The sequence below is a fragment of the Melospiza georgiana genome, chromosome 3 (assembly GCF_028018845.1).
Source record: "Melospiza georgiana isolate bMelGeo1 chromosome 3, bMelGeo1.pri, whole genome shotgun sequence".
Classification (NCBI taxonomy): domain Eukaryota; kingdom Metazoa; phylum Chordata; class Aves; order Passeriformes; family Passerellidae; genus Melospiza; species Melospiza georgiana.
The window spans coordinates 44124073-44242548 of NC_080432.1; the positions used below are offsets into that span (position 1 = coordinate 44124073).

Consider the following 118476-nt stretch of genomic DNA (forward strand, 5'->3'; position numbering starts at 1 on the left):
GTAGCAGGATGCTTGCCTGGAATGGGAAAAACAACTCAAAACAATGACTATGGGAAAAGCTGTCCATGGTAAATGAAGACGGGGTCATCATGATGCTTTTGATGCTCAGTAATGCTGAAACCAGTCTGACTCATCAGTCCCGAAGTTAAACATCCTGATAGTGAGCTGAAGATGTGGTAGACCTGCTAAAATACCCAGAACCAGTAAGTGACACTACAGATAAATTATCCAAAGCTAGCCTGGAGACCTGATTGACAGTCAATAACTTCATACTATAAAAGCCCAGTCCCACATTTTAAGGGCAGGGTCTTCTATTATACCCTTTCTCAAAGTGTATGTGTGCATTTCTCAAAGTGTATGTGTGAATTTCCCAGTGTGGACTGGGGATGCTGTTCAAGGCTATTCCTCATGACTGAGAAAAATAAATTAGTCCACAGTCATGGGTGAACCTTATCTCTACTGAATTGTGGTTTTTTCTTAGCTTTAATACAATTGCTTTAAAACAATTACTTCAATATTGCATCATAATGCACTGTAAGAGCTGTTCTACCTCCTATATTATTCAGTAAATTATTCTGATTAAGATCTTTTTGTCCAATCATTATTATAATAAATCATACACATTTATATATCTGGTTTGCCATCCTTAAATCCTCCAGGACCAAGTTGTATAAAGGTTCATTTACACCTATAAAATCCTTTAGACATGAACCACTGACAGTCTGGGGTTAAGATTGGATCCAGCCATATCTATGCTCCTCTCTGAGAAGGATTTTGGAAAGCAAGGGGGCCCTGTCTGCACCTCGTGACTCAATGGGAGGGCTTCTTTAATAATTAAACTTTGTCTGAAGTTCCCACTCTGCCTGTGGCAGGCTCACCACACACGTGGTATATTTTTCTTGCACAAGATTGTCAGATTGGTCTTGGACTCCACAGATCTGTACGAGGCAAACATCCCTCTGTAGTGATCCCCTTTTACTGGCACCCCTTCCCAACTCTTCCACTGATTCTGACAATGTATTGCTCTGTGTCTGATTATCACACTACCTAACAGCTGTCTTCCAAGGGAAACAGCAAGTCGTGAACCTGCCCTGCATCATCTGTGACCAGCTCAGTTATAACCTGACAGCTGGAAGCACTTGATGCCATCCCAAGACAGGTAACAGTTCAGGGCATCATATCTCCAAGGGCACAGCCAAGTAGAAAACCAAGCAGAAGAAAGGATCCAGACCTTAGAGCAAAGGAGTGCACAGTGCAGATACACAGGTCTGCTTTTGTCAGTGAAAAGCTTTTGTACGTGGGCATTATTAATACTTAACCTCTCTCTGTGCACATTTACACACTGTGCACCTACCAGTAAGAGTGAAAATAATTTGGAATACACCGCTTACATTCTTTGTGTTCTAGTGAAAAGAGGACACAATCAGCAACCAAACCAAAGATTACCACTCTGTTACCAGGGGAAGTATTATCCTTCTCTGCAATATGCATAAACACCAACATAATAAAATAAATATGTATTTTGCAAAATGAAATGAGAAAAAAAGCACAGCAGTATGGAAGATATACAGAGTCAAAGAATTCACAGTCCTACATAACCAGATTTCCTTCTACTCCTCTTCATTGGAAATGCCTGTTCCACATCAGCCTGTTTCATGAGCATATTGAGGAATGCTCTTCTCTTGCTCATTCTAGAAAGCATCTATTCACAAAAGAAACTCTCAAGAGCACATACAGAAAATGAACATTAAAAGAGAAAGAAGAATACAGAAGATGTAATGTCTCCTTCACAAAAGAAACCTTACAGTAAAGTTTTAAGCAAGCTGCCTGTTTGAATCCTACTGACCAAATTTGTCAGCACTACTCCCTTAGGACATCATTCATGCACCTTTTAAATGGGATCTTTCTTGGGGGAAGCAGGTAAGAGGCATGATTGTAGCTATTAAATTAGCATTAGGGTAGCCACAGTCTTGAAGGATTGGGCTGTCTTTGATCAGTTCCTGAATACAAATGTCTTTCAATTAACTTTACAATAGTCACACTGCATACAGCAATCAAAACATGAAGCAAAGTATTTAAATTACATAGTCTGTTTTCTAAAAAAAGCCTAAGACAACTAGAAGACATCTCAGTGGCTGCACCAAAGAAGACTAATGCAGAAATGGATTTATATTTTTGTTCTTAAACAAAATAAACACAGAACCAAAAAGGTATATACAAAGAGCCAAAGAAATATTACAGATGAGAAGGGCTTCCCCATCCTGTTCTCACAGTGTAAGAGTCCTTTCCATGTAACAGCTAAGTCAAAAGCATAAGTCACTAGAAAATGGAATTCAATAGACAAATACATGATAGGATGAGGCAAGACTTGATCAATCTCTTATGAATGAGTGATTTGGTATGAGAGTAGTACAACCCACTACTCAACAGTTATGTCTTGTAAACAATAAAAAGAAGTGCTTCATTCTGTACCTTATGGTTGTCTATGGATGCTGCTTTCCTACCCTGCCAACAGGACATTTCATTAATTTGGAGAACAGCACACCTGAAGATACAGAGGTTCCTCTCTTGCTGCTGATTATATGTTTTTAAAGTCATTACTAAAAATTTCTGGATGTGCTGCTTCCCAGTTCTAAAATCCTTTATGCAAAAGCCTGAAGAGGGAACAAACCAAAGACACTAAATGAAAAGAACACTAGCTAAAGACTTCTGGAAGATTTAATCTCCTCTATCCCTATCTAATGGAAAATGGGCTACATAAACAGAGCAAGCTGATGGCCAGCAGCTAGCTTACAATGCACTTGCAGCCAACAGTGTCTGCATCCCACCCTTTATCACCTTCAATGCCAAAGGCCTGGGATGACTCTAGTTGCCATATGAAATTCAAGAGGAAAACCCACATTGGCACTTTCTCCTGCTATACCTATCTCCTGCCTGCTGGTGGGGATGGCCAAGTTCTCAAAAGGCTTGGGACATTCCCTCTGCTGCCTGAAATAAGGGATGCTGATGTAAACATGTAATTCATTAAGGAAAGGGCAATGATTCAATACAAACTCTTTCATTACACTGAGCAGGTCACAAGCTAAAGTGGAAGTTTAGGGTTTGTAATTCAATTAGACAGCATAATGCCAGTCTGTTCTCTCACAAACCCAATTTTGTTTTAGAGATCAAGCTTCTGTGCATTCATTTGGAAAACAAGATCCTTCTTCCAAATGCTGCTAGTTTACAGCTCCAGCCTCTTCACAGGTCCTTCCAGGTGCCCAGTCCACTCCTCCAGCAGCAGTCAACCAAACACCATTAGGCTGGTTCGAGGCAGCACAGGGACAATGAGTCTGCAGTAACAATGTTCAGATAACATAGTAGCTTTCACTATAGGAAGAATCCTCCTCAGAGTCCTCACTGTCACAACTGTTCATTGACGAGATGGAGTAGGTGGTAGAAGGGACACCGTTGTCACTGCCTGTGGCTGGCTTCACCATCACATTCTGTTTCTCTGCATTCAAAACACACAGAAACAAAAGTTAGCTGTGACCACTGTACCCACAAGTGCTAAATTACTACTTCTCTTAGAAACTATGTTTTAGCTTCTCACAGTCTTTCAAGCTGCAGGATATAGGCCTTTTTCATTTCAGTTTTCAGCAAAAAAACCCAAATGAATGGGAGTTATTTATTTGCTTGTTTTCTTAAGTGCTCAAAAGTGTTCTCTATGTCTTTTCCTATTAAGGTAACACAGGTGAGGAGGAGACATTCTCCACCCCTTCACAGGGACACAACAGGCAACGGAAGTGGCTAACTATTTCAGTGTCTTGCCAGGTAAGAAAAGGAAAGAAAAAGCGTGGTAAGGGGCTCTCAAACAGGTACTGATTGTTCAGGACATTTATAGCCTCATCAAAAGCTTCATCTATTTAAGACTGCAAGCTGTCCTTCTAGTGCTGGGGCTACTAAGACTCCTAGAAAGGTTTCTTGGAATGCCTTGACAGCTTCTCAAGTGCGACTTCCAATATCATTCTTCTTTTAATAGGTATTTCTTAGGAATTAATTTTAAATAGACAAATGGTTATCTTCATTTCAATCAAAATGTTTCCATCACGGCACAAAAAGAGGCACAGAAACCATTTCACCTTCTAGCTGAAGTGTGTCACAGTAAATGTAAATTATTTCCTACTGGTAGCTATTTCTGAAGGTAGGCTAAGAACTCATTTGCTTTTTGTTTGAACAAGGATGAAGACCATTGGTGTAGCACACAATGGGCTGCACTGAAGGCACCACTTCAGCCAGTGCCCATCAGCCACCTGAGCAGACACCTAGGAGCACTGTGGCACTCTGCAGATGCATGCATTGCACAGGGGCTGCCTCAGTTCCACAGAGGTAAAAGCAATCCTTGTAGCTGAGCCGGGCAGCCTCTCAGCAGTGCAGCCCTTCCTGAGGGAATCAGACTGAAAGGCTTACATAGGTTATCATTTCAGGCTTGAACTAGCACTGCTTAGTCATGTCATTCTGTCACCATGGCACATCTATCAAAAGCACCTTTCTTTTGGTAAAAATACAATTTGATACACTGCAAAATTAAGGATCATGCACTCATCTCTATGAAGGGAAAACAAAACAATTACTTAAGAGAACACAGCAACAGAAATTTAAGGGGTAGCAGGAACAGACATCTACATTTCAGCACCTAGATACCAATGTCAAGTGCTCTACAAAGAAATTTAGAAGGAAGCAAACTAGAAATAACCCATACTGGGGTTATTAATAAAACAACCACCATGATGCACAGTATTTTAGCAACAACTAGGCAAGATGTTATGCCTGTAAGCCACAGTGGCTTTAATTCCACAAAAATAAACATGTCAGAGCAACTGTCAGTTCAGTCATACTTACATGATATACCAGTGTCTCTTTCAGAGATTTCCTACATAAATCTAGCACATAGAAAAGAATTCAGAATTTCTTGTCAGGTCTGCTGAGTTTCTGCAATTATGTACTCTGCAATTTAATCAAAAGTGCCTGGTACATTTTTCAAGGACCATTCTATGTCTTTTTGCTTTTATTAAGTGATGTCTTTGAAAGAGCATGGTTAAACTAAGTTTTCCTGCCAGACCATGAAATTCATACTGAAGTCATTTTCCAAACTTTGTACTTATTTTATTTTACTATGCAGTAAAGCTCGTTAGTAGACAGACCTCATTATTATTTTTTTAGTGTTTCTGCAGTATTCCCTGAGCATCTTCTTGGTATATAGGTGCCAAAGAAAGTTGTGCAAAACAGATGGAATAAGAGATTGTATTCATCATGCCACATCCACCCACCTCTCACCTTTCCGCTCTCTGATAAGGCTCAGGCGATGCTCTTTCATTTCCACATCCAGTTTTTCTACCATCCTGTTAATGCAGTTGTCCAGCACCAGAGAGCGTGTCTGTGATTTGATCTCCTGCCTGCAGATAGGGCACTCCACTTTACGTTTTGTCCACTCATTGATGCAGTAGGAGCAGAAGCTGTGTGCACAGTTCAGAGTCACTGCCTGTGGAATTCAGCAGAAGGACACTGGTCACTGCAAGCTCATACAGGCACTGCCAAGCAAAAATGTACTGAATACAGGGAACTATTAGATGGATATTTTGTAAAGAGAAAGGGACTGGAGAGCCCAAAGCCTTTAGGGCCTTCACAGGAGTCCGACACAAACTCCCCCAGACCAGTGTTACAAGTCAGTTAATGGAGTCACTGTAAGTCACAGCAAGTCAGAAACAGGGAAAAGTAATTAATTTTTACAAGTTACCCCAATTTGAAAAGCATAACTTATGGAAAAAACTCAAGATACTGCAAAATAGCATCTTAATGTACTGAGAAACCAGAAATTAAAATTTCAGCTAGCTCTTAAGCCATTATAACAAGGCTAACACAACAGGTTTCCCATAGTAAAACAATAATGTCATGAAACTGACCTTATAGCAAAACATAAACAAAAATAATAGTCTACACGACAAGCATAGCCTATTAGTTGTAGAATCAGTAATAGCCTATTACTTGTAGACTCAGTTATATTGTTCAGATAGCCTATTACATAGCCTATTACTTGTAGAATCAGTTATATTGTTCAGATAATATTTTTCTTTGAGAAATTGGCCTGTTTTCATTAAAACAGGCCAATTTCTCAAAGAAAAAAATTATCTGAACAATATAAACATACCAGGACTTGATTGAATACTATACCTCCCTTCCTTTACTAACCTCTCCATATAGCTAAACCTTAGACAGTCCAACTCTAGTCAGCCCCAGGCAGCTGTCAGCAACAACTCAGGGCACCAGTTCAAAAACCTACACAAGTACTCCAAACTTATGTGCATATTAGGATTAAGCACTCTTGTCTATGCAGATAGAGACATTAAAGTTGAACTTGGAGTCGAGCAAAGAATAGTCAGGGAAGACAGAATAGATCTCTGGATCAACTCTTTCCCATAAGAACTCAGTGTGGGTCTGTTGGGACTGTTAAACAAGGTAAGTAAGGAAAAGGGCTTAAATACTGTGTTACTAGAGCTATGGAAAGCTTCTCAAGTCTCTTTTTTACTGGCAAACCCATACAGGTTTAAACATACCTCGATAAAGTGCTCAGAACAGATTGTGCACTGCAACTCATTCTCCAACACATCATTCATCTGATTCAACACCTCTTCTTTTTGGGCTCTCACCTTTTCCTTCTCCTCCTGGTGGAAAAGTACATGTTGTTGTGTATCAACAAAGAACAAGGTTTTTCTCAACTGGCATAAGTGTGGGCAGGGGAAGAAAATCACACTGCAGATCTCTACATGTCAAGTGGAGTGGATATCTATCACATACTCAGATCTGTAATCTCTTTCCTCTTTGTAGTCTCAGCAGTATTGGGAATATTCCCACCCACTACAGAGAACTTGGAAGAGAGAACAGCTATTACTCAAAATTCCCTTCAGCCTAAAGGAACTACCAGCAGATCAATCTTTTCAGAATCTTTTTCAACCTGTTCCTAGCAAGAGTTTGGCTTTAATCAGTTGGTTTTTTTTGGTGTCTGATATAAAAAGCAGAACACTCAACAGACTAAACACCTCAAAAACAAAAAAAAAAGAAGGAATAAAGTTTAAAACATCTACTTGCATTTAACAACCTAATAATCTTTTTGTTTGTTTGTTAAGAGTTAAATTAGGCTGATTAGGCTAAGTGCCTGCTGTATTTTCTAAAAATAACAGGAAAATTCTACTAACTGAAGCTATAGTTGAAACAGCAACAAATTTCCAAAGATGACATTAAAAAAACAAAGCAAACTGCCAGTGGTGGACAATGTGATAACTTCCAAAAGTAAGACACAGGAAAGGATCTCCTTAATTATTTTCTACTCATCACTTTGTGTCAAGGGCAGGAAGAACTGTGGTTTATCTCATTCATTATTCAAATTCCACATTAGTTCTGTCCTTCAATCCCTTTTGGAACTGCTGTCACAATGCACTTTTACTTGAATACACTTTAACTGAAAATGAAGCACCTCACTTTTCAAACACTTTTGGTTTGTCAGTGGATTTTTTTTCCTGTTATTTCTGGCTTGATTTTTTGTTTGTTTGTTTTTCAAAGAAAGGGTGCAATGGGACCATTTCTCTTCCAAAATGCACTGTTCAGCTGCTATGGGCTTTCTTTATGATTGAGAAAGATCTAGTAACAACTGTTTGACACCAATTTATGAAAAGGGCACGGTGCCTCCTTCCAGTGTCAGCTGCCATCTCAAAACACAGAAATTTTGCACTATAGGAGGCCAGGCAGAGCCAAGACAAATGTTAAATAAACCATTTCCTCTGCTCATGCAGCATATCATGTTTCACTTATGAATAAAACTAAGAATGCAGTTATTCCTTACCTTGGTTTCTTCCAGTTCTTTATTCTTGGCTCGAATTATCTCCTCAAAATCTTTTTTATTACGATTCAGTTCTTCCATCAAAGCACGATGCTGTAACAACACCATTCCAGATGTTATAAGGGTACCATTCTAAGCTATCCTATTAAAGATATGTGGCCATAGTTATAAGGTTCAGCACACTCATTTCTCCTATTCTCCTAGAAGAGCAACACATGCAAGTTGAGGTGTTAAGGCAGTTTATCCTTAACTTAAAATTGGAATGCACTGCCAGTTATTTATGACCTTCCCAGTGCCATCACACTTTGCATTCCCTCTTCCAGGTTACTCTTTCACTTCAGTTAGGTTTCTTCAGTCACCTAAGGCACAGTCCTTGTCTTCTACCAAGAGGCCACAACATTTGGAAAGATTTAAATATCCGAGCTACACAGTTAGACCAAACCTAGACTCATAATCACTTGCCTCTTGCAGGACCTGGGCTAGCTGCTCCTTCAGATTCTCTTCGCCTTGTTGACATTTTTCTCCCTGGGTGGGGTAAGAAGCGGGGGGGAAAAAAAAGACTTGAAGAACATAAGAGAGAAAATTACTACTCTGCACACTCTCTTTAGAGGATATGCTTAAGGAAACACTGATTTCAATAAACAGTGATATGTTCCACTCTTGGGTTACATATGTACAACAGAAATTAGAGCTACCATTTACTGTGATGAGTTAAAATGGATATATCATTTACAGTTCCATATTTGGAATATCTCCACATTATTCTAGCTCAAAAAGCACCAGCACATTCATAGAAGCAAAGAGATCAGCAACAGCCTAAAAGATGCAACTCTGTCTTTGAGTACATTCAAAGACTTCAGAGATACTTAAAGCTCCAGGTAAATGTCCCATTGTTTCTAAGGACACAACTCCAAACTTTCTGTACTTCTCATACTTCTATCTTGTCTTTAGCAATGGACTTTAAGGAAGTAACTAATAAATTATTAGACTCACTCCAAGATGAATCCTCACTTTCTTTAAACCTGATTTTGAGTGGTCTCGAGTTCAAACAGATTTTGGTCTCTTACCAAAAAAGCAACTTATCACATATACTTACTGCTTAAAGGTACTTACAGATTGCAAGAAAGGGTTTTTTGAAAGTAGGAAAATAATCTCCTTCCCCCCAGGGATTAAGGCATGCAGTATTTCATTGACTGTAAAAACAGTGCACTTGCCATGCAAACTGGGCTTTACTTCAGCCATATACTGAGAGATATTCACACTTAAAGTAATTACTTTTCAACTTGTCCTCTCTATAAGCAACAGAGATCAGGCAATAACTTTCATTTTCTTATTTAAAAACATGCTTCTTTCCAACTGAAATGCTTTATTTTGCACCTTTTTCTGAATTCCCCATGCAGCCAAATCTCTTTTGTCTCTGCACTTTCTTTTGGTATATGCACTGTGATACGTGCTAAGTTAAATACTTCCACGAAAACTTTAGTAGGGGTAAATCACACAAGCACTATTTTTGTTACTGTACAGTTCAAGAGCTATTTTGGATCAATGCCTTACATGAGGCATTCCATCAAAGTGAAGACACAGGTCAAAATTATTGCCACCACTATACCTCTAGCTTCTGCTGCTCTTTACAGAATGTCCTCTCCAGCTCTTCCACCTGCTGCTGCTGATGCTCTTGCTCCATGCAGAGTTGGTTCTGCAACTCCTGCAGCTCCTGTTCCATTACTAGGATCTCCTTCTGATCACATTTCCTGTGCTTCTGCTTGACATTTAGAACTGCAGTCTGCTTCTCCTGCACTTTAACCTTTAATTTCATTGTATCTTCTAGAGATTTCCTCAGCTTTTTCAAGCCAGTCCATGACTCTACAAGACCGGAGCCTTTCTGGTCCTGCTGGGGGACAGTCACAGCTTTGGAGTGCAGAGGGCTACCATGCACTGGAGCACCGTCCCCCTCACTGGGCCCAGGAGAAGGCAGCTTGACATCCATCTTCTCTGTTAGCCGTTTGGCCTCTTCTGCCTGTCCCCATGATTTATCTAAAGGTTCATTGCCACAGGACATTCTGTCTCTTTTGCATCTGGAGTTTGAAGGGCCTTCTGATTCACATGTCTCCAATTCCTCCAAACTAAATTTACGTTTAGGTCTTGAACTCTTAGCTTTCCCCAGGTCACTTCTCTGGGCTAAAAAGGGTCTAATTTTCTCCCATTCATCTTTAATCACTTCATACTCGTATTCAGCAGTCTCTCTGTTTTCCAAAGGCACTCCCAACTCGATACGGTCTCCTTCAGCAATAGGATAGACTTTTGATGGATCCAGGCGCTGTTTATTAAGCCAAACTCCATTTAGACTCTGCCAATAAACACAGAACCACCAAAATTTAATATGTAGTTACAGTATCCTCTGAAAGTTATTTCTGGCAACTGTAAGTAAACACAGCCAACCTCTTCAGTGCTTCAATCAGAACAAGCCACCTCTTCAAATAAACCTTTTAATATACAGTTTACAGGCTCAGTGTTGCATTTATTACAGTTACTGCACTGTATTATTTACTGCACATTATTCTTGCATTACAGATTTTGTGTACAAGCACCAAGAACAACATTCTGACATATGTGCTTGTGCAGAAGGGAAACAATGAATGCTGAGGGGAAAACCTGCACAAAAGCTTCAGAAATAAGAACTAAATAATAAAAAGACTCCACAATAGATCATTGTCAGTAACATAGAATACTACCGTAATTTTTCCTGACAATTAATGTTACCTGAAATTCCAGAAAAAAATGGGAAATAGAAAGAAGCATTGGCTATACTCCTTGCAGAAAACAAAGTTTTTCATAAATACAAGGAGACTGTAAAGAAGGAAAATGTTCTTCTAGAGATAATGTTCAAAGCACAAAAATGGTTTCAAAATTAGCTCAAGAAATAATTTTCAAAACCAGCAAAACTGGTCTATCTCTGGATGAACTGCAGAAACACTAGGAACTGACATGTCTCAATTAGATTCAATGAAACAAGCTGACCAACTGGTCAACAGTGAAAACAGACAGGAAGTGTTAATAGTTAATCTATGGTAGATGTTTCCTATCATGCACTAGCATTAGGTTTTCAAGTTTATACATGTACTACAAGAGGGTTTTGTTTAAGAGCAGTGTAATTTTAATAGTAGCCACTCCATTCCTTTCTGACTAATCTGCTGTCAACCCAAACATCCTTCAAATCTGCCTGATGTGTTGAACGTTTTTGTTCTACCGGTGCTGTTTTAAAGCAAATTATTCATTTTACTGTTTTCAGACCAAATGAGAAAGTAGAGAGATCATGATATTAAAACAGATTACTGAAGTCAAAGTGAGACCCAGTTGAGAACTCTTGACATCAACATTTTATCCTAATTAGCTGAGAAGAACTTTCAGGAGAAACTCATTTGAACACAACATGAAGCATGGCTTTTCTAACACTAGATTCTTGTTGACGTTCATTACAATTAAAGCAATTGTGTCGCTACAATAAGGAGTTGCACTTTACCTTTTCATCAGCACTACAAGAGTGTTATCCTTTTGAAAGGATAAAATCCTATGTCAAAATTCATGTAGGATATTTTTTTAAGAAAGTGACACCAAACAAGTTCACAGATTGCAAGGTGCCCTTGGCCAGGCCACACTGGTCTGAAAAATGCTAAACCAAGAGGTGGATCTACATACAGAAAGTAATCCAGTCTGCATCCCTACTGCAGCAGACTGAAGTTTCCTGCTGGAAGTGCACAACAGGTAAAACATGTTCCCATGGACCTTCTATCACACTTATGCTATACCATAGCCTATTCACTGCTAGATCCAAAACAATGGATTCTATTCAATGAATCTCAGAGAACAAGGTCTTCAATTGGTCTCCGTACCTTGTTATCCCTGACAGTCCACTGCCCTTCTGCATTCTGCTGGAAGACACAGTGCTTACGAGAGATCATCAGGGGACAGGTTTTTGACACCAGCTGGTACGTGATATCTAATCCTCGGCCAATAGTCACCTAAAAATAAAGTAGTGTAGTTATTGCAATCAGTAATGACATGGTCATTTCAGGTTATGGCACTTCAATTTAAGTACAGCAAAACTCTAGATCAACATCTTATGGTTATTCCAAAAAGTTTGGCGTAATATGATTCTTTTTCATTTAAATTTAAGAGTATATAGAAAATGGAAGCTTACAAAGTATTATCTTTCTCTCCCACTGAGGAAATTTTGATTTCTCTGAGGCACATTACAACCTTGGTTTTATGGAAATCTTCCTCAGCACCAAAGCTGCTCAAAGCCACTCACAAAACATCTATGTTCCACCTCACTCATTATCTAACCATGTCTTCAAACTAGCACTATTGTGCGTGGGTCTCAAGATTACTTCTTACCCTCTTCTTTTGCTAGTTGCATCTGTTCAACCATTTGTGAACAGGAAATATACAGGAAAAAAAATTGTCCAGAAAGCTGCCATCAAAAAAAGTGCACACTCAACATTGCCCTAAATACACAGTACTTGTATAAATCACATTATCAATCTCATGGCTCAGAATCTAAGCTACAGATGCAGCTCATAACCAGTAGTAAAAGTGATCTAAGTAACTGGATTAGACTCTTAATAGTACCTTCTGGAAGAAAGGACATAATTTAATTGTACTATTGTACAGTATCTTATTAAATCTCATCTAATTTCAGATTGCCATTTAAAGCACATCCCTGCTCTCCCTCTCTCTGCTGCCTCCTCTGCACACTTCTCTTAATTTATGTGTGCATTGCATTACCTGAGCAGTTCTCACTTGAGTTTAGAGCAAGAACTCAGACCCCCGTGTCATAACCAAAGGCAAGGAAGCAAATTAAGATGACAAAAGCAAACTTAACCATGTTAGTGCCCACCTCTTACATGTTTCATATATGTTTTTGTTAGCATGGATTGCATATGTAAGAGGTACAGATACTCAAATGGATAAAGACTCCCTTCTTCATGAGGATTCAAACATAAAACCAGCTTTGCATTTGTCCCAGCAGTGGCATCCTCAGGGCCCAGTCACACACATCTGCAGGACCTCACATACCAATATGAGTGACAGCAAGCAGGGCCAGTCACAAAACTCCCCCTTGATCAAGTTCATTTAGCAAACAGGGGCCCAAGATGTTACCCCTCACCTGCTGGAGTTCAGTGCTGCTCACAGCAGTACTGGCAAATCACATCCCATCCCCACACATCAGCACTGTCCTTTGGCACCAAAGCGGTCACAGCACCAAGCCTGACAGGGTTCAAGAAGTGTTTGGACAACGCCCTCAGGCATGTGGTGTGATTCTTAGGGCTGTCCTGGGCAGAGTCAGGAGTTGGACTCTATGATCCTTGTGAGTCCCGACCAACTCAGGATATTCTATGATTATAATTAAAATCTCCAGCAAAAGCAGTGTGTGCTCTGTGGCCTGGCACACCTACAGCACCAGAATGCCATCAGCCTCCCGGCTGTGAATGACAACCACTGTGCAGACAATCAGAGCAGTAATATCCCAAACTGGATTCCCTGCACATTTACCAGTGCCCTGGCTGTAAGTTGTTACCTCCAGTCCTTCACTGAGGAGATCTGCACATCTCAGGGCTTCGAATCCATGATGGGAGAGTAACAAAAGCACACATTTGGATGGGACCCTTTTGCAGTGTGTGAGCACAAGGCCTTGACCACAGCATCAGCCACACCACCTGATTTTGACCACCAGAACAGCAATCCTTTTACGCTGCCCCAACGTGATCACATATCTTTGCCTGCTGGGTTTTAGGGAAGGGTACCAGGGCCCATTTTTCAAGTAAAATCCACGATCGCTGAGAAAATGACTATTCCTGTACCGCACCAAAACATAACCAATACAATTTAAACGCGACCTCGTTTACACCTGAATACCTAATGTCTTAGGACTGTTAACCTCGCCAAAAGCATCGCTTTGCTAATTACGCTACGGATTCCCTTCGTCCTCACGTCACACGAACAACTCTATCTAAATACGACAGAAGAATTCAGAGATATAAACAAGCGAAGGCTTGGCCAAGGCGACCCCAGCGCCGGGTCCGCCCTCCTTGCCCGCGGGCGTTACCGGGGCTGAACGGCGCTCGCCCGCTCGGGCGGCCCGGCCGGGCGGCCGCTCCCAACGGCCCCGAACGGAGGCTGCTCCTTAAGCGGGAAGCGCTGTAAGAAACCAGGAGACCGCACCAAACTGCGCCCCGAGAGCCGTGCCCACCCGCCCGCTCCGAGGGCCGGAGCCCGGCGCGGCTCACCTGCGTGCCGGCCTCCAGCAGGAGCCAGTCGCCGCTGGCCCCGACTCGGCGGAGGCACCAGGCCAGGCACGGCACCCCGTGCACCGCCATGGCGCCCGCCCGCCGCGACCGGCGGCGGCGGGGACGGCGCTCGCCGGGGACGGGAGGGGCGGGGCGGGATGTGAGATGGGGCGGGATGGGACGGGATGGGATGGGAAGGCTGCCCCGATCGAACCCGGGCTGTGACCGGGGCCCGCGCGTGCGCCGCGGCGACAGCGGCGCGATGCTTTCCCAACGTCCCGCGGTGCTTTTCCGCAGCCCCGCCGCGCTCCTCCGCGTCCCGCCTTCCCCTCGCACCGCCCCTTCCGGGCGCCCCGGCGCTGCCATCCGCCGTGGGCCACCATGGCTGCGGCCGCCCGGCTCCGGCGGCGGCTGCTGCTGGAGGTGCCGTGGCGCTGGCGCTGCAGCCCCCGCCGCTGCGGTGCCGCCTGCCCCTCGGCGGGGCAGATCCGCGCCGCCTTCCTGCGCTTCTTCGAGGAGCGCCACGGCCACCGCCGCCTGCCCTCGGCCCCCGTGCGGCCCCGCGGCGACCCGCGCCTCCTCTTCGTCAACGCGGGCATGAACCAGGTGCTCTCCCCGCTCCCCTCCTCCGGCTCAGCGGCGCTCCGCGTCTCAGGGTGCCCCTGCCACGGCGATGTCCGGCGTTGCTTGGGCTGCCCGCACCGCCGTCCTCCCGGGCGCCTCTCGTAGTGCTGTGGCAGTCTCCCTCGCTGGCCATAGTTAAGAACCATGTGAACACAATCCTGTGCCGTGTGTTCTAGAACGAACTTGTTTAAGCGGGGAGGTTGGAGCAGATGACCCACCGTGGTCCCTTCCAGCCCGGCCCGTTCTGTGTATCAGGAGCCCCAGGCGCAGGCCCCTGCGCGGGGTGGCATCTCTCCCCAGCGGGTGTCTCTCGTTTCCAGTTCAAGCCCATTTTCCTGGGCACGGTGCACCCCCGGAGCGAGCTGGCCCAGCACCGGCGCGTGGTGAACAGCCAGAAGTGTGTGCGTGCGGGAGGGAAGCACAACGACCTGGAGGATGTGGGCCGAGATACTTACCATCACACCTTCTTCGAGATGCTGGGGAACTGGTCCTTTGGGGATTACTTTAAGGTGAGGCGATTGGAGTGAACCCTTTCTAGGGGAAAACACAGCCTGCCTTTCAGAGCTGTGCTGTAGTGCCATAGGACTGTGTGCAGAAGGCATTTTGGTAAGATCCAGATTAATTCCTGGGAACTCTGTGGCCTGGAACAGAGGTGGGCTCTGTCGCTGCATGTGTCCTGCAGACTCTCAAAGCACTCAGCCTGCCAAAGCTGTAACCAACATGTAAAAATGAAAGTTTTCTGTGAGAATGCCAATGTTGACCACTTAATATGGTGAAAAGAGGTTACCAGTTCATTTGATGATTATTACTAGAAATTTTGAAAAGGGAAGAAGAATAAAGGATGCTAGGTTTTTTAGGTGGTGAATACGTTTCCTTTCGAAAGAAAATAATCCATGTAACTCTGCCAGTAAGCACATAGATGCACACCATGCTGAAGGTTTCACAACATTTTAAGAACGTCAGTTTTCCACTGGCAATTAGAAAGGGAGAGAAGCAGCTGAAATTAACTTCTTTGTTGTTCAACTCCCACTCTAAAGACCCTTCCTGAATTACTGTGCTTCATTTATGTTCCCCACCTGCTCAGGAGGAGGCATGTAGCATGGCCTGGGAGCTCTTGACAGAGGTCTATGAGATCCCCAGAGATCGTCTCTACGTCACCTACTTTGGGGGCGACCCCTCGCTGGGGCTGAGCGCAGATGAGGAGTGCAGGGACGTGTGGCTCCGCCTGGGGTGAGTGTGTCACTGAAGAGGTTCTGAGCAGCAGGTGCTGACATCTCACTTTCCACAGTTTGCATTTGCTCTTTAGTTGGTCAGCTGTAGGGGCCAGAGAGTGTGTTTTCAACCCATTTTGTTTCTGGTTTCTTTGGGCTGTTAAAAGTCAGCTGGGCTCTGAGCTCACTGGGTCTCTTGAACATTTGGTTCATTCTCAGACAGTGGGGGTGGGTATGTGCCTAAAACTGGCTGGCCTGGATGAAGTATGTGCAGGATCTCCAGTGCTTTGCTTCCTCTCCATCATGAGAGTATGTTCTCTGAAAGCAGGCAATGGCTGCTTCAGTGAGAGGGTGCAGCCATTGCAGAGAGCACTGCTGTGCTTTGGGAGCTTGTTCCAGCTGGATGTAGGCTTTGAACCCAAGGCAGCCAGCTCTGTGCCACTGATGGTTTTCAGGTCTTGCCTCTGCCCCAAGAGCAGGGTGCTCCACAGACCCAGTGGAGAGCCTGTCTTGGTCATCAGGGGCCAGGCTGTGTTTGCCTGTCATTCTGGGCTGAGACTGGGGTCCTCTATGGTTTGGCTCACTTAATCTCACTGAGCAGAGTAATTCTGTATGAACAGAAGGAAGTAGAGAAGCAGAGGAATTCTGATGTGTTTGCTTTTTGAGTCTGTGGTAGGAAGAAAGGATTCTTTTCTTCCAGCTTTCTCTGTGATCTAGGCTGCTGTGTGGTTGGTGTGAATGCCTCAGCACTGCCATCTCTATTTGCCTTTCCAGGGTTCCTGCCAGTCACGTGCTTCCTTTCTCATTGAAGGATAACTTCTGGGAGATGGGAGACACAGGCCCCTGTGGTCCCTGCACAGAGATCCACTATGACCACGTGGGTGGTGGCAGAAATGCTGCAGCACTGGTGAACCAGGGCAGCCCCGATGTAGTGGAGATCTGGAACTTGGTTTTCATGCAGTACAGCAGGTACCAAGCACATCATCTGAACTCCAGAGCCTTTCCCCCTAGCCTGACTCCAAAATCAGGTGTATATTCTCAGACTTATCAGTTTTCCAGAAGGTAGTAATACCAGGAGCAAGAGAGAAGCTATGGAGATTTGTCCAGCATGGCTCTTGGCCCCCTTTATTTTATTTCCCTGTCTTCTTCAGCCTTCACTGTCTGTTCTCCCTTAATGCGGCATTCCAGAGATCTCTTGAGGTCTGCAGCAGACTGGAGGAGGAGGCCTTTTTTCTTACATTGCAGCCTGTCCTGACTATGTGATGGTCAGATCCTGACAGGGCCAAGGCAGGCTGCTGTCATTATTGTCCCTGAGCTTCCTTATGCTGGGTCACCCACTGTTTCCATCCCCTCTCACTTCCCCCACTCTCTTTGATTCACCTGTTCCTTATTTTTGCCCCTGAACTGATCCTTGCTTCTCTTGTGCCTTTTATTTTTCCTGCCTGGCTGACAGAGAGGTGGAGGGGAATCTCCTTCCCTTGCCACAGCACCACGTGGATACAGGAATGGGTCTGGAAAGGCTGGTGACAGTGCTGCAGAACAAACGTTCCAACTATGACACAGATCTCTTCACTCCCATCTTGGATGCCATTCACAAGGTGATGGTGCTTCTGCTCAGAGTCACAGCTCAACAAAAGCTCCTTGAACACAGACTGCTTGCTGGGTACTGAGCAGTATCTTGAGACAGGAGGTTATGTCCTGCCAGGTCCAATGCAATGTTCTAGAAAAAAGAGAGAATTCCAGATTGGAAATCCGCCAGGATATCAGCACTGCTGATTCATTTTTCCTTCAAAGTGTCTTATGTTTCTCAGTGCCAGGGCATTGGCTGACCTGTGTTAGGTACAGAAGTCTTGTCTGTAGTGCTGTGGAAGGATTTAATGAATACATCTTAGGTGCACGAGGTTCAGAGGTAGTTGAAAAACATCATGTCAGGCATAGCTGGCTGTCTCTTGCATTGAAACTTCTTCTGCAGCCACTACTGTCTGCTGACTTGTCTCTCTACTTTCCCTTTTAGGGCTGCAGGGCACCCAGATACCAAGGTTTGGTCGGGAATGCTGATGTTGGGCATGTGAACATGGCCTACCGCGTGGTGGCAGATCACGTCCGCACCCTGTGTGTGTGCATCACTGATGGCATCTACCCAGGCTTCTCTGGAGCAGAGTAAGGACATAAGGAAATGGCAGGGGGTGGAGGAAGTTAGGTCTGGGAAGCAATATGAACAGCCAGGGAAGAGGTTCTGGTGTGGGCCCCAGATAGGGAGTACATGGTCTTTTGGGGAGATGGGAAGATGAGAGCCAGGAAGGGGTGCCAATCTGCAGACTTCCCCTTGGATGGGTGTAGCGTGTTGGGAGCAGCTGGCCTGTGCTGATGAATCAGACCAGATGAGCTGGGGGATGCTGGATGTGGCAGCTGGGCAGGGATGCTCACAAGGCTGCCTGAGGAACCTGCTCTGTTTTCAGACTGGTGCTGCGTCGGATCCTGCGCAGGGCTGTGCGCTTTTGCTCTGAAGTTCTGCAGGCTCCCCCTGGGCTCCTGGCCTCCCTGGTGCCTACTGTAGTGGAAGTGCTCGTGAGTAAAACTGCTGTCTTGGGGGAAAAGGGTCATCACACATCCTGTTCAATCCCATGTCCGTTTTTTGCACGCTGTCAGGAGTCAGTCTTGGATGGGAAAGAGCTCCAGGAAGGTGTACCTGATGTTATGCATTCCAGCATTAAAAACCTCATGTCCCCATATCACTTGTGATGGGAGGGAGGGGACCTAGTGTCACCAATAGTGCAGTCAGCATAAGCATGTGTGAATGTATGCAAGTAACCTCTGTAATGTTTGTGACATGCTTTGAGATCCCCTGTGGAAGATTCTGAGGATGTTATCACTAACTGAGGCTCACTTCCACAGGGAGATGCTTATCCAGAGCTGACAAGGAATGCCAACCAGGTGAGCAATGTGGAATCCCCTTGTCTCATTATTTTTGTGAGGCACTGCTCTCAAGCCCAGAAATCATCTCACCCTTGGGATTTAGCTGGAGGAGTTTACATAGCCTCCTCCGCAGCCATGTTCTCATGGGTGGACTGAGATGTTCTGGGCACAAGTATCTGTGGCAGATTTCCATATGGTCCACTAGGTCCTTACCAGGGACTGCATGTGCTGTGTAAGGCGGCTGTTGCTCTAAAAAAGCTACAGTGGCTTTTTTGGTTGAGTGCAAGTACAGCCTGTCCTCGCCTGGGTACCCTTTGTCTAAAGTGGAGCGATGACTTAAGGCTAGTCCAGCTTGCTTCCACTGACAGCAACTTCTCTGGCTGTTCCAGACATACAGTTGTAATTGGGTCACAGATATGAATGCCCAATAGGGAACATTTGTCAGCCTAAAGCTTTCCCCACATGGACGGTCAATATTTCTTTGACAGGAATGGTGACAGGAGACACAATGACTTTGGCACTGTTCAATAATGCATCAGAGCCATGTTGTGGTGGATACGTGCAGAAAAAAAAGGCTGGTTGATATGCTTTGAGCTGACTGAGCAGGGCTGAGCTGAGCTGGGGAACTCCCTGCAATGTGGGTAACCCTTCTGATCCTTGGGCAGATCAAGGATATCATCAATGAGAACGAGGCCGCATTTCTGTCCTCCCTGGAGCGTGGGAGGCGTATCATCGAGCGCACGGTGCAGCAGATGGAGCCCTCCACAAATTTCCCAGGTGAGTGTCCTTCCTCTGACAAGCTGCACTTAGAGACAGTTTGCTCCAGGTCCTCATAAGCATTGCAGTCAAAACTGGTGGATGTTTGCCTCCCCTACATTTTCTGTGACACTCTAGCCCCAGACAGAGGAGCAGATGTTCCTTTCTTCAGATTGCAGTTGATTTCTAGTACTTTGTCCTCACAACAAACTAGGTACCAGGCAAGTTAGAAACATTCCCTTGCTGTTTTACTGACTGATCAATGAAGTCATTGTAAGACACAGCTGAGAGGAGTAGCACAGGACCCAACCAGTGCAGCTGCCTGTGTGGATGTGCTGCACTGAATTTTAGCAGGAAGGGGGCTGTGGAGCATTATTAATACTCAGTCCCATGCAAGAGCTCCAAAGCTTCTTTTCCGCATTAACTGTACAGTTGCACACAATACAGGTGGATCCAGTTACCAAAGCACACACTAGATTGGTCCCATCCAGACAGATCTTGAGATGCCTTTGCTTTCTGTGTTCTCACAGAGTTCTTGACCTTCTTTTTGTCTTACAGCTGAAGTAGCCTGGTCTCTCTATGGGAGTTTAGGATTCCCTCTGGATCTGATTGACTTGATGCTTGAAGAGAAGGGAATCAGTTTGGACTCAGCTGCTTTTAATGAACTTGTTCTGGAAGATGCAAAGGTAAGAGGGAGACCTGCCTTGTCATAATAATTTAAAGCCTTACCTGTCTCATGTGAACGTGGAAGCAGGATCCCTTTCACTGCTGAGGCTCTTCAGAGCACCACAGGGCTACATGCCTTCTCCCTGAAGGGGAAGTGAGTCTGAAATAGCAGTGTCATCGCAATCCCCTTGTTTCTGAATGTGGAACTGAAGTATTGGTTGGTGATTTTTCTTCAGGTATTTTATGATGTGGGAGTGAAGGTTATGAAATATTTAAATAGGTTGGGACAGTCCTCTGTTAGTCATGTAGTCTAACTTCTCACACAAAGTAGAACCAGCTTAGACAGCTGAATCTGCAAATTATTTATGAAGTTTACAAAACTGCCATGACCTCTGTAGTGCTGAAATACTTGCACTGCCCACCCACCACCACCACTCCCTAGTGCAGTAATTGGCTTGAGGCCTTGCTCTCCTGAGCTTTAATGGCCTTCACAGCCACACAGCAGGCTGTGCCAGCAGGGATGTGTTAGCAGGTGCTATGGCCTGGCTCACGGCTAGCACAGAGTGGTATTCTGTGCTTGTGAGGCTTGAAGGGACGGGTTAGTTTGCAGTAGCCTACATCAGCCTGGACCTGAACTAGCCATGGAGGTGGAAGAAGCCATTCCTAGCCTTTCAGCTCCAATGAGCTGTTTGCTTGCCCCCAGGGATCTCCCATCTAACTGTGCCTTTGCTCTGCTGCAGCGGAAGGCTGGTGGCCCCCAGGCAGGAGAGCCAGGGAGCACCAACACCCACCTGGATGTGCACTCGCTGGCTCGGCTGCAGGGCAGCAGGGTGCCTGCCACAGACGACTCTCCCAAGTACGCCTACGCCCTGGGGCAGCACGGGCACTACGGTGAGTGCCCAGCCCCCCTGACAGCAAGCTCTGCTGGAGTCCCTCTCGTGGCTGCTTTTGCTGCCTAACCCCATGCATGTACAACGTGTTCTTTGTGCTCCAAACCTTGCTGCCACATCTGTTCCCTACCCCTGTACCTGATCCCTAACAGGGTGCTTTTCTTAGTGCTGTTGGCACGACCCTAGGAAGGCTCTGGGCTGAGCTCCGGGTTGGCACCACTGGGTGCAGTGGTGAAACAGGGACTGTTGATTTCTTCTAGAGATAAGTCTGTCTCCAGCAATTAGGCTCCTGGGTGTGTGCTCGGGAGAAAGAAGGATGGTTACGCAAGGGTTTAGGTGTCTGTGTGGAACCGTGCCCTTGCTGTTTCCCTGGCAGGCCGCTAGGTGCCAGCGCAGGCTTTTGTCACCAAGGGTGACTGAGGCTGCTGATGCTCCAGGGAACGCATCGAGATAAGCCACAGGGAGCAAGAGGTGGGGTGGCTGTCACAGACAATTAGAGAAGGCTGTGTACAGCCAACTCCCTGTTACCCAGTGTGCTGGTGGCGGCCCACGCTAAGCAGAAAGGGAGGCAATTCAAGCTATATATACTACAGCAAGAGCACAACAGAGGAAAAAAGCCTAGCATTGTGACATTGGCTCAAATCCCCAAACTAGAGCTGTCCCACCTTCTCAGCTTCTGAATCATGGAATAATTTGGGTTGGAGGGGATCTCTGGATCTCCAGTTTCTTGTTAAAAGTAACATCAGTTTCACAGTTGGATCACATTGCTCAGAGCTTTGTCCATATAAGTTTTTGGTATCTTCAGGGACAAAAATCTCACAGCCTATCCATTCCCTGTTCTTTATTACTCTTAGTGTGTAAAGGTTTTTTCCTTCACATACAGCCAGAATTTCCTATACTTTAGATGTAGTCTCCCAAATGCTAAATAGGGATGAATAACCTCTTTCTTTGACTGCTGGCTAGTTTGTGTGCATACAGCTCAGCAGGCAGGCAAGGGCACCCTGCTGGCTTGTGTTCAGCTTGCTCCTGAGAACCTGAGATTTCTGTCAGTTTGTTTCTGTAGACTGCTCAGATGCCTTCAAAAACAGTCCAGTTCTTCAATGTATCAGCCAATCCCTGCCTATTAAGTGGGATATTGGTACATCCCATTTTGTCATGGATAGCCATTAATGAAGATATTAAGTGGTGGTGTCCCTTATATCAGCCACCAAGTAGCTCTGCCAGTAGCTGAATATCAGTTGAGCATTGAACTACTGAGCAATTCTCGCTGGGGCCCTGTGCCCAGCCAGTTGCACACCCACCTCATGGTCCACTGGTCCATAGTGCCCAAATCTGGGTTCAAGGAGCCTACAGGAAAGCATGTTAGAAGCTTGCTGCACCCAGGAACGTGACATCCCTGCTGCCCCTGTCCACAGCATCTTCATCAGAGTCAGGTTTGCCAAGCTTGCAGTGTAGCAAGATGCAGATGTGTCTGTGTTACATTTTCTTCTGCCAGGCTCATGTGGAGCTGGATTGGGTGTCCCTGCCTGCTTAGCTGCTACTCTGTCATTAGGAGAGTGAGGGGTGACTTAGTTCCAGTCCTTTGTCCCTTCTGCCCGTAGCTGTTCCTCTCCTACCAAGGCAAAGTGCCAGCTTTCAGTGTTGACAGGGTTGGCAGGGGAAGTGATCCCTCCTTTCCTGTTGCAGTCTGACAGGCTGTGTGCACTAACTGCTGCTCTCTTCTTCCCCCTGACAGAGTTCAGCCCGTGCCAGGCCACTGTGCTGATGCTGTACAGAGATCAGTGTCTCCAGAAGGAGGTAGGGGCAGGGCAGCGCTGTGGTGTCATCTTGGACAGGACTAACTTCTATGCACAGCAGGGAGGGCAGGACTCTGACCAAGGCTACATGATACGTTTAGGACAGCAGGTAAGGCCCTTTGCTGCCTAACCCAAGGCTGCCATGGGTTCTGAGGCCAGGCAGGATTCTCCAAGTGATGGCTTGTTCTGCTGTGTTAATTTGCAAGCTGCTGACTCTTGACAGTTTCCTTGGCATAGCATCAGAGTTGGTGGGGTAAGGCAGAATCAGCAGTAACTTCACAAGGGCATTCTTGCTGCTCTGGTTGTCTCTCACAGCCCTTTGCAATTTCATCTTGCTGAGGAAGACCAAAGTGTCTACCTTCTCAGGTCTTCCTTCAGTGTGCTGTGTTCTTGCCAGCTGGGGTTGTAATGCTGAGAGAAGGCAAACATAGATCAGAGAGTCTGTGAACTGAGTAACTTCTCTCTGGTCAGTCCTGGACAGCTGCAAGTGCTGCCCAACCTGAGACCCAGTGCAAAAACTCTTCTTCCTCCCAAGAGCATCAGGGAGGACCTCCACTTCTGCAGCATGTTCCTTCAGCCTTGCCAAAGGAAGAGCTTTGACCCTGTCCTGGGAAGTTACACAGAGTGCAGCATTTTCTCCTTTCCCCATTTCCTGGTCTTGATAATCACCCCTGGGCCTTTTTAGCCTTGCAGAGGGTTACAGTGCCTTGCTCAGCACTTCTCCCCAAGCTATAGTGGTGGTCCAGTTTTGTTGCCATCCCAGTGAGGCAGAAATTGTGCCTTGGGTGCCAGAGACATGCCTTGGGAGATGCTGTTCATTTTCGCATGGATGAGCATAGTTGTTAAGAAAATTTGTCAGCCTGCATGGTGTTACTGCCCCTCCACTGCAAGCTGGCAGCCCCAGCATACTGTGTAGTGAGTGGCTGGGTACAGGTGAGCTCTGGGACACCTTGGTTATGTTTGCAGTAAGCTTCTCTCTGCTTTTCCCACCCCATCCCTGTCTTTTAAGGGATCGGTGGGAATTGTGTTTCCCAGTAGGGTCAGGCAGGTACATAGCACAGATATTTGGATCTTCCCTATGTCCTAACTAATTTTTCTGTCTCTTTGCTCAGGATGTACTCTTCCCTGTAGAGTCAGTTCATCTCTGTGGTGGCTACGTGATCCATGAGGTCACTGCTGTGGAGACCCTGCGTGCTGGCGACCAAGTGCAGCTCTTTGTGGATGAGGTGATGACTGAGTGCTCTTAACCTTTTCCTTGTGATGCCCTGAGAACCCAGGCACAGCAGATCTTTGTCCCTTGTATTCTTGAGACTGTTCTTCATCATAGTGTGCAGTGGGAAGGAGATATCACAGCTGACTGTAATCCTTGTGAGCCATTGTGTCGGCAACAGGGAGAGACAGGGAGACTGACTCAGTGATCAGAATCCAATTTTATTGTGGGATACAAACACTTATATACTATTTCAGGGAGACTAGTAATGTGTACTATAATGGTTAGGTTAAAATCACATACACAAACTTGTGCATATAACAACATTTCTTGCTTGCAGAGTTTAATGGGATTTTCTTTTTCTGGTAAACCTGTTTGATTTAATCTTCTTGCAATCTAGGTCTAATTTTCAAAGTTCTGTTTGCTTTTGCCAAGGTATCCTGTTATCAGATCTCTCCTGTTAACCAGGTCCAAAGTCCATAATTTGTCTTGTGTCGCCCAACATTCCAACACCATCGGTTTGTCCAAAAGTATCCAGCTTACCCGTTACTGTTTTACAAAGATGATCCCATGGAGAAAGGAGTTAGATCTGCCCTGTCACATAACTCATCTGACACTACCTGTTGGTTTTCCTCCATCTTCTCCTGTCCCGATAGGAGGGGATAGGAGCGTTTTCCTTTGTGCCATGCCCCGCTCCCCTGAGCTGAGGAGGGCCAGCAGTCCCTCTAATGGTGCTGTGTGCTTGCAGGCGCGGCGCCTGGCCTGCATGACGAACCACACTGCCACCCACCTGCTGAACTTCGCGCTCCGGCGCGTGCTGGGGGACAGCACCGAGCAGCGGGGCTCCCACGTGACACCAGAGCGGCTGCGCTTCGACTTTGACACCAAGGTGACTCTGAAATCCAGTCCCCTGTTCTCAGCACTACCAGCATTCCAGTGCAGCTCTTCTCTCCAGGATTTGTCCCCTCTCCCCATAATCACTCCTTTGGACACAAGTCACACTTCATCTGAGCAATGAAGCTCGGTCCTCTGGATATGACTGTGTCCATTGGCATTGATTTGACCCTAAGCAGGGCTTGCTGAGGGGATGAATGGGGGTCAGAAGGGAAAGGACTTAGCAAGGCCAGTGGCCATGAGACTGACACAAAATAGTGTAAAGGAATCTTTGAGAAATGGTGCTTGGCTGTGGCACATACCTGATGTCTGTACTGGACATTCAGGTGAGAGTATTTGTGAAGCTTTGGGTCAGACTGAGTGCTGGCCCTGGTAACCTGTCACTCATTCTAGTATTTCTTTTGAAGACTTTGGCTGAGGCTCTTGCATCAAAAATCCTTATCTCTCATGGGAGGAGAAGGTGGGAGGGCCATGATGTTCACAGTTCCCTTTTACAAGCAGAGAAGATGAGATGCAGGGGAAGAGTGGTGCGCTCAAGCTGAGTCATCTGGTGGCTGTGCCCCAGATCTCCCTCCTTCATTCTGTACCTCTCAGGAGGCTTCTCCTGAGTGTGGCTGATTTGCTTCCTCAGGGCCATGTGACTGTGGAGCAGCTGCAGCAAGTGGAGCAAGTGGTCCAGGACCTGATCCAGAAAAATGAGGTGGTGCATATGGCTGAAGTGCCCCTCACACTGGCAAGAAGAGTTGAGGGAGTCCGTGCAGTGGATGAGGTATGACAGGGTGGCAGCACACATCTTCATGAGCCTTCTCCTTCAGCAGGAATCATCTGGGACACGAGATGTTGACACATCTCTCTGCAAGGGAATTGTCTCCCAAAACTCAGATGGGAAAATAGGACAGAGATGAGGTTTCAAGACACTGTTGTTAAACATGGAGACTGGTGATTCACAGGCTTTCTGTTTATGCCTGTAGACCAAAAGCCTGTTGTGTCACCAATTATTTTTTTCCCACTGGTGGCTGGTTGTGGGGGACAAGTAGTGCCACCCCTGACTCAGGGGCTCCTCTAGAATAGGGGAAAATGAGGCAGACACCTGAAGCTGTGTAGTTAGTCTGTAAGTGCCCCTGCACAACCACGTTGTTAGCTGCTGATCCCTGTCTCCTCTGTCAGGGCTATCCAGATCCAGTGAGGATAGTGTCCCTGGGGGTCCCTGTGGAGAATGTGCTGACCTGTGACTCCAAGGCTGCAATGCAGACCTCTGTGGAGCTCTGCTGTGGGACGTAAGTGACTTTTCTTGCAGCCAGAAGGCATGTGTGTGGGCACTGGTGGCTGAGGTAGAAACATCACTACAAGCTCACATCCCTGTCCCTGTGAAACTAAGTTTCCTCACTGGAAAAATATTGTGAGGACAGGATGGGCTATTTACAAAGCTTTGGAAGTTCCAGGGTGAGCAAACTGTAAAAAAATGCGCAGCATTTTTCCTTACTTCATAGTCTGAAACCAACCTGGAAGCCACAGGCCACCAGCAGAGGATGGGAAAGGTGTGTGTGACTTGTCACACCAGGGTTATGGTGCTTTGTCTTTGAGGTTAGAAAAGGGCTGGGTGCCAGGCTGGAGACTCCAATTCAGCTGTGAGAACTTGAGACTGCTCTGATTATTTTAATTAATTATCTTCACCCTCTTCTGCTTTTAGCAGTAATGAGAGTAGAATAAAAGTTAATCCATCTTAGGACAGTGCTGACACCAAGAAAAAAAAAAAAAGAAGGAACAAACTGGCCTTAGAGCAGATAGAACTGAAAATGAGCAATTGTTTACCCATGAGATCTTCTTGTGGGAGTACTGGGATAAGAAAGTGCATGGGAGATGATAAATTCTTGTGTAGATGTCTGGAATGATTGCTTGTGGTAACAGAACCCAAGACACTGTAGTTTTCATACCCAGCATTGAATAAACAAGAAGGAAAAGGGAGGTTGTCAGTGTCCTGAGACTGCACAACTGTCCTTTGTCTGGAGTCTGCTGGCCAGGCAGTGAGCTGGCCTGACAGGAGAGGGGTGGGGTAGAGGAGCTGAGTAGAGGAGAAAAACACCAATTCATCTCACTGCTGAAGGAGAGGAAAGGAGGACAGAACTTGGCTGCACCATTTGACTGGAGCCTGCTGGGCAGGGAGCACAGAGGTTCCTCTGGAGTAGCCTCAACTCTGCTGTCTCTTGCCGGACAAGGTTCCATCAGGATTTTAGGGATGGAAAAGGATTCAAAGTACTGGGATTAGGATTAGGAAAGGACTGCTGGACTTCAGAGTTTTTGAAAAAGAAAGCAGGGTTCCTGATTTCCGTTTGTAAAGAGCAACTTGCTTTCTTTCCTGTTCTCTGCTGACGTTCTAGGCACCTTCTCCAGACAGGCTCTGTGGAAGACCTGGCCATCATCAGCGAGCGCCAGCTTGTCAAAGGCATTAGCCGTGTCATTGCAGTGACAGGGGGACGAGCCAAAGAGGTGAGAAAGAGGGAAATGACATTTCTGCCATGTCAAGGCACTGCCAGAAGGACCAACCTTTGTAGGTTCCTCATAGACAATTAGCTCCCCACTGCTTTGGTTGGAGCCTCCCTGCTGTGCCACATCTGGCTTCCTGCTTCAGCCTTGGACTCAGCTCTGCTGCTGTACCTCACTATTCACCTCCTTTCCCTCCCATCCTAGTTCTCCGTCTCCTTGACCTTCATTTCTCCCTTCAGACTCCCCTTTCCAGATAAAAACTTGCACAAAATATCAGGAAGCCTCTGGTCTATAAATTTCAATCCCCCAGTAGGTATTTTAAGGTGTAATTCTTGGTGCATTGATTTTGCCTCCTGCCTATCACAGCTGTATTTGCACTTTATGATTACAGGGTTTTGGCCTCATTCTTACAGCCCTTTTGCTTCCTGTCTTTAGTCTTTCTCCTGCTAAACTGTGATTCTGGTCTGGCTGGTTCTGTATAAAAAGTGAACAACATACTATTGTGTTTGTGAGATCACTCTGTCCTTTGAGTATTTGGAAGTGTCAGGTGTCCCATAAGCTTTCCCTCTTCCTTTAAGGCTGCTATCAGAGGAGAGTGACTCATAGTCACTGGAATTGGAAAGAGTAAAGGCAAAGCCCACCCCTGCAAATCTGTTACTTTTTGGCTGGCCATCCCCTGTGCATCTGTGTCCCAGAGAGGCTTTTCTTCATGCAGAAGAACAAAAAGCTGCAGGGCACATCTGCATGTTTGCTGGAAGTGCTGACCTGGAGAGCCCCTGAGAGGAGCTCTGTGCAAGTGTTAATGAGACAAGGGAGACTGCAGAGAGATTTACTTGGAACAAGGGTTGTGTATCCTAGCTAGGCAGAGCAGTCCTCTGCTCTCCTTCCCTTAAGTCTTGCAGGATCATCCTGGGCACAGAGATCTGGCAGGGAGGAAATGCTCCAAAACATAAGGATTTGCACTGGTGAAAAAAGCTTGTAATAAATTTTTTTAAAAATTATTTATAGTAGCATTGTTGGTGAAAAACAATAAGAAATATATCAGGATAGGTAAACTCAGGAAATATGCTTCAATGGCTGATGAGGTTTCTTTTAGTGTTAGTGTTTTTTCTCTTGTTTCTTCAGTCAGCAGTTTCAAGATTGCATTTGCTAATGGGAAAAGATTTCTAAGATGCTCCACAGAGCTCCCCAGTTTCTCCTCAATGAAATCCTGATGATTTTGGTGCAAATTTTTGAGGAAACATGAATTTTGACCATAAATATCACCTAAAGCTCAACAGCTTGGTCTGCCTGAGTGTGATCATCTAGTGTTGGTTGCAAATCTAGAGAGGAATGTTGTATTTCAGAGTCTTGCAGGAGCAGTCATTCCTAAACCATCTGTAGGTGTCTTCTGACTGGATTCTGAGCAGCACTTCAGTGTTCATGACCTTGCTGTCTCCCTGCTTTCTCCATCCCTGTGGACTGTTTCTGCTGCTGCATTTGAAGCATGCATTCCTTCCATCTCTGCAGGCCCGGGAAGTAGGCCAGTGCTTGGCTATGGAAGTGGACTCTGTCTCCCTACGGATGAAGCAGAGGGTCACCTCTATTCCTGAGATGCAGAACCTCTCCAAAGAAGTGGGCCACTTGACCAAAGTAAGGGTTACACTCCTGTACAGAAGGCCCAGCATGGGCACATGAGACACAGGACTCTTTCCCTATCAGGTTCACATCCTACCGTGGTCAGTAGCAAGGGCAAGTTGCTACCTGCTGTTGCCTCTTTGGTCACAAGGATTTTTGCCAGTGTCCAGGTGGCTGTGTTGCAGATGGGCAGCTGAAAAGAGAAAGCTGCTTAGCACTGTGACTGGCTGCCCTGGTTAAAGCAGGGTCTGCGGAGAGGCCATGCTCCAGCCTGACCTCCCAGAGAACTGGCAGTTTATGTCTAGGGGCACAGTTTAATGTTCTTACAGAGCAAATTGTCTTGCAGGTGGTGGCCAGCACTGCAATGCCCCAGTGGCAAAGAAAAGAACTGCAGACCATCCTGAAAGCACTACAGCGAACAGCCAACACAGCTGTCAAGAAACTGGAGCTGCAGCAGGTACTGAGGCAGCAGCACACTGACTTGCAGTCAGCTGATGGCACACAGCAGTGGACCTGATGTCTCTGTCACACTTCAGAGCCACTCAGTCACTCAGAAGGCAGAAGAAAGCCCATACAATCACTCATGGTGCAACGCAGGCCCTGTGTTGGGTTGGTTTCATTGGCTGTTGTTTGTGGGGCCCTTGGTTAAAATGCAGAGAATGACTGGGTGGGCTTTTAGCACCTGCAGAATTTCCATGTCTCCCTGTCTGTGAGAACAGAGCCCAAATACCAGCACTTTTGGCCATCACCAATAGGCATTGGGCATCACCTCCTTGTTTATGCATGGAGAAGATGAGATGGTTCTCACAGAGGGCTTAACAAAGTTACACAGTCAGTGACAGGACAGAGTCCTCCAGCTACATGGATTTTGCTGTGTTTCTCACATGTGTTTGTGTTCTGCCAATTTACATTAAAAGCAGATTAGAAATACTTACTGCTAACTTAGATATCTCAGGAAGAATTGTCCCTTTCTTAAAGTAGGAACATCTTGCCACAGAAGCCTTCCTGAGACATGTGGCACTGTATAGGTTCTAGGAGAGAGTCTGGGGACTGAATGAGTCACTTGTATTCCACTTTTGCAGGGGTTCATCTCTGCTTGCATTTGGGAAGGAGGGCTGTACAGCTCTCCACTGGAGATAGAGATTTCAGGCTGCTAGTCTGATTTGACTTCTGCTATCAAACATCTCCTGTCTGTCCTACAGAGCAGTGCAGATATATCCCCATGCAGCCCACCCTGTGCCACCTGTAGCCCTTCAAAGTGCTGTGTTTTTCTCCCTCCAGGCTGAGAAGGTGGCACAAATCTTGCTAGCAAAATACTGCAACCAGCCTGTCATCATTGATACTATCCCAGTTGATTCCCTCTCTGTGAGTAATCCACATTCTTTGTTGGCCCAGTGTACCTCAGGTGCTGCAAACAGCAAGAGGGAGTTGCTGGGCACATTTTCTGCTGGCTGCTGGTCTTCTTTGCTGTTGCCTGACCTCTGTTGTCCCTGCCTCTCCTAGATCCTAATGAAAGTAGTGAACCAGCTGTGTGACAAGTCTCCTGGCACCTCAGTCTTGCTGCTCAGCCCTCAGGCTTCGGGTGAGGTGCTCTGTGCCTGTCAGGTGTCCAAGGTAAGCAGAACCCTGATAGACACAAGGGGAACCTGCCTGGCAAGGGGGGCTGCACCCACTGCTCAGCAGGTCCTGCTGGAGGCTTTTCCTGGGGTTTTGCCCAGTGTTGGTGGTTAATCACACAGGGGCAGGACCTGAGATGCCTGTACTGGGACCAGATGTGCTTTCAGTCTCTCTTGGGCCCAGATATCCCTGGATCCTCCAGGCAGTGTTTGCCCAGGGGCAAGACACAGCATTAACATGTAAGCTCAGCCTTTGTGGTCCTCAGGGTCAGGACTGCCTCAGGCTGGGTGAGGAGAGTATGCTGTTACCTTTCTTTATTCATACACTGCAGGCTGCCTTACAGTACAAATAACTTGCCCGTGTCTCTTCCCCAGAGCTGCCTCCCTGGTTTCTCTGCTGCTGACTGGGCTGTGGCTGTCTGTACTCAGATGGAAGGGAGGGCAGGAGGCTCTCCCATCGTGGCTAAGGGCAGTGGAAATGCCAAAGGCATGCAGGGAGCCCTGACCACTGCACTGGAGTTCGCTCAGAGCAAACTGTGATGCTTTGGTGCCAGCACAGCTGTATGCACCCAGCTGGACACTTGATACCAAGCATATACTGTGCCCATCTGAAAGCATGAGCAGCTGAACATTGCTGCAACCTCTGCCTTGGAGCACTGGACTTCTGCCCATCCAGGATCAGCAGAGACCCCACTGACAGAAGGGTGCTGCCCGTTCTCAGCACGAGCCTTTGGGAATGGAGCCTTGGAAAGCACCAGTCGCAAGAGCAGATCTGCTTCTCATGGAACACTGCAAATCTTGCCACAAGACCAGCACAGAGATTTTGTGAGAACATGGGAAGTTGGCACTGTTGTCTTAAAGCCATTAAAAGGCAGAGTATCCAATCACCTGATGTTTCTTGTAGCTGCACCTTTTTTTTTTTTTTGTGCTCTGGCAGAGGGGTTCATTCTGCCCCTGCTGCTCCAGAAATCAGCATGTACTCTTATCTAAGGAGTTCCTTCCTACTGCAGAATTCAGGGCACCCCTCTGATTAAAATTGCTACTCTAATTTAGAAATTAAAGAAATCCCACCTTGCTTGTGGGCTCAGGCTTGTTAGGCTTTGCAATGGCTAGAGCTGAAGCCAGTCCTCAGCACTGAGGGAGCAAAATTGTCCCCCTCTCCACCTCTTTGCTTTGAATGAATGTTAACTCTGTTTCTTCCTGACACTCCCTTGCAAGTCCTTTCTTCTGGCTCCTTACTGTCTCATACCTAAAAACCAGCACTGATGTAATGAGTTGTGAGAATGGAAACTGTTGCTCTGTTGCAGCATGGAGGTCCCTGCAGCAGGACTGTGCCCTGCTTTGTTTTGAGGATAGCACATCTCATAAACTGGTTCGTTTTCACAAGCCGTGGTGGACCCCGCAAATTCAATTAATAAAGACATTTCAGACTTCAGTGTTAAGAGCTCCTAGCCAAAGCATCATTACTTTAGATACAGTATTGACCTAAATAGGGATCATAAATGGTAGCTGAGCCAGAAGTGCAACAGAATAGTGATACAAGGCAGGTTTTCACCCTGTGAACAGCAAGAGCAGCCTGACACAAATGAATTTCACCAGCAGGTAGGGTTGCCTGTCACTGTGAAGGGAGGTGGAGGACCAGTAGCTGCTTTTGGGGTGGGAGAGAGGAGGTGTAGAAGCACAGTGATGCTGATAGCAGGAAATGGCTGTCACATAGATACAGATTACTGAAGAGGATGTGGTGGGGCATGGCTGTGTCCAAGTGAGAGGCTTCCCACTTAACTGTCTGCCTGAGGGAGGGGGAATAGCTGCTGTGAGCAGAGTCTCATTTCCCTTCTCTTCAGTGAACAGCTTACCTTAGGGGAAAAAGAGATGTGGACTTTGGGGGGCATCATTAGCAGACAAGGAGTTTTCTTCCATATCCCAGTGGATGTCCAGCCAAAATCTCATATGTGGTCCCTGTGGCTTAATATGGCTCCTACTCATCTTTCCAGCAGCTGATTTTGCATTGGAAAGTGCTAGATATAAATGTGAGGACTCAAGAGGCAGAAGGAATGAGGAGCCTTTAGAGGCTAGTAGTACTCCCAGCTGTCTTCCCCTTCTCCCCCAAATCACTGACAGCTTCTGCAAGAGTGCAGACCTCAAGCCTTTGGTTCAGTGAACGCTGCTTCCAGCCAGGAAGCTTAAAGCAGGGCTTATTGCAAAGGGATTTGTGAGCCAAGGTCTTGGGCATCTGCCCCTGCTGCCAAGACTTCAGCCATCAGAGGGGTGTTCATGCCCCTCTCTTTCTTTGATCACTGTCAGTAGGGCAGGTTGCTGCTCATCCCAGACCCTGCCTGCATTCACTGTAGCAGAGCTGCTTGGTGCCTTCTCAAAATTCTTTCCATTTCTGGATGCAGGGGTGCTACTGGTGCTCCTAACATCCCTGCATCTGAGCAGTGGGGAGAGCTGGAACACCTAGCTGGAACACCAAGTGCTTCAGGGCCCTTGTGACAGGCTGGTAGAGTGCTGGAGAGGGTATGTGGAGTCCCAGAGGATGGTTCATGCCATCAGCTGAAAGCACCATCAGTGCCTGGTGTTGGCACAATTCCTGTGTTTCTCTTGGGCCCCAGCAGCATCGGGTGGGGATGGCAAGGGGTGTTCTGTGTCACTGGGAAAGCTTTCCCAGAGTGCTCTTGTGATACTTATTAATAGCTGCTACAGGAGATGATGTCTCCTCTCGGTGTTGGAGAGTAGGTGTGAGGAGGAGGAAAGGAATGCTGGCTTGAGCTGCTCCTGCATGATGCTCCAAAACAGAGCCTGAGCTTGCCAGAAGCAGCAGCCTTATGGAATTAACCTGCTTTGGCTTGATTGTTAGCTTAAAAGCCACTGACCTCATAGACTTTTGCCCAGCCCCTTACAGGGCAGAGCTCTGGCTGCTGCCCTTCCAGGTAATGCCTTTACTGAGCCCCTGACACCATTCCCATGGGAGATGAAGGGCTGCTGCCAGAGGCACCACAGAGCAGCGGCTCTTGGAGCTGTTGGAAGGAGATCCATCTCCACTGCGGTGCTGTTGGGCTCTCAGCACTGTGTGGTGAGCAAGCAGCAAAGACCTGATGCCTTGGCATTTCAGATGTGTTCATCCCTTCCTGTGATCCATGGGAAAATAACTCTGTTCCCAGGGTATTTGCAGCAGCCCCAGCACCCACTGCTGGCAGGGCTGCTGCAGCTCCTGCACCACCTTCCTATAAACCTTAAGAACCACCTGGTCTGTAAGCAGGGCTGCAGCTGCTGCAGTGGTGCTCCTCTGCCTCATCTGGGGCTGTCTTGGGAACCCCATTTTCTTCCTCCTCCTTTGCTGCTCTTGGCTTTTATAGACATGAAACTCAGTATTTCCTGTATCCTTTCTGAGCTTGCAAGAATCAATGATGTCAACATAACCAAATCCTGATCTTGTAAGTGCAGTAGCACTAAAAGTGTTCTGGAATTGAAGGAGAAAATGGATCTTACCCTACCAAGGAGTGATTCTGTGGAGTCATCCATGGTGCCCATGTCACCTCAGGCTGGTAAAGTGGGTCACTGCAGTAGAAGTGCTGGAGTTTGTGCTGCAGCCGTGCCAGGCTGCTGATTCTAGGAGAGGGCATTTCCTGTTCTCCTGCTGAAGTCCTAGTGCACAGACTTGCATCCTGTGCTCCTCTTTCCCTGCTGCAGGAGGACAAGACCTTCACACACTGTGCTGCAGCTGCAGTAGCTGCCACGTTTGTGCCTGGCATGCCCTGCATGTCAGCAGCAGGTCAGGCAATGCTTAGCTGGGAAGGCTTTGGGAAAGGAAACACACATTTGAAATAGAGTTCTCTGGCCAAGATTGCAGCCTACGTTCCCTTACAAACATCAAAGAGCAGTCTAAGGTGCAAGCAGTATCCTGGGCACACATTTGCACCTCTTAACACATGCACACAGAAGGAATGGCAGGAAGTGGGAAACTAATTAAAAGACGATGGGGTTGTTGCTGTGAGCCAGGGCTGTCAGGTTGGCAACACCTTCCTAAAGCCAGATGGACCCCGAGGTCCCTTAAGGGCACCTGCAATGCAAGGGCCTGCCAGCATCAGCCCCAAGAAGCTACCTGACATTGGCAAAAGGGGAGCAGAAAGCACTTGCATGTCTCTTGTCACACACTTTGCTCCAGAGTTTCACTCTCAGTAGCCTGGGAGGCTGGCACACAGTGTCAGGGAGAAGCCCAGCTCTCCCTGGGTACCCCTGGCTCCCCAAGCCTTGGGACAGGCTGATGCAGGACCGTGACATGCTGCACCTTGAGTGCCGTAGGTCTCACTTCAGGAAGGTCCTGGGATTGTTGTGGTAGTAGCAGAGCTGAGCCATGCAGAGGATGTTAACAGCATGCTGAGCCACAGGCTCAAAAGCTGTGGGGCTTGGTCCATCAGATGTGGTGCTGAGCCATCTCCCAGTGACACTGAACATAATGTAGCATGTCCAAGCTGAGCCCTGCAGGGAGGGAGAGACCTCAGGGGCAGGGAGCTAGAGGTGACCTTTAAAGGTCCTTGCCAACCCAAACTGTTCTATGATCCTGTGACTGTACATGCACAGTGACTGGTCACACCACACAGGGATTATGCTTGTAATCCAGGAACCCAGGCGTGCATATATCTGGAATTGTGGGTCACACTTGCAGACTCTTCCGCTGCACCACAGGCTCCCTGTTCCTGCAGCAGCCAACACTTGTGGTGTTTGTGAGGTCCCCAGGACGAGGTGAGAGATGAGAATTTTACTCCATGTTCTCAGAAGGCGGATGTATTATTATATTATATTATATTATATTATATTATATTATATTATATTATATTATATTATATTATATTATATTATATTATATTATATTATATTATATTGCTATACTAAAACTATACTAAAGAAAGAGAAAGGATACATCAGAAAGCTTTGCAAGAATGATAAAGAAAAACCCATGACTCCTCAGAGCCTCGACACAGCTGGACCATGGTTGGTCATTAAATTAAAACAATTCACATGTTGGGATAAACAATCTCCAGACCACATTCCAGAGCAGCAAAACATGGAGAAGCTGAGGCTTCTCATCTTCTCAGGAGAAGAAATCCTGGTGAGGGGATTTTTCAGAAAAAACTCGTGGGCAGCTGCTGCACAGCACACACGAGGCTGTGGAGAGGAACCATGGACTCAGCAGCCATGGCGAGGCAAGACTTCCCATCTCAGGAGCAGTCGGGGCCGCGTCGAGCTGGTGCTGCTGCTCACCTCCTACATCCCAGATGCTTGGGAAAGGAGAGGAATGGTTCTGTGCTAGAGGTGTTCAGCTGTGGGACAGGCACCACGGGCTGGGCAGGAACACCCCCTGGCTGAATCACCCCTCCAGCACCGCGTCCCCAACTTCTGGGGAGCATTTTTGGGGAAGAGAAGTTTGCACCGCCGGAGAACGCTGTCCACAGCAGCGAGCCGAGCGGCCGAGGAGGCGGGAGACGCATTTCCTGGGGAATCCCAGCAGCCCGCCTTTGCCTGCCCTTCACGGCCAGCTGGTTCCCTGGGCGAGAGCACTTTGCATTCAGCTCCTCAGCCCGGATTGCAGCTGGCGTTTCCATGCCGCTTGCAGAGAGGCGTGACTTGCTCAGCTGCAACCCAAAGCTCCTCCCTCCTCCAGAACGCACCTGGTGGACCCACAGGGCTGGGAGAATGCTTCTGCTTCCCGTTGCATCTCCTCCCCATCACCATCCCAACTATTGTCAGGAGCACCCTGCTACTGAGCTCATCTTCCTGGCCAGGAGCAGCCCACTTCCATTGAGGGCTGAAATTTTATGATGTCATTCTGGGTCGCTGAAACGTGGCTGTGGGGTCCCAGGGTTCCAGCACAGAGGGAATGCAGTGAGGCTCTCATGGTGTTACCCAGTCTGCATCCAGAGAGCCATGTGCTGCTGCATCCCCTGGGCACTGCAGAGCTGCTTATCCTGCAGGTGTGTAACCATGGCAGGCTCCAGTGGAAGGATGAGCAAAACTGCACCCAAAGCTGCACTCATGACCGGCCCCAGGCACTGGGGTGCTGCTGCCCACCACCTACAGTGGCTCCCTTGAGACTGGGGAGGATGGAAGATCCTGTAGAGTCTGCTGTTGTGTAGACTAGAAGGAGCTCCATTGTGCACCCAGTGCCTGTATGTTCACTTCTATGGGCTGGAGGGCTTCAGACCAAGTTGAGAAGTCCTACCGTGCACAATCATTTAAGATTCCTATGGGGGCTGTCAGTCTCAAAGTTCTGCAGTACCTGTCTTTTCAGCTGGCTGTGGGATCCTTATCCCAGAACTACTGCCATCAGATTGTCTGGTTTTTCTGGGACACACCACCCAGAGCCTGCTGCAAAAGTCCCTGAGGCTGTGCAGACACTGGGTTACTATTCCAGTCCCCAACCAGGATCTTGCCTCTCCTTCTAGTCCTTGCCCAGCCTCATGTCACGCACTTTCCTCTTGCTTTACATCAGAGGTTGCCTGGGCTTGAGCTCCAGGAACAGGAAGATAAATCTGAGCCTACGTAGACCTTCTTTTCACATGGTGAAAAATTATTTACACTCGGGTTGGGATTTGCTGCTCTACTAATTTCGTTGTCTCCTGGTTTGCTTGTTTGTCCCACATTCCACACAGTGTTTCCTCCCTCCCTCCCCCTTCTTTCTCTCACTGCCCTCACCAGTGTCTTTCCCCTCTCCTCCTCCTGGATGGCCAGGTTAGGCAGGTGCAAGAAGAAGATGCACAGGGAAGATAATCCACCAACTCAAATATCACCGAGTTTTACAGAAAAAAGGGGAAACAGAGGCAAAACAAAATGACCTTTAAAACAAGCAAGTTCTCATGTTCCCTCCCCCAGCCAGAAGTGGCTCCTCTGCTCTGTTATAACCTTCTCCTCCCTACCCCAGCATTTATTTATAAGCACCATCAATAATTAAGAAGCTGCCTGCCTGCCTGCTTGCCTCAGCTGCAGTGTTGACAGAGGCATTTCTGACGTTTCCTGGCTCAGCCTGGCTGCTTTGCTCACTTGGGCTTTTAATTTTCTTTCCCTGCCTTGTTAGAAACACAGGAATCACCCACCTGGAACAGACTGGACAGCCAGAGAGCCAGGAGAGTTTCCTGCTGGAGCTGGTTGCCCCAAGAGGTGCTGGCTTTCACAGCACTGCAGCATCAGGATGAGCTGGGATATCTGGGGTGTCGCCACCATGGGCACCATCCCTCCCTACCAGAGGCAGGGCCTGGGAGAAGAGACCCCCCCTTTCCACATCTGAGGGCAATGGAGCTTGCACACTGGCATTTCTTTGTGGGAAAGACAGCAAGTGAGGGCTCTGCAGCTGGGCTTCCCAGCCCTGGGCGAGCAGCATCACCCTGGGCACCCAGCCAGGGAGATGGAAGAAGGAGAGACCCACCAAGCAGTGCAGCCAAAAACCACAGCTGAGCAGGATGAGTTGGCCCTAGCAGGCAGGGCCAGAGGCCTCACAGTGGAGGGGGACAGCTGGACTTAGAATCAGGGATGGAAAGCTTTACACTGGTCCAGAGGAAGCACCACAGGGCATAACTCAGGGACAGACCAGGCACAGAGGCAGCAGCTGGGCTCGGCACATTGCTGGCACTGCAGAAGTCCTTGGGAACACTCCAGGTTGCTTCTTGTAGGTTCAAAGCACCCTGCAGGCATCAGGCAATCTCTGACCCTTGAACAAATCCTCAAGTGTAGGGTTTCCAGAGAGCCTGGCTCAGCAGCTGCAGGCAGAGCCTGCAGCATGCCAGTCCAGCTCCCTTTGCCAGTGTGACCCAGATGCAGCAACGGGGCAGAGGAGGGAAGCCCAGTGGTTCTCCCTGAGCTGGCCTGCGATGCTGCAGACACAGCAGAGGCTTTCAGGGAGGCAGTGGCAGAGAGCTGCAGGGGGGCATCTGGCTGTATGCACCCAGCTCCCCTCAGCACACAGCACAATGCCTCGGGGCCCCGCTCCACCAGCCGAGCCCTGCAAGGGAACACCAAGGGGACCCTGGCTGTGCCATGGCCCCCGTGTCCTGCAGTGAGGCCAGGGGGTGCCTGGGAGCTGGGCACAGCAGCAGGAAGCAGATCTGTCACAGAGCATGGCTCTGGAGGGACAGTGATGGCAGCTGGCAGCTCCACAGCCCTACAGGGGCTGGGCTCCGCTGGGCTGGGGAGAGGGCACCAAAGGACAGTGTCAACTCAGCAGCCCTCGGTGCACAGGCTCCCGGCTGTCCTGTCCCATCAGCATCCGACTGCCACCACAGCCACCACCCCAACTCTGTTCTGGCTGTCATGGGGAGAACAGGCCCCCCTGTGCTCCTGCAAGCTGCCCTGCACCAGGCCCTGCAACTCCTGCTACAAGATATATTATATGGAGCTGCTCCTGGGAGACACCAAGGGTCTGAGAGAGGGAAAATGTGCCTCCTTCCCCATGTGCCCCCACATCCCCAGCCCACGCAGCCCAGCTGAGACCCTCCCAGTCCTCTCCTTCTTCCGTGGGTCAGACTCCAGGGAGCATCCCCAGCCTCCAAGGGAAGGGATGTCTTCTTGTGAGGGTAGTTGGTTGTTCCCTCTGCAAAGGATATCACAGCCCAGCTGGCCTTGAAGGTAAATAAGGCAAGCAGGGAGGACGCCCTCATTTCAAATATAACAAGGACCCTGGACCTCTCAGCTACTTTCTGGTGGCCAAACAAGGGAAGGATGATGCACTGCCTCCTCTGGGATTTTCAAAATCTCATGGTGCACTGCCTGTGCTGTAGGCCCTGATCCTGCTTCACGCCCCTCTAGAGCACCTACCCTGTTGCAAGCACTTGAATTTATCTAAATACAGCACAACAAGGAGGGGTGGAAATTGGGGCAGGGAAGGGAATGACACAGAGTCACAAGCTAAAATGCAAATCATGGACCATCCTATGGGAAAAAAGAGACCAATGTAAAACCAATGGATCATCTCCATGAGAGTGCTGGAAAACAGCCTCCCACTAACTCTCATCCCCAGCCTGGTAAGGGAAAAGCTTCACACCTGCTCTGAATGTCGTGAAGTCTGTAACAAGCCCAGACAGGAATAGAAGTCCCTAACTAGAAGCTTTCCCTCCTCCAAGCAAATATGCAGCCAGCTCTCTTCTCCTACATGGCACCCCAGCTTGGCTCACGTGGCCAGTGCCAGGCTGGCCGAGTGGTGATGCCACATCTCCCTGTCACACAGCCCTGCAGCCAGGTGCACAGGGCAGGGCAGAATGTGGCCAGCACAGCCAAGGGAAGCTGGCCACAGCTGGCATCCTTGGCAAGGACACAACAGCACCCCATTCACCAGGAACTGAGGAGGAAGGCTGGCAAAATCTCAGTGATCAGTGTTTCTGTATTAATCACCAGCCCTCTTGCAGCAGGATGCATCTCATCTCTTCTGTGCATGTCTCCTTCTGGACTCTACTAAGGAGCCAAGTCCCCATGGACTCCCTCCATGGAGCTGAGTGACAGCAACCTGACAGTGAGGAGACACTTGCTCCAGGGACAGGACCTGTGGGGATTGCTGTGACACAGTAGTGACAGCAGAGACCCTAGAGCTGAGGCAGTACTAATGGAGATGCCCATCCCTGGGCATCAAGAAGTGCCAGAGTCCCTCCAGGAAAGGAGGGTTTATTCAAGGGGTCAGCCAGTTCTGAGCCAAAAGCAGCAGGCATTCTGCTCACACAGCTATCTGAAGCAGAAAGGCTGGGAATATCTGATCACATCCTCCCCAAGTTCCTTCTGCTGTCCAAACACAACTCCATGCTCCCAGCAGGACTCACAAACAGGATGTTTCTGCTGCCCACAGCCTCTGTGATCCACCTTCTAGCAGGGCAGTTGCTCTGCTTTTCCTCTCCTCCTCCTCCTCCTCATTTCAATACAGGGGGTCTGGGCACTTGTCCTGCCCAAGAGGAGCTTGCTACACCCTCAGACCTGCAGACCTTTGCAGACAAACAAGACATTTTCCAACAAGAAGGAAGCAGGGCTGGGGGAGCATGGAGGAAGCAGTGGCAGTGGTTGTGTCCTCAGCATTGGTTGTTAATTATAGCCCAGAGCTGGGCACAGAGGGGAGCTTCAGAGCAGGTCCTCTCTTCCCTGGCACCCACCCCTTGCTCCAGGATTGTGCCAGTACCTCCCATGTCAATCCCGTTGGAAGTGGGGCTGAAGACCACAGAAGCTGGCACAAACACGGCAGCCTGAAATCTGGCAGTGCTGTTTCTCTCTCTCTTTTCCCTAGACTGAAGGGTGGAGAGAAAGGGAGGGGAGCCTGGCACAGCTCCTTCTCGATCCTAGAGTGCCATCTGGCACTTGGATGCAACACAAGGGGCTGAGTGGGAGTCAGCAGAGGGACTTGGAACTTCTGGTCTGACGTTGGAGGGATCTCAGAGAGAGGGGAAAAGAGAGGGCTCCAGAAGCAAGGAGGCAGGGGCTTGCAAATGGGAACCAGGAGGTCCCTGGGCACAGATCACAGATCCTGCCTGCAGGAAGGTTTCTTTGATTCAGTCAAGAAAACATATGATCTGGAAAAAAACTAATTAAAAACTAAGAGGCAAATAAACTGTCTTGCCTGGGAAGTTTCAGCTTGGCAAGATGAAGCAGCCTTTTACCTCTTGCCCTGCTGCAAGCAGCAAGGGTCAGTGAAGGGAAGGGGTTCCCATGGTTTAAAGTGTTACCAGATGCTAACCTGAATGAAGAAAGGAAAAATCTAAGTTTTCAGGGAGGGGTAAAGAGTCATTGAGGCAGCGTGGTTCTCCAGATAGGAAGGACAGCACAGAGGTGGGGTTGTGAAGTGCAGCCTTACCAAGCATCATGGACAAACACTAGTGCAGAGGATATCCTGCCCCACAGACAGAGTCTGGGATGTACAAGAAAGATTTAACATCTGCATCCATCTTCTTGGAGGTGATTCCTAGGAGTCACAGCCCCCCAGTGGATGAAGAAAACCTCCTGCACTATTTATCAGTATTATTTTGAAGTTATCTGAATGAAGGAAACCTTCCTGCTTCTGAGTTCAGGCCAGAGGCACGGTAGAGTGAGAACAAAACCATCTCCCTTGTGCAGGTCATACCCTGATCAACCCAATGGCAGCTAGACTGTGCCCTGTGGAAGATGGGGGGCAAGTCCAGGAATACTTTAGGGCTGGTTTTGCACCAGCAACGGAGGAAGGATACCCCTTTTCACAAACCTTGGTGTGATGCATGATGATGGGGATGCCAACCATGGCAACAGGTCAGATTCCCTGATTATTTGTTCCCCTGTTTTGTTTCTTTAATTAATCTCAAAGAGAGAGCATCCAAGCCAGCTGCACCCTCAGCCTGCGGTGGGATCATTTATCTCAGCCCCCACAGGGCTCCTGCGAGCACTGGAAAGGCCAGGCTGGGGGGAGGCTCTGGCAGGCTCTGCCTCCTGCCCTGAGCCAGCACCCACGAGCAGGGCCTGGGGGATGTCCTGGGGAGACGAGCCTCCACTCCTGCTGCCAAGCTCTGCTCCCCACAGAGCCAGTGCAGGCAGCAGATGGGCTGGGCTCTCCCTGCCAGCGCAGGCAAGGGGGCTGGAAGGTAGGAGTAGAACCAAATCCAGTCTCATTAAGGGTAATTACCATTCATCCCAGGAAGCAGTAGGAAAAAGAGCCCACGTTCTCCCCATCTATTAATAGCCCTCAGCAGCTGCATGGTTCCTGCTGCGACCCAGGGAGAGCAGAAAGCTTTGGGAGAGCAGCAGCCCAGGGAGCATCCTGCTCCCCCATCCTTCAGCACTGGCTGTACAGGGGCAATTTTCCACCTTCCAGGATGTCATTTGTTTTGCTGCTTCCCCCAGGACTCCAGGAACTGCTGGCTGCTTGTAAACAGTGTTTTCCAGCAAGAGCTGCAGGGAGCCAGCCAGAGGAGGGCCTGGAAATAGAGCTTTGGAGCCAGTCCCTGCTCCCCAGCATCCTCAATTTTCTGAGTCCTGCCCAGTTTTGGCAACTTTCTGTGCTGTGCTGTGCTGCGTTGAAAAGGTAGAAGCCATTAATGAAAGAGGACTCCAGTGCTGAGGACAAACCTCACTGGCTCCTGCCCTAGTGAGTCCCTTTGGTGTCAGGCAGACATCAAACACCAACAGGCTCCTCTCGAACCTGACCTTCAGCTGTGCCCATGGTTCTTCCCCACGGAGAGATGAACCACATCTGACAGATGGAGGTTGCCTCGCTGCAGGCATCAGCTAGAGAGGCTGCCCCACATGGAGCACAGCACTCACATGAAATGTTATCCTGGACTGGTGTGGTGACTTCTGGCCATCATGGTGTGATGTGAGGACACTGCAGGCTGCAGGAGATGCACTAGCAGGGCTGACCAGGAGGACACATGCACAGAGAGGTTTTTTTTCATTCCTTCTACCTCCAGCTGCCACTGCAAATAAACAGCCTGCTACTTGCTGTGGGCAGAAAGCTCACCAGATGTGCTCCTGCAGTCCCTGAAGAGACAGCTGCTGCTGGTGTAACTGGAGAGAAGGAGAGGGAGAGGAAGATGGAGAGGTAGAGCAGAAATGCTTGGCTGCAGGATGTGTTGGTGGCTGGGCAAAGCCAGGGAGGATAATGTTTCTAGTCCATCATGCTGAGACACTAAAAAAGGTTGTCACCCTACAGCCACAGCTTTGTTTCCAGAATAGCACCTGAATCTTCACATTAGCAGCAGAAGATGCTCTGTGGGATGTGTTCCTCCCACACAAGGCACTGCAGGACCTGGCTACTGTCCAATTTATTTGTTGCGATTTGATGTTTGACTGTTGTTACACTGTCCTCCAACTCCAGGCAAAGCTGGCAGAGCTGATAATGCACAACACCATCACAGGTGCTGTCTAGGGGAAATCTGAGAGCTGGTAGCTGGAGGGATACAGAGGGCACCTGGGGTCTGCTGGTAGGACAGTGCCTTAGTCACTGGGGCCAGGAAGCAGCACCTTCCCTCATCCTCACTCTCAGCTGTCAACAGTGGGGATGGGAATGGATGCAATGTTTTACCCTGCATCCCTACTCCACAGCATTTAAGGAGCAACTGCCATTGCACACCCCACTGGGAACAACACTAATGTCTCCATTTCCCACTGGAAATAAATGCTAAGGTAGAGAAAGAGTTAACACAGCTATTTTTGGACTACCACTACTTCTTTTCAGCATATGATTCAACACCTGATTGCATCCATTTTGACAACTGACTGCAATATTGGGCACTGGTGTCTCTGGGAATCAATGACTGGGTAGACACAGCTGAGCTCCTTTGGACTGTGAAGTCTCCAAAACGTGACATTTGCATTATATTGTCCATGAGGTGGGCTAAAAACCTCAGTGTTGATGCTTGTTGAAGGCTCAGCTCAGAAACTGATCACTGTTATGCAGGTAATTCAGGGGTGCTATTTCTGTGGATCTGGTTTGGCTATCTCCTTTCCAATTCAGGAGTCTGACTGAATGTGTGCATGGAAATCAGTGCAAGAGAAAATATCCCTGGCTTTATGTTGCTCCCATTTCTGCTTTTCAAGGTCTCAAAAGCCCTGGAGATGTGTTCCCAGGAGTAACATGGTCAGTGCGAGGCCAGGGTTTGTGAAGGGCTTTGCAAGCCTTCTGACCACCCCACTGTGCTAAACACCAGCTTGACTCACAGGCAGTGACATTGACTTCTGGGGAGCTGAGTGACAGAATCAGGCCACACCTAGAAAAAGAAGTACATTGCTGCCAAGGTCTAACTTTCCATCTTTGAAATTCACAAAGGAAGCCTCAGAGTCTTGATACTTTTTTTTAATCCATGCCTCTTTGCATCTATTGTTTTGTTGCTGAGCCTTTGGGGTGATCTGGGATCATGCTTTTAACATCTTCTTCATGACCAGGAGGTAAATTTTATATGAAAGTCAGCACAGCTTCCTAAAACTGCCAGCTATTATGGGACTTGCAGGACTGTCATGAGAGCTGGCACCAGTGTTATGTATGCTCCCACAGGGCACAGGCTGGCTGCACTCCTCTTGTGCCCGCTACATCAGCATTCCAAAGGAGTGAAAGAAAAACCTGTCTCAGGCTGGAAATACCCTGGGAAATACTGCAATGCTTAGATCTGAGAAATGGGAAAGAGGAGATGCATGTTTTCATCCCCTTGTTTACTCTTTAGATGCCACAGCATGATGTTTGTCTTGATGAGGATTCTGGTCTTTCCCCACGTCTATAGAGGATGCTTAACAGAATGAAAAATGAACAGGTTGAGGAGAAGAGACGAACATGGAGCAGATGGACCAAGATCTTCTTGCCATCAGTGGAGTTCTCAAATTTGCTTTCCTCCCCCTCAGACCTGCCTGTGATGTCATCTGCCCCAAAATATGAGGCCCTGAAGCAAGCCCATTTCAGGCACTGACAGCGTACCTTTAGCCACACAAACTTTCAAGGAAACGGGTATCTTGAGGATAGCAATGTATTCATCCTTTGAATACTGACTGGTACTGAACCATTCACATTGCACACCTTGCCCCATTCTTTCCATGATGCCACAGCAGCTGCTGCTGCTGCAGGAGTGTCCGGGACTTCGCCAAATGCTCCCTCCCCACCCAGCCCTCGTGGAGCATGGTGGTGAGCTCACACATCTCTGTGCTGCAAGAGGGGGCTCCTACTCCCCACGGCACTAACTCCCAGCAGCTGCACGGGGCGGGGTGACGGGGGAGCCCATCCCAAATCCCGTCCCTCTGCCTTCCCGCTGGTTCTTGGCGCCCCGCATGCCCTGGCAGCGGGCAGGCCCCGTGACAGCCGGGGAGGCCCATGAAGGGAGCCCGGCGCCCTGCCTGGGCCTGGCTCGGACCGGGCCGCGCACCCGGGCCCGGCTGTCCCGAGCCCCACGCGTGCCCGGCCGGGGGTCGCGGCCCGCGGCAGCCCCGCCCCGGCAACGGCCGCGTCCGTGGCGACAGCGGCGGTGGCGAGCGCAGGGGCCGGGCTGGTCCTGGTCCCGCTCCGTTCCCTGCCCCGCAGCAGCAGGACAGAGCCGGCAGCCGAATCCCACAGGCACAGGTGCCGGGAGAGACCCGCGCGTTTCACGCCCCGGGCCCTTCCCCGGCGGTTCGCAGGTCCGGGCACACCCCGCGCCCCTGACCGAGCCCTTACCGGCGGTTCGCAGGTCCGGGGACACCCAGCGCCCCAGAGCGGCCCTTCCCGAGGGTTCGCAGCTCTGGGCACACCCAGCGCCCCTGAGCGGCCCTTCCCGGCGGTTCGCAGGTCCGGGGTACACTCAGTGCCCCTGAGCGGCCTTTCCCGAGGGTTCGCAGCTCTGGGCTCACCCAGCGCCCCTGAGCGGCCCTTCCCGGCGGTTCGCAGGTCCGGCGACACCCCGCGCCCCTGAGCGGCCCTTCCCGAGGGTTCGCAGCTCTGGGCACACTCAGCGCCCCACAGCAGGCCTCCCCCGGCGGTTCGCAGGGCTGGGCACACCCAGCGCTCCTGAGCGGCCCTTCCCGGCGGTTCGCAGGGCTGGCTCGTAACGAAGCGGCCGCGCCGATGAGTTCCCGTCCCTCTCGGGGTCTCTGGAGAGGAGCTTGGCTGGCAGGGGGAGCGCAGGGCCGGCATCCCCCGGAGCTGGGCTGGCGGGGCACCCTGGCGTTCTCCTTGCCCTCTGGGGAAGGGAGCCCTCTCGGAGCCTCCGGGGGCCGGCTCGGCAGAGCCAGCTGCGCGCAGTGACGGGGGCTGCGGTGGGCAGTGCTCAGGTCCGAAAGAGTTCTTGGTTTTCTGACATCCCACTGGGGCAGTGGCCCTTCCCAGGTCGTGCTGACAGAGATGCGGGAGCACAGTTTTGGCGCTTCACACCGCCAGGATTACAGTGGTGACATTAACCAAATTCCCAAACGGCCAGCTGGCCTCACTCTGCCCAATCTCCCACTGCAGACAAATTTCATTATATCTGAAGCTAAATAGATTCCTCATTTGGCACTTTTTTTTTTTTTTTTAAACTCACTCAAAGCCCATTGCAGTGTCTCAGGCCCAGACTTAGACTGCAACACAGTGTCCTAATGAACTCTTAGCATTAGCCTATGGAGGTGCCACAGAGCATGGCAAGTCCCCACAGGTGTCAGTGGGATCAGTGCTGTTAGCCAGACTCAGGATCACTTGCCTGGACTACACGTAACAGCATTAAGGTTGGCACATCTGCAGAACAACTGGCATTTTCAGGGTGCTGCTGCAGTAGCCTAAGAGCCTCCTCAGTTAATGGGCAGGCAGAGCTTCAGTGCAAATGCAGTCTTGGCTGGAGCATAGCCACCCTCTGAAATAATTTATCCTGCTCTTACAAACTCTCCAGTAAGCACAGTGTTTACTGTTGTTCCATTTTTTGTATCTCTGTAATCCTGGTAGGAGCATCAGCCAAAGGTCACCAGTTTCCATGCAGCTCTTTTTTTTCTGGTCTCTCTGGGATTTGGTGTGAACGAAAAGAGCAAAAATCTTTTCTTTCCAGATCAAAACAGGATTAGTTGAAGAAGGTTTGTAAGGCATGTTAGTAGCAGCATAATTTGGTTGTGTGAGTAGATTTCTGTCAGTTCCTCCTGGGGAAGGGATGTGTGATTTCGTTTATTTTTTTAAGAAGTTCAAGCATTATTTACTTTTCAGTCTGATCTGGGTGTTAAATGACAAAAACTGGGAATTTGCTACATGGCTCTGTTCACTGTATATTGTCTAATAAATCCTTTTTAGGATAGGTGAGTGATGTGTATGCAGAGTGGGTGGGAAGGAGTGTGCATTAACAGTGTTGGCTTGGTTTATTGATAGTGAATTATGGCACTACCCCTGTGTTTAAATACCTCCTTGGCAAACCTGGCTCTGGAAACTGGCTTGGAGTCTCAGGTCTGGCTGGGTGAGACTCCTGCAGCCAAGGCAGAGGGGGTGAAGGAGCAGTGAAGGAGGCTCTTCCCTGGTGCTAAGGGCACCTGGCAGGTGTGCTCACCACGCTGGTGTGGTGGGATTGGATGTATTGGGAGCAGTGGCTCAGCGTCAGACCTGGCAGCACAGGCATGGGGTTGATTTGGATGCTTTGCAGCCTTGCTCCTGTTGGCTTTGTAGTGAATGACAAGTGGGCATGGTAGAGTCAGCTGAGCTGACGTGCTCTGGGGCTCAGATCAAGGGAAAGCCTCTCAGCAGCCTGGGCAGCACTGCCTCAGGGCAGCTGTGTCTCCTGCCTGGACTCTTGGAGCCCATTTGGCAGCCCTGCATGTGCCATGGGTTACCTACCCTTTGAAAATCAACCTGCCATGGGTAAACAGGCAATCCCATAACCTCCTGGAGCAAACAGGAAATAATCCTAGGCTATCAATGCTGCACTGGCTCTCCCCAACAGCTGCCTTTTAATGATTGTTTCCAAAAGGTCAGGAAAGCCATCAGAAACTCCAATCAGCTGTGATTGGCCTGAGGGACAAAATGATACAGATGCTTTTTGAATAGGACAAAGGACTGAGCAAGGAGAAAACAATTTTCCCAGCCACTTCTATTAATGCCACCTCACTGCCTTCTAGCTATGTTTTGCCCTTCCACAGAAGTCCATCAAGCATCAGGAGTTGGGTCTCAGCTGGGTTAGTGTGCTGTGGAGAATCAGGTCTCTTCCCCCTGAAAAGTGACCCATCATCATAGCACCTTCCATAGGCACAAGGACCTTTGCAGGGAAAGGATTCCCAGCATTCTCACAGCTGCCTAACACTCAGTCCTTCTCTCCCCATTTCCACCCTGCATCAGATCAGGCTCCCTTTTTCTACAGCCTTTACCTTTGTCATCTGTACACTACTGCCTCCCAGGAAATACAGCTTCCCTGTCTTTGGCACCCTTCATCCTCCTGCTTTGGCCCAGAGAATGCCCTGCCTCTGCCATCCCCACCCTTTCCCAACTGTCCCTCTCAGGCCAGCCTCAAGTGCATTTAAAGAAGCCTCTGCTGACATATTTGCAGCATGAAGCATTTGCTCCTCTCTTCTAGACCTCAGTATTTCACAGATCTCCTCTCTTCCCTCTTTTGCGGGCCCTTCCTCAGATGCCTTTTGGAGGGGGAAGGAGCAGAGGGAGTAACACTAGCAAAGCCAGCTCCAAAGCTTTCAGGGACAGGGCAGAAGCAGCACCAGCTGGGAAGGCAGAGGTGAAAGGAGCAGCCTTGTGCAGGGGAAGGAAGGACTAAAGTGGTTCATCTAGGGACCACTGTCTGGGTCACATCCCTCACAAAGGAGGAGCTGGTTGGGATCAAACCACCCTTCAGGTGAGGGATATGGTGGCCAAAGATATTACATGGCGGTTATCCTTCCACAGGATCCTTTGACCCTATGGTGGTGCAAGGCCACCACTGCCCTGAGATATCCTCTTGGTCTTGCAGGGAGGTGTTCTCACCTCTGGCACTGCCATCCACCTCTGCCTCATGCTTCTTTTAGGTGTCCTGCAGCCTGAAACTGCCCTGTTAAGTCCCATTAGCCCCAGTAAGGATCAGCATGGGTCTGTACGCCCTGGGGGATGCTCACCAGACCTAAGTGCTCTTGTGGAACCCAGAACTCAAGTGGATGCTTCTTTCCTGGTGTCTTTTCTGCCTCTTTCAGACCAGCTGGTTAGAGAAGCATTAGGACTTCCAGGCAATAACCATACTTGTGGGATTCTGAGAGCACTGGCCTTGAGGCTGGAATAGGAAACAGCAAATGGAAAACTTTAGTCTGGGAAAGCTCTGCAAAGTTAATAGGACCAGGGATCCTTCCTTCTGCTCCAGGCTGATTCTTTTAGCTCATATCTGCTTAGGCTCAGTGTGGTCTGAACAGGTCTGACCCATCTCATCAGTTAATGGATGTTTGGAAGGAGTTCAGCTGGAGAATAATGGAGAAAAGCAGGAAAAGAATACACTTAAATGTATTCATCTGTAAAGCATCTGTCTTTAGAGAGTCATAAGAACAGGCATACCAGATCAAACCAGGGGATAGCTGGCCCAAAAACCCATCTCTGACAGTGGCTAGAAGCAGACACCTGGAGAAGAGTAGAAAAACAATGCAAGTATGTGTTCTTTCCTCCAGCACTCTCCCCACCTCCAGCTGTGTTCAGCTGCTCACACTGAGCCACATGACTTCTGTGCACTTCATTATTCTCAAAGGATTTCTCTATCATGGACTTTTCTTAGAGTCTGCAGACTCCTAACATCCATAGCATCCTGTGGCAAGGAATTCCCCAATTCAACTGCAGCCTGTGTGAAGAACCCTTTGCTTTAAGCCTAGCTCCTGCCAGCTTCCCCTATTACTTTTATTGGAAAAGGCAGTAAACAATCAATTCCTGTCCATCCTCTTCAACAGCACTCTGAATTAACACCACGTTATTATCTCATTATTGCATGTCGTGCCTAGAGACCTCTTTGCACAGGGCAGGGTATAAAGATGAGGCTCAGTAATAGTTGTTTGGCTGCAGTGCTTCCAGTCCAAAGCAAAGGTGGCACGCAAAGGGCAAGTGTGTTACAGGGGAGCAGTGTGAGCTGACCATTTATGTTGCCAGCTTCTTTCTAAAGCTGCCTTTTTGTTTTGCAGGTAACCACTTAGTTTTGCAGGTAACCAAGGAATTTTCCCCTTGCTTCTCCTGAAGGAGAAGTAGGTCCTGAGCAAGGATGCAGCAGCCAGAAGCTGGTGATAAGAGCAGATCCCTTCCCTCACCGTGTCCACCTCAGGCCAGCCTCACTGATGTCTCGTTCTACACACGCCGCTGCATCACTGAGGATCTCAGCTGGTCCCTGGTCACTGTTCCCCCCCTCACGGAGCTCTGCCTCCAGCACATCGCTCACAATTTCGAAAGTAAGTGGGAGCACATTTACTCTAAGACATGTGGAAAGAGGGTCAGTCCCAGAGAGCAGAGGGTCAATAAGGCAGGCAGATGCATCTGAAAGGCAGTGTGGCACCCAGCCCTGCCAGAGGAGCAGATGGGGAGAAATATCCCCTTGGGCAGCCAGTTAAACAAACTGTTTAGTTGCTAAGCATGTATCTGTACACTCCAGGGATGGCTGTAGTCCTCTGGGCAGCACTCCAGGATGTGACTCTGTACTGACCTTGTTCTATCACATCTTCTTCCATCCATGCTCTTCTGGACTCACCTCAACCATGACTGGGGCTGTGCAGTTGCTGTTTCCTGCGCTTGATTCGTACAGACGTTAGGGTAGCGCTCGAGGATGGGGCCCTGTTGTACTGAGTGCTGTACAAAGAGATGCAGAATTGCTCCTGCCCAGAGGAGCTATCATCTCAGTATTGTACTCACAGGCTGAGCCCTCCTCCATGGCTTTTGGTGGTGATGTGACAAGTTATATCCTCAGGCAGGGAATGTGCTTTTGAAGCAGGTGGACTGATGAAACACAGCAAAACAGAAGAAGCGTGTCTCATCTGAGAAAAAACTGACTGGGAGGGAGAGAAGAAGGGCCTGTCTTTTTGGCTGACTCAGTGAAGTGGCAGCAAAGACCAAAGATAGTTTTAAGGCTATGTCCACACTGGGACTGTAAGACAGTACAAAGGAGCTTAGTGCTGCCTTATGCCAGGAGCTGAAGGTACTTGAGGGTCTGAGCTGGGACAACCTTGCAGTCCCAGCAGCCTGATCAGTCAGTTTGATGCCAATTGCATTGGACCTGCACTGTGCACACATAAAATCTGTGTGCTCATTTTCATGGGGACCCTCGTGCTGTTACCTGAGCTGTGAGGCTGCACCTTGCCCACAGTGGGGCCTGAGTGAGCCTGAGTGAAGCTAGCCCAGCCCTGCCCATACGTGTCCCACCTCTGCTTGTGTCATGGGACTTGGCAGAGAAGGTCACCGCAGTGTCAGCTGTGGCACACTGGAAATAGACTCCAGGAAGAGGCTGTGGTAAAACTGTCAGTGTCCTTAGGAAGGGAATGCTCCAGAAATTGGGGAACTATAAAGCCAATCCTACTTTGTGTTTCATAATCTGGTTTCCCGTGCACAGATAAGTTTCTTCACTGATGATTTATGTTACTCAACACAACTGTGTATGCATGACCAAATATTCATGGTGTGAGTACATGTGGCTTTTCTCTGGCATTTCTGGGGACAAAGAACTTCCACCAGAGAAGACAGCTGTGACAGAGAAGACAGCTTAGGGCAAGCATTGGGAAAGAGACTCAGGGGAAAGAGTACCTGGGAAAACAGAATTTTTATTTAAACAAGGTGGACCTAAAAGCTAGGAGTGTGCCTCAGCTAAAAGGAACAGGAATCAATTTGAGGTAAGACCAATGCTTGAATTAAGATAAATAGGCACAAGGACCTGCATGAAAAGCACAAAGTTGTTCTCAAATACTGTTCTTCAATATGCTTAGAAACCAAAAGGGAGAAAGTTCAGCAAACGGCAGGCCAAGCTCTCCCATCACTGTAAGGCTGAATTAGTTCTCTTGGGAACAGAATTCCTGCCCTGAATATAAAACCAAGATTTTTTTGGCATTCAAACCAAGTTGAAATGGGGAGCACAGTGTCTGGTGCAGTTCCCAAATATTGAGAGTAAACCAAATTGCACTGATGTTTCGTTGTAAAAGTTAGAAATCATACATGGAAATGTACAGATGAATCCTACATGTGTTCTGCCAACTTAGCTCTGTGCTCCAGCTGCTGGCAACCAAGGAGAGAGCCAGTGCCATCAGAGGGGAGGGCATGGGCACACAGCTGGGGGCCGGGGCAGAACCATAGTGCCAGCAATTGTTCCTATGCCCAGACCAACCTCTCATTCTTTTTATCTCTTCCAGACAACCCTATTTTGAATGATCTTCTGCCTGAGCACCAAAAGAAGGTGGTGGAGAGGCTCTCCACCAGCCTTCCACTCTCTGTGACTGCCAACAGAGTAAGCCATGAGGAGTACTGGAAGAGGTGCTGTATGGAGCGCTGGCAAGTGTGTGACGTGTCCAACTATGGAGACAGCTGGAAACGGATGTTCTTTGAACGTCACCTGGAGAACATTCTGAAGTTTTTCATCCCTAACACCACAGACCCCGACCAGGTCCTAGACCTCATCCCGCTCTGCCAAGACTACGTGCGGAAACTGGAGATCAATCAGTTCCTGCCACCTTTGCAGGTGGATCCAAAGGAGGAGGGCCATGACCTCTCTGACGCAGAGGATGAGGCTGAAATGGGTGAGGTCTACAAGCATCACTACAACCTGAAAGAGCTCATTACTTCTCTCCCTCACCTTGAAGAGCTTCATCTCATTTATGATGTGAAGAGCTGTGGCATGAACTTTGAGTGGAACCTCTTTAACTTCACTGAGCTGGACTGCTCCAACTTGGCTTCTGCCGTGAGGATGTGCCGTAACTTGAAAGTAATATACCCCAAACTGAACCTTACTGCCTCAGCTAGATCTTCAAATTGCCTGTGGATAGAAATACAGGGACCAGTTCTGCTTGCTGGTACCACCCTTCCTTTTGCAAGTTACAGACTCTGACAGAGTGCAGAGATGTTAACCTGCTGGCCTAGTGCTGAGTATCTTGTTCTGCCATGTCCTTGTTAGAATGGGTTGTCAGGGGATCCGTGAGAAGAATGTTTCCTTCCACAAAACTTGTTGCCTGTAGCGTAAGAGGCAGCAGCACTCTACTGTTTTAACTCTCATATAGTTCTGGGAGGCAGGAGAGGAAAAGTCCAGAGGGAGCTTTTCATAAGGAGTTTTTGGTAGTTTTGCTCAGTAAATGCATGTCAGCCTCTCCCAGAGGAGAGAGGACCCCCAAGAATAGTGTGGGGAAACACTCACACTTGCCTTAGCAATCAGGGATAGCGCAGATACTCAGCCCCTCCAAAACATCAGTGGGCATTGCTATCCAGAGTGGAGCAGGAGTGAGCTGGATGAACTCCCCACAGACTCTCATACTTTGGGAAATATGGCTTCCAGAAGAGTAATTACCTCTCTTGTGGCTATTAGGATGCCCCAGGCACACAGGACATTGTTCTGTGGTTATCACTGGTGCACGTGTTCATTCAGACAGGTTTGACTGTGATCTGGGCTGGGTTCTGCTGCCAGTTGCTGCAGAACTTTTGACAGCTTTATCTTGCTTTAATTTAGCCCCCAGTTAGAGATTTTGTGCAGTCAGAGGAAAGGAACAGGCATTTCCAGGAGGCAAACCCTTTTTCCTTAGAATAGGCATGGGATATCAATGGCATGCCCTGCTTTCTGGAAGTTTCATCCCACTAGGAAAGCAAATACTTGAGCCTGCTAGCTAGAGGTGTCTGAAGTGAAGGGAGATGAATCCCGTCTGGTGGACCATAGGTTTAACTCCATTATGGTTTTGTACAAAGCTCAGTCCAAAGCCTTGGCTGTTGTAGTGACCCTGGTTTTTATGTCCACAGGTTTTCAAGCTGACACGAAGCAAAGTGGACGATGAGAAGATCAAGATCCTGGCCCGTAGCTTGCAGTATCACCCTCGCTTGTTGGAGCTGGACTTGTCCCATAATCTCATCAGGGACCACGGGGCACAAGCGATTGGCAAGCTGATCAGCCACAGCAAACTAGAAACCCTCAATCTGTGTAACAACCAGATCTGTCACCTGGGGGCTCAGGCTCTTGCTCAAGGCCTGGCTGAGAGCTCCACCCTGACCTCCCTGAACCTGCGCCTCAACTTCGTGGAGGACAAAGGCGGGGAGGCGATCGGCCGTGCCCTGCTGACCAACACGAGCCTGAAGTGCCTCCATCTGGGAAGTAATAACCTGTCAGAGCCAACTGCAGCAGTGTTCTCCCAGGTCCTGGCTCAGAACACCTCTCTGACAAGCATCAACTTCTCATGCAACCACCTGGGGCTGGTAAGAGAAGCCTTTTCTGCCTGCAGTCTGTGAGCCTGTGTGGTGGCCTTGCAAAGCAGATCCTGAGCCTGTCTCAAAGCCACAGAGGCAAATGCATCCCTCATTTTGTATTCTTGCAATGATAACAATCAGTTGTGAGCAGGGAAGAGACTGTAGCAGATGTCAGGAAAGGGAAGACACCTTCTCTGCATGAACATGTATTTACCTCACTTGTTACATCTAGCTCTGTTCATAGGGCTGAATCTGTCTTTGAGGCTTTGGGCTTTTGGGCAGAGAGGGATTTTCCCCCCAGGAAACTGAAAACCAGGAAGCATGTCTGTGAAAAGTCACAGACGCTTCGCACATGTGAGCGTAGTTAATGATAGGCAGCATGAGATGAGGGTCTCATGCATTTCCTCTGTGCTTTGGATCTGCTGTGCCATCTGTCACTCAGCAGCACACAGAAGTGTCACCCTTCCCAGAATTTCTCCCATCCATCACATGCTCAGAGGAGACTGTTAGAAAATGGGCTTGGTTGTTGAACTTCTTTAACTCACCCTGCGGCCCGGGAGCGGTGCGGTGGGTCAGGAGTGTCGTGTCTGTGTGCTTGTAAGTGGCTCCTAAAACACAGGCTTACATTTTCTAGACAGAAGAACATCCACAGATCTTACTACATCCCTAAGAGCTGCAGTATGCAACATGCCCACAAACCAGACCGCTTCTCTTCTGCTGATTAAAAAGAGCTTTAGAAATCTGAAACTAGACAGCCAAAAGCAATCATGCTGGCTTTTAAACTTTCTGTGCTGCCTCGATTATTCTCACTGTCAAATAAAGAGACAGCAAGACCAGCTGTCCCTGCTGGCAGAAATATTGGCATCAATGTGTTTGACAAGGGTTTTAAAAGGATTTGATGGCAGAAAACCTTTTGTGAGTTCTGAGTTTTATGGTCCTGGATGTGGAAAACCATTTGAGTTTAATGATAGAAGGGGGCAAAGGTTGGAAAGGATAGAAGGATTTTTGTTTAGTAAATAATTATCTCTGTGCTTAGAATCTTCCTTCTGATGAGCTCTCCTGTTACCCATTTGTGAAGTTCCATGGCAGCCCAAAAGGTGGCTGGTAATATTATCTTTGGGAACATTGGGGGTTTTGCTAGAGATGCATTCAATTCTGACCTCTGTAGCCCATTAAAAAGAGACCTCTTCCCAGACCTTTTTGCTCTGTCCTTTTTGGCAAAAGGGCTAAGAGGCAGGGTGTTGGGATGAGAGGGCCATCTGGATGGAGGAGAAGGGGCAGGAAGTGTGTTTGGTACCTGTAAGAGAATAGCAACAGCAGAAAAAAATTCTGGAAATTGTCACATCCCTAAATACAGTGCTTCATGTATGGGGGGGAAACCTCCCTCTGGGTGGGTGCCTCCCAAAGGCTACATCACCTTTTCTGTCTCATGAAGGCTGGCTTTCAGTTCCATGAGATACTCCTCTCAGTAAAGCCAACCCAGCCTGGGAAATGGCATCCAGACAGAAAACTGCCAGTTCTGGGGCTCTCACAACTGCCAAGATGAGGAATAGCACTCTAATCCATTTGTGCCCAGCCAGCAGTAAGCTGGGAACCAGGGGACAGGGGGGAGCAGACTCTCAGGTTATCATTGCCAGATGTGTTACTAACCAGCATGAGCTTGAGAACTCCTGACACGGTACCCAGAGGGAGTCATTAGCATGTGTCATGTCACAGAGAGCTACATAAGGTTACACTCCTCCTTTGCACTTCTCCTGCGAGCAACATTTCGGACCTGGGTGGACGCCTTTATCCCTTTTGGCACCACCTCATGGACCTCCCACTGGCAGCAGCAGAAGTTGCTCTGGGGAGGAGGGAGAAGGAGAAATACACTTCCGTTTTGGATGTCCTCCTTTAACCATCCCCTCTGATCCTTTTGCAGGATGGTGGGAAGCAGCTGCTTGCAGGGCTGGCAAACAACAAGACTTTGACCGAGCTCGATCTCCGCCACGCAGAGGTGGAACAGGAGACAGATTTCCGCATTCACGAAATTGTGTGGGCCAATCGGGAAGCAGTGAGGCTGGCATCCCTGCAGCAGCCCAGCACTGAACCCCTCTGAATAAAGTGCTCCAGGGAGCAATGGGCTTTGGGTGTGCAGTCTTAGAAACACTCTACTTCAAGGTCTTGGTTTTATTTGCTTTTCTGAGAAACACAACTTGTGGCTGCCACCGTAGCCACATCATCCAACCTGTGACTTCATTGGAGACAGACACTTGATCTCAAGGCACTGTAGTGGCACCACAGAGCAATCTGCCTCTTAAGCCCTCTCTCTCACTGCACCCTAAATCTCACCTCCTGTGATGCTTTTCTGTGCTCCAGCAGCAAGCTTATTTCAGGCAAGTGAATATTGTTTCACCTGTAAAGCAGCAAAGATGAAGTCTCTGCCACCTAAATGGTCTAGTCCAGACCTAACTTAAGGTTAGGTCTGGACTAGACCATTAAGGCTTTGCTGAGGAGGATGTGAGAGGCATAGAGGATTGAGGGAATGTTGTTTCTAGTTCCTCAGCAGCTTTTTCTGGCTATTGCTCTGCTCAATAATCTATTTGAATTTATAGTAAATTTATCTGGAGTCTGATGTGGGTGGTGAAAAGTAAATAGAAATAAATTCAATAACTCAAGAGGTCTCACCACTGTAGTTTCCTGCTTTGGGCTGCTCTGCTTTTAATCAGTGCTAGCCTGCTTTGCAACAGGTGAATTCTTTACAACCAGATGCTTACCTTACCTAGTAGTGCTCTTCTGTGCAAACCTGTCCAAAGCAATCTGTGTTTTGCATAACTTCAAGCTAGAGGGGTCCCTTCAGGACTGCTGGCCCACATAGCTCACAAGTTTGGAAACAGTGCAGCTTCCTTGGGCTTGGAGCAAAATGGAGCAGCTTCCTTTTGCTCTACAGGCTGTAGTCACCTGAGGATGGGACAAGGCACATACTTGAGTGAGTTGATCCACTGACCACCCTGCTCAGGAGATATCGGGGAATTAAGCAATGAGTTGATTTCCATTCCCTCCCACCCTCTGGGCAACGCAGGAGCTTCCCATGCCTCTGAGCCCTGCCTAACACCACAGACCCACTGCTGGCAACCACCTCAGTGAATCATCTGAAACTTTTATTACACCGATTTGGTTTACAATCTTTGTACTTTGATATTTCCAACAAAAAAGGCAACATTGTGATATACTGTTTGTACATATATAGAGAGACAGACAGAGCTAGATCATATTGACAGAGTTGAAAAGTAAAAACCGTTTCCCAGTGTTCACAAAAGGATTTGTTCACCACGTACCCGCTTCTGCCTTGCCCTGCCTGATGGATACAGACACCGAGGTGCCGCTGGCCCCTGGCTGACAGGACCTTTACCTGCACCGTGTCACGCCCACATAGATCAGAAAGGATGGAGTGCAGGGCTGCCCTGGCAGCAGGGGTGCTGACAGGGCTCAGCCCCAAGCCCTCACAGGTTTGTGTAGTCCCTTCCCAACTACTGATGGATGCTCCAGGGGCTACGTCCAGAAGAATTCCTAACCAGCAGTAGCAGCTGTGAAACCTCCCTACCTGGGCAACTCCCACTACTTGTTTCCCATCCTCGAGACCGAGGTATTGAATATACTTATTTATTTTTATTTGCATTTACAAAATATTTTCACTGGATGACACACCTCAATGAGATGAGAACTCATGTTCAGAAACAGCAGAAAAGACCCAGATCAGCAACAGGCTGATGAAGCAACAGCTCCAGCAGCGAGGGTGGGGGTTTAATGGGGGTGGCCTGGTCCTAGGCAAGCCTGCCTGTGGCTCCAAGGACAGGGCTGCAGCTGGTCAGCCAGTTGTGCAATGAAAGCTCATGCTTGGAGGGCAGCAATGAGATCCTGCACACATGCTAGCAGACACACGAGGAGGAACTGGCCATTAGAGCCAGTGAGAACAAGGGACGGAAAGAAAAGGGCTTGGGAAAACATGCCATCACCAGAACAACTTCTGACTTGCTTTCCAGGAGCTTTTTTCACTGCTCATTTTCCTCCTAACAGCTTGAGACTGTTAACACCACTTAAGCACCCTTCAAACGCACTCCTGGGCTGCCACATGCAGGAATGCCTGGACAGGTAGCTGTTGCCTGGAGAACTCTTTGCCTTCTCTCCCATCCATCTCTTGGCCAAAAAGCAAAGTCCAAACCAAGCAGCCTGCAGCACTTGCCCACACGCAAGACCAACAGTCAACTATCTGCCAGTCTGCAAGGGTTGAAACCATTTCAAATGCCACACACTCTGGCCAGACAGCAACAGCAGATTGCTGGAGTGTGAACATTCCTGCTGCTGGTGGGTCACTTGTCAGCTCCGGGTCCAGCCACCACAGGGTGGGTAACTAGCTGGTCACTGTGCTGAGTGCAGGGCCAGAACAAACCTTAGCTCTCCCATGAGGTCTATCTCCAAGGCAGGCTCTGAGGAGGGGGCGTCATTTGTGGGCCTCTGTCTGGAGGAGAGAGCGAGCTCGGGCACTGCCACCACTCCCAACACAGCATCAGCAGCACTCAGCAGTCAGGCTGGGAGCACCCCCTCACCCACCCCACGGGTGTGTGCCAGAGAGATGGTGGGACAGGGCTGGCCGGAAGGCAGAGAAGGGAGAAAGGCCCTCGGGCTCTCCCCCGGGCTGAGCGGGGCGTGTCCCATCAGGCCGGAGCGGGGCACCCGGCTGGCTCCCTCCCACAGCAGATGGCGAGCCCGGCTCCCGCTGCTCTGAGCAGAGCGCACACGGCAGCAGGAAACAGTGGCCAGCTTCCCAAGCCTGGCGGTTTCTGCTCACAGGCATCGATTTGCAAGGTGTCACACTGGCATATGTCACAAACAGGATGGCAGGTTGATTTTGAGCACCGACTTGGGGAGGAGGAGCAGGCTGCCACAAGGATGAGCAGAGGCTGTGCACAGATATGGTTGCCGTGTTCAGCCTCCCTTTGCTCCCATGGACTGGATTTGTCTAGGCTGAGCTGTCCCTGCCCGTTTGGTACCTGCTGGCCCTCTGCACAGTCAGCCAGGGTGCTGGTGGCTGGGTTCACACACAGGGGGTGCTGAAAATGGGGGTCCTGTGCACTGCCTGTGGGACAGCACAGTGGGTGAGGAGGAAACAGCACGCTTCTAAAACATAGTACCAAGCATTCCTGCCCTGAAACACATGCAGACAACTAACACAAGCTCTCCCAGTCACTGGGAACCCACCACTGTATTCCATCACCCCTACAGCACGTGTGCCCCATGTCCAGCAGCTTCCCTCCAACCTCAATCACCTGCTAGCCCTGTGTACCACCCTGCTGACATGGCAATTTTGGCTAATCTAGATCCTTTCATGCTTCTTCAGTTGCAGTGAAGAGGGATGAAGCCTGAGCTCGTGTGGCTGGGAAGATGGGAAGTGGCACAGAGCCAAGCCCTGCATCGGCTTCCCTAGGTGGAGGGGACGGCTCAGAAATGAAGCGTTCCTCCTCCCTACAGGGCATGCCTGAAATAGCCAGGCTTGTCAGATCCCTGTCTCTGGCTGTGATGGATTAGCCTCTCCAAGGCACAAGGCAATTTATTCATTAGTGACATTTACACCTTGTGGCCATCGTGGTTGATGACACGTGCTCAAGCTGTCACTGCTGGGCTTGGAGGCGGCATTGCTGCTCCAACAACGCAGTGCGACATGGCCTGGGCACCTCAGCTTGGGAATACCTCCTGCCTTCTCCTCAGCCAGAGCATGCACAGATTGCCTTGAAAGCCCCTCTGTTCCTGAGCTTCTCAGGATGCCCTGCTCCATTTCCCTCCCACCCTCCCTGCCTTGCAGCACCATTGCTCCAACACTGCATCCTCCTGCCCCATTTTGCCTTCTGTCTCCTGTAAAAACCACCACCTTTGCAAAGCCTTTTACAGATGTTCTCAACCATCTCTCTTCCTCACATGTGTTGCTGAGCATTCACATCCTATTCTGCCCTCAGTCAGCTGCCCTCAGCCCCAGCAGAGAGCACAGAGTCCATGTTTGCAGACTTCTCCAGGAGATATGCTGCTTTCACCATGATGCTGTCCCCTGCTCCCTCACTGCCACAACAGCTGACCTGCCTCTCTTCTCCTCCCTGGTCTGGAGACCATGACCACCAAAACATCAAGGCCTTCTGTTTTCTAACTCAGGACAAGTGCTGTGAAATTCTCTGGGAAAGCACCAAGTGATGGCAGGATGTGCTGCGGTTGCTCTGCAGCAAGCAAGCAGTGGGCACGCCAGGGCAGGGAGCGCTGCTGGAAGGCTGTGCGCAGGCAGGGATGGTGAGGTCTGGCCACCAGCATGCCTGTGGTCATCATGCATCTGCTGGCATTCCATGGGACTCAGCAGGGAAGGACCAAAATGATGGGAATGCACAGCCTCAGAGGAGTTCAGGGGAGGGGAGTGCTTTGGTTAGCTCAGAAGAATGACAGTTTGCACATCAGGTTTGGGCAGGGTGAGAAGAGCTGGAAAGCGTTGTCCAGGGAGCAGATCCGGCAGCTCACCAGTTTCAGACAGCCAGCAATGGATTACCTTGTTCTCAAACACAGCTTGCTCCATGCTTTTATCCCCGCTCCCTGCCACTCTCTGCAGCAAATGTGACACTTCACACCATCTCCTCACAGAAATCAGGTCAGGAGTTTCCTCTCACAAAGAACAAGCAATGCTCTGTCACCCTGAAAAGCCCTTGCTGCAAGGGTGGATGGGTGTCACCACAAAGCCATAAACATATCAACCCTCTGCAGGGCCACAGATCCCAGCTGTGCAGGAGCATGCAGAACCCCACCCTGCCACATCTGGGTGGATAGCCACATCACACCTCCAGGGGCAGAGAAAGATTTTAAACTCTGGCCTCTGTTCCTGATCAACCCCACTGCAAAGCCACCATCCTGATCTGCTTTGGGCATTCCTTCTCCACCAGCATGGCACATTTACTAACAGAGATGGAAGGAGTGGAGAGTGTAAACCCACATCATCACCAAAAATCTTTTTTTTTTTTTTTTTCTTAAGCAAGGAACAGCAATGTGAAACACTTCTAACAGCTGTTAAGGCCTTCCTGTGGCATTTCAGTTTGAAAAAGCCATTGGCATTCCCAAAGTGAAATCCTGTTATTTTGGGGTCTGGCTGTCACTGCTGTTTCCCCAGCGAGCTGAGCAGTGCTGCTCCATCAGACACACTGCTGCTCTCACTCCCCTCGGCTCAGCCCCTGGGGACAGGCTCTTCCTGGGGCAGGTGCAGCACAAACAGAGCCCACCAGCTCCTGCCGGGGCTGAGCAGGAGGGGATGCCTGTGTTCAGCTGATCCTCCCCCTGCATCTGCTTCTGGAAATGTGCATAGACTCAGGCTTGGGATTTTCCAAATTTTCACCCTGACTGGTTCATGGGCTGCCATCCAAAGTCTGAATTCATGTCACGGCAGCTGACGGCGCTGCTAATGGACGTTGGGACCATGGGACTGGTACAAAGCACTACGTCATCTCACCACATTCTAGCTAGGCTTTTTCTTTCACTAATGTGAGTAGCTAAGATTGCAGAAGCAGCTTGTGCTGATGGAGAGTGAAAGAACCTCATGTGTCTGTGTGTGAAGTTATTTTGTTCTACAAAATCCACTAATTATAATCACAGTAGGTGATCCATCCATTCACAGAGTTCAAAGGACTGGGGAGGGTTCAGGATGGGCACCAATTTCTCACGAGCTTCATTTCCCCCAAATGAAGTTTACATAAACCAAACAAACAAACGAACAAACAAAATGGCCCAACAAAAAGAGTCTTCCTGGGGAATGGGGGAGGAATAAAACCCACTTAGCTTTCCAGCAGCCACTGTGCTTATTCTCAGTGCTGGATGGCCATGCTGCACACTGTAATGGGCTCCTGAAAATCTGGCAGCTTCTGGAAGAGTTGCATAGGTGGATGATATACCTGTTAGTAGAGCCTGTTCACGAGCCGCAGGAAGAGGAGCCTGTTGAACTCCACAGGGAAATGTCCCTCCCCCAAGACAGACATGAGGTAAGGAGGGAAGGAGGAAGGGCAGGCCACGAGGCCATGGGTCTTGCAGGTTCAGTTCTGTCCTTGGGACCTCTTTGAGCTCAGAGGCAGAAAGGCTGTGGTCCTGTGGGAGAAAGCTCCTCTCCCAGTGCTGTGGAGGTCAATTTGCTTGTTAGCTTGCTTTTGAGGGAGTTGACGAGATCACATCCATAATGTTCCCCTTGGCAGAGCAGCTGTGAGGCAGTAGAGCAGAACAATTCAACCCACTGCTTGTAGAAACTACAGATATTCAACATTCATTCATGTTGGCCAAGTCCCAACACAAAATCTATGCAGCAAAGCAACACTGTGACAGATCAATTTTTCAGGACTCAGGGACAGACCCCTGTGAGGAGCAGCTAAGCCAACCTCACATTAGTATAGTACCACTGGCTTCAGTAAAATTACCCTAGGAATGAACATAGCCCATTAATTTCTACCTGAAGTGTGACTATGACCCCTTTCCATTTTTTCCAGAATGCCCACAGGGAAAACAGCCCTAGGCAGGCTCAGCCCCAAGTCCCCACTGGGGTCCCAGGTACTATGAACCAGCCTTCGGTCCCCATGCATACCTGGCTCAGTGGAGAGTGTAGGCCCAAGTGCATCACAGGAAGCAGCAGCACCAGATAGAGCTATCACTTGAACTACATTTCATTTGTGACATTACCTGGATCCAGATCATGTTCCCACAGACTTTATTCTAACCACTGAATGTGAATGAAACATGATCAGAAGGACATACCCCACCTGGAGACTCACAGAGCTTTGGTAACAGAACATCCAGGTGGTGGTGTGGCACTGCAGACCGAGCCCCTAGAGCGACTGCAGCAGAGCAGGAGCACACTGCAGCACAGTCTGTGCCCTGCTAAAGGCAGCACCCTGGTGACATTAGACAGCACTACTGAAGCCATGGTTGGAAAGGCTGGAAGGAGAGCTTAAAAGAGATTATTTGTCCCACCTGCTAATCAGCAGGTGTTGTTTTACTGGCATTGATGCTACCTATCTTTCTTAAACTTCCACTTCATAAATATTTTCCTGCAGTTCTCACCCCATGGGCATCCACCAGTTATTAAACAACTCTGCAGCCTTTTGAGTGAAGAGACAACAAAGAGGGCAGGGACTAGATGGATTTCTAAAGTGCATTTTATGGGGAGCAGAAAGGAAGGGGGGTGCATTTGTTTGACAACACATGAACAGCAGGATGGAAGGCTTGGCCTTGGCCCTAGGCTCAGATTCCCTCTCCCCATACTAATGAATGCCCCTAGAGCTGCTCACCCTGACAGCCCTCTCTGACACCTCCCTCCTTGGTGTGGAGTGAGACAGGACACACAGAGGGCTCAAAGAAGCACCACTTGGCTAGTTGGTGTCATCAACCGGTTCTGCACAAGCAAAGTGCTAGGCACTATTTGGGAAGCTTCCACTGTGTTGAAAGATAGATAAATGGGTGGTGATATGTCTTGATGATCAGGTAATCCAGAGCTTCTCACACACTTCTTCTCTCTCTCTCTCTCTTTTTCTCAGTTCAGAAAAGCTGGAGAGCTTTGAAGTACCTGACAAGTATATTGAAGAGTGGGAAACACCAAATAGCCCACACCAATTGTCCAGCCTTGCAGCAGTAAGGACTATCCCTCTTCTGGGTTGCATTAGCACCATGAGGGGCCACAAAGAGGAGCTGGTAGCATTCCTGCCTCCCTCCTTCTGGTATATGAGGGAAGTCTGCTGCTAAGTGCAATGCTGAGCCTGACTCTCAGCCCATGGAAAACTGCAATGTTTGAATGATGCATGGAAAAAAACAAAGCCATCTGACTGCAGAGATCCTCCTAATTATTGCCCCCATCATACTGACAAGCACCCAGCTCTGACCTTCCCAGAGGGTGATGTGTGCTGTCCTGCTTTTCTTGTGCAAGCAGCCAGCAGCTCTGTGAGCTCTGCTCAATTCAAAGAGATCTTCTGCACCAGGAATGTGGACACAGCCACCCTGACAGGCATTGACCAAGGCATTGCCTGCACCTTTGGTCCTCCTGCCTGGGCCAGGCTCAGAGCAGGAGTGACATACTCACTGCACAGTGAAAACTTCTGCACCACCGCTCAAGCCAGGGCCTGGCAAGTGAGATCAAGACTCTGGGCTTGGTGAAGAAAAGGCTACAGATAAGAGGCCTGCTTGTGTCAGGAAGGCCATGAGCAAAAGGAACAGAGCCAATTAGACTCACCAGTCAATGGAGGAGAAGTAATGGGATTAAGCTACAGCAGGGAGAACTCGGGTTAGATGTAAGGGAGAAGGCTATCCTGAGAGGAGCAGACTGGGCCCTCGAATGAGCTGCCAGAGGAGCTGGCATCACCAACGTGGAGACGGCAGAGAGCAGAGACACGTCTCAGGAAGAGCAGGCACCTGGCTGCTGCACAGCCCAGAGCTGTGGTGGGTGGTGTCCATGTGCCAGGAGATGGGACCACTCCACCACGGAGAGGCTGTGTGCCAGAACAGGGACAGGCCATCTCTGGGTATCTGTGCTCGTAGCCTGAGCCATAGGAGAATTACAGCAGCTGCCCTTGGCCCAGGGCACTGTGTTCTCTCACCAGCTAAGGAGAAAACCCTCTTTGCTGGTAGGGTCCCATGCCAGGAGTAGTGTCCCATGCCAGGAGACAGGAGGGAGAGCCCAGCTTTCTGCTCTGAACTTTCCTGCCTGACTAGACATGCCAGGATGAGCCCTAGTTTCAGTTTCTCCTCTTCAGCTCCACCACTTCTCTGTCAAGCCACCAGGCAGCTCCTGTCCCTGCTGCCCAGTCCTGCTCCCCTACCATGTCCAAGTGCACCATCTCCCTTTCCTGAGCCTGAGTCAAGTCCTCAGCCTTGAGAAAATGGAATGGGATGGACCAGGGGAGCAGTTCTACCAGGTGCACGTGGGTAGCACCAAGAATATGAGGGATGGGATCTCTGAGAAATCCTGGCATGCAGTGGGGAACACTGACTAGAGGGGTCCCACTCCTCGGGGTACTGTGGGTCTGGACCAGCCACAGACAGAAGCACTGGGACCTGGCTGCAGCTGGCACCAGGTGCATGGGGAAGGTGTTCAGCAACAGAAAAGACTCTATGGATCCTGTGGGTCAGAACAGCAGCCGTGCCTCAAAGATCCACCTGGACAGACCACCTCCAGAATAATATTCCATAGGCAAAAATGGGGCCAGAGGAACAAGGCCAGGCATTCTCATGGAAAGCCCCAGAAAGCCAAGGACAGGTGCCTGAAACTCTGCTGCAGGTGCTAAAATCTGGGGGGCATAGAGACCCTGCTAATCTGTTCCTGTTGTGAAGAATGTCTTTTCCCCGGGGAGATAAAAGGCCTGCCAAAACTGAGATAAATCCATCTGTCCAAGGCACCTTGGAGGCTGGAGATAGAGAGATGAGCCATTACAGCCTAATTTAAGCAACAGTGCAGATTTCAAAGAGAACATGTCAGGAAGGACAAGCGGGGACCTCATTCCTCACTAATGACCCATTGCAGCTCCACTGCCTCAATTCCCTGGGACATACAAGCACACACCATTATCTCCCTGGAGTCAGGAGAACACTCCACACTGGCCTTGGCTTACATTAGGCCCTTGGAGAGAGGAGCACGAGTGCACAGCGAGCCAAATGTCATTACTAAGCAAGGAAATCCCAGGGCTGCTTTCGCCCAGTCTGAATCTATGCCAAAAATAATGAGAACAAAGTGCAGAGAGGGATGTGCCTACATCAGAGACCTTAATCTTCTCTGTCCTCCAAGGGACCCTCTTCTTTAAGCCAACATCTAGCTCTGGTAGTGAAAGTAAGGGCAGAAGTAAGGGCTAAGACAGAATCATAAACACAGTGAGATTTTAAGACACTTCCTGTTCAAACCACTGTTGTTTGTAGTTTAGCACCCCAGATCCAGGAGGACAAGCTGACTTGAAGGGCAAGAGACACTAACCAGGATATGCAGGGCATAAAGAGCAGAACAGACTGCTCTGGGGAAAATGAAAAGTGGAGCTCTACAATGCCCACAGGTACTGACCACTCCAGGCTTGCCAGCAGGAGATGACTTTCAAAATAGGACCAGTGTGGTACATGGGTGCATTGCAGCCTCCTCAAGAGCTGGGAGGCAAAGCAGTACAGCAGCACGATGAGAGAGATAGACCCCTCATTAATAGCTGGCAGGAGGAAGATGGCTGGACTAAATACAGTGCCTCACTGTTCTGTGACAGATGGGGAGGCAGACACCAAGCACAAAGACCAGGTGCCACTGGACTTGCCCTTGTCACCCCAGATATGCTGCTCTTAGCTTTTGTTTGCCACAGCTGATGAGGGAAGAAGGGTGAAGCTGAGGAATAGTGCTGGAGAAATTGCTGGCTGATTTGGCACGCACTCCCCAAAGAGCTGACTGAAAAGGAGGCAGCTTTTCTGAGAACAAGGACACAAGAGATCTGAGGATGTGTTGCTGGAGGAGGAAAAGCTGGGTGTGTGCATGCTGCAAACACTGTTGCAGCTTCAGTGACACGAAGGTTCTTTGCCCAAGGTCACTGAGATCCTTTCCAGCAGGGTAGAAGGGGCAGCACAAAGCTAGAGCAACCTGCCCTGACAAGAGCAAGGCAGAAGAACCCAGTAGCTAATGAGCTAAACAGAAGAGTCACCTCACTTCTGACAGCCTGACACCTCCCTGCAAAAACCTGTTGTGCAAAATGTTTCGCTTCAATCAGGTTTTCCTCTAACATATCCCCAGCCTCTGTTCTGCAGAACATCCCTGTTGGCAGTGCCTCCTGCACCAATAGTGGGGTACCACAGAAACAGAATCCTTTTATCGTCCTTTCCCCAGCCAAAGTTCCCAATGCTCCAGCATGCTTTTGCATTTGTCCCTGCTATCCCCAGAGCTCTCTGCCAAAATGAGGCTTCCAGGAGCCTGCAGCTCAGAGTCCACAGCTAGAGCCCAGCTGGATCTCATGCAAAATTCACTTGTGCAGACTTGCACCAACCTGCTGCTCCATTATCAATAGGTGAACTGCAGCTGAACCTACCAGAAACTTCCTTGATGCTTGGCTGAACCAATTAAGACTCACTTCAAAGCCAGGAAGGGTCCCCAGCCACTTGATGTGCCACCTGATACCACAATGTCTGTTCCAGTGCCATCCTCTTCCCCTTCCCCAGCTCACCAGGGGCCTCCCGTTTTCTCTTTCCAGCTGAGCCCTCCTCCAGCAAACACATCAGTAGTGCTGCAGATCTCTGCTCCATCTCGATTTGCACATTCATCCCTTCCCCGGTGCTGCATGCCCAAACAGAAAACCCTTTACCAAGGGGATGCTGACTCACACCTGGCACACCGAAACTTCCTCAGGAGCTGAGCATGAGATCCTCTGGAGGCAATGCCATTCCCAGCAGTGAGAAAAAATAACAGTCGCAGCATGGTCTAAAAAAAAAGTGGAGAAGGTGGGGAACGGGCAGGGGGAAGGGGAAGAGGCGGATTCGTGGCTTTCAGCCTTTGCTCTAACCTGCCATTGAGCTCCACGTGCCTGGGCACCCATGACCTTCTGTCACAGGCAGCGACACCCTGCTCCAGGGGCCTGCTCTCCTCCACCCTGTCGGGGCTCTCGCTCCAGTGTGAGAAGCAGGGTGGGCAGGGGTGCAGCAGGGTGCTTTTTGGTGGCTGCTGGTTCCTTGGAGCACGAGCCAGCCTGGAGCCGGGGCTGGGAGCCAAAGCCACCCCCTCCCTGCATCAGGCCTGTCGTTTTATTCCCCCCTTTGGGTCTTGATACCATGAATTATGGTTTTGCTGTTGGTTTGGCTGGGTTTTTTTTTTTTTTGCATGTGGTGATCGGTCGAGAGTTCTGTGCCATGTCAGGGGGAGCATCAGCATCCACCCCTGGGGGAGGTCAGAGCCACAGCGGGGGAAGCTTTTGCTGGCTGCCGGAGCAGGATGCCATGTCCACTCCATCCTGATGTCCTCCTGGGCTATCCCCCTCGTGCTCCTCTCCCCAAATCCTGCGCCGGCTCGGGCCGGGCAATGGACAACGAGATCTCACCGCCGTCTGCTTTCACAGTGAGGTCTCCACACAGGACCCATTGCGATGGAGGTGACGGTGGTCGTGGTTCAGGCAGCCTTCGTTGCGGTGTACAATGAGGACGGGGAAGTAGAGGGCATCCTGATAAGGAGGGGGGTCTTCCTCCTCCACAGTCACCTGGCTGGAGAGGCGTGTCTGCTCGGTGGGGCAGCTCTGCTCGTTGAGGCTGCCGCTCCGGCTCTGCCAGAGGCAGCTGCGGCGCGAGCCGTACAGGCGGCCCAGGGAGAAGCGGCTGCTGCTGAAGGGAATCCTGGGGCTGCCGTTGCAGATGCTCAGAGCGCTGCGGGAGAAGATGGAGGAGCTGCTTATAGTCCTGTGGCAGCGCTCGCAGTTCTGCCGGTAGCCCCCGTAGCGGCAGGCAGAGTAGCTGGTGCAGCCGGAGAGCCCCACCAAGTCCATCAGCACCGCTTCCGAGTAGCTGGGCACCAGCTGCTGGTTGGAGCGTATGTGCCACTCCAGCTCCGTGCTGTCCACCGTGTTGACACGGGGCATCCTCCGGCAGAAGGAGCGCTCCTCGGCCGGCGTCACCGCCACGTAATCGAACCCAAAGAGTTTTTCCACGTGGTAATGGACGTAGGAGGTGCGGTACTCATTTAGCACCCGCAGGGGCCAGGACAGGGTCAGCAGAGCTGCCACCCAGAAGACATAGTGAGATACGTACCAAGGCAGGTTGTCTGGGTCGGAAAAGGCCACCATGTATTCCTTGAAGTCCACATTTTTGAGGTGCATCCCCTCCCTGGCCTCCATGTAATCGTCTAGGCCCTCGTTCTCCGTGAAGAAGCGGGCCCGCTGGGTCAGATAGGAGTTCTCGGACTCCACGTTGGCAAAGCTGAAACACTTGGTGAAGCGGAGCCGCGTGGCTGGGTAGCTCTCCAGGTCGATGAGGTCCTTGGAGATGTCCTTGACCCCGCAGTTGGAGTAATCAAACTCGGCCTCTGCCACGTGGGTGTTGACCCGCTCGTGGTACACCTGGGTGGTGGTGTAGGCGTCCCCGTTGCGGTAGCGGGTGACCTGCCGGGTCCTGCGCACGTAGTGGTAGCTGATGGCCTTCCACCAGATGCAGGGGGTCGCCTGCTGCATGCGCTGCACGCGCTCGTGCACGCTCTCCACGTCCACCTTGTACTGCAGCTCGTTGCGCGTGTAGCAGTGCCAGCACTCCACCAGGTACACCACGTAGAGCATCACCAGGAAAGCCAAGGGGATGTAGACGTAGCCGTTGGAGCAGGGGCTGTCATGGTACATCATGGACTTGCCCTTGTAAGCGCTGTCGAAGGTCAGCCGGGTCACCTTGGTGACGTGGCACCAGGTCATGGCTCCCATGCAGCCATACATGAGGAGGGACAGCAGCAGGCATTTCCAGTGGGACTCTCGGCACAGGGATTTGCTGAGAGACTGCTTCACTGGCCGCTGCTGCTCCGGGGCACCGGGGAGAAGAGAGAGAAAACAAGAGAGGAGTCAGTAGGCTGCAGGGGAAGGGGAACAGGGTGCTGTGGGGGCACCTATAGCTCTGTGAACACAGACCAAACAGCAGATGCCATGGGGCTCCTGGACTCAGCGGGCAGGGCTGGGATCTCTCACAGGATGACAGCCATGCAGGGCAGGCAACTATCACCTCCATTTCTGGTGCTCTGCCCCTCCCTGGGAGACAGACAGAGCCCAGTGGGACATGGGAGAGAGAGGCAAAGGATAACTCTGTCAGCCACACCCTGAGCATCTCCTTTCTCCAACAGGGAGTAAACTCTACCATTGCCACTTCCCAGGAAGAGCTATTGGAGCACCAGATAAGAGTCTGGGTGATCTCCTCCACATTCCTCAGCTCTTGCACCCACCCCACCAGCACAGGCAGCTCTAACTGATGTCACCCCACCTAAGCCCCTCACCACAGCTCATCCCACTGCACAGGAGTCTCTCCCCCACTTCCCAGTAATGACCAAGAGCAACATTGCAATTCCTCCACCAGGGCGGCACAAGCTGCCTGGTGTGCCTGTCAGATGGAGAAACAGCCCTTCTGCAGCTGGGAAGGGCTGTGCTTGCTAATGACAATTCCCACTACAACACTTGGCAGCCTAAGGAGCTCTGAAGTGCTTCTCAAGTGCTTTATAAACCATACCAATGAGAAAGTACTTTTCCACTATTGAAATGGAGCCACCTCTGGTAGGAGAGAAAGCAAATATGGAGTAACATCCTAAAGAGTGTTCAGGCTGGAAGGAAGGAGCATCCTACCAATCTACAGCAGCAAGGAGGGCAAGAAGCCACTCACAGCTGCTGGCAAATGTGCCTGCTTGCGCTGGGATTCAGATGTGACAGTCCACACTTCTGAAAGAATTGCTCTTAGGTCTTTCGTGGTGAGGAAAAGGCAGAACTTCAGCAACACGACTTTTTAAAGGGATCGCACTGGTGCCTTTACCACAGTACAGTGCAGGGCTTCACACAAACCCATGAAAAAAACTTGGTTAAGGAAACCTCTGTCACTCTGCAACACTCTGAAGTCTCAAATATTGATCCATTGTCTGTGAGATCTGACATCATCCTACCCAAAGAAAGAACAGACAAAGTAACTATTTGCTTTCTTATACAGAAGATTTCATCCAGCAATCTCCAAAGGTGCAACCTGAGAGAGGGGTTCAAGACCCCCAGCCTTATGCAGATGCCACCAAATTCACTCAGAGGCTTCAAGCTTTGCTCTCCCTCTGCCCCTACAGCCAGCAGCAGCTCCTGAGCCCACCCCTGCCATGGCAGGGGCCAACACCAGCTGTAATGACCCTGCTCACAGCACTGCAGTCCAAGCCTGGCTCCATTACTCTCCACTCCTGAGCATGCTGGGCTGGAGAGGTCTCTCATCCAGGAATCCCAAACAACTGAATGGGCTCACACTGCTAGGAAGCAGGAGGGGCACTTTCACTCTGGTATGAAAACGAAAAGTAAAGCAGAACCAGAAATCACGAGGGCACTAGCAGGTCTAGGGACAGACCTGGGCCCCTTCTTTCCTTTAAGAAATGCCTCTTGCTCTTCTGAAGAGCCTCTCATTCCTGGCTTGGTGCTCTAGAGTTCCACAGGCCAATCTTCCTTCCCCACACTTGTCAAAGCCTGCCAGTGGGACTTCTGTCACTGCCCTCATGGATCCTGCCCAAATCTCCAGCAGAGGTTTCTCTCCTGGAGGCACAGAGCCCCCCTGCCTGCCCACCCCAGCAGGCAGCCCATGATGAGCGGAGCAGGCGGCACATCCAGAGACACCACTGCTGGCACAGGGAATGGTGGCACATCCCACTGGCACTCCCAGCCATCAGTAATGCTGAGCTGCTCTCTTTGAAGCCACTAGCAGAGAGCAGGACCTGGGGACAGACGGACAGACAGACAGAGCCCAGGGCTGGCAGGTGGGTGGTGCTGGCCTGCAGGCAGCTCAGAGAGGTGCAGGGTGGCACTGCTGGCATGGACACATGTGCAGCCCAGTCTTCTGACCACTGCAGCAAGCTCACAGTCATGGGGCAAGGAGGCAACCCCAGGTAAGAGAAAAGGGAGTAAGGAGAAGAAAGGGGGGCCTTTCAGGAGGCAGAGCCACCTGAGCTGTGCTCTCCCTCCTGAGGTCAAGGCTGCAGTTACCAGAGCCTGCTCAGACCCCTCTGTCTTTGCTTGGTTGCAGCACGGCTCTCCCATGCTGGAATACTGTGCCACTGCCCAGGCAGCTACAGGCTTCCTCTCTCACTGCTGCCTCCTGCGTCGCAGGCTTTCCCTGGCAGCGGCAGCTCTGCTCTGCCTGTGAGGATCTAAAGGAGCAGCTGAGCCAAAGGAGGAGCGTGGGGAGGGTCTGAACAGGGCCCTTGGGTGGTACATGCCAAGCCTGGGGTGTCTGTGGGGTGTGAATGCTGAGAAACAGCACCTTGTTTAGGAGGCAGACATGCAAACAGCACAAGGAATAAAGCAAAGCACCCAGCTCATTCATTTGCCAGCTGGGGAAGGGGCACCAGAATGACAGGTCTTTGGACACGTCTGTCTCAGAAAAGCAAACTCCACCTCACAGTCAGTCCCCAGCCCCTGGCACTCTGCTCGGCCCGTGTCGCAGGAGAAGGGACACACTGGCTGCCACCCTGCAGAGATGTAGGCAAGCCCCACTGCGGTTACCCACCCAGGGCAGGGAGCACGATGCAGCCCAGGCTTGGTTCCAGGAACTGTGTTAGCAGGGCTCTGGTCCATGCATTAGTCTCCTCCTAGGACTACGCAGTAGTCAGATACTGCAGCGCTTTTACGGGGTCACACTAACCCCTGCTGTAAACTGTTTACAACCCAGCCTTGTCCCAGGCTTTTGGGGCAAAACACACACACCTCAGCTGCTCTGGTGGGGGCTCCGAAAGCTGAGCAAGTGCCAGTGACGGGATACAGCCACAGCAGACAGAGGAGGAGCCAGATGCAGAGTCTAATCCCAGTAGGAACTGCAGCATCCCTGCTCCTCTCCCAGGCTGCAAAGGGCTCACAGGAGCAAACAATCAGCTCCAGAGATTCCTCTGCAGAAGCAGCTGAATAAGATTGTCTCCTTGAGCTCTTAACCAGCCTTGGATAAGTCCAGCATAGCAAACAAGCAGATGAAAAAGCTGGGGAAAGAGAAATCTGCCTCAGAACAGTGTCACTAGGAGGAGAGCAGGCACTGATATAAATGCCATCGTCATCTGCCCGCTGCAGTCTGATGGAATGAGGCAAAAGACTTGCCCTACTTCACTGCAAACAGGGTTTCCCTCCATCACCAGGAGCCTCCCTCACTGCTCAGGCTCCAGCACTGGAGAGTGGTGAGCAAATCTGCTATTGCAGGTGCACTGGAACATCCCTGCAGAGCTAGGGGACAAGGCTGGCCATAGCTTAGCTGAGCCTGTTGTGGGATCCCAACCAGCTCCCTTCCCTGTGCTTCAGTTCACCTCAGGGAATGCATGGGGCAACCCACAGCAGGTGCTAACTGAGACACAGCTCGGGAAAGGCAAGGGAGGGCTGCTGCTTGGGCCTCCCCTCCCTCCTGCCTGGCACTGCCTCTGACACTGCCCTGAAGGGGACAGAGATGGAGGCCCACACCTGCAGCTGCTGCTCGGGATGTGTGGGGAGGGATGGAGGGGATTGAGGGCATGGAGGAGATGACTCACAAACAGCCATGAAGCAAAAGGAGACACCCACAATGAACAGGGCAGAGGCAGTAGAAGAGGGGACCCCCAACACTGCTTGCACTAAAGTCCTTTGAGGTCTGGGGGATTTTCTTTAAAAAAAAAACAGTCTCAAGGGGACAAACCTGCCCAGCACCTCAGTGGCCAAGTACATGGGTCAAAATCCCTTAATCACCCCTGCAACGTTGACCCTGCAACTTTGAATACCAAAACCCATCAAGTTCTTCAAGCTACTCCCAGTAACAGCCTGGCCCTGGCCCCATCCACTGCCCCCTTTTTTAACAAGCATTTCCATGTCATTAGCTCCCATGCCTCTCACCTGCCTCTCCCTGCAGAGACCTCTGTGAAATCTCTGATTCACCTCCAGAATGCTAAACCTTCATATTTCGAGACAGCCTGGGGTTCAGAGGATTAGGTGTCCTAGAGACAGCCCTCTAGAGGGCTGAATAAACAACCCAAAAAAAGCCCCAGAGCAGCAGCCTGAAGGCCCAGGTAGCTCCCGAGTGCCAGGTGGTGGCAGCAGCCTGCAGGGGACTCCAGAGGGACTCCTGAGCATCAGTTTCCATGGCTCTTCCCCAGGATTCACTTACATCATACAAGAAATGAATAAACCCTGATTCCTTTGACCTCAAATCCCCAGGAAAAGGGAGGTAGGGAGGATCCAGTCATTTCTAGGAATTACCATTGTCTTTGAAGGCTCTGGATGGTCCCAGCAAATACCCACATCACACACCCCATGCCTACAGGTCCTGTCTACAAGCAAGAGGTGGCTCAGTCCCAGGCTGGCAGGGTTGCCAACTGCAGAGGACAGAGGAAGGCTGAGCATCGACAAGCCAGGGAATCCTGCCAGCAGTCAGCTCCTGCAGCGGTACCAAGGTCTCCATTTCACACAGCAGCTTGGAGGAGGACTGCTTCCTTCCATCAGATCCCCCCTGAGCAGCAGGACAAGGACAGGTTTTTGCTGGTTCCCAGCTGAAGAGCTTGTCCCTTGGCGTCTCCTACCCTCCAAGTATGCACTGAGGAGTGAAATTCAGTTCACCACCACTGAGTGTGGGTGTAGGCATGTGATGCCAAGATGGAACAAGGGCTCAGTCAGCTCTGGTTAGCAGCTCTTGCTACTTGCCTTGCTGGGACAAGATGAGAAGCACCCAAAGCCCTGCCTGGCTCCCAGACACAGCAACCTGAGATATCAAGATGAGACACCTTCAAACAGGACAGGGCAAGTTTCCCATTTTCCAGACATCTCCCCTGGCTTCCCACTCACCCTGGCCAATGGACCCTGACATGGGATTGAGCCACACTGCGGGGACACTCGGCAATGCTGGCACCAGCAGCTGGCTCTGATGGAAACCAGGACATTGCACAGCCTGTATGGCACTGCATAGGCACTAGAGGGGAGGAGGAACACTCTCCCCTCCTGGTAGTTCTGAAGACAAGAGGATTGCACTAGGTCAGCCCATGAATCCAAGATTGCCACTAAAGTCTCTCCTCATTGCATCAGATGAGACACCAGCAAGCATGGCACCATCACGAGAGGCTGCAGCTTCCCTCTCCTCCACCAGCTGCTTCATGCAAGTCTGTGACAGCTTCTGGCCACAGGAAGGATGCCCTTAGCCTAAACAGGGCAGGTCATGGACTACAGCCCTACTGCCTGCCCCCATTGAGTGTTATACTGACAGCCTCGTTGGCAGCCACCACAGAGTAACTGTGGTGCTTGGACAGGGGGCACTGTAGGTGAGGGAAACTCATCTGGGCACTGCCCCTGCTACACTTTCACCCAAACTGGCTCCTGCTCTGGCACCTCTGAAAAGTCTGTGCCATCTAGAAAGTAGAACCAGCACTGCCAGAGCACTGGCAGTAAGAGACCACATCACAGCAAGCACGTCCTCACAAGAAAAAAGCACCTCACAGTTTGGCTACCCTCGTCAGGATCTGTTTGAAGAGCTGGGCTCAGACCATCAGGAGTTGCTGAATGCAAGCAGGAAGAGAGGAACAGACACAGAGTATACAGTATTTGTGCAGCTTCCCAGTCCTTGAACTTCAGCATTCCTCTCCTGCAATTATTTCTATCTAAATATAAATCTGTATATATAGCATAACCGTGCATGGGCATGCATGTTCTGCCCAAGCCAAGGAGGCAGAGAATACCAGGATTATGCAGCACTCACAAACTGCAGCTCCTCATCAGCAGAAGGGGAAGTGATGCACCAGCTTCTGAGTACCCCCAAGCTGCCCTTTGAGCTGTGGTCTCTCCAGAGAGGGCAGCCCACCACCTGCAGGAGAACGCTGCCCTTCCTGCACTGCCTAGTTCTCCTCCACGGGTCAGCAACCCCATGGCCTAAAGTGAGTCCCACCAGTCAGAGCAGTTGCCTTCCCTCTTCTCGGGAAGCCCAAGCTGCAAGCAGGCTCTGTAGAGGCAGACAGAAGGGCTGGCACTCCTGCCTCCCAAGGCACAGGGCACCCTGCTCTTGACCCTTTCTGGCGTCTGCTGCCTGGACTCCAGAAAAGTCATCTGCTGAGGGAGACTGCAGCACACCTGGAGGCAAAGCTGTGCTGGTACCTGGCCTGCCCCAGTCTGCACCTTCCACTTCTCCAGCTGGGAGCAGCCGCCAGCCAGCAACAGCCCCTGGCTTTGCCACGTCCCCAAGCCCTCTACCCTGCTGCCCACCGCGTCCTGCCTCACAGCGACCCAGGCAGCTGTGCCACATCCTGGATGCGCCCAGAAGCCAGCGCACAGCACGGAGGGGGTCTCCACGTCCACTCCTCCCGAGCATAACAAGCTCTGCCCGCGGCTGTAAGCCCAAACGGTGCCCCGCGCTTCTCGTTTCTGATTTTTCCCTTCCTCCTCCATCCCGGCCACTCCAGCTCCGGCCCCCGCTCCGGACGGCGCTGGCTGCTGCCTCCCTTGCAGCGCCGGAGGCTCCGCAGCGATCCCCAGGTGACTGGCAGCGCTGGAGAGGAGGCGCGCCGGGGCAGCCCTTTGGCGGCAGGGTAAGCTCGCCCCCAAACCCCCCGTGCCCCCCGGCCCGCACCGCATCCCCGGGGCCGGAGCGGGGCGGGAGGGGCTCCCAGCGAGCGGCTCCGTACCTGTGCGGGCAAAGCCCGGCCCGCGGCGGGGCGGTCAGTGCCCGCGCCACGCAAAGAGCTCGGGCAGGAAGGAAGGAAGGGTGGGTGGGCGGGTGGGTGGTGGGGGGCAGCCCCGGGCCGGGGGCGGCCGCTCTGCTCACCTCCTCTCTGGCCCCCTCCGCCTCCTCCTCCGGAGGCACCGGCGTGCTGCTGCCTCCCTCGCTGGCGGCGGCCGCCGAGGCCGGGGGGGACATGGCGGCGGGGGCGCCCCGCTGGCGGTGCCTGCGGGCTGGGCAGCCGCATTATCCCGCCCGCCGCCGGGCGCTGCCTCGCCGGTGGCCGGGCGGGCGGCGCGGCGGCGCGGCGGGCGGGCAGCGCGGCGGCATCGCCCCCAGCCGCGGCTCGGCGGCAGCGCTGGCCGCCCGCCGGCCCCGGCCCCGGCCCCGCCGCAGCGCAGCGCCGCTACACGCGGCGGAGGGCGGGCAGAGCCGCGGTGGGAGGGCCGCGGCGGAGGCGGGGGGAACGGCACGGGGGTGGGATGGGATGGGATGGGATGGGATGGGATGGGATGGGATGGGATGGGATGGGATGGGATGGGATGGGATGGGATGGGATGGGATGGGGATGGGGGCACGGATCCGCGCCCGCCCGAGCGGAACGGCGGGTGACCTTGAGGCGCCGGGCGGCAGCGGAGAGGGAAGGAGCCCGGTGCAGAAGCCCCTGCCGAGCCCCACCGGGAGCGGAGCTGCCGCCCGGCGCTGTCGAGGAAAGCTCCTGCTCTCAGCAGCGCCGAGGGGTCGTCGGGCTGTCTTCGGTCCCAGCTGGCCAGCTGATGGAGAGGTGAGGGCCCCATGGGTTTTCCTTCCCTCGGGATGAAGCGGGAGAACCGGGAGCACTTTACATGTGCCCCATCTGCTTTTCTGATTTGTGGGGACCCCAGCTGGTCGGGGTAAGTGGGGTAGTGCTGACCGTCAGTGCTGATGCTGGCACTCACGGCATTCTTTTGGTTGGGCAGGATCTCCCCTGCTGTGATCTGCGCCGGGCCCAAAGGCTCTCAGCTAGCTATTGCAGAGCCAACTGCAGCCTATTTCTCCACAGAGCTAACATGCTTGGTTACACGGATGAGTGGAACAGTCTCTTCAGACCCTCAACCTAAACTGACTAGAGGGACACACACACACAGAGTTTGGGAAGGGTCCATACTTGTCAAGATCTGGATATTGCAGGTACAGCCCAGCTTCTTTGACAGTCAGGAAATCAGGTGTCTCTGCAGGTGCTTCCCCAGGTCCAAACTGGGGAGAAGCACAAGCTGCAGAATTTGCTGGAAACTTCTCTTTTTCTGAGCTCTGAGGCTCAGCCTTGGCAATGGGATGATTGGCATGCCCTTGTTGCCTGGAATGAGGAAGGAACATTGTGTAGGCCTGATGGTCTCACTCAAGGAGATGCATCCAAGGGGAATTGCCAACCCCTGCTTCTTATGGGAATAGCTGTGATGGCCGGGGGTGCTGCTGAAGGAGCTCATCTTCAAAAGAGGCTGGGGATGTGTTTCCTCTCGCCTTTCCCCTGTTTCCATGGGAACAGCAGCAAGCAGGAGCAGCCTGCTTGGAATTTCACTGCCTACCGCTCAGACACCCCCTGCCCAATCATCCCGGCAGACTTTGGCTCTTGAGGGTTTCAGACCCACCCTCACATGACGGATCCCATGCTCCAAGGAGAGCTCACCCATGGATGTGTGTCATGGCAGAGCAAGGCAAAGAGGCACAAGGCCAGAGCTGCCACAATTCCTGTAGCAGCATGTTGTTCCATGCACACTAACAGACAGTTGAAAATAATTTGCATTCCTATATGCATTTCTGCTTTTTATAGGATGTGACCTCAGCTAGACCAAAAAGTGCCTGAGGGATGATCGCCCTTCAGGAACATCACTGGCTTTATCTCAAATATGTGAATATCACACAAAAAGAGCAAAGCAGAAGGGTGAAGAGGGGGGAGAGGTGGTACAAGGTTATGCCTTTGCATTTAATAGTCCATGGTGTCTTTTTCCCCAAGGAATTTGTCCATTTACTTTGGAATTTGTTTTGATTTCGGACTTGTAGATGCTTCATGCATTCTGTGGCAAGGAGTTTCACAGCATACCCACAGACTCAAGGACCTTCCTTTGATGTGCCCATCCTGGGCTTTTTATCCATTAGGACTAACCCTTGGGAAGCAGGCTGCTGCTGCCACCCTTATGGAGCTACCCACAGTGTGATTTATCCTCCACTGGTGGAGTCGGTGGCTACTGGTGAGCCAGAGGTAGAGTTTTTTGTGTCAGGCATCTTTGATACTGGTCCTGGCAGCACATCTTGGAGACAACACTGTCAAGCACATCACCAGCTGTGCTATTTTTGAGATGAGGTGGCACAAAAGAGGTTGTGTGCCCTGCTTTGTCTGAACTGGAGTTGTGTAAGTTCTCAGCCACTTTCTGAGGAAAACAGGCATGTGGCAGATTTAGACACTTGGGCAGGTACCCAAAGGCATGGCTGAAAATGTGCAACAAAGGGCACAGAACTCCCAGGAATGGGAGAAATAGGACAATATATGATGCTTAGGCCTTTCAGAAACTAAAGCGGATGGACAGCATCCAAGATTGTGTTCTGTGTCATGATCACAGGGAGGACCCAGAAGCTGTAATTACAACACACTGCCTGATCCATTCAACCCTTGTGTTCTTGGGGGCAAGAGACAAAAATGTGTGACATTTCCCTCCAGTTATTCCTGTAGGTTTCAGGATGCTCTAGTGGAAAATCATGTTGGAGAGTGGGATGTTTCTGGGATGGAGGCCTTTCTGATGTGACAAAATGGTTGAAAGAAGCATGGAGGCTTTTAAGATGACACAGCAACTGAAGTAGAGGTGGTGCCCTCACCAATAGGTTTGTTCTCCAGAAACCCTGTATCTGCCACCCTGCAGAGACATTCATATCTGTTCCAAGCAAGCATAAAGCATGACATCATATTAGCAGGATTCGTTCACTTTCCATAATGCATCAAACCGCAAAAGGTCTCGCTCTTCTGTCTCTGGTAGTTACAGAAAATAGCCTTTTAGCTCCTGCTTAAATATGTTATTAGTTCTTACCCATGCAGCAAATTTGCATTCAATTTCTAGAAAAAATTTTGAGGGAGGCTGCATTTTAAAACAGATGGTCATAGATAACCTATCCTTGTGCTGGTATTTGTAGCCTGAATATAAAAATGGATTTGTAGCCTGAATATAAAAAAGGATTTCACAACATCATATAGATATATATATCACTGTGTTTAGCTTTATTTTTTCCAATAGACCAAGTGTGATCAAGACTCAGTCTTTTGTTCCAAAGCAATCAATGTTCCTAGCAGTGTGCTGCTTTTTGTCTCTTAAGAAGATGCGTGGTAGAGAATCCCCTCGTGTTAGGATGCAGGATTTTCTATGCTCAGAAATTAATGCCTATTCAATTTAGGAATTTCAAGGATACTTTGTGCTGGCTGCCTGAGCGTTCCAGAATGTGTCACTCCAATTAAATTACTCCTTATTAATGGAACAAGGGGAGTGTGGGTAAAGGAATGAGCCTCTTGCTCCAGTTAACAACATCCATTTGCCACTGCTGGTCAGTGGTGTTGACTGTCTGAGTGCCATGTACCTCTGCAAGATTTGGCCTTAAAGAAAATATGTGCCATTAGTTGTGTTTTCATGTGCTGCACTCAGACTTCATGTCTGCTGGGAGGAGATTCAGGTGTGCTTTTTTTTATTGTGGGAAGGAAACTCCCAGCGGTCATTAATTGGTGACTGGGGAGCTCATTTCTCTTTAGCATCACTAGCAGGGGTACACATCACAACTGCAGTCCCCAAACACTCAAAGTCTCAAACCTCACAAAAGTAGGTGGGTTTGTGGCTGATGCTCTGGGGCACATTTCACCGAATAGAATTGCTGTCATTGAAAAGTCTTTGATCCCCGCTCTGATCCTTTCTTTTCCAACAGGCTGCCTGTATCCAGTTTGTTTGTTTTCCATCCAGCCTCATGAGAGTCTATTTTGTCATCATCACAGCTTTTGTGAGGCTCCACAGAGGTTTCTGGGTCAGGTTAAATCACTTTCCTCTCTGCAGTAGCCCAGCAGGATACTCAGGGCCCTCCCTCACATCCCCCCCAGAAATGAAAAGCGGATTCAGCACTGCCCAGATGCTGTTTGACAGTCCTCAGGACATTTTGTCCGATATAACTCCAGAGCAGCAGCAACCGCCCCAAGTGCCTGGAAACTGAGCCAAATCCTCCCTTGCCAAATGCTTTGTTCTCACTTAAATTTTTGGCCCATCACCCCCAAGAAGGAATAAACCATGGAAACTAATGGCTCAGTCTATCTCTAGTTACGGTCCTGGGAGTCACCTCTGTTGCAGTTTGCCTTCCCCACACTGAAGGGTAGGAGTTGACATACCCTGACCTGGAGAAGCATCCTTGTACCACCAAAGTCTCCCCATGGACCTGGCTGGCAGAGAGGTTGCTATTCTAGGGAAAGGTCTAAAACCCACTGCATGCTTAGGGGTCATTGTACAGGCCAGGTCTGTCAGTCTGGCCAAGGTCCTGGGGAATGGCTGCAATCCTGCTTTCTGTGTGCCCCATCACTTTTTCATGGTGTCAGAACTGCTCTGTCCAATGGGATGGCCACCTGCTCCTGCTCAGCACCTAAATATTTCCAACAGCTCACTCACCCTCACCTCCCCTCCTTGTCACCTTGCTCACCCCTCTCTCCCTGCCCCTGCTTGGACTCCTCACTTATTTTCAGTAGTGTGGCTCCACCAGGCCTGTTCCCAACTCACTCTGATGCAAGTGTGGAGAGACACAAGCCCTAATTGAGTCTGGCAGCTGGGAGGTTTAACTCTCCTGAGAGCAGAGCCGAGCTTGCCTGAGTAATACCTAGCCACTTGGAGCACTGCTAGGATACAAGGACTGGGCTAGTGGGGGTGCAAGGCTGCAGTGAGGGGCTGAGGTGATGCAGAAAGCAGCTCAAACAGAATCAACTCAAAAATGAAAGTTAACCCATGCTCCCTTCTACCAGCCATCAGGTCCAGTGCAGCAGTGCTGAAGCTCAGGAGCAGCACTGGCAGCATCTGTCCTGTGCTCTCTGGCAAGGTGAGCTGAGGGATGCTTGGGTGGGTTGAGGTTTTTGTTTTGTCATGGGTAGTCTCTGCCAGATGAACTGTACTTAGAGAGTCATGAATAAATGATAGCCCCTCGATGGAGCACTGTCTTCCACAGCTATTCCATGGGGAGAGAGGAGCATTCTTCATTAGAGTGATGTGGCCAGACAGAGGTTATCAGAGCCACCCTCTGAAGTGAGTCTGTCTCATCACTAGCTATAAAGAGAGCCCCAGGTGACAAGATTTCTCACCTAGGGCACAGTTTCACCATCTATTTAAGCATGGTTTTATTTTCAGTTCTCCAAGACCATCTGCCACTCCCTCCCCATTCATAAGCACATCTGCCATCTCCTCTGGGAGAGCTCTGAGCACAGACACACATAAATACATAGCAAGTCTTATAAGCCGTGCATTTGCCCAGATGCAAGCAGAGAGCGTTGCTGCAGCAGCCACCAGGCTGACAGGAATTACACAAGAGGGATATAATTTAGAATGAAGTTTTGTTAAAATATCATGGGGTTTTGTTCATTTGCTTTGTAAGGTCGAGGATTTTTAGTGCATCTTTATACCAATCACTTTCTGTTTGTGGAAGTGAATGCTGAGAGTGGAGTGAGTTAGGTGTGATCCCCATTCAAGGGATTAACTAATCCTCTTGTCCAACTTCCTACACATCATACACACAGTGAACAACAGAAGCAGGTAGAAACTTCCCTGTTCACCGGGACTCTGAGCAACAGTGGGAATCTCCTCAGGAAGGGCGTTAGCTGGGCAACTTGCCGACCACCTACCACATGTGGACAAACCTGATCTGCTCTGGGATGTGTCACCACTATGGCACGATGGCTCCCATACATTCCAGGAGTGCACAATGGAAGTATGAGAGGCATCCAACAGACTGCAAGGAGAAAAATTCTGGCTGGAAATAATGCCATATTAAAAAAGCAAGCAGATGCCCAGAGCAGCATCCCTGGAGCGATTCAAAGCGACTCTGTGACTTCAGCCAGACTTACCAGGAGAGGGCAGCCAATGCTTTCTGGGCTGACTACCCCAGAAAATGGGTATCCGAGGAGGACCTGCATTGCATTGCTCTGTTGGAAAGCTTGGCCTTGCTTCTGGGCATAGAATCTCGAAAAGTCATGTTCCTCCTTTCCTTTATTGGGGCAGAAAGTGAAGCGACTCAGTTTGGTGCATTACACATATCTGATTTGCTGTCAGATATGTGAAACCAGTCAGAGCAGAGAGTCTGTTGTCTTTCCTGAAACTCTGATCCTCTTCCAAGGCTTCTGCTTCCCCTGAATGCCCAGCTCACAGGCTGAGCTCTCTGAGCTGGAGCTCCAGGTTGTTGCTTGGGGTGCCAGTAACATCTCTGGTGAGGAGAATGCAGAAAGAGCGTCCTCAAATGGGGATCTAACACCTTTCTTATGGACTCAGCATTTCTGATTCTGGGGATGAGGGAAAAGGGCTGCATCCCCAGGGAATGGGGCAGCTCAGTGCTCCTGTGGGATGAAAGCTGTGCAGTGGACAGTCTGCATGGGGGAAGGTAGCACCAGTCACGTTGCCTGGTGTGAATTATTGTGGCAGTAACTGCTTCTCACAATTTCAGGTAACCCATGTTGCTTACAAATGACAGGACCACAGCCAGTAATTAAAGGGCCATTATATTTTCTCAGATGAGACACAGACTGGGTATAATTTGCCTTTCTCCATCTCTCTCAGCTGCATTTCACTTATTTTATGCAGTTAACAGCACAAAGAACAGAGAAGATGCTGGTGCCAGGCCAGGCCTTCGTTTAATGTAGTCAGTCAGAGGGCTGTGCTTGGGGATAGGACATTATCAGGGACAACACCCGGGGGTCTGGGTACCCGAGGGATTCCTTCCCATGTCCATGCTCTGACCCGATGCTCCTTGCAGCACGGTGTGGTGGGAAAGCGCTGCTGCCTTGAACAGTGTGTGCTGGCACTGACCTCTAGTGGGAATGGATCCCTTTCTCTTTAGATTTTCCCTGCAGTTTTAACCATTTTAAGTGACATACTAAAGGGGACTGGAGAGACCCAAGAATCAGAGCTTCGTTTTTTAAAATCTTCAAAACTAAATCAGAAGAGATCAATCAAGATTTGCCTCATAATATATTTAATTATTTTTAATCCCTCTACCATTGCCTTCAATACATTATATATAGATATTTATGCATATGTGTATCTCTCTGTATTTAAAGCCTCTGAAAATAATAGAAGTCCAAAACTTGCACAGCCAGGCAGAAAAGTTCTCTGTTAGGAAGACAGCATGAAAGGGAACCCAACCCTCACAGAATGAGTAACAGAAGGCAAATAATGGGGCAAAGGGGCCAAGTTCCTCTTTCAGACTTTCCAGTAAAATTGTCTGAAAGGTTAATAGAAGCACACCCAGTCACAGGAGGGGTGGCAGGAGATGGTGCCTGAGCTGGGTGCAGTTGAGAGGTCAGAGCAGAGGGTGGCTGGCCATGGATGCTGGGGGGCATAGCTGATGGCAATGGGGCACGCCTGGTCTCCCCACTCAGCTGCAGCTGACCACGGCAACACAGCCCTGCCACAGCACTGGCCAGAGAAAGGAGCTCAAGGCTCACCTTAAGAAAGCTGCAAGATCACAACCTCCAGATAAATTCACATCAGCAGCAGAGGACGGCCACTTCCAGCTACTTGGTAGCCAGAGGTGTAGACAGCTTGCAGTGGACTGGACTGTGGAGTCCCTGGTGGTGGGTCTTGAATTGCCTCCTTGCTAGAGCTGGTCCAGGGCTTACTACTCCAGGTTCTGTGCTTTGGCTGACCTGTTCCTGGACATGTGCTCGTCCTGGAATCAGGACCCACACCTATTTCCCAACTGGAACAGCACATGGCAATATAATCAAGGTGAGACTGATGCTTGATGCAAAGATAAGCTGCAATTAGCTGACAGAAAAATTAAATCTTTGTGTATCACCAAACAAATTTATGTTGATTTGACCACTTTATCCACAGGAAAGTGTACAAGGAACCATTCCATGATGGAGCTGCATCTAGTCTGTTACTAGAGAAAATGGCAAAGGCATTTAGGAAGGCAACTGGTGGATAAGCCAGTAGTAGTTGGGTATGGAAAGCTGAAAGAATAGAAATTCTGTGTGTGGATCAGGAACAACAGCTAGAGGTGGAGCTGGGATGCAGCCACCACCAGGGTGTGAGAGGGAGTGACATGGATATATGGCCCAGATCCCCATACTGCACCGAACAGAGCTGACAGGCGTGGGAGAAGCTCCTTTCCCTCAGTAATTGTAATCTTGCAGTGACACAGTGCCAGAAACACAACTGGAGACACTGAAACAGATCCTGAGCACGGCAAGAAAACTTGTGACTGGAAGTAATTGAAGCCGAAAGAGACTTATCTGTCTCCCTGCTGCTGCCCTCACACCCCAAAACCTTTCTTCCTACAAACCCAAAGCAACAGCTGCAGTGTGGGATAGGGAAATATTTGTCACTCTGCATGTAGTTCCTGTGAGTCCATCCAGTATCCACTACCAAGCTCTTCCCAGGTAAGCTTCCTCGCTGGAGATTGTTCCCCTCCTGCTCAGATGAACTGGAAAAATGGGCATCCTGCAGAGACAGAAAGTCCTCTCAAGCAATAAAAGCAAAAAGTGAAATTGATTTTAAAGTGTCAGCTGTGTTCAGAGCTATCTAGTTTGTCTTTTGAGGAAAGTCCACTGCTTGGGACACTGGAAAGTAATTACATCTATGCAGATGTAAAATCCATAGGAGTTTTGGCATTGGGAAGAGAGCACTGGAATCCAGTCTGGTCAATCATTCACAGGCAGTGAGCAGGGCCTTCATTCGACCTTCTATTCTCAGTTTCATTCTCTATGTCTTGGCTGCTCTTTTGTGAGCCCTGGTAGCCACTCTGGGCTTTGAAAGAATTTCTATTTGCCCCACAGAGCGGTGATGAGAAGCGGCGGGACCCAGAGGCTTGTGCAGCCAGCTACAGTGACGTCCTGGCTTTCCCTGTGAAGGCAGGGAGAAGGTGTCTCGGTGGGTGGAACACTTTGGTGTACGCACACGGCAAAGGCGAACGCCTTGTTTGCACCTCTGCTGCAAGTGACATCCACCATATTGTTTCCCACGGAGCCTGAGCTTCACCCAGCACCTGCACAGGCTGCAGCATCCTCACCCACACACCGCCTGCTCGGACAGGGTCCCGCTCCCTGCCCTGGCAGACCTGCCTGCTGTTCCAAGAACCCAAACCAGCCGGGCAGGGGCAGGCAGGCCGAGGACAGAGCGGCGGGCCCGGCCCGGCCCAGGGCAGCGCAGCGCGGCCGCCTCCGTGCCCCGCGCACCCCGGGTGCCGGCCCCGCTGCCGCGGCCGCCGCCTCTCCTCCCCCTCGGCGCTTGTGCGCTGCCCCGGACAGCAGGGCGGGAGCAGCGGCCCCGGCTTGTGCCGGGGCGGGGCGCGGCGGGGGAATCCCGGCCGGGCGGGCCGGGCGCGGCTGACTCAGTGCGGGCAGGGGCAGGAGGCGGCGGCGGAGGCGGAGCCGTGGCGCCTTAGACCCTGCGCCGGCCGCCGCTGCCCGGCTTTCCGGCCATGAGCCCCCCGGCAGCGGGGCCGGGAGCGGGACCCGGGCCGGGCCGGGCGGACGGCGGGCGCTGAGCCATGGCGCGGGCGGCGGGCGGCAAGGAAGCGGCGGGCTGGGAGGGCGAGGACGGGCAGTGCGACTCGGGCATCGAGTCGCTGCGCTCGCTGCCGGGCGGCAGGGAGACCCCCGCCGCAACCGAGGGCCCCCCGGCCGCCCCCGAGGAGACCCTCGCCGAGGCCGCCGCCGCCGAGGAGCGGCTGGATTCCAGCTACGGCTCCGGCGCTCTGCCCGAGGCTCTGCCCGAGGCTCTACCCGGGCTGCCGGGGGCTCCGGGGGGCCGCCCCGAGGAGCCGCCGCCCCGGCCCGAGGGGCTCAGCCGGCAGCAGCTGGACGCCCTCACCTACCTTTCGGAGGACGGAGACACGTGAGTGACCCCCGGGGAGCTGCGAGCCATTGTCCCCCGGCCCCGACTGCTCCCCTGGCAGCGGCGGGGAGCCGGAGCCAGAGATAAGCCAGGCTGTGTTTGCCGCGGTCCCCAGCCCTCCCCCGAGGAGCATCCGCTCAGCCGTGTTGTTAAGGTCTCCCCGGGCCCCTGTCCTAAGAGCCTCCCGCCTTGCCTTGGTGTGCGTGGATGCTTGGCATCCTGGTTTGGGTGGGTGACCCCTCTGACCCTCCTGAGGTGTGAGAAACACCCTGAGAGGTATCTGAGGCAGGTCCAGCTGAGTCAGCAGGAAGAGAGGCACCCCATCATGGACCCACCATAGAAGCCCACCTCTGGGGCTGCTAGCAACTAGAAGAAAGGGGAGAGCGAATCAAGCTTCCCCCACTCCCTCTTCCCCAGAGAATGCACCGTTTCCTCTACAATGGGGAAGGCTTGGCTGCGTGAGAGGGCATGTAAGCAAGTCCTGAAGCAAGATCAGCCGTGCAGGGCAAGACCTTGCGATGGCCCTGTTAGACGCTGCTCAACCGAGCAACGCAAGAACTATTTGTTCTCAGGTGGGAATCGCCTTGCTTTGCCAACTTGCCCGCAGAGCCGCGGGTTTTGGCAGAGTTGTGACGCACATCCCGATGTGGGGCTGCCCTCCTGAGCTTCTGTGACAGAGACAAGTGTTTCTCTTAACGTGGGGGGCTTCCCACATCTGTAAAGCCCTCTCAAGGGCAGAGGCATCACGCCAGTTATTTGGTTTGGCTTCTGGTAATTACCTTCAGCTAATCACAGCATTTTTTCCTGTGGTACGTTCCCTCGATGGAAGGTTTTCGTCATGAGTGTACACACAGAGCGTGAGCGAAGTGTTCTCACAGCTGAGGGCGAAGCTTTGCCCCAAAACCAGGCTAGAGTTTAATACTGAGTAATGGTGCAAGAGGAAGAGAAACTTAGAGGCACTGGCATGATCAAGCAGTAGTGAGAGCAGCAAGAAAGCTCTGTCCTTGCCTGGCGCAGCACATCTGGATTGAAGCTGGGAGACAGCCTGAGTGTTTACTTCCCTGTTAGGAAAGAATCTGTGCATCTGCTAATTAGTTCATTAATGCTGACTCTGGGATCTGTTCTGAGGATTGGCTGGAAATCTCATGGCAAGCAAAGTTACACTAAACCCAGCCTCCCACACTCCCCAGACAGGCTTTCTAGTGCTGCCCTATCTACAGGCTGGTTCTGTGGCTCCTCAGAATGGAGGAGCTTTGCCAGTTTTCCCAGCTGTAACACTAGAGCCAAGGTGCCCATGGAGAGAGCCAGGCGTCTTTTAATCAGAGGTGTGGAAGTAACACTTCCCCCCAGGCTTGTCTGTCATGGTGTGCCTAGGGCTCCGTGCTTGCTATTTTATTAGTGAGCCCCATAGATGCAGCTGCTTGGAGATGCTTTTAGTGCTTGAGGCTGTCTTGTTTGGTGCTTGAAGCCTTTTGCCTGTCAGACTTGCTTGGAGAGACCTAATGCAAACATCTTATTAACTAGGGAAACATTAATCAGTGGTGCCTTGGTTGCTGTAGGCAGGAGAGGCTCTCAGAGGCTGCCTTTGCTCTTCTGTTTTCTCTCCCTCACAGTGCATTTCAGAACAGGAAATCTGTTAAGACGGAGGGAGGGAGCTGTAGGTCTGCTGGTTGTACAGCTCTGGACTCACCATGTCCACACAGGAGACAGCTTTCCTAGGATCTACTCCCACTGCTGGGGAAAAAAAACTATTCTTGTGGTTAGAGTGGTGAGGCTGTGGATTTGTGCCTCCGCTATTCTTGTCTCTGCTCCTGACCCTGCGGCAGAGGTAGGTGGCATTTATATTTAGAAGTGCTGAACATCCACCACTCAGGTCATTGCAGATGGGGACTGTGAGCACCCAGGAACTCATTGAACTGCCACCGGTTTTCTATGTGAAAACAAGTCAGGGCTGATAGTAATGCTAAAGTCTATGGTGCAATTGCTCATCCAGTGACAGAAGGTCCCCAGAGAGAAGGGATCAGATGGCCACAGGCTACATCCCTTTCATCCGGCCAGACAAACCCATCTTCATTTCTTCTTTTCATCTCTGTCAGCAGCATGTTTCCCTGTGTGCCTTTTTTAAATGTCTGCCACAAAACAGCTCCAGGCAGAGAATTAAAATCATACTATCGTTTTATTTCAGAAGACTTGGGCAACTACACTTTCCTGTAATTGTAATTTTGAAAATACAAAAAGTCCAGGGGTTGTTTTGCCTAAATAGTTCCTGTTTCCCCAGATGCCCTTGCTGGTACTGAGCTGAGAGGAGCACTGCGCTTGCACAAAGGGAGCTGGCAAAAGTCTTGCCTCTGCATCCAACGAAAATCTTCACTGTCCATGGCTCCCTCAGACTTACCCACCTGTGCCATCTCAAGGTGTGCCTGTGTTTGTCAGCCTGGCACTTGTGGGGTGAAAACAGGAGGTGGAGGCAGAGGTGAAGAGCACATGTTTGGGCGGTTGGAGTGTCAGCAGGATCCTGCTTTGATACCTCCCTGCCTGCCTTCCTGCCTCCGCAGAGGAGCGTCAGAGCCAGCAGGATGAAGCAATGGGGCTGAAGCTGTCTCTCCTTGTGCCCAAAGTTAGAAGGAGTCTCATTTTGGCAGGAAGGAAATTGGCTAACAGGAAGGACCGCGGTATAATGACCAGTGAAATGCGTGGGTGCTGTCTTCCAAGAATTATTTGCCCAAATGTCATCCTCTCGTGGCTCCCTCATGCCACGGGCAGCCCCTCTGCCTCAGGGAAGTCAGAGCTGCAGTAATAAGGCACATCAGTTCCCAAGAAGAGAGTGTGGCTCAGCTGTGAGGGCAGGAGAAGTCGAGCATGGGGAGTGGGGTGGCAAGCGAAAGATGGTGGGTGCCCTTTGGGCAGTGATCTGTATCCTGCTTATTGTGTGGGCAGGTGGAGAACAAACCCTGTGCACTCAAATGGTCTTCTCCAAGCATCCATCTTGTGACCTATAGCTCCAAATACCTGTCTCTTCCATGTAAACAAACTCCTTCTCTGCTGACTTGGGTCCTGATGGGACTGCTCTGTGTGGAAGTGAATGATAGTGGCTTTCCAGCTGTGGGCCTGGCTGCCTCTGAGGGGACTGCAGGCTGATTTATTGTTGTGCCCCAGCCTCCAGACCACCTCAGCCTTTGTGAGGATTCACTGAGGAAACCGAGTCCTTCCCAACTGCACCTGGCAGGTGCACAATTCCACCATCCTGGGAAAAGGATGAGTGTGGGACCAGCTCCTTGGAGGTGAAATGGGATGTGAAGGGATCACCTGCTTTTGTTCCAGCACAAGAGAAAACCTCCCCCTTTCCTTGGGCTGATGTCAGCCTCTGCCAGCTCTGGAGAGGCAGAGTTGATTCATGAGAGTGTGAAGTTAAGCACAGTTTCCTCTCTCTAGGACTGTATAGTCTATCTTAAACTTAAAAACATGTTTTCCTTCCTGCCCATGCCTTGGGCTGCACACCACTTTCTGCCATTGTGCCTGATGTGGTGGTTATGGAAAGGCTGGGGACTGTGCCTCTGCAGGAGAGTGACTGTCTTATGCAGGCTCTGTATGCAAAGCAGTGCAGCACCTCTGCAGGGGTGAAGGTTGAGGGGGACCCCAGCTCGATCACAGAAGGAAGACCTAGGCCTCCTTGAGATGGAAAATGGGACTGCGTGGTTTTGGTTGGGTGTGCGTTTGAGGGAGGGAGGAGAGCAGAGGAAGCCTGACTTCCTCCTTCCACCAGAGACAAGTGGTGCCCCATCTGCTGATAAGAAATCACGTGCCAGTGACTCGTGGGCTGAAATGCCTTAACCAGGGCTTGGGGACAGTTAATCATGTAAAATCAGGGCCCCATGGGAGCTGCTGTTCTGAACTCTTCACATGGTGGTAGGGAAGGGGCCTCCTTTGCCTGCACAGGCTGTCACTGAGCAGGAGGCTCATCTTCAAGTGGCCAAGAGCCACTTCTAACCATTCATTGGCATGTGCCAATCATAACCCTCTCCAGTCATGTGGTCTTGGGCTGGAGATCTTCCCTGAGCAGGGGAATAGAGGTTGTTCCCGTTCAGGTTGTCTGCTCCAGTTTGGCTGCTTTCTCACTGCTTGCCCCGCTGTACGAGGGTGTTGCCAAACCCCTGTGCACCTGGGGGAGTGCTCAGAGTGTGACAGCAAAGATAAAAGAAAGGGAAGGAAGGACAAAGAAACAGAAGACTGGAGAGACTCCGTTTTAGGAGAAGGATTAAAGAAGCCAGATGCAGGGAGCACACCTTGTTGCTGGTCAGGCTGGGAGTCTCCCTGCTTTGCTGGGCTGTTGCCAGCTGCCCAGCAGTGGGATGGCCACAGTTAATGGAAAGTGGAGATGCTCTTGGTTTTACCAGAGAGTCTTCAGAAACCTTGCTTGACTGCCAGGATTCAAGTCCATCCCAAGTTATTCCCTAGCATGCTGCTAATTGTGGGGCATTGGAGAAAGTGAATCCTAACGTGGGTCTGCCAGGAGGGAGATTTTCCTGTGTCCAGTTCCCTGTCCCTGAACTCTCAGCTCTTCCTCTGTGTGTGCTCAGGAGTTTGGTAAACAGGAGAGCTTGGTGTCCCTCTAAGCAAGGCCAGGCAGCTCTGCACAAGTTGCTTTGGAATGCCCCAGAAGTTTCTGGCTGCTGCAGGGGTCACACACATCCAGCCTTGGAGTAAAGTGGGTAAGTCCTGGCAGCCTTCTGAGCTTGTGCAGGCAGGAGGTTTTTTTCCCTGTTTGGATGACTTCAGCCTGGCCTGGAGGAAGTTTCTTCAAACTTTCCACCTGCCTAGGTTTGCCTCGGAGGTGGGGACAAACACAGGGAACTTCAGCACAGAGGAGAGGAAAGAATGGCTGGAAATTTCCGTGTCCTGGAATGCAGAAGCTTGGCTGTAACAGATCAGCCAAGGTGCAGAGGGCTTCAGGTCCTTGCACTCTGCAGGCAGGCTTGACTGCTGCTGGGACAAGGTTGAGCTCAGCTAATTAAACACAAAATTTTGTTATTTTTTATTGGCTTGAGTTTGGGTTTTTTCAGTACAATGTGAAAAAATGAGGAGTCAGACCTGACTGTGTAGGAAGAGCTTGTGGGCTGTGAGCTGTGAGAGTGGCTGCTGTGTGCCTATCAGTGGGCTGTGTGGGATGCTCTCTGTCACAGAGCTGGGAAGCCCCTCTGACTGGGGCACATCCAGAGCTGAAGGGGGGCCCTGAGGCATCTTAGACCCATGGCTTGTGCCTCATTAAAAGAAAATCCTGAGCCAGTGAGGATATCTGTGGGGTTGTAAATGATTGCTAGGGTGTGTTGTACAGGCTCTGGCAAAGTCCAGGCGCTTTCCTCTTGTGAGAGGCTCTCCTGACCTCAAGATATCTCTTTGTGTACAGAAACTGTAGAATGTATTTGCCTCCCAAGTAGTCAGGTGTGAGTTTGCTCTGTTTGAAACGGACTGTCCACAGCCAATGGACTTTTTGGGATGTTTGCTGCTTTTATTGAAGTTGTTCATCGTGCTTCTCTGATGGTGACTGGCCCCTGCTTGGGTGGGCTGACCTGTTTTCTGGCTTGGCCCATCTGTGCCTAGATAGTAGTGTGGGACAGGCCCCTTGTTTTGCAGGGAACGGCCCACATGCATCTGATGTGTAGTGCGTCTGCAATCCTAGAGCCACCATCTGCTCAGAAATGGAGCAAAACTCTGAAATGTGTGGGTGTAGAATCTAGAGGTTGTGAGGTCAGGGTACCTTCTTGTCCCCACCTCACTGAAAAACAGGGTGCCCACAGCCCTTCTGCCTCTCCTGCCAGTCAGCCTCCAGCTTCCCTCATCCTCAAGCACTCAGACCAGACCCTCTGCAGAGCACCCCAGGAAAGGTGAGACTGTCTCCTCTGCTCACCTCTCAGTTCTCACCCCTCACTCTGGCCCCAGGAGCAGCAGGCTGGGAAGCAGCTGCTGCCCAGACTGGAGATCAGGAATGCTGAACCCAACGTGGGTGAAAGGGATTTGCATCCCTCTAGCTGCAACCTCCCTCCAGTCCCATCCCAAACCCCCCTCCACTCAAACTCAAGGATTGCCTTTCCCAGGGAAGGGGTGATGAAACCTGCAGGGCAGGAGCACAGAAGATGGGATAAGGCAGCTGAGATCAGTGCTCCCTTGGAGCTGCCAGAGGGCAGCTGGAGCAGCTCTATGGAGCAGGGCAGCATTGCACTGGTATGTGGGGAGGAAGGAAGGGAGCCAGGCTGGGCTGGTTCAGGGCTGCAGGGCAGGATGAGCTGTGCTTGCTAAGCCACTGGCAGAGGTTCATGCTGGTGGCTGAGGAAGCGGTTAGCAGTGCAGGTTACAGGGCTGGAACAGGAGAGCAGGGTAAGCCTGGAATTCCCCTGCTCTTTTCCTCCTCCCTTTTCTCTTTTCTGTTGCTGCTGGGCCATTTCCTCCCCTGAACAAGTTTCTCTTGTGTGAATTGTTTGCATGATCTACTGCTCCACTCAGCCAAAACAAGGAGCTGGGAATGAGCTGTTCCTGCTGCAGGCAGGGACCTTATCTAGAGAGAGAAAGAACTTTTCAAAACAAATTCAGTTGAATGCTGGGTCTCCTGATTAAGGTGCTTCTGGGGTGATATGGTGAAGGGTGAGGCTACTTTGTAGACAAGGTGTCTTGCTCTGCAGATGGGGGATCTGCATGGTCAGCTCCTTTTCTAGAGAGATGGAAAAGGATAGCCAGAGAACTGGTGAGACTTCGTCTGTTCTGCTTGTGTGTCAGAGCTGGGTGTCACTCCTTACGCTGTTCTCCTGCCTCCAGTCCTCATGTGTGGAAACTTTTCGTACTGGACACTTAAGGTCACTCAGAAGTTGGAGATGGACAGCACTGTGGAAATAGATACTTTCCTGTGCCTAAGCTAGGATCACTTTGGGCATGGCAAGTTCATTTCCCTGGGATATCCCCAGGGATAGCCCCAACCTCTCTGCTGCAGGGGTAGATCACTTTGTGCCGGGGATGTCCTGTGCCTTTGTGATTCAGAGAGTTGAGTCCCCTTATGCCAGGACAGAGCTGGTGAGCAAGTGGAAAAGCTGAGAATGAACCCAGCTCCTGTGCTCCTGCTGTGTTTCCCTTGCTCACAGCTCCTCCATCCGTGCCCTTTTCAAAACTCCCTGTTGCCCTTTCTGACAGTTCCTGCTGGGTACCCAGCCCTGTGGCTGCAGCCAGGAGCACTGCAGGCAAGAGCATGGGAAGGAGGGGGCAGGCAAGTGGAGGAAAGCAGAGGGGAGATGTGCAGGCAGCTGGGGATGGGCAAGGATCTGAGTATGGCAGGGTGGAGGGCTTGTTCTGGCAAGGGCACACTGCTGTGGCTGGGCACAGAGGGGTTCTGGCAGCGAGTGGGTGTCTCCATTGCCATGCCCTGGCTCTGGCACACCGTGTGCCAGCACACAGCAGCCCATCAGCAGCTGGACCACGCGGCTGCTGTGACACAGAGAGAGGTGGAAGAAAGTGGAGATTGGCACTATTCCTGCCCCTTGGGTCTCCTGGGTGTAAGAGGTTTCCTGAGTGAGGAGACAGTCCCAGTTCCTGGCTGGCAGCACTGCCGGTGGCACAGAATGCCTCAGTGCACATGTGCTCCTGGTGAGCTCCTCCCAGCCCTCTGGCCTTGTGATGATTCCCCCAAGAAGCTCAGGTTCTTGCAGCCATTTCAGGAAGTTGAGGGCTGATAATGAGGAAAGGCGGGAACGAATGCAGAAATGAAAGCCCAGGAGGAGGCTGCATCCGGGTGGAGAAGGAAGGGGGAGGGGGAAAGCAATCCTTCAAAGCAGGCACATCCCACTGAGAGGTGAAAGCCGGAGCTCTGCCCAGGGGAATGGTCACCCCGATGCCTCTGCAGCAGGGATGCCCAAACTAGCGCAATGTCAGGCCAGCGCTGAGCCTTGCTGAGCTGCAAAGGCAGCCAAGCCAGGGCAAGCGAGGTGCTGCAGGGGCAGAGGCTGCTCGGGGGTTTCCATCTCCCCCGGGTGACCGCCCCGCTCGTCCCCACATGACAGTGCAGTGTGGCGTGGGCAGTGACACAGGGGCCCGGGGGATTCCTGGGGCACCGGGGCTGTCGGCCGTGGGACACAAGCATGAGCGCTACTCTCTCCCCTGGGAGCCCAGCGAGGCTCTGGAAAGCGAAAGCACCAGCGGTTTAAAGTTCAAGCTGAATAGCCCTGGAAAGTCCCTTACTTGAGCAGCCTTAACTCTGCTGTACCTGAAGAAGGCAGATCCTGCAGCCTCTTCCCGGACGTGGTGCCCTGGGAGCAGGTTTGGAGAAACAGGGGCTGTCCCTGCAAGTGTGCAAAGGGCGCCTCAGCTGAGGTGCTTCCACAGGGACTGATGCCAAAGCCAGCAGGGAAGCTCCCTGCTCAGGTCACACCTAAGCTAGGTCAGTAAAAGCCTGATGAGGGGAGCGCTGTCCTTGCGGCTGGTTGCCTTGTTCCTGGGCTGGGCCCCTTGGCTGTGCTCTGCCTCATGGTCCGTGGAGGGTGGCCAGACCCTGCCCATGGCCCTGGGAGTGCTGGCAGTGAGGGGCACCCCATGGCTGTGCAGAGGCAAGCAAGTGTGGGTGGCCTCCCCTTCCAGTGGGGAATTCCCTGCTGCAACACAACCTGGGGCTTCCCCGGGGACGAAGCCTTTCCTGTTGGGCACAACCTGTCCCTGGCAGCAGGTGGAGAGGAACTGGCCTTTAGAAACTGTAAAGTGCACTTTGCCTTCAAAATCAGGTTTCAGCTGAAGATGCCTGGGGTTCCAGATGCTGGCTTGATCTTCAAGCAGGACTTGGGAAGAGGTCAATAAAACACATTCTTGGGGACTGGCCTTTGAGCTTCTCAGCACATTCATGTCCCAGTGCAACTGGCAAAAAGACAGCCCCAGCCCCACTTCTTGTCTGCAGTTCTTTAGGGCCAGGTGCTGTTCTCCTGTCTGTGGAGGGATGCTCTTTATGCCCCACATTGCAGGTGGCATCCCAAAGCTTGGCTGTCTGGAGAGTGGGGTGTCTTGCCAGGACTGGCACAGCTCTCACCCTCCATCTCTTGGCCCTGTCAGTCTCCATCAAAGCAGCATGGGTGGCAGAGCCCAGCCTTCAGTTTGGAGCTGGTTCTTTCCAGAGACGGAGGCCACCCAGGGCCTCTGGTGCAGTGGTGAGGGTCAGGAGGCTGAGCTCATGCCTGCCCTGCTGTGCAGAGTGGTGCAGAGTGGGAGATGCTGCCTGCTGACCACGGTGGCCAGGTTTGACCTGTGGGGGCTGCCCTGTGGTGGGAGGATGGGCCCTTCAGTGTGGGAGCTGGGAGACAGGAGGTTGGCAGGGGAGGCTGGAAATTCCCTCTCAGCGCTGCCTCTGTTCTGCTCTCACTTCTCTTCTGACTGTGCAGGGGCCGTCTGGAAACCAGACCGGTCCTTGGGCTGGGGGACTCGGGTGTCTGGCCACCCCATAGCTGTGAGGACCACAGTCCTGAGGACCAGAGCTCCCTGCTTGCCACCAAGCTCTGACAGCTGCATCCCTGGTGTCCCCTGTGCTGGCGGGCTGCGTGCCAGCCCTGCCATGGCAGTGCTGAAAGGGAAGGATGTGGGGGAGAGAAGAGGAAATCAGTGTGGGACCGGCAGATCGCCTGCCATATGGACTGTGCTATGCAGGTGATCTTGGACCAGCCCTGGGCTCCTGCCCAGCTTTGGCTGTGTGCCTTTGTGGAGGGAAAGCAGAAGTACACTGTGCAGCTGGCAGCAGGGAACTGGAATTCCCCGGGTAGCTGCCAGAGCCCAGACCTCTCTCCACAGGCACCAAACCCAGCTCCTGGACTCTGGGAAAGACATCCCAGGCTCTTTGGACCTACACCAAAGGCTTGAGGCCTGGCTTTGGGCAGTGCCAGACTGAAACTCTACACATGCTGTGAGGTCTGAGGGAGGACCCTGTGCTGCTTAGCAGGGACAGGAGGGACTGTTCCCCGTGGGGATCAGAGTGAAGGACTGCCACGTGGAGCCTCAGAACATGTTCCTGCCTTGGCCCTTTGCTGAGCTTCCCCAGAGAGAGGGCAAGATGGAGTACCTCCAAGCTGGAGGGAAGGAGACTGGAGGAAGCAGGGAGATTATTCCTTCATGCAGCAGGGAAGGATCTCTGCTCCTGAGCATGGCACTTGGGACTTATTTTTCTTTTTTTTCTCTCCTGTCACCATTAACCCTCTATAGGTTGGTTCATCTGGCCATTATCCACTGTGTCCCAGCTGTAGCACTCTGCTGCATCGCTCAACTACCCAGGGAGGTGCTGGAGATCCAAAATGATCTTTTCCAGGTATGCTGTTGTGATAGGCAGAAGATGGGAGGAAGAGAAATGCCACAGGCTGTTCCCTGCATAGCTGCTCAATCCATCTGTCCCTTCCCCAGGAGCCCACACCTGCTTCCCCCAGAGCATGGTGAAGGTCCTGTGTGTGCAGCCTCTTTGCAGGGGAGGGAATAAGGGAGGTGGAGATACCCTGAGAGAGAAGTGTGACAGCTCCCAGCACTGTGGGGGCAAGAGTTTCTTTGCAAGGCCCCAGGACATTGCAGACAGCCATGGAAGAGGCATGGCTTGAATGTGGCAGGGTGGATAACTTGGGAGAATGAGATGTCTCCATGGGTGATCCGTGAGCTGAGGTGCAGGGGAACAGCAAGCCGTGTGACCCCACCAGTGCCAGCCACATGTAATGTCACCACAGGAATGGGGGTGTCCTGTATGGCAGTCAGCTCTGGCTGCCAGGCTAGCTCCTGGAGACTGCTGGGGCTCAGCATACCTCCTGTCCCTAGGGCATCCTCCCCTGTGGCAACAGCTCTCCGGCCACACAGAGAAACACTACTTTCCCAGGCATTGTTCTGGGAAAGGACGTGAGAAGATCAGAGAAAAGAATGAGAAACAATTCTTATCTTAACTTACTACACCTAGTATTGTGAACATGTTGAATGTGTTACAGAGATTTGTTTACCAAAGGGCAGTTTCTTAATTGACCAATAGTGATAGTATTTTAATTAGAGGACCAGTTAGGTCCAGCTCTATCATAACTGTCTATAAAAGCATGAGTTTCTTAATAAATTAAAAAAAAAATCAACCTTCTATAAATGATAAAGTCTATATCACTTATTACCCAGCTGGGGACCCCTTATGACATCTCTCCCCTCTAATTTCTCTGCAGACCCCGCTCCACCTGGCTGTGTACCTGGAGCAGCCCAGCGTGATCCAGGCACTGATCCACAAGGGAGTGAACCCCGGGCTGCAGGACCGCAATGGCAACACCCCGCTGCACTTGGCCTGCGAGCAGCAGCACCTGCAGTGTGCCCAGCAGCTGCTGGAGGGCACAGCCACACCGGACGGCACTGCTCAGCCCCGTGGGCACCACCAGGACCTGCAGCTCCAGAACTGGCAAGGTGACACCTGGGGGCAGCACAGTGGCAGAGGTGATGGCCAGATTAGGGCAGAGACCATGAGATGTGTATGCAGGGATCCAGGAGCACAGCAGAATGGGAATGCAGCTGGGATTGGTATGCCCCAGGGTGGTCTGGGCTGACTGTGGCTCTCTCTTCTGCCTCCCCATCACAGGCTTGGCCTGTCTGCACATCAGTACCTTGAAAGGGAACATCCCTATGATGTCTCTGCTGCTGGAGAGTGGTGCCAACATTGATGTTCGGGTAAGACTGAGCATGGTGTGATGTTTTGTAAAGGCTGGGACGGTGGGTCTTTCCTTTGGGCACTCCCTTCAGCCCGTATGAGGCTTGGGAGCACTGAATTTTGAGGGAGCAGATAGTAAAGGTCCTTGAGAGATTGTTGGGTGCTGTGACAGCATCAGGGTGGGGACTGCCCTCTGCACCCACTCAAGGGGGTGTGGGTGGGTGCTGCAGGGCCCATCTGAGGGGACCCCCCACCCACACCCTTGTGATCTGTGGGTTGCAGGAGGGCACGAGTGGGAAGACCCCGTTGCACCTGGCTGTGGAGTGCCACAACCGTAGGGCTGTGCAGTTCCTGCTGCGCCACGGGGCCTTCGTGGATGCGCAGATGTACAACGGGTGCACTCCGCTGCACCTGGCCGTGGGCCGCAGGGACGCTGCCATCGCCGCCATCCTCTCGCACTCCGGGGCCGACACCCTGCTGAGGAACATGGAGAACGAGACAGCTCAGGACCTGGCTGATGGCAACGATGATGTGAGTCTCTGTGAGGGGAAGCCTGTGGCTCTGCAAGTGTGTCAGGGGGTGCAGGAGTTGGATGATTAGAGGGACTCTCCTAGGAGGAGTTTCCAGCTGTTCCTGTCCTTCCCTGTATGTTGTAAGCATTGGCTCTGTGATGTGTGGGATAACTGCCTTTTGCCTCGAGCCCTAGGAAAAGCCTAGATAGGGCTTCTTGGCACTTCCCTGGGGATGCGGGAGGCTGGAGGACTGGGTGGGGGGAAGATTTGGGCCCCTACCCCAGCTTGGTGGAGACACAGCCCTGGATGCTTACATGTCCATACCCTTGGTCTTTGCAGCTCCTTGCCTTGCTGCCCTTCGATGACCTGAAGATCTCAGGGAAGCCTGTTGTGTGCTCTGAATGAGCAGATGGACTCCTTTGGCCCGTTGGGCTGCCTCCTTCCTCTGTGCTGCTGCCCTGCTGCCCACTAGGATCTTGCCTGCCTGCATTTCAGTGGGAGCAGAGACACTTTGGGAGACTTATCCCACTGCCCCTCCCCTCTTTGGAAAAGTTTCGTTTGCCTCAGGCTGCCGTCCCAGATGGAAGAAGGCGGCATTATGAGCACTACACAGGGGAGGCTTTTCTTTTAGAATTTGTGCACTGCAGCAGGACTGAATTTCTCCTCCCTGCCATGGGGCTGACTTGTGGGGATCTCCAGCATACACAGGGAAGGAGCAGGAGAGGACTCATTCTCACACTGTGGGCCGGACAGAGCATTGTCTGGCACCCCATCAGAGTGCAGTGTGAGGTGAGGAGAGTCAACACTCACTCTAATAAACGTTTGCTGTTGTTGTGGGCACCAGAGGTCTCATGTGATGTAACCCACCGCACACCCCACAGCGTCAGGAGGCTGTGCATCACCGCGGGGGCTTGGGGACACGAGGCTACAGGGCTTTCCCCAGTCTGCCTGCTCCCTCAGCCCTTCACACCACAGAGGGCGAGTGGGAGCACAGGGCCTTCCCCTCTTGCAAAGCCTTTCTAGTGCTCGGGGGAGGCTGGGGATCCCAGCAAAGTGCTCTGTTCCCATGCTGTCTTGCCAAACATCTGCCTGCAGGCCTGGAGAAAGAGCACAGGAGATGCTGAAGACCAGGTTGTGGATCTCTGCTTCTGCCTTTGTGCCTTATGCCTTGCTGCTTTACTGTGCTGTCATTTCCTCTCTCACAGAGGACAGGAAGATCCTGCCCCCTCTCCTCCTTGGAAGGGGGTTAAAAAACTTAGGGTATGGGTCTTCCCTGGCTTTTAGATCCTCCCAGGCCAAAAGTGGAAGAGGTGGCAGCATTATCTTCCCATCCCTTTTGTTGTTCAGCTCACCACCCTTCCCTGCCACTTACTTCTCCAGCCAGAGGAGCACATGCAATGCATTAGGAAATCAGCCAAAGGTGCTGTGGGAATGGAGGCACAGATGACTTACCCCATCTCAGCCAGGAAAATTCCCCACTTGTTGCTGGGAGCAGCTGCTATTGTTTGGGACAAATACTGGATGGTGCAATCGACCAGGATGCTCTAGAGTTAGCTCTTGTCTTCTTCCTCCCTTCTTGTAAGGGAACCCTGTCAGGAAAGCAACATAAGGACCCCGCAGGCCTCGGGACCTTGCCTGGTTTCCTCAGGAGTCCACGGTTGGATTGCTCTGTTTCTTTTGAATCTTTGCCTCTCGCCTTCTGGCAGGGCCTCAACCCTGCTGCAAACCCATGGGGCTGTTTCAAGGACATCTTTCACAAGGGACACAAGGCACTTCCAGGCTGCCCAGAGAAGCGATGACTGGTGCTGCGGGGCAATGTGGGGTGGTGTGCCCAGGGCTGTAGCTGGGAGCAAAGGGAAAAGGCAGAAACAAGTCATCTGCACTTTTTTGTTTGTTTTGTTATTTTAAAATAAAACTATTTGTTTTAAAAAGGTGTCTTGTAAAACATCACTGGGTGGCCACGTGCTGGCTCCAGCCAGCCCTGCATCCATGCCTGGGGCTGGGATAGGGGATTCAGAAGCAGGGCTACAGTAGGTGCCAGACTGACTGCAGTCCCTGGGCAGCACCTGTGCCAGGGACAAGCTGTGGCTGTGCCCAGTGCAGGGCGAACCTGAGACAGGGGGCAGGAATCGGCCTGGGGATCAGCTTTGAAGGCTTTTAGCTTGGATCAAGAATAATGTGGCCATCAGGAGTAGGGAAGTCATCATCCCTCTGCAGTTGTGAGACCTCCCATCATGTCCTGTGTCCACTTCTGGGCCCCTCACTTCAAGAGGGTGCTGGAGCATGTCTAGAGAAGGGCAGCAGAGCTGGTGAAGGAAGGGTTTGGAGCAAAAGCCCTATGATGAGCTGCTCAGGGAGTTGGGAGTGTTTAGCCTGGAGATAAGGAGGCACAGGGAACCTTGTCACTCTCTACACCTCCTTGAAAGGCGGGTGTAGCCAGGTGGGGGTCGGCCTTTTTTCCAGGCAACCAGTGCCAGGACAAGAGGACATAGCCTCAAGCTGTGCCAGGGGAGATTTAGGTAGGAGGAATTTCTCTACAGAAAGGGCGATGAGACATTGGAATAGACAGGCCAAGGAAGGTGGTGGAGTCACCTTGGCTGGAGGGTTTAAGGAAAGATTGGCTGTGGCACTCAGTGCTACGGTCCAGCTGAGATGGTGGTGCTCGCTCATCGCTTGGGCTCGATGATCTCAGCTCTCTTCCAGCCCTTTGATCCTGCGCTCCCGTGACTGCGGCCCGCCCCGCCCCGCCCCGCCGGCCGCGCTGCCTCCGGAGCGGCAGGGGCGCTGTGGGGCGCGCAGCGCGCCCGCCGAGCGGGGTTCCGCCGCCGCCGCCGGGAGCGGAGCCGAGGGGAGCCGGCCGACACCGGGCCGGGGCCGGGCCGCAGGTGGGTAACGAGGCCGGGGCGGGCGCGGAGGGCGGGCCAGCCCGCGGGCGGCAGCTCCCGGCGAAGCCTGCGCCGCGCTGCCGGCCTGCTCGCTGCGAACGTGGCCGCCGGGCAGGGAGGCGGCCCCGGGGCCACGCTTGTCCCGCAACCGGTCGCTCGCTGCTTCTCCCGCGGGGCCACCGCAGCCTCGGGCAGAGGAGCCCCGGAGCGGCAGGCGTAGGGCTCGCCCCTCCCGGGAGCCCCGCGCCGTGCCCGGGGCGGGGGTGCCCCCCGAGCGGCGGGGAGCCCGTGCCTCTGCTGTGGCCCCCGGGCAGAGGCGGCGGTCCGCCCTGGGGGGACAGGGGCAGGCAGCCCTGCGACCCGGCTGCGTGCAGGGACAGGGAGATGCCGAGATGTTGGTATGGACTTGTCAGCTCCAAGCTTGCATTTGACCTCAGCCCTGCCAGGCGCTGGAGGCGCGCTGAAGAGTATCAGGGCTGTAGGCAGGGATCTTTTTCAGAGTCGGGACCCAGACTGTCCATGCCAGGCAGCGGGCTGGGTGCCAGCCCGGCTCTGAAGCGGTGCCTTTGAGAGCTGCCCTTGCAGTGCCCAGGGGAGCAGCGGCCCGCTCCGTTGTCTCGGCTCCTGGGCTGCTCCGCAGAATAAGGCTCCTTTCATGCCTTAGCATGCTCCCTGCTCGGCCCCCCCGCTTTCTACCTGTAACACTGGCGTCCCTGTTCCTTCCCAGCCTGGGCAGAGAGGGCAGGGGCTGCTGCACTGAGTCAGCTCTCAGGGCCTGGGAATTGCTAGCGCAGGCATAGAGAGCCATTGTCCCTCCATAGCCTCCTCTTCACGGTCGCTGTGGGAGAGCGGAGCTGATTCTCCGCCCATGGCAGCGCTGCAGGAGCTGGCGGGGTAACAGCAGGCGCAGTCGTGCTGAATGGAGCTTGCACAGTCCCTCTCAAGTTGCAAATGTGGTAACAGACCCTGTCATTTATATCCGACTTCTGCAAAAGTGAACGGTGTTTCTGCACCCCACCGCCAGCCACAGTTACTTAATGCGGACAAACCCAGGAGCACTGAGGCCTGGTTTTGCATCCCACAGCATCTGTACAGCCTGCGATGGTGCCCCTGCAGCAGGAGTGATTGAGTGGAGGGGTCAGACTGTCTTTTCCAGGGAGGGGGGAGGCAGAGGAGTAGGAAGCAGGCAAAGAAATCCATCCCTAGCCACGTGCACCTCTCCCTGGTCTGGGAATTTCTGTCTTTTATGTCACAGAAGGGAGTTTTCTGGGTGAAACACAGCCCCAGCTTTGGTCAGGTTATTGAACTCCAAGGGCCTGGCCACAGTAGCTGAGGATGAGAAAAGTCCCTGAGGTCTTTCCCAAGAGGTTGATGGGAGCGCTTGCTCATGAAATGGCAGGGGACTTTCTTGCCTTTAAAGTCCTTAAAGTTTGTAATTTTCTAAGTAAAGTCCCTAAGTTTGTAAATTTCTGTTTGTAAGTTTCGTGTGGGGGCTACTAGAGGTCACAGTTATACAACACTGGAGCCAGGTACACCCCTAAATAGGGCCTAATTCCTCTGACTCGCTTGTTTCAGATGGAGGCGGAATTAACATCTGTGTCTCTTTCAGTCACAGGAGCTTTTCAGGTGTGTGTTTATGTCGCCAGCCCACAGCACTCTCACCTGGTCCCCAGGGAACTGGGAGGCTTTTTCAATTGAGGGAACTGGGGCAGGGATGTAGCACGGACCAGGGAAATGTTCTACCCTGCTGCAGGAATCTGCAGCCTGCTTTGTGAGGGGGGATGCAGGTGGCCTTGGGTGTAGGAAGTTGTTGCCTGCTTGCTCATTCTGTTGAGTATCTGGTGCCCCTGAATATTGCAGGTTTGCCTCTGTGAGAGAGAGGACAGTGAAGGGAAGAACTCCTTCAAGGACTAGTGAAGCTGTTTTAAAGCTGGCTAGATGACTTCCTACAGCTACAGCTGAAGAATATCAGCTATACCTCATTGCATAGTCCTGGTAAAATCCCAACCAGACAGCTGGTAGGAAGGTTCCTTTCCAGTCTTGCTTTCTGGCTGTGTTTTGTCAAGTGGGTGAGCCCTGGTAATTTCCTCTGAGCTGTGAGGAATGCCTTGGCACACTTCCAGGGCTGCATGGGGAGGTGGGGGAGGCTGGCAGCCCCAAACCCTGCCTCTCATCCATTCACCTGGCATAGCTGGAGGGGAAAGCTCTGAACTGTTTGCTTCCAGAGAAAGGTTGCTCATTGCCACAGGCTTGAAACATGAGCTTTTAGGTAGGAGTAAATTCTTCTGTTCAGTGACCCTTTCCTTTTCCACCCAAAAGCTGTGCTAAAGTTTAACTTGTAAAGGTGAGGTGTGAGGTGCTCCTTACATTTGGAGAAAGAGTGTAGTCAAAACCAGATGGTTACAGCAGTGTTCTCTCTAATCCTGGGAATCCAGGTTTCTAAGTCCACATGTTCCAGAGCAACGACCCTTACCAGAAGCAAACACAGATGTCTGGCCTTTGCTTTTCAGCTCCAGAGGGCTCTTCCTGCTCTGTGTGCTGCCAGCATCACTGTTGTCACTGCAGTGGGTCTGGGTGGCTGTATTACAGGTGATGAGGATCGGGCTGGTGTTTCAGCATGTGGAGTGGAGCTGCCCATGTACCAGCAGCCCACCACCTGCCTCTTTCTCTCTCCGCAGATTCTGCATTCCCCTCCTGCTGGCCTCCCTCCCTGCGATGGCTGCAGGTGAAGAGATCGCCCCTGCCCTGCAGGACTCATGGGGGGACTTCTGGCTCTTCCGCTTCTTTGTTAATGCTGCTGGCTATGCCAGCATTGTGGTACCGGGCTTCCTCCTCATCCAGTACTTCAAGAGAAGGAACTACTTGGAGACAGGTAGGAGCAGGAGCTTCCCTTCCTCAGCCTCACCTCTCACAGAGCTGTGTCCCAGTGCTGTCCAGATGTTATCCTGAAACAAATTTCTCTGAGGCCCCCATGCTAGCAGATCTGGAGGCTAGTGAGGAGGAAGGCTTCACATCAGGCTGGTACAGCATGTGGTGCCCAGACTTTGGTTAATTATGTCTCCATCTTCTTTTATCCTGTTCAGGCAGAGGCATTTGCTTCCCTGTCATCAAATCCTGTGTGTTTGGCTCTGAGGTGAAGTCTGTACATCAGGACGATGGCTCCCTGCCACCCCGAGCAGAGCCCACAGAGTCCTCCACAGCCCGACAGGTCTTCAAGCTGCTCTCCTGTGCTGTTGGTCTACAGGTAGGGGTCCTGTGCATGTGTGGTTGTCCCATTCTGCAAGGAGGAAGTGGCCAGTGACTGTCAGTTCCTTGGAGACTGAGCAATGCTGTCCTTGATCAAGGCAGGGTTGGAGGATGGGAGAGGACATTCCACCTCCAAGAGCTGTGGAGGTCCGTTTAGCTTTTGTCATTTGGGTTGGAGCATCCTGTCTGATCACAGTCCTCTAGAGCCTCTGAAAATTCTGTGATTCAGCAGGTTGTTAAGGCTGCTTTTGTTCTGGCTCTGATGTCAGATCAGCACATAGTTTGTGCCGTCTTTTATCCCAGGCTCTCCCATGGGTCACTGTCTGGGGCTGATGCATTCTGCCTTGATGGATTGAATTTGAGTACTGGAGAGAAAATACTTAATTCAGCTACAGATAATCAGGAATTTAAAATCTTAGATTCCCCAAGTCTCAGTCACAGCCTGAGCATCATCAGGAAGGGCAACTTTTTTGATCTGTGAGGACAAGAAATAGCAGTGTGGGCAGTGAGATAGAAAAACCGAGGTGTCCTGCAGCCAGGAAACAATTCACTCTCTGCGTTACTCCCCCAGCCTATTCAGACATGCTGTGGGCCACCAAATTCTTCCGTCTCTCTGTGTCTTACTTTCTTGGGAGATGTGTGGTGAGAGGAAGTCTGTTGCTTCTGTGAGAGGCTTGGTGTTGCACCAAAAGTAGTGGAGATGACAACCATGACAGTGATCATCCCTCGTGGACAATTTTGTCTGCTGGTTTTGAAATTAGAATTGATTTGGATGTAAAAACCAGGCCTAGGGAGCTGGAAGTGAAAACCAATGCAGAGCCCACTGGGAAAAGTGCCAGGACCTGCCGCAGGGAGCTGGCACCAAAACCGCAGTTGTTTATCAGTGGTGTTCCCTGATTCGGTCAGTCTGGTTCCACAGGCTTAAAGCAGCTCAGAGCTAACTGCTCACTCTCACCAGGATGTTTGCATTGTGGGCTTTTCTCCCCTGCCCACTGAGCAGCAGTGTGCTCTGGAACAGGATGTTCCTGGTTGTAACCACATGGATCAGCAGGTTGGCTCAGATGGGTGGAGTGGGGGGTGGTCCTGTCTCCCAGTGTCTCCGGGAAGCATTGCCATGCAGAGGGTGAGCAACGCTGCGGATCTCAGGACTTCTGCTGCTCAGAGTGACCCTGAGATGCGTTAGAAAGTCTTGTTTCCCAGCCTGGCAGTCAAAGAAGGAGTCAGAATTCTTCTGTTCTCATTCTCAAGGTTGTTTATTGTTTATCTATAAAATTCTTTCTCTGACCCGCCGAGGTCCGTTCAGCAGGTCAGACAGAGGCACACTGACTGCCCTCGGGGCAGTGTTATCTTTTATACTAAAAGCTACATGTACATTATTTACCATAACTTCCCAATACCTATCACCTATGCTAGACAGTGAGTTTCTACCTTAAACCAATCCAAAAGCATCACAGCAGAAGATGGAGTCCAAGAAGAAGGAGAAAGACTGGACATGCCCAGATTCCTCCATCTTGCCTCCTGAACCCCCATTCTAAAAACCCAAAAAATCTATTTTTCATCCTGTGACAAACTAATTATTATTCTACTTAGACTTTCGTGGCTTGCAGATCCTCATATAAGGTTGATAATTTTTTCCATGGGTTATAATCAAAGTCACAGGCATCTTGGGCTCTGTGCCAAGGTCTCTGAGCCCCTTGGCAGGGGTTCAGGCAATCCAGGACAGCCAGAGGGATGTCCTGAATTCCGACATGGGGAAAGCAAGGATCTCCTGGGGTCTGTTCTTCCTGTTGTTGCTGGCAACTGCTGTTGTGGGTCCTGACTCTGCCTGTGCTCCTGCTGCTTTGCAGATTTCCTACCTCACATGGGGTGTCCTCCAGGAGCGTGTGATGACGAGAACGTACGGTGCCACTGAAACAGACCCTGGAGAGAAGTTCAAGGACTCCCAGTTCCTCGTGTTCATGAACCGCATCCTGGCCTTCACAGTGGCTGGCCTGTACTGCGCCCTGACCAAGCAGCCACGCCATGGGGCTCCTATGTACAAATACTCCTTTGCCTCCCTCTCCAACATCCTCAGCAGCTGGTGTCAGTATGAGGCACTCAAATACATCAGCTTCCCCACCCAAGTGCTGGCCAAGGCCTCCAAAGTGATCCCAGTGATGATGATGGGCAAACTGGTGTCACGCAAGAGCTATGAGTACTGGGAGTACCTCACTGCTGCCCTCATCTCCGTGGGGGTCAGCATGTTCCTGCTCTCCAGCGCTCCTAACAGGACGGTGTCCACTGTCACCACTTTCTCTGGCATAGTGCTCCTGGCTGGCTACATCATCTTCGACAGCTTCACCTCCAACTGGCAGGACGCTCTCTTCACCTACAAGATGTCTCCCGTGCAGATGATGTTTGGTGTCAACTTCTTCTCCTGCCTTTTCACCGTGGGCTCGCTCTTGGAGCAGGGTGCCTTGCTGGAGTCGCTGCGCTTCATGGCCCGCCACTCGGAGTTCACCGCCCACGCCGTGCTGCTCTCCGTGTGCTCCGCCTGCGGCCAGCTCTTCATCTTCTGCACCATCAACCAGTTCGGGGCAGCTGTCTTCACCATCATCATGACACTGCGGCAGGCCTTTGCCATCCTCCTCTCCTGCCTCATCTACGGGCACGCTGTCACTGTGGTGGGTGGGCTGGGCATAGCCGTTGTCTTCATGGCCCTCTTCCTGCGTGTCTACGCCCGCAGCCGCATGAAGAAGCGCAGCAAGAAGCTCCCGCCGGGCGAGACCCCTGTTCAGAAGGTCTAAGGAAGCTGAGGCCATGGCATGTAAGCCATGCCTGCTGTCCTGCCTCCACTTGAAGGGCATTTGCTGGATTTTCTCAGAACCCGCTGAGAAGAAGAGTGGGGTATGGATAGGCAGGACCAGTGACTCAGTTTTCCACCTGCTTTTCCTGGGAAAGGGGCTGGAACAAGCCCAGGAAACGCTCTGGGCTGATGCAGCTCCAAACCTTTCCATTTGCCTTAATAGGTTAAAGACTTCAGCCAGGGCACAGGCCTGGGGACACACCAGCATGGGGCTGCTGGTATTTCTGCCCCACCTCTGTCTTGTGGCTTCTCCCCAAAGTCACTGATGAACAAGGGAACTCTTCCCTGGCACTGTCTTGCCTCTGGCTAAAGCTCCTCCATTTCTGTTAGTACTACAGAGCTTGGCAGGAGGAAAGGGCAAGCAAAACACTAGGTTTCTTTTTGAAACACCTCTGAGTGAGGCAAGTCCCAAGATGAGCCCATCCAGGGTGGGGAGTGCTCTTCTCCATTCCAGGAGGGGCTCTGGGTAGTACAGGCACAGGCGAGGGAAGGACTCCCAGCCTGTCCTACCCTATGCTTGGGATCTGCTCTGGGAGGGCACTGCAGTGAAAGCCAGTACCTCCCAGTTTGGTTTTATCAATTCTTTACCCCTGCTCCAGGACACTTTTCTTTCCCCCTCAGCCCAGGCTGATTTTTATGCAGTACCTGAGCTGGACAGTTCCCAAGGCTTGCTGAGTCCTTTGAGATTGCTTTTTGGTTACATCTGCTGCTGTTACAGGCCAAAGGCTGCACTGCCCAGAAGCCCCGGCACCACCTCGGGCTCCCTCAGTGCCGTGGTTTCTGGGCTTTGCAGTTGCCATTCAGACAAGCACAAACAAGTCCTTTTTCCTGCCACTTGGAGGCACCGGCCCTAGTTTTCCCAGGGGCTGGCCAGAGTCTGTGCCTGGAGGGCTGGGACACGGGGCAGAGCCCGCTCGCGGTGCCTTGTTCCTGCTCCACAGACAGCCGGGGATGGAGCAGTGAAAGCTGTTCCTCCCCACAAGCCTGGGTTTTATCTGTCAATCCTTTTCTCATCAACACAACCTGACTGACAAACCAGCAGGTTTTGGTACTTTTGCAAGGCAACTTTTTTCTCTTTTTATTTTATTAAATTAAAAATATGCTGCATATAGTGCCATGGGTGTAAATATGGGTTGGGTTTTTTTTTGGTTGGTTGGGGTTTTTTTCCATGTACTTGGAAGGAGGGAAGAGATTTCCAACTCTTCCTGTGTCCCTAGTCTCTCTGGGACAGTGGAGTTGTCTTTCCAAATACAGGTGCCTCTGTCTTTGCCAAGGCTGGCTGCACTCCAAGCTGCAAGGCCTGACAGGAGATCATTGCACACTCAACTGGGGAGCACAGCCAGGCTTGGAATGCTGCTTGTGCTGGGGGGCAGGTGAAGGAGCCATTAACCTGAGCCTAGTGTGGCTCCTAGGTTCTCTCTGCATGGTGCAACTTAAAGAATTCCCAGTGGGTGTAGCTACCCAGAGGTGATACAGAGGCCTGCTGAGCACATGGCAGCCAGGGCCGGCGGTGCTGCAGCACTTTGTGGGCTGTACTGCTGCAGCCAGAGCCAGGAGAGGCTTGAGGTGTGGAAGGTCCATCCTCCTGGCACGTGTGGGAGGCCTGGTGAAAAACTGTGTGGGCAAGGGTGAATATGGGGTCAGAGACAGGGCTGCAGCCTAACACAGCTAGGGAAAGGGGACACTCAGGTGAGGGTTACAGGGGAAACAGAGGAGGAGATTAGGAACAGTGGTGATGTAGTTGAGCCTGGAGGGATACCAGAGCTGGTGCTGAGCACAGCCCAGGCTTCAGAGCACTTGGCTCTCCAGCAGTTTTACCAGTGCTCCTTTTCTAGCTCTGAGCTTTTAGAGGTGCCTGTACAACCTCACAGCTTTTCATCCTGCCTTACAAATTCACCCAAATGTCTGCACTCACCATCTGCTGACAGACTGAAAATGGAATGTGATTTCCTTTGATTAAAAACCAAACAACAAAAACCCACATTGCCAGGTTAGGAATGGGATATAATGGGATAACCTTTATAATTTAAATGTAGATTTAAACAAAACATTAGTGGAAAAAGAAAACCCAGGACATTAACTTAAGAAGTTAATTTTGACTGATTCACTGTTTGGCAATACTTGCTATTGAGACAGAAATCCTGGTTTTAAGCAATTTGCTAGCTCAGCTCCACAACTGCCCTAGCAGGCTGCACCCACACAGCTGCCACACGGGCAGCACAGTGTCTGGGTGTGCACAAGGGATTCCAGCAGGCTCTGCCTCCCTGTTGAAGATGGATACTTGCTAAAGCCCATTCCATTTTGTGCCTGTGGCAGCTGGCATGTGGGCAGCAAGAGAACTTAATGCAGCACAAGAAGTTAAATGTCACTTTTCTCTGACAAACCCCAAGGGCCATTGTGGCCAGGGGTGACAAACCTCACAGAGTGGGAGCTCAGTGCAAGGGGCAGCTCAGTCAGAGGTGATGTCCCAGGCTTCTCTTCTAGGACATAGATGGAAAGAAGGCAGATACTTCCCAACATCCAATGGCTGCAGAAGGCCAGAAAGGGCAGGCTGGAGGTGGGAGAAAAGGATTTGAGTCTTTGGCCCAACAGCTGAAGAGAGGCAGCTTGACACCAGTCCTGAGCTGTCACTCCACACCCTGCTCCACGCTGCAATGGAACAGGCAGATGGCTCCTGCCACTGTCCTGCCCCAGAGTGCTCAGGTCAAACCAGCCAGCAGCAGCTCAGCCAGCTGTCCCACAGAGACTGGAAATTTGCTCCCAGGCTGGGGGGCATGCAGCTCTCCAGGTGGAGAACTACTGCTCATTGGAGATGACCCCACCTGCACAGCAGGTCATGTGGTCCTTCCACCCACTTCATCCTGCCAGGGCACGGAGGAGATAAAGATCTCCTAAAGCAGGGCACAGACCTACACAGCAGAGTTCAGTGCCCTCAGGAACAGGCTGAGACATTTTCCTCAGCAGAGCAGGCATGAAACACAAGGGACCCCACCATGTAAATCATCAATTCTTTAATTCCAGTAGAACAAAAATCCAGAAAAATACTCAAACAAAACCCAACCAAAATACATTATGCTATCCTGGGGATTCTGGGAGGCAGCAGTTTGGAGGAAGGGCTCTCCCACCCCAGTGGAATAAGGACAGTTTGATGCCTACTGGTAACATGGGACACTCCATGAGGGGAGAGAGGGAAGCCTGATGCCTCCTCACACCTCCGCTCCCCATCAGCTGTTCCTACACAAGCAGAAAGACACAGAACAGACAGGCCTCACTCAGGCTACCTGAATCACTACTAACAAATGGAATCATGCCCTCCTGCACCCTGCCAAAAACAACCCCAACCAAACAGAGCCAAAAGAACAGACACCACCAAGAAGTCAGTAGCAGCTGGTGGGAGCAGACCATCTTCTAAGCAAACATGATAGAGCAGGGGTCTGGCAGGTGAAGGAAGAGCCTTCCTCCTTTAGTCTACCTCTTCCATGCGGGATGTATCTTCATCTCCCTCCAGAGGGGGGATTTCCTCGGGGGCAGCTGCACTGGGCTCCTCTGCAGCCACCTCATCTTCATCTATGCCTGGGAGAGGGGAGGAAAGGAAGAGGTAAGGCCTCCAAATGACACCTAATCCCAGATGCACAGCCTCTCCCAGAGCAAACTTGGCTCCTACCCCCAGCCTGAGGAATGATACTATTAGCATCCAATAGTTCACAGAATCATAGAATATTCTGATTTGGAAGGGACCCAGAAGGATCACTGAAGTCCTGCTCCTGGCTCTACCCAGGACAGGCCCAACAATCACACCGTGTGCTTCAGAGTGTTGTCCAAACACTTCTTGAATGCTGGCAGGCTTGGTGCTGTGACCACTTCCCTGGGGAGTCTGTTCCTTAGCCAACCCACTCTCTGGGTAAGAACTTTTAACTAATTGGATATTAAACCTAAACCTCCCCTGACAAAACTTCATGACATTCCCTCAGGTCCTGTTACCAGACACCACAGAGAAGGTACCAATGCAGGCCCTCTGCCTCCCCTGGTGAGGAAGCTGTACACTGCAATGAGGTCACCTCTCAGTCTCCTTTCCTCCAGCCTAAAAACTAATAATTGCAAGTCAACATTCTTACTAGTAATTGTCCACTCCAGCACTAATCCTGAATCAGAAGCATCTTCCCAGTAACATCTACACTACTATATGGATACTACCTATGACATTAGAGTGCACTCCTTAGCCAATTAAGATTAACTACAAAAGATTTGTCACCTAGCAGCACAAAGCCTGGAGTTTAAGTCAGGAGAATGTGGTTTAAGCCATGAGCATTTCTCTAGAGAAAAATGAAGTAAATCCAGTCAAGTCACAACTAAAGCAGTTGCAAGATTCTAGAGCTCATCAGTTTCAAACCCTGCAGGTTGCTGTTTCAGTATACTCTGAACAGAAAATTTTACTACCATACACTCCCCTTACCTGCAGCTTGACTAACAAAACACCCTATTCCTACTGAGACTAGGCAGCACAGGGTTACCAAGTTAGTTGTGCCAAGCCACAGCACCTTCTGACTTACATTTTTAGCTGAATTGGGAGGAAAAGGCTGTGTGCAAGCACAAGCTGTTTCTCCAAATGGGTCACATAACCCATGACAGACTTTTCACATTTATTCTGAAGGAATAAAAAGCCTCAGCTTGTCATCTGAACATCCTGGTGGTGGCTCCTGGTGTTGTGGAGGACAGAGCAGTCCACCCAGAGTCCTGAGCCCTCCTGAAGTACCTTGTTCCAGGTTTACACCTTCTCCTGGCCACCTCATGTACAGAGCCACTTCAGCACACCATAGCAGCATGGCTCCCTTAGTGGCCTCCCCCTGCCCCAAGACACCAGCCTGACCAGTTAACCTGCTTTCAGGCCTGCTGCAGGCTTGAGAAGTGGCATGGATACTCACCAAGCCCGAGTTTGATCATCCTGTAGATGCGGTTGGAGTGGGTCTGGGGATCTTCCAGGGAGAAACCAGAGGACAGCAGAGCAGTCTCAAAGAGCAGCACCACCAGATCTTTAACAGCTTTGTCATTCTTGTCAGCATCAGCCTTCTGGCGAAGGGTTTCTACGATTGGATGGTCAGGGTTGATCTCCAGGTGCTTCTTGGCCATCATATAGCCCATGGTCGAGTTGTCCCGCAGTGCCTGAGCCTTCATGATGCGCTCCATGTTGGCTGTCCAGCCGTAGGTGCTGGTGACAATGCAGCAGGGGGACGAGACCAACCGGTTTGAGACTGTGACCTGCCAACGTAGCCAAGGGTCAGCTGAGCAAGGCCCCCCTAAGCCCTGGACTGGGCCCAGCCACAGCACACTACAGCCCAAGTCTTTGCCCCTGGTTCACCTGGGGACACCCCAAAGCAAGCAGAGATGCTCCAAGCAGCTCCAGGACTGCTGCAGACTAATTCGGACAGCTCAGCCAGCACTCAGAGCACCCACTGCATGTTTCCCACACTTACCCTCTCCCATCAATGCACGCATTTGGGTCAGTGCCCCTCGCCTGCAGCCTGGCTGCTTAGAGCAAGATGGTGCATGCTGGGACCTCCAGTCTCCTCTAGCGGCTCCTCTGCAGGAGATGAGAGGCATGCATTGAGCGGGGGGCCTCACCTGCAGCACGGAGGGCCCAGCCCTCCTCCCTCCAGGGCAGGGCTAAGCTCCCTGCCCCTCTCACCTTCTCCACCTTCTTGTCCAGGATTTCCTTCATAAGTTTGCACAGGTTCTCAAACTTGGCCTTGCTCTCCTCCATCTTTTTTTTCTCTTCCTCGTCCTCAGGCAGCTCCAGCCCCTCTTTGGTGACTGATACCAGGGTCTTGCCATCAAACTCCTTGAGCTGCTGCACGCAGTACTCATCGATGGGCTCTGTCATGTACACCACCTCAAAGCCACGCTTCCGCACGCGCTCCACAAAGGCTGAGTTAGCCACCTGCTCCTTACTCTCCCCTGTGTTTGTGGAGGGTAGAAATGAAACATCACCAAGAGGTAAGAGCTGGTTACAGCAGGACAAACACCACCAGTCACTTGGGACCCCTAAAATAAAACTGGCAGCAGCCAGGGTTCTTGGCATGGTGGCATTTCCCCAGCCCCCAGGAATGAGCTGTAATTCAGCAGAGATGACCTGCTGAAGGCAGCAGGAAGTGTTTTATATTAGGGTTTGTATACAGATTACCTGCCTCTGCCTTGCTAGGCTCAGAGGAGCTCTGGCTCACCTGTGATGTAGTAGATACTCTTCTGGTTCTCCTTCATACGGGACACGTACTCCGAAAGCGAAGTCACCTCCTCGCCTGACTGGGACGTGTGGTACCGCAGCAGCTCCGAAAGGCGCTTTCGGTTGGTGGAGTCCTCATGGATGCCCAGCTGGGAACAGAAGAGATGTATGAAGTCTCCAGGACAGGACTTGGATGCACTTGGCTGCCCCTGAGGCACAGCCATCTGCCCAGCTCCTGATCATTTGAGTGTTTGGCCTAGGGCAGCCAGAGGGGACAGGTGCCCACAAAGCGCCCACTACGAGACATTCACAAGACCCACTCCCTTTATCCTAATATCCATGCAGAGGAGACAAAGCATAGCAACAAGACTGCTCCTCAGGCAGATGGGTCATGGGCCCTTCCCTCCTCCAGGGGTAGGGTGCCCAACTCACCTTCAGATTCTTAGAAAAAGCTTCGTAAAATTTCTTGTAGTTCTCTTTGTCTTCTGCCAGCTCAGAAAAGAGCTCCAAGCATTTCTTCACGATGTTTTTGCGGATCACTTTGAGGATCTTGCTCTGCTGGAGCATCTCACGAGAAATGTTCAGAGGAAGGTCCTCTGAGTCCACAACACCCCGGATGAAGTCTGCATAGGGGGAATGAAAACAGCTGTCAGGTTAAGGATTCTGAGCTTCAACACAGCAAGAAAAGAGCTAAAACACAGACTGCTATGCCCCCACACCAGCCAGCGCCTCATCCAGCCCCTCTGTACTGGAAGTGGAACCACAGGCTGTGGGGATCCCAGCTCTGCACTGGGAGGCTGAGACAGGGGCTCTTACTTAGGTATTCAGGGATGAGCTCGTCACAGCTGTCCATGATGAAGACCCGCCTCACATACAGCTTAATATTGTTCTTCTTCTTCTTGTTCTCAAAGAGGTCAAAAGGGGCACGGCGTGGGATGAAAAGCAGGGCCCTGAACTCCAGCTGCCCTTCCACAGAGAAGTGCTGTGGAACCAGGAAAAAAAGACAGCTGCTAGGGTGCTCAATTTCTCCTTTCTCCAGCTCCCACAGCAAGGAGGCTGAACTGCCACTCTTCATCACTGGGGCTGGCAAAGGGGCACAGCAACATCTCTAGCATCCAAGCAGCCTGTATTTCCTCCTGCTGAGGCCCACAATCCCCTGTGTGCCAAGGTTCTCTGGCATACAGCAGGCTTGGACAGAGATGTCAGTGCTTCTCTGAGACCCCACATCCTCCTGTCTGATGGACTAGCACTGCCAATCCTTCCACCTACATGGGAGTCAAGGTGCAGGTTGCTCCATCACCAAGTGGCCTGAGAGTGTCCAGTCCCACAGAGGCACAACCATGTGGTGACTCTGGATAAGGGCTGGAAAGGGGCCTCCCTGGAAAGCAGGGTAGCCCAGCACCCACCTTGACGGCCAAGTGGTCCTCCCAGTCATTGGTGAGGCTCTTGTAGAACTCGCCATACTCCTCCTGGGTGATGTCATCCGGGTTGCGGGTCCAAATTGGTTTGGTCTTGTTCAGCTCCTCCTGGTCAATGTATTTCTCCTTGATTTTCTTGGTCTTTTTCTTCTTGCCTTTGTCTCCCTCCTCCTCATCATCAGAGCCTACATCCTCGATTTTGGGTTTCTCTTCATCTTTGGACACTGACTCTTCCTCCTTCTCATCTTTTTCCTCCTCTGCTTCATCATCACTGATCTCTTTCTCACGTTCTTTCTCCAGCTGTGGAGAAAGAAACAAGCAATAGTCAGGTTTAGCCTGAAATTACCAAGAACCCTTTAGCTCCAGATGAGCAAAACGGTATCCTCCAAAGCCAAACAAGTGTATCATCTGGAATGAAAGCTCTTGGAACCAGTCCTCAAAAGCCCCTTGTCGCACAACCAAAAGCTGTGTCTGAGAAAAGTGGCAGGAACTCTCCTTTTTTCATGGCTGATTTAAGGTGATCTTCAGCTGCAGAGATCAAAGGCCTTTATTGTGGCTGGATACCCACCTCCTTCACCCTGCAGTAAGCCCCCAGCCTCAACCCACCTTTGGCCACAGAAGCTGAGAGCACCACTGCCCAGTGCCCAGCAGCCAGGAACTACAGAAGGGACCAAAAGGGATCGTACACTGGGCCTTTTGTGTGCTCCTGTTTCAAACACCACCCACCCCTGCCTCCAGCTTTCCATCTGGCCCCCACAGCCCCTTCCTTACGTACATAGAGCGTGATGGGGTAGCCAATGAACTGGGAGTGCTTCTTCACCACCTCTTTCACACGACGCTCCTCCAAGTACTCAGTCTGATCCTCCTTCAAGTGCAGGATCACTTTGGTGCCACGTCCAATGGGCTCACCTGCAGCGTGGGGAGAGAAACATCAGCCAGCTCCTCCAGCCTCAGCATTATGTGACAGCCAGCATTAACCAGTGTAACTGACAGTGCAGCATGGCCCTGGGGAGCACCAGCCAAAGGGGAGCTGCTGGCAGGAAAACGTGCTTGGCTTTCTGTACAATACGCACCGTGGTCAGTTCGGACAGTGAACGAGCCCCCAGCTGACGACTCCCAGGCATACTGCTCATCATCATTGTGCTTGGTAATGACTACCACCTTCTCAGCCACCAGATAGGCAGAATAGAAACCCACACCAAACTGCCCGATCATGGAGATGTCTGCGCCAGCCTGTGAAAGCAGAGAGCAGCTGCTAAAAGCAGGGTGGAGGTAGAAAATGTCTGTGACTGATTCACAGCAGCAAAGAATTGGGTCAAGCACACAGAGAAAAACATGCAAGTGCCAACAGGCAACCAGCTCTACCCTCAGCTCCTCCCTGGTGTTGGAAAGGTGGGGGAAGCACACTTGAGGGGGAAGTACACTTGAGTAGGCCAACATTTCCCATGGCAAACAAGGCAGGAGAGCCTTTTTATTGTTTATTTATTATCTGTACATTCAGTGCCAGCCAGTGACCCAGGGAACCCATGCAGCCCAAGGCAACCCACCTGCAGGGCTTCCATGAAGGCTTTGGTCCCAGATTTGGCAATGGTGCCCAGGTTGTTGATGAGGTCTGCTTTTGTCATCCCAATGCCAGTGTCCACCAGGGTCAGCGTGCGGTCCCCGGGGTTGGGAATGATGTCAATTTTCAGGTCTTTCCCACTGTCCAGCTTGGAGGGGTCGGTCAGGCTCTCGTAGCGGATCTTATCCAGGGCCTAGAGGAGAGAGGAACGCTCGACACGGCCTCCTCCAACCCTCCCTGCACAAGCCCTCCCGGAGAGCCAGGAATCGGCCTCTCCCCGGCCACCCCTGCGAGGACACCAGCCCGACCCCGACCCCCCGGCACAGGAAGGAGCCCGCTCCCGCCCGGGCTCACGTCGGAGGCGTTGGAGATGAGCTCCCGCAGGAAGATCTCCTTATTGGAATAGAAGGTGTTGATAATGAGCGACATGAGCTGGGCGATCTCCGCCTGGAAGGCGAAGGTCTCCGCATCCTCCTCCTCGTGCTGCACTTTCTCGGGCATCTACAAGACAAACACATGCCTGTTTTCAGTGCGTTTTCAGGACATGAGAGCCAGATAGGGGGCGGTGGGGGCATCAGGCCCAGTCCCATTCTCCGTCCCGTCCCTACCGTCTCGGGCGTGGGGGACCGGCGAAAGAGCTACATCCCCCCGCCGGCAGCTTTTTATAGGCACGGAACGAAGGGGGAGCCTCACGGAACATTGTATCCTTCCGCCTTAAAGGGGTCTTGGTCAGCGAACCACAGATCGACGGTGTATGGGAGGCACCGGCGTTGCCGTTTAGCGGCGGCCATGGCGGGGGCGGGCGTGCAATGGATGCTCGGCTTCACACTGCCGCTCTGCGGTCGCCAGCCGCGGCTCCCCGCCGTCCTTCGCCGCGTCGCTCGGAGTGCCGTAGGAGCGGGACCTCCTAGAGCCACGGCGAGGGGCGGCGGGGAGCCCCGGCAAGGAACTCTTTTCCGCGTCCCGCCGCGGAGGTATACAGCCGCGGTCAGAAAACCATTTCCAGAGTATTCCACAGAGGGGACGGCGGCGCCTCCTCGGTTCCATGGCTGGGGCAG

At 51.4% G+C, this 118476-nt stretch overlaps 7 protein-coding genes across 14 annotated transcripts; 4 read left to right on the plus strand and 3 right to left on the minus strand.

Annotated features, from left to right (window-relative positions):
* Positions 1 to 2929: 2929 nt before the first annotated feature.
* On the minus strand, positions 2930 to 14274 carry RNF8 (ring finger protein 8). 2 transcript variants are annotated; one of them, XM_058020207.1, is made up of 8 exons: positions 14161 to 14274; positions 11764 to 11892; positions 9483 to 10220; positions 8336 to 8398; positions 7877 to 7966; positions 6594 to 6701; positions 5317 to 5521; positions 2930 to 3493 (listed from the first exon to the last, which is right to left on the minus strand). In XM_058020207.1, the coding sequence occupies exons 1-8, from the start codon at positions 14248 to 14250 to the stop codon at positions 3348 to 3350; spliced, it is 1569 nt and encodes a 522-aa protein (XP_057876190.1). In that variant the 5' UTR covers positions 14251 to 14274; the 3' UTR covers positions 2930 to 3347. The 2 variants fall into 2 exon arrangements, with proteins under 2 accessions (XP_057876190.1, XP_057876192.1); XM_058020209.1 differs by having other exon boundaries at positions 3358 to 3493; positions 5310 to 5521.
* Positions 14275 to 14541: 267 nt separating this feature from the next.
* AARS2 (alanyl-tRNA synthetase 2, mitochondrial) lies at positions 14542 to 31730 on the plus strand. The gene is made up of 22 exons (XM_058020206.1): positions 14542 to 14766; positions 15105 to 15293; positions 15869 to 16014; positions 16770 to 16964; positions 17449 to 17593; positions 18010 to 18155; positions 18455 to 18563; positions 18891 to 18929; positions 19577 to 19688; positions 20226 to 20353; positions 21074 to 21224; positions 22959 to 23128; positions 24132 to 24245; positions 24978 to 25118; positions 25755 to 25892; positions 26291 to 26400; positions 27502 to 27610; positions 29117 to 29239; positions 29571 to 29681; positions 30506 to 30589; positions 30728 to 30838; positions 31216 to 31730. Exons 1-22 carry the CDS (start codon positions 14542 to 14544, stop codon positions 31378 to 31380), a joined length of 2961 nt encoding a protein of 986 aa, XP_057876189.1. The 3' UTR covers positions 31381 to 31730.
* Positions 31731 to 50384: 18654 nt separating this feature from the next.
* Positions 50385 to 56896, plus strand: TCTE1 (t-complex-associated-testis-expressed 1). Its single transcript, XM_058020211.1, has 4 exons — positions 50385 to 50631; positions 52573 to 53141; positions 54161 to 54610; positions 56523 to 56896. The coding sequence occupies exons 1-4, from the start codon at positions 50448 to 50450 to the stop codon at positions 56697 to 56699; spliced, it is 1380 nt and encodes a 459-aa protein (XP_057876194.1). The 5' UTR covers positions 50385 to 50447; the 3' UTR covers positions 56700 to 56896.
* A 627-nt stretch (positions 56897 to 57523) lies between these two features.
* Positions 57524 to 77212, minus strand: TMEM151B (transmembrane protein 151B). 6 transcript variants are annotated; one of them, XR_009114251.1, is made up of 3 exons: positions 77087 to 77212; positions 68149 to 70128; positions 57524 to 57541 (listed from the first exon to the last, which is right to left on the minus strand). XR_009114251.1 is itself a non-coding variant. In XM_058020210.1 (2 exons), exons 1-2 carry the CDS (start codon positions 77177 to 77179, stop codon positions 68692 to 68694), a joined length of 1530 nt encoding a protein of 509 aa, XP_057876193.1. In that variant the 5' UTR covers positions 77180 to 77212; the 3' UTR covers positions 60800 to 68691. The 6 variants fall into 6 exon arrangements, 1 of the variants encoding a protein (XP_057876193.1); XR_009114250.1 differs by lacking the exon at positions 57524 to 57541 and adding an exon at positions 60800 to 62849; XR_009114247.1 differs by lacking the exon at positions 57524 to 57541 and adding an exon at positions 60800 to 68066.
* Positions 77213 to 77795: 583 nt separating this feature from the next.
* On the plus strand, positions 77796 to 100083 carry NFKBIE (NFKB inhibitor epsilon). 2 transcript variants are annotated; one of them, XM_058020213.1, is made up of 8 exons: positions 77796 to 82066; positions 86013 to 86106; positions 89351 to 89486; positions 97285 to 97387; positions 98262 to 98493; positions 98666 to 98754; positions 99017 to 99265; positions 99586 to 100083. In XM_058020213.1, the coding sequence occupies exons 1-8, from the start codon at positions 81962 to 81964 to the stop codon at positions 99649 to 99651; spliced, it is 1074 nt and encodes a 357-aa protein (XP_057876196.1). In that variant the 5' UTR covers positions 77796 to 81961; the 3' UTR covers positions 99652 to 100083. The 2 variants fall into 2 exon arrangements, with proteins under 2 accessions (XP_057876196.1, XP_057876195.1); XM_058020212.1 differs by lacking the exons at positions 77796 to 82066; positions 86013 to 86106; positions 89351 to 89486 and adding an exon at positions 86726 to 87072.
* A 4839-nt stretch (positions 100084 to 104922) lies between these two features.
* SLC35B2 (solute carrier family 35 member B2) lies at positions 104923 to 109349 on the plus strand. The gene is made up of 2 exons (XM_058020214.1): positions 104923 to 105003; positions 107225 to 109349. The coding sequence occupies exons 1-2, from the start codon at positions 104923 to 104925 to the stop codon at positions 108161 to 108163; spliced, it is 1020 nt and encodes a 339-aa protein (XP_057876197.1). The 3' UTR covers positions 108164 to 109349.
* Positions 109350 to 111218: 1869 nt separating this feature from the next.
* HSP90AB1 (heat shock protein 90 alpha family class B member 1) lies at positions 111219 to 118068 on the minus strand. The gene is made up of 12 exons (XM_058020216.1): positions 118027 to 118068; positions 117773 to 117919; positions 117405 to 117611; positions 116931 to 117090; positions 116633 to 116766; positions 115846 to 116157; positions 115256 to 115421; positions 114872 to 115062; positions 114441 to 114588; positions 113906 to 114174; positions 113145 to 113478; positions 111219 to 111795 (listed from the first exon to the last, which is right to left on the minus strand). The coding sequence occupies exons 2-12, from the start codon at positions 117917 to 117919 to the stop codon at positions 111686 to 111688; spliced, it is 2178 nt and encodes a 725-aa protein (XP_057876199.1). The 5' UTR covers positions 118027 to 118068; the 3' UTR covers positions 111219 to 111685.
* Positions 118069 to 118476: the final 408 nt, after the last annotated feature.

Excerpts from the sequence above, each read along its gene's own strand:
- RNF8 (XM_058020207.1), bottom strand. The coding sequence starts at position 14,250 with ATGGCGGTGCACGGGGTGCCGTGCCTGGCCTGGTGCCTCCGCCGAGTC. Across the intron at positions 8,399-9,482 it reads AAGAGCAGCAGAAGCTAGAG|GGAGAAAAATGTCAACAAGG; the intron begins GTATAGTGGTGG and ends TACCCCACCCAG. Across the intron at positions 5,522-6,593 it reads GTTCTGAGCACTTTATCGAG|GCAGTGACTCTGAACTGTGC; the intron begins GTATGTTTAAAC and ends TGAATTCCACAG.
- AARS2 (XM_058020206.1), top strand. The coding sequence starts at position 14,542 with ATGGCTGCGGCCGCCCGGCTCCGGCGGCGGCTGCTGCTGGAGGTGCCG. Across the intron at positions 21,225-22,958 it reads GGGGCAGCACGGGCACTACG|AGTTCAGCCCGTGCCAGGCC; the intron begins GTGAGTGCCCAG and ends TCCCCCTGACAG. Across the intron at positions 29,240-29,570 it reads AAGTGGGCCACTTGACCAAA|GTGGTGGCCAGCACTGCAAT; the intron begins GTAAGGGTTACA and ends ATTGTCTTGCAG.
- TCTE1 (XM_058020211.1), top strand. The coding sequence starts at position 50,448 with ATGCAGCAGCCAGAAGCTGGTGATAAGAGCAGATCCCTTCCCTCACCG. Across the intron at positions 53,142-54,160 it reads GGATGTGCCGTAACTTGAAA|GTTTTCAAGCTGACACGAAG; the intron begins GTAATATACCCC and ends TTATGTCCACAG. Across the intron at positions 54,611-56,522 it reads CATGCAACCACCTGGGGCTG|GATGGTGGGAAGCAGCTGCT; the intron begins GTAAGAGAAGCC and ends ATCCTTTTGCAG.
- TMEM151B (XM_058020210.1), bottom strand. The coding sequence starts at position 77,179 with ATGTCCCCCCCGGCCTCGGCGGCCGCCGCCAGCGAGGGAGGCAGCAGC. Across the intron at positions 70,129-77,086 it reads CGGAGGGGGCCAGAGAGGAG|CAGCGGCCAGTGAAGCAGTC; the intron begins GTGAGCAGAGCG and ends GCCCCGGAGCAG.
- NFKBIE (XM_058020212.1), top strand. The coding sequence starts at position 86,726 with ATGGCGCGGGCGGCGGGCGGCAAGGAAGCGGCGGGCTGGGAGGGCGAG. Across the intron at positions 98,494-98,665 it reads GCAGCTCCAGAACTGGCAAG|GCTTGGCCTGTCTGCACATC; the intron begins GTGACACCTGGG and ends TCCCCATCACAG. Across the intron at positions 98,755-99,016 it reads GTGCCAACATTGATGTTCGG|GAGGGCACGAGTGGGAAGAC; the intron begins GTAAGACTGAGC and ends TGTGGGTTGCAG.
- SLC35B2 (XM_058020214.1), top strand. The coding sequence starts at position 104,923 with ATGCTGCTGGCTATGCCAGCATTGTGGTACCGGGCTTCCTCCTCATCC. Across the intron at positions 105,004-107,224 it reads AAGGAACTACTTGGAGACAG|ATTTCCTACCTCACATGGGG; the intron begins GTAGGAGCAGGA and ends GCTGCTTTGCAG.
- HSP90AB1 (XM_058020216.1), bottom strand. The coding sequence starts at position 117,919 with ATGCCCGAGAAAGTGCAGCACGAGGAGGAGGATGCGGAGACCTTCGCC. Across the intron at positions 116,158-116,632 it reads GCTACCCCATCACGCTCTAT|CTGGAGAAAGAACGTGAGAA; the intron begins GTACGTAAGGAA and ends CTTTCTCCACAG. Across the intron at positions 115,422-115,845 it reads AGGACCACTTGGCCGTCAAG|CACTTCTCTGTGGAAGGGCA; the intron begins GTGGGTGCTGGG and ends CTGGTTCCACAG.